This window comes from Callithrix jacchus, chromosome 2, assembly GCF_049354715.1.
Source record: "Callithrix jacchus isolate 240 chromosome 2, calJac240_pri, whole genome shotgun sequence".
Lineage (NCBI taxonomy): Eukaryota > Metazoa > Chordata > Mammalia > Primates > Cebidae > Callithrix > Callithrix jacchus.
The window spans coordinates 69,540,036-69,678,073 of record NC_133503.1 but is presented as its reverse complement, the minus strand read 5'-3'; the positions used below and the strand labels follow the sequence as shown (position 1 = coordinate 69,678,073).

General features: G+C 53.0%; 5 protein-coding genes and 1 long non-coding RNA gene across 16 annotated transcripts; 4 read left to right on the top strand and 2 right to left on the bottom strand.

The window, feature by feature from the left end:
- The first annotated feature begins 11,273 nt into the window (after positions 1–11,273).
- Positions 11,274–52,577, top strand: CDHR2 (cadherin related family member 2). Of its 5 annotated transcripts, XM_054251905.2 has the most exons (33): positions 11,274–11,344; positions 13,048–13,122; positions 22,917–22,983; positions 23,252–23,323; positions 26,518–26,657; positions 26,801–26,851; positions 29,296–29,385; positions 31,548–31,637; positions 32,533–32,658; positions 32,729–32,875; positions 32,956–33,031; positions 33,152–33,267; positions 33,378–33,611; positions 34,933–35,088; positions 35,170–35,331; positions 35,571–35,632; positions 35,872–36,115; positions 38,815–39,054; positions 41,758–41,827; positions 41,978–42,583; positions 43,384–43,455; positions 44,215–44,264; positions 46,228–46,376; positions 46,522–46,630; positions 46,722–46,810; positions 47,294–47,362; positions 47,469–47,546; positions 47,641–47,701; positions 47,778–47,902; positions 48,414–48,527; positions 48,608–48,688; positions 49,545–49,602; positions 52,335–52,577. In XM_054251905.2, exons 1-33 carry the CDS (start codon positions 11,327–11,329, stop codon positions 52,476–52,478), a joined length of 4,041 nt encoding a protein of 1,346 aa, XP_054107880.2. In that variant the 5' UTR covers positions 11,274–11,326; the 3' UTR covers positions 52,479–52,577. The 5 variants fall into 5 exon arrangements, with proteins under 5 accessions (XP_054107880.2, XP_008988594.1, XP_078220802.1 ...); XM_008990346.5 differs by lacking the exon at positions 13,048–13,122; XM_078364676.1 differs by lacking the exons at positions 11,274–11,344; positions 13,048–13,122 and adding an exon at positions 15,511–15,794.
- A 35-nt stretch (positions 52,578–52,612) lies between these two features.
- Positions 52,613–67,363, bottom strand: GPRIN1 (G protein regulated inducer of neurite outgrowth 1). 2 transcript variants are annotated; one of them, XM_035290653.3, is made up of 2 exons: positions 67,063–67,363; positions 52,613–56,701 (listed from the first exon to the last, which is right to left on the bottom strand). In XM_035290653.3, the coding sequence occupies exon 2, from the start codon at positions 56,656–56,658 to the stop codon at positions 53,620–53,622; it is 3,039 nt and encodes a 1,012-aa protein (XP_035146544.1). In that variant the 5' UTR covers positions 56,659–56,701; positions 67,063–67,363; the 3' UTR covers positions 52,613–53,619. The 2 variants fall into 2 exon arrangements, with proteins under 2 accessions (XP_035146544.1, XP_008988601.1); XM_008990353.5 differs by having other exon boundaries at positions 67,208–67,363.
- Positions 67,364–77,072: 9,709 nt separating this feature from the next.
- Positions 77,073–87,146, bottom strand: SNCB (synuclein beta). 2 transcript variants are annotated; one of them, XM_002744507.6, is made up of 6 exons: positions 86,894–87,146; positions 86,147–86,276; positions 83,189–83,230; positions 82,853–82,971; positions 78,060–78,149; positions 77,073–77,701 (listed from the first exon to the last, which is right to left on the bottom strand). In XM_002744507.6, exons 2-6 carry the CDS (start codon positions 86,265–86,267, stop codon positions 77,669–77,671), a joined length of 405 nt encoding a protein of 134 aa, XP_002744553.1. In that variant the 5' UTR covers positions 86,268–86,276; positions 86,894–87,146; the 3' UTR covers positions 77,073–77,668. The 2 variants fall into 2 exon arrangements, with proteins under 2 accessions (XP_002744553.1, XP_035146546.1); XM_035290655.2 differs by having other exon boundaries at positions 83,201–83,230.
- Positions 87,147–87,196: 50 nt separating this feature from the next.
- LOC118151354 (uncharacterized) lies at positions 87,197–97,121 on the top strand. The gene is made up of 3 exons (XR_004739548.3): positions 87,197–87,674; positions 93,804–93,900; positions 94,336–97,121. It is a non-coding gene; the product is annotated as an uncharacterized LOC118151354 (long non-coding RNA).
- Positions 97,122–101,079: 3,958 nt separating this feature from the next.
- EIF4E1B (eukaryotic translation initiation factor 4E family member 1B) lies at positions 101,080–104,232 on the top strand. Its single transcript, XM_017965162.4, has 6 exons — positions 101,080–101,548; positions 101,944–102,039; positions 102,663–102,726; positions 103,380–103,493; positions 103,628–103,767; positions 104,118–104,232. Exons 1-6 carry the CDS (start codon positions 101,208–101,210, stop codon positions 104,230–104,232), a joined length of 870 nt encoding a protein of 289 aa, XP_017820651.2. The 5' UTR covers positions 101,080–101,207.
- A 1,544-nt stretch (positions 104,233–105,776) lies between these two features.
- TSPAN17 (tetraspanin 17) lies at positions 105,777–135,539 on the top strand. 5 transcript variants are annotated; one of them, XM_017969644.4, is made up of 8 exons: positions 105,777–106,040; positions 110,191–110,241; positions 110,329–110,475; positions 111,343–111,513; positions 113,463–113,588; positions 114,636–114,683; positions 115,265–115,381; positions 134,809–135,539. In XM_017969644.4, the coding sequence occupies exons 1-8, from the start codon at positions 105,954–105,956 to the stop codon at positions 134,848–134,850; spliced, it is 789 nt and encodes a 262-aa protein (XP_017825133.1). In that variant the 5' UTR covers positions 105,777–105,953; the 3' UTR covers positions 134,851–135,539. The 5 variants fall into 5 exon arrangements, with proteins under 5 accessions (XP_017825133.1, XP_054107885.1, XP_035146543.1 ...); XM_054251910.2 differs by lacking the exon at positions 134,809–135,539 and adding an exon at positions 115,459–117,600 and having other exon boundaries at positions 111,412–111,513; XM_035290652.3 differs by lacking the exon at positions 134,809–135,539 and adding an exon at positions 116,075–117,600.
- The last annotated feature ends 2,499 nt before the right edge of the window (positions 135,540–138,038 follow it).

Sequence of the window (138,038 nt, the reverse complement as noted above, 5' to 3'; positions counted from 1 at the left end):
CTAAGCCCAGTGAAGCCTCTATACTTGAGTTTTCTACTCCTCTCAGCAGCTATGAGACCTCCGTCTCATAGATTACTATAGCCAGTTCATTTTACAGATGGGGAAAGTGAGGGCCTTCCCTCACTCGAGATCCCACAGCTAGAAGTGTGGCGGAGCAGGAATTTGAACCCAACCCAAAGCTGAGCCTCGTTCTCCTTTGCCTCGATGCCCACCCACCCGGGCAAACTTTATACAAAATGGGATATTACCTCCATCACAATTATATAAGCAAAAAGTCAGTAATTCCTTAAATATCCAAGAACAGGTCGAACAAATTATATTGGGTGCATGCATATAATCAATAACGACTCTTGGGCAGTTACCACAAAGAGGCAGCTAGGGTCACATGGGACTACCTCCAAGACAGCCATAAACAAGGCGCCAATGCAAAGTGTTATCTGTTAACCTGTGTGGTGGGTCATGGGGCAGGGGGATGGAGGGCTCATTTTCTATGCTGTTTTGGTATATTTCAGAATCCCAAATTTTAAATAAAAATTGAAACCAAGATGCTGAACAGGAGTAACAGTATGTATCAGGTTTTTTTAATTGGACATATACCATATCCGCATATAATATTTCTAGAAGGGTATACAGGAAACTGATTAACAATTGTCCTTAGGGAGAACTGGAAGGGAGGAGTGGGTCAGGAGGATAGACTATTGTATATGATATTGTACATTCGCTCTTTTTAAAGAACTGCATTATAACCTACTGAAATTTTTAAAGAAAATTATTATAAAGACTATGTCTTAAGTCTTTAAAGCCAGAAAAACTTTTGTTCCCTTAGAATCAGAAATCCCCTTTAAGTTTGGGGAACAGACATATTTATAGCAGTGTTTGTACCAGCAACAATCAGTATCACTGTGCAACACAATGATTGAAGATGGAACCGAGCCGGCTGTTTACAGATCTCTAAGCAACACAAGACCAAGTTCATGATGCAGTGCTACTGATGTTACCCGGAATGCCAAACTCTATCACAGTTAAAACTTAAGTGTGCGTGAGAATAAGTGTGGATATGCCAGGTTATGTCTTTAACTAGTTCCTCATCATCAACTGTTCTTTCACGTCCAGTGTCTCCTTCAACCTTCTGTTTTCCCCACCACATAAAAGCAATTTGAAAACCCTTCCCAAGGCTGGGTGAGGTGGCTCAAGCCTGTAATCCCAGCACTTTGGGAGGCCAAGGTGGATGGATCACGAGGTCAGGAGTTCCAGACCAGCCTGACCAACATGGTGAAACGCCATCCCTACTAAAAATACAAAAATTAGCCAGGTGCATGCCTGTAATCCCAGCTACTTAGGAGGCTGCGGTGGGAGAATTGCTTGAACTCAGGAGGTGGAGGTTGCAGTGAGCCGAGAACATGCCATTGCACTCCAGCCTGGGCAATAGAGCGAGACTCTATCTCAAAAAAACCTCCCCACATTCAAAGGTACCTGCATATTTGTTAGACTGCCTGCCTGCCCTTAAGGATAGGGCCTATAGTGGCTCCCTACTGCCAACTGCATGGAAACCTGATGTTGGGGCTGCACTTAACAAGCTTTTCCTGCCCAAACTTTTCAGGCTTGCCTCTCCCCAGTCCCTCCTCTCACACCATGCTGGTGCTTCCTCTGGCCTTCTCTCCCTGCCACCTTCCTCCCTTTGCTCAGGCTAGACTGCCTGCCTGGAATGCCCTCTGTTTTCCTTTCTGCCAATGTGTTCTGCTTTTCTGCCATTTGAGGCTCTGTTCCTATCTCACCTCTTAGAGGAAGCTGTGACGTCTCCATCTGTACTGAAACCTCCATTTTTGAACGCAGAGCTAGATGTACCCCAGCCTTCACCTCATGCCATATAATTTGCACACAGTCCTGTCACAATTGCTGTGTATCTCACTTATTCCCCTCCTGGCTGAAGGGGTTTGGCGTTTTTAAATGCACAGGTGTCCAGCCTTCACTGGCACATACAGGCACCCCAGCCTCATTTTACAGATGAGGATTTGAGGCTCAAAGAGGTGAAGTCACTTGCCCCACAGTGAGACCACCTTTACCATCCCCACCTTAGGAAAGTGACCCTCCAGCCACAATCTAATCCCATACTTTTAAGCCACCAAGCCTCTGACTGTGGCATTCTTTCTGTTTAATATGTCCTCAATATCCCCTACTCACCTGGGCAAAATCCTGCTTACACTTTGGGGCTAGCTCAAAGACTACCCCCTTGGAGCCTTCCCTGCCCTGCCAGCTTGCTCTGGCTTCCTCAGTCCAGTAGGATTATCATCACGTTGCATCATGAGAGCAGAAGGCCATCTCCATGTGACTGCTCCCCCTGCTCCCAACAGGGCCCACAACACCAAGTCCAGGGCCTGGCTCAAACTGGGTGGTGGATGCCCAGGGACGGGGCTCTGGGTTTGCCCCTTGTCCTGCAGGACCAGGAAACCCCTGCCCTGTCCTGGCCCCAGGAAACTCTCAGAAAATCCCCAGTCTCTTGAGTTTCCCCCCAGCGCCAGAGGTCAGTAACACATCCCCCATAACCTAAAAAAACCTATGTGGGTGGATGTGAAATCATCCTGCTGAGGGGACGTGGCCTGCACACCTACTTTGCTCACCGTGTTCTCCCTACACCCCAAGCCTTCGAAGGCAGATGTTGTTTACTTTCATTTCATCAAGAGGAAAGCAGTTCAGAGCCATGGAGGGGCCACCCCTCACCACAGAGCCCAGAAGTGTGGCCCTGAGGGCCCCAGAAACCACAGGTGGGGGTAGCCCACCTCTGCTCTGGCATCTGCTGTGAGTTCTATGGGGAAATGGGGGTCTTAGGGTCTTCCACAAGCTCTGCACAAGTCCTATCCTGATGCTCTCCTCACCATGATCTAAGAGCTGGCTACCAGCATTGCCCCCATATTACAGATGAGGTGAGAGGTGACAGGACTCTGTCATGCAGAGAGACTCTGTCTCACCTGGTGTCATGCAGCCATCAAGGGACAAACCTGGGATCTCATTCTAATCTCACATTAAGTGTTGTTTGTTTAGTACGAATGCCCACAGGGGTCCCCATGGCTGCTGAAGAACCAAAAGCACATGTCCCCAGGGAGAAACCACAGAGGCTCAGGGACTAGGGGATGGCTCCAGATCAGAGTGGATAGGAGCCAGACAGGGGTTCCATTTTTGATCCTTCCAGCACAAAGCACTTGATGCTACATTCTGGCTTCCTTCCCCAGGCCTCCTCTGCAGAGGGGAGGGGCTTGGGCAGCCTGAGGCAGGAAGAGGAGAGCGTGGCCCTGTTTCCTGCTGGGGCCCTGCCCAGCCAGGGTTCCCACCCCAACCCCAGAGCGGGATAACCGGCTGCCTCTCCCCCTCAGAGTCAGAAAGTACCTCACTTCTTTCTTCTGAGGCCCTCAAACCTCCCCACGAAGAAGCAGGGCCCAAGAACCTTCCCAGGACGGAGCTGGCAGGACACAGAGACTAGGGTACCAGCCAGGGACACAGCACAGTCTGGCAGAGCCAGCTCAGGGCTCACACCTCCCAGATACCAGAGCATCAGACCAGAGCCCAGAGCCTCACACACCAGGGAGGGAGCAAACAAGGCTCTGCTAAGTTCTCTCCACTCAGGGCCGGCCTCAACCCCTGAGCCCCGAGCTCTGGCTCCCTTAAGTAGCTGTTTGTGCAGATGTCGGCGAGGGCAGGGCATCTGCAGAGGTGCTCCCCTCCAGGGGCTCAGGCCTGCAGCATTGGGGCTCCAGTTTTGAGATCTTGGATAAGTTATATGGCTCCTCTCCTTCTCAGTCCCTCGTCTATAAAATCGGGTGAACGATAATAACTAGTGCAGAGGACGTTTCCTGAGCACCTGGGCTGTGCCCAGAGCAGGTGTTTATCTCCCATAGGCCACTGGGGGCAAAGGGCTACACTGAGGGGTGAGACAGAGTCCCTGAAGCTGGCCCGCCCCATCTCTGGCTAGCCTGTGACCTCGGGGAGGTCAGTAAGGTCTGTGAGGCTGTCTGTCCAGGGTCACAGTATCTTCCTCTGTGGGTCAACAGTGGCTCTCAGTGTGTGTGCCGATGGGCGGTACCTGCCGACTTTTCCAGTCTGGGTCCGAATTTGGAGGTGTGCGCTTTGTGGGTGTGGTGTGGGGGCGTTCCCCTTTCTGACTCCTCCTCCCCACCCTACACCTCTCATACTGGAACCCCTAGATTCTGCAAACGGAGCAGGAACCGTCACGACATTGTTCAGAGATGAAAACCGAGGGCTGCAGGAGAGCGGTCCCTGGAAGAGCCAGGAAGACAAGTCTACCCCCGCTGCCCCTCCATCTTACTCTTTCTCTTCCCCTCACTTCCCAGCCCCCGGCACCAGCCAGACTCCAGCTTAGTGGCTTTCAAGCAACGGAAGCTGTGTGACCTTGGGCAAGACACGGACCCTCTCCAGACCCTGCAGCGTTCCGACATCCAGAATGCAGTAAGGACGGCGCTGGGGTGCAGCGGTCTGTTCCCGGGACCTGCAGCCACTCCAGGGCAGGGCTGAGGCCGCTCTGGCTCCCCAGCAGTTGGCACAGGGGGCGTCGGGTAAATGTTTAGGACGCACATGGCGAGGCCAAAGAACTGCAGCGCGTATCCGGCTCGCGGTCCCGGACCGCCTGGGTCCCAGTCGCAGCCTGGACCCGCTGGGGTGGTGGACAGGACGTGCGCGGGGCGCAGGGCACGCGGGGGCTCTAAGTTCCCCGGGGCTCCCCTAGCTGGGGGCGTTTGGACCTAGAGGACCGGGAGAAGAGCGGCGCGGCCCCTGCTGCCTGGCCCTGGACTGCGAGTTCCCGCGGTGCGGGCGCCGGCAGAGGCCTGGCGGGAAGCCCTAGCGCGCGCTCCTCCGCCGGCCCACGGCCGCCCCCTACCGCCGCGAGCTTGCCGGCCCTGCGCCCGGGGCGCTCGGCGCAGGGTCCGGGCCCGGCGTTACCTGGGGCCGCGGCGGGGCTCCACCCCCACCCGGCGGCCGGCGCGTCGCTCCCGCTGCAGCCCGGGCTCCCGGTGCGGCTGCGGCCCGCGCGCCGCCTGCCGCGGCCCCTCTCCGGCCCAGTGCAGGGGAACCGTCCGCGGACCTCACCACCCCGGCGCGCGGGGCCAACGCCGGCTGCGCAGCTTCCAGGACCCCCGCCCCGGCCCCGCGCGAATGGAGCAGCCTGGACCACACCACGCGTGCGGGGCGGAGCCTCTTTCGGCCGCGCCCGCCTGGCGTCAGGCGGCCAGGGGTGCGTAAGGGCGCGGCGCCTGGGGCTTGGCGGCCTCCCTGACCTTGGAGGAGTGACTCCGTTGCCTTGTCTGTGAAACAGGGGAAACAATACGACCCCGTGGTCATTCAGAGAATCTTCGCCTCCCGGAGAGTGTGTCCCTTCCTCCAGCCCCGGTGGGCGCGGAAGTAGATAATAAAGAGCTGCTCTGGGTCAGCAGATCTTGGTTCCCCACTTTGGGCCGTTCTCTGAGCCTCAGTTTTCAAGTCTGCGGAATGGAAGCCTTCTTCAGGTGGAGGATGGGAGACTCCAGTGACAAAAGACAAGGCGGCCGGCCGAGACTTCGGGAGGGATTACGCTCCTGGCAACCCGCGTGTCCCCATCGCTGGAGCCAACCTGGACCAGGGCGTGGCCGGCACCTGCTCGGGCCGCGGGTCCCAGCCACGGAGGGGTGTCCCACCGCCCCCCCACTCCCTGGGCGCATTAGGGCAGCGAGGACTGCACCCCGCGGCGGGCCACGCTCTGGCAGGCTTGCAGGTGGTTGTAGTCCCTGCAGACCGCGTCTCCCGGAGGCTGCCGAACCAGGTCGTCTTGGCTGCCCAGGTTTAGCTCCTCTGCGGAGGGCTGATTGACAGTGGAACGGCTGCCTCCCGGGCTACTTAGTTTTTAAAGCTGCCGTTTGCTGGCAGAGCAGCCATCTAAAGGAGGGCTTTACAGGGAATGAGTGCCCTGGAAGGGGGCTCTGGGGTGGGGAGAAGTTGGTCTCATGGGTCCCCAAGGTCGTTCGTTGTTTCTCTTTTTTTTCCTTTTCTTTTCTTTTTCTTTTTTTGACAGAGTATCGCTCTGACGCCCAGGCTGGAGTGCATTGGTGCGATCTTGGCTCACTGCAACCTCTGCCTTCCGGTTGCAAGGGATTCTTCTGCCTCAGCCTCCCGAGTAGCTGGGATTACAGGCGCCCGACACCACACTCGGCTAATTTTTTGTATTTTTAGTAGAAACGGGGTTTCGCCGTGTTAGCCAGGATGGTCTAGGTCTCCTGACCTCCTGTTCTGCCCACCTGGACCTCCCAAAGTGCTGGGATTACAGGCGTGAGCCACGGTGCCCGGCCGGCCTGCCTTCCTTCCTTCCTTCCTTCCTTCCTTCCTTCCTTCCTTCCTTTCCTTCCTTCTTTCCTTTTCTTCCTGTCCTTCTTTCCTTTCTTTTCTTTTGAGACAGAGTCTCGCTCTCTTGCCCAGGCTGGAGTGCAGTGGACGATCTCGGCTCGCTGCAACCTCTCCTCTCGGGTTCAAGTGATTCTCCTGTCTCAGCCTCCCTCCTGAGTAGTGGGATTACAGGTGCACGCCGCCATGCCCGGCTAAGTTTTTGTATTTTAGTAGAGACGGGGTTTCACCATGTTGGCCAGGCTGGTCTTGAATTCCTTTCTGATCTGCCCACCTCGGAACTCCCAAAGTGTTGGGATTACAGGCGTGAGCCACTGCACCCAGCCCCAAGTTTTTTCTAGGGTGGGAAACTGTGAGTCTGTGACGTCTTGGGGATATTCTTGGGCTGGTTCCTTTGTAAGAGCAACGAAGAGATTTTGCACCCTGCAAAGTGCAACGTCTAGAGATGATTGGGAAGTTGGGGGATTGAATGCATTCACACCAAAGAGCCACCCTCGGCCCAGACTCTACAGGTCACCTCTGCGGCTGTGTACTAGGTGGGGGTCAGAGGTGTGTTGCAGGTAAAGAAATGGTGGCTCAGAGGCAAGGAGAGACTTGCCCAACTCCGGGACAAGCTAGCACTTGATTTCAATTTGATAAATTTCTGAGTTTGTAGTGGGTGGACGTAGCAAAGACAGTCTACGAGAAGTTTTCCTTTCCTTTTTTTTTGTCTTGGGGAATGGAGTCTCACTCTGTTGCCCAGGCAGGAGTACAATGGCATGATCTAGGCTAACTGCAAACTCCCCGCCCCCCTGCCAGCTCACACTCCCAGGTTCAAGCAATTCTTGTGCCACAGGCTCCCGTGTAGCTTGGACTACAGGTGCATGCTACCACGCTGGTCTAAGTTTTGTATTTTTTTTTTAATTGTACTTTAAGTTCTGGGATATATGTGCAGAACATACAGGTTTGTTACATAGGTATACATGTGGTTGGCTGCATCCATCACCCCGTCATCTACATTAGGTATTTCTGCTAATGCTATCCCTCCCCTATCCCCCCACCCAAGTTTTGTATTTTTGTAGAGATGGGGTTTTATCATATTTCATGTTTCACCATGTTGGCCAGGCTGGTCTCGGACTCCTGGCCTCAAGTGATCCACCTGCTTTGGCCTCCCAAAAGTGCTGGGATTACAGGTGTAATCCCAGCCACCCACAACATGCTGAGAAGTTTTTCTGATCAAAAATGTTTTACGGCACACTCTTCAGACAGTGGCTGTGAAGGAACCCTGATGTGCTTCCAAACTGTTACCTTGTGCACATCACCGCATTACTTACCCTGTGGTAAGTGCTGTCATGCATTACACCATTTATCTTTAGACCAGGCCTATAAGGTGGAGTTTGCATTATGCTCATTTTACACAAGGACACCAAGAGTGTGGGAGATGATGTGCCTTGCCCAAGCCCCCAGCAGGTAAGTGGTTGGGGGGATTAGGACCCAGGTCTCCTGAGTCCATCTCCTGGGCTGTTAGCCCCACTCTGCCTGGCTGCCTGCTGTTACATGAAGCCAACTCTGAACATGGATGTGGATCGTCACAGCCCAGATCCCCGTGTGCTTCCCAGGCTGCCTTGTGGCAGGTGGATGGTGCCCCTTGAGATGGGCAGGGCACCATCTGACCATGCCTGCCTCATCCTGATGGGTCCAAAGGTCTGGGCAGGCCAGGACACACTTCTAGGTTTCAGAGCAGTGACTCAGAGTTGTCCGCCTCAGCTATAAGAGCAGGGACAGAGGGCAGGGGCTTGGGTTGGGGTCTGCCCTATTTGGGGCACAGCAGAGCAACCAGGACTGAGGCAGAGTGGGAGCCTGGAGCCTTGGGTGGGGTCACCTGCCTCTCCTCTTACCAGTTAAGCCACCAACGATGACCAGTGCCTACTTCCTTCAGAGAGGAAGCTGATGGCTATGACAGGAATTCAGGGGCAAGAACTGTTGCACAGATATGTGCTAATATCCCGGTTCTGCCACTTTCTGTCATTTTGGGTGGTGATCTAACCTGGAAAAAATCATCCCTGGAGTTATTGGTAGGATTAAACGAGGTGATATTAGTAGTAACAGTCATCACTATGCCACCACAAAAACCAAGATTCTCGGAGACCTTACTGTGTTGGGCACTGTGCCCAGGGCTTTCAGTGCATGACTTCATTACATCCTCACCATCGCCTTCCCCGGTGGGCGTCATCTGTTACCTGCAATTTACAGATAAGGAAACAGGCTTAGAGAGGTGCTGTAACTTGTCCTGCCAAAATTGAACCCATTTGTGGGTTATAGATAACCCATTTTATCTATACAGTAGATAAAAAATTGAACCCAACAGTGTGACCCCGAGCCTGGTCTCTCAACCCCTGCGTTGTAATAGTTGCCTCACGTGCTGCGCAGCTTCTGCAGCACCCTTTTCTCAGAAATGCTTCTCTGAAAGAAGAAAAGCCTCTTGGGTAACAAAACTCAGAACGGCATCATAGCTCCCAGAGCCTGGCTATATGCACGTTTTCTTTTTTTTTTTTTTGAGTTGGAGTCTTGCTCTGTCGCCCAGGCTTGTGTAGTCGCGTGTGATCTCGGCTCACTGCAACCTCTGCCTCTGGGTTCGAGCAATTCTCCTGCCTCAGCCTCCCAAGTAGCTGGGATTATGGGTGCCTGCCACCACACCCAGCTAATTTTTGTATTTTCAGTAGAGACAGGGTTTCGCCATCTTGGCCAGTCTGGTTTCGAACTCCTGACCTCGTGATCCCCCGCCTCAGCCTCCCAAAGTGCTGGGATTGCAAGCACAAGCCACCGTGCCCGGCCTATGCAAATGTTTTAAAATGGATGGATGCTGGACTTAATGGATCTCAATTCCCTTTTTGCTTTGCCTGCTGGGAAGCTCAGAACCTGATCCATGACCCACTTCTACAATTACCCAGAACTTCAAGGCATATATAAAAATTTGTTTATTTTTTGAGAGACAGGGTCTCATTATGTTGTCTAGGCTGGAGTGCAGTGTCTTTTCATAGGCGAAATCTCACTACTGATCAGCACCTGAGTTTTGACCTGCTCTGTTTCTGACCTGGGCTGGTTCACCACTTCTGAGGCCAACTGGTGATCCTCTGCTCCCAAGGGTTCACCATATTAGTGCTGAATTTAGTGTGGACACGCTCTCAGCATAGTGCACTAAAGCACAGAAATCCCAGCCTCAAGCCATCCTGCTTCAGCCTCCCAAGTAGCTGGGACTACAGGTGCACACCACTGCACTCAGCTCAGGACAAGTGTTTTATGGCCTCAATTCATGCCTACATTACCCTTGTTTTTCTCACCTGTCTTCCCTTCATCTGGGTTTCTTCTCCTTTTTATATTCGTGGCTTACATATTTTGTTAATCTGTTTTACATTCGGAGAGTTGGGAAACAAGCGATTAAAATGCCTGACTATTGCAACTGCCTGATCCACAGTCACACATCCCTTAACAGCAGGGGCACCTTTTGGGAAATGTGTCATCAGGCAATTGCATCGTTGTGTGAACATCACAGAGTGACTTACACAAACCTAGGTGGTACAGCCTACTACACACTTAGGCTCTATGTTACCGCCTGTGCTCCTGGGCAACTAACCTGTGTAACCAGGGACTGTACTGAACACTGCAGGCAACTGTAACACAGAGGTAAGGATCTGTGCATCTAGGCACAGAGAAGGTGCAGTCAAAGTTGGTGTTATACTCTTATGGGACCACTGTTGTATGTACGGTTTGTCGTTGACCAAAACACAGCTACATGGCACATAACTGTATTTATTGTGAATTAGTCATGTCCTCTGCCCACAATAAGAGGGCCACCCAGTGGTTATATGCCTTAAGAAAGTTGTGCCCACGGTCTCCTTTCTGTGTCAACTGGGATGGCTGGGTCAAAGGGAGGATAAGGCGGAGTTGTGCCTGGGTCCCTGCAGGAAAACACCTCATTGGGCAGCACTGAAAGCCAGCCTGGGGACCGGATGCCTTGGCACACACCTGTAATCCCAGCACTTTGGGAGGCCAAGGTGACTGGATCCCCTGAGGTCGGGAGTTGGAGACTAGCCTGGCCAACATGGTGAAACTCTGTTTTTACTAAAAACACACAAAAAATAGCTGGGTGTGGTTGCACACACCTGTAATCCCAGCTACTCGGGAGGCTGAGGCAGGAGAATCGCTTGAACCCAGGAGACGGAGGATGCAGTGAGCTGTGATTGTGCCACTGTACTCCAGCCCAGGTGGCAGAGCAAGACTGTGTCTCAAAAAAATCAATCAATAAAAAAAACAATAATAATAAAAAGCCAGCCTGGAGGTGGATGAAACCCCTGTAGAGAGATGCCTTTTGAGGGTCTCAATGTGGGTCAGATCAGTCACAATAAGCTCAAAAGTGGGTTGTCCAGGCTCAGGTAGCCCCCACTCCTCCATGAGAACCTCATAGGGGCTGGTTTGGCCACTTGGTGACTGACTGATTATTACACTGTTTTGCCACTTCCCTCTCCTGACTTAATTCTCCACTTGTCCACAGGTGCCCTGTCACTGAAGACTTGTAGCAGGGAGGGGACAGGGGCTCTGGCATCACATTCTGGCTGTCACCATCCCTGTCTCCAGGCTGCCCAGGACTGGACCTTGTTCCCAGGTCTTCTGGGCTCAGGGCCAGCCAGGCAGGGTGGGCCAGGCCCCGTCTCCTGTGGTCTAGGCCTCCAGCCCCAGGAGCACCATGAGCTCTGACGCCTTGGTTCCTTCCTCCTGCCCAGGCCCCAGCTGTGCTCAGTGCCTCCTTAGGAGTCGGCCCCCTCCTGGGAGGTGTGGTCTCTGGCAGGGTTAATGATTGCTCAGTGGAGGTGGAGATGGTGCCAAAGTCTGCTGGCCACATAGCTGCAGGCCCCAGAGGGTGCCCACCTATGCGCCGGCGCCTATTCGGCGCCTGTCTGCCACTTCCATGGCGAAGGGGACACAGGTAGGGGATCACCCAGCCCAGCAGGGGTCTCTGGGCCAGAGATATGCAGTGGGGGCTGGGGAGTCCCTAGGGCCAAGGCAAGCTTGGAGGTCCTTAAAATCTCCCCTGCAGCTACAGGGGAGGGAGGCCGGGAGGGGGTGGTGGCAGAGACTGTGGAAGTCGTATGCTGGATGGGGCAGACCTGGGGGCTGATGGCCAAGTCCTTGCAGGATGATTCTTCACAGGATGGAAGGGAGGCAGGCACCCCAGGGAAACGAGGTAACTGGCCTGGCCCCTTCACAGCTCAGCGGGTGAGGATGGGGAAGCTGACCTGGGCTCCTACCCCACAGGCTTTGTTCACATCCCAGCTCCACCCTGACCTTGGTGGGCTACATAACGCTTCTTGGCCTCCATTTCCTCTTTTATCAAATGGGGCTGAGAAGAGTTCCAGAAAGGGCCTGAAGAGCTCTGGGGTGGAGGTGGGCATGTGTCCTATGACAGCCCAGTGCCCCCTCAGCCAGTGCGAGGAAGTATCAGTAGGGACTGACCCAGGCTGGCCCCGGCTCTGCCCAGTCCGGGCCCTGCACATCTCTCTGCCGTGGTAGAGGAGGTGGGGACCCAGTTGAGAGCTGGGGCAGGCCTGCATCACTCAGGCAGGCATGTACTGGGTTGGGCACCAGGCACAAGGCAGGGTCCCAGTAAGCACTGAGGTCCTGCTGTTGGAAATAGGGCATGGCCATGTATAGACTCCATAATTTTTATCCTCATCCCTTTTCTTAGCAGGGGAAACTGAGGGCTGGATAGGGGAGAAGGCTTGCCTGGGGTTGTACAACAAATATGTGAAATGCTGGCATCTGAACCCAGGGCTATGTGAGTCCGTATGTGTCTGCCAGGCCAGGTGGCCTGGGCCAGAGGCACTGGGAGAGAGCATGGCCAGGAGCCGGTTGCTCAAGTGCCACATCCTTACTCCGGGCACCCAGGAGCGACTGGAGCCTGCCCTGTAGGTGCAAGCACCGCCTCCTGGATCAATGGAGCCCAGACCAAGGCTTGCCAAGGGACCACTGGATTTGGAGGCAGTCTGGGTCTAACCTGCTGCCCCTGACTCACCCATCTCTGGGCATCTGTGAACCTCAGTTTTCTTGGAATAATAGGATAGGATAATTCCTGCCTGGGAACAGCTGTAAGAAGTAAATAAAACAGCAGAAGTGAAAATGCATGGTGAGCTGGCCGTGTGGTGGCTGAGTGCACCCCGGGGGCCTCCCCACATGAGAGGAGGACCCACTTCCCCCTCACCACGACCTTCTGGAGGCCCTGGTGTCCTCACTCCCAGTGGCTCCAAATTCTAGAAAATCTTGGCGCTGTGGACTGCTCTGAGCTGTGGCCGAAGCCCCGTCCTAGCCAAGGCTGAAGAGCGGGCACCTCCTGGGCCAGGTGGGACTAGTGAGGATTCCTGGAGACTATACATTTCATGGCATGGGGGTCAGAGCCTCCCTGATTCTCCTCTGTGTCCTTTTTGGTCCTTCCCCAAACACTATTTTTTTTGAGATGGAGTCTTGCTCTGTCGCCCAGGCTGGAGTGCAATGGCGTGATGCAACCTCCGCCTCCCGGGTTCAAGCAATTCTCCTGCCTCAGCCTCCTGAGTAGCTGGGATTACAGGCACACACCACCACTCCCAACATGTGTGTGTGTGTGCACGTGTGAAGGAGTCTTACTCTGTCCTCCAGGCTGGAGTGCAGTGGTGTGACCTCACCTTGCCGCAACCTCCGCTTCCTAGGTTCAAGGGATTCTGCCTCAGCCTCGTGAGTAGTTGGGATTACAGGTGCCTGTCACCACGCCTAGCTAATTTTTGTATTTTTGGTAGAGACGGGGTTTCACCATGTTGGTCAGGCTGGTCCAAGCACTTTTTGAGAGCAGGGAAAGAACGGGAGTGGCTGGAGGGCTTGGGAGCAAGAATGCAGTGATTTCTGGAATGTAGACAGTCCCCATTTTTAATTATTTTATTTTATTTTTATTTTTTGAGACAAGCTCTTGCTCTGTCACCCAGACTGGAGTGCAGTGGCATGATCTCGGCTTACTGAAGCCTTGATCTACTGGGCTCAAGTGATCCGTCCACCCCAGCCTCCCAAAGTGCTGGGCTGTGTTTGCTCCTTTAAAAAATGAGAACTATTGAACTGGAGGGTGCCCCCACACTGGCTAATAGTTCCTTTTTTTTTTTTTGAGACAGAATTTCGCTCTTGTTGCCCAGGCTGGAGTGCAATGGCCCAATCTCTTCTCACTGTAACCTCCTCCTCCCAAGTTCAAGTGATTTTCCTGCCTCAGCCTCCTGAGTAGCTGGGACTACAGGCATGTGCCACCACGCCCAGCTAATTTTGTATTTTTAGTAGAGATGGGGTTTCTCCATGTTGGTCAGGCTGGTCTCAATCTCCCGACCTCAGGTGAACTGCCCGGCCATAGTTCCCCCCACTTTTTTTTTTGAGAACGGTGTCTCACTATATTGCCCAGACAGGTCTCAAACTCCTGGGCTCCAGCTGTCCTCCCGCCTCTGCCTCCCTAAGAGCTGGATTATAAGCGTGAGCCAAACTCACCGCCATAGTTCCCATTTTTAAATGGAGCAAACCATGGAAAGAGCCCCAGGGTATGGCTGTGCTGTGACTGGGGCCGGGGGGAGTTGGGAAACCTATGTGTTGGCCTGAGGCTGCCCCGGCAGGGAGGGTGCCTGTCCTCAAGTCCCAGCCCAGGGACAACTCCATTCACTCCTTTTCCATTTGCACCTTGCTCCTGCCCCTTGCTGGGGTATCAGGAAATTGAGAGCCCAGAGGAGGGGCCATCACCTGCCTGAACACAGCTCCACAGCTGACCTGGGCCTTACAGAAGGAAGAGAATTTGCGCATAGGCAGAAGGCAAAGAAAGGCATTCTGGGCAAAGGGAACGGTTTAGGCAAATGATGGAGGAAGGAAAATGCAGGGTGTGGACTGAGGACAGGAGCATTCAACACCACTGGACCTCAGAAGCGGGAGAGAGCAGCTGGGTGGAAAGCAAGACCCAGGACCTCCAAGGACCTCGCCTGCCAGGCTGAGGGGCAGGCAGTGTGTCCTGTAGCCAGTGGGAGTCATGGAGGAGGTTTGAGCTTGGGAGTAACGGTGCCCAGGAAAGGGAAGGCTCAACACTGTGGCAGGCCATCCTTGTGCCTTCCCTAGCCCACACGGACACTGTGCATTCTTCCCAAGTGACTGAATCCCCAGGTGCATGCTCTGGACTGTAGAATGCCAGGATCATCATGATCACGAGGAGGCAGGAATGCAAGAAACCTAGGGCCAACCCCAGCAAGGCAGGAGACAGACGAGGCAGGGATGTGGGAAGAAAGAGCACTAGCCTAGGAGGCAGATGGGGTGGCACCTCTGTTCTGCCTCTGACAGGCTTGGATGCAAACCCTGGCCTCCTGCACTCATGTCCCTGTGCATGAAGGGGGTCAATGAAGCCAGCAATTCCTTCCAGGAGGATGGCAGGGCCCAGATGCAGGGGAGAGGCTGGGCATGTGCATCACACAGATGCAAAGGGGCATCACTGTTGCTCTGAGTGGGGGTCCACAGGCTTCTTGAGGACCCCAGCCTGCCCCAGGAGATGGGGAGGGGGGAGTTGGGAGACACTTCCATGAGGGAGGAGCGTGGCGAGTATGGGAAAGGGGATGTAGGGGGAGGCCCCTTGGGGACTGGGTCAAGGTCCTGGTTCGGGTCATTCTCTCTCAAAGTCATGCGTCTGTGGGCTCAGCTTGGCCTGTGGGGAAACTGGGGAGCTCAAGAAGGAAAACCCAGGAGCCTAGAAAAGAGAGAAGGCACAGGCCTGGCTTGGGTTCTGGTCTTATTGCTGTGCCTCGCCCTTTCCCCACTTGGACCTCAGTTTGCTGAGGACTAAATGGTAATTAATGGGTGCAAAGTGCCAGCCTTGGCACATGGCCCTTCCTTGCCAGTCCCATTTTCCTCTGGGATTGGAGGAGGAACCCTGAGGGCAGGAATCTCCTGTCTTGCAAACCGGACCCAAGGGAACTTTGTAATGATGATGAATCCACCTGGCATACCTGCTGGCTGCACACCTAGTGACTAATTGTCTTGTGGCAGTTGACTAATTTCTGAAGGACAGAACATGAGAGAGAGAAGTGATGAGGGAATGAGGTCCCAGATTGCAGCCTCAGAGCGATGCCAGGGCTGGACGCTGGCATCATTCCCCTGAGCAGCGGGGGCACATCTGCATTTAACAGTCTGGCTGAGTGCAGCCCTGCTGTCCAGCATGTGGGCTGTCCCCAGCTGCCATCTCTGGGATTCTTGGCAAGCCAGTATTTTCCACAGCAACTTCCCAAGGTTCCTCTGGCTGGAGTCACATGGAAGGTAGCACCAGAGACGGCCCCAGGCCTCCTTCACACACAGCCTGGCCCTTCCTGTTCATCTCTGACCTCTGCACACAGTCTCAGAGCCTGGTGAGCATGGACGGTCACCAGGGAGGGAGGAAGCTGTTTCCATGGTGACTGCAGGGGGAGAAGCAGGCATAAGGTGAGGACAACCCCACAGAAGGAAGAAGGTTTGCACTTGCTGAGCGCCTATTGGGTGCCAGGGACTGAGGTGGCACATTCTTATTCCCATTTATCCCCTGATGCCTACCCTCATCATTTACTAGGGTTATTATTCTCCTTACAATGGAGGGAATGTTTAGAGAAGTAAGTGAACTGCCCAGTGAGGCTCTGATGCTTCTTGGCTCTGTAAACTCAAGCCAGCCTCTTTCTTTTCCTCTCTGAGCTTTATTTTTCCCCATCTGTAAAGTGGGCAGAATGGTACCAATCTAAAAGAGGTTTTTGTTTGTTTGTTTGTTTGTTTGTTTGTTTGAGATAGAGTCTCACTCTTTCTCCCAGGCTGGAGTGCAGTCGTGCGATCTCAGCTCACTGCAACCTCCACCTCCCGGGTTTAAGCAATTCTTCTGCCTCAGCCTCCTGAGTAGCTGGGATTACAGGAGCCCGCCATCACACCCGGCTAATTTTTATATTTTTAGTAGAGACGGGGTTTCGTCATGTTGGCCAGGCTGGTCTTGAACTCTTGACCTCAGGTGATCTGCTTGCCGTGGCCTCCCAAAGTGCGGGGATTACAGGTGTGAGCCACCGCGCCCAGCCTCGAAGGGTTTTTGTGAGCATGGCATAGTGTCCGCCTCAACATCTGGCAGGCAGTAGGCACTCCCTCTGTGGGTCTCTCGCTACTCATCACCATCATGTTTAGCGGCTGCTGACCATCCCACCCGGGGCTTTCTTCATCATTGCCTGTGTTTCATGATACAGTCACTTCGGTTGCCCATGATTATAAATAATCACTCATGCTGAACAACTTTCTACAAAAAGAGCTTCTTATTTATGTTAGTTGGATGAGTAGGTCAAGAGGGCAAACATTTTGGAGCTTTGGGGTCCACATCTGAACTGGAGTTGTCCCCTCTTGCAAGGGCCCCCGGGGCCACGAGACGGCTGCCTCCTCCTCCCTGCCTCAGGGAGAGGCGAGGGCCTTGGGCGTGGAGAGAAGAGTGGCTGTGAGTCCCACTCACTTTCAGCTGTGAGGGCCTCCACGGAGCACTCCCAGCAAAAGCCTCTTTGCTCATCTGCAAAATGAGTTGCTGTGAAGATGAAATTCCATGAACCCCAAATATTCTACCTCCAAACTACAGCCCTCTCTTGCCTCTTCTCTCCAGCCTGCTGCCCCCAGTCCAGCCCGGTGACATGCAGCAGCCAGAAAGGTCTTAAGAGGAAATTAGCTCCGGTCACTACCCTGCTTAAAACTCTCAAATGGGCTGAGTAGGTGGCTCACACCTGTAATCCCAGCACTTTGGGAGGCTGAGGCGGGTGGATCACCTGAGGTCAGGAGTTCAAGTCCAGCCTGGCCAACATAAAATACAAAAATTAGCCAGGTGTGGGGGCTCACACCTGTAATCGCAGCTACTTGGGAGGCTGAGGCAGGAGAATCACTTGAACCTGGGAGGCAGAGGTTGTGGTGAGCCAAGATTGCGCCATTGCACTCCAGCCTGGGAGACCGAGCAAGACTCCATCTCAAAACAAACAAAACCCCCTGAAAGGACCTTCTATTTTCTATTTTTCTTAGAATAGAATGAACCTTCCTTCCTGTGTCTCATGCTCTGGCTCTGGCAAATTTCCCAACCTGCCTTGCTCCCACAATTCCCCACCTGTCTCCCTGCAACCTAGCTACAGGGACCTTCTTTGAACTCCCAGAATACACCTGGTTCTTCCCTGGCCCAGGCGACCTTTCATATTGTTTGTGCTACTCGGGACTTCCCCATAACAGTGCTCCCCTTATCAAAGCAATGTGGGCATTTAAGTTTTAAAAATATCAAATAGGCCAGGCATGGTGGCTCACACCTGTAATCCCAGCACTTTGGGAGGCTGAGATGGGAGGATGGATTGAGCCCAGGAGTTGGAGGCTGCAGTGAGCCATGATAGCGCCACCGCACTCCAGCCTGGGTGACAGAGCAAGACCTTACTTTAAAAAATACCTAAACAGGCTGGTCCGAGTGCAGTGGTGTTTACAGCTAATTTATCACAACCAGCTACAAATTGCTTTATTACTTTTTCACTCACACTGCTTCACTTGAATAGTCTGTTTATTTTTGAGATGGAGTCTCTCCCTGTTGCCCGGGCTGGAGTGCAATGGTGCGATCTCAGCTCACTGCAACCTCCACCTGCTGGGTTCAAGCGATTCTCCTGCCTCAGTCTCCCGAGTAGCTGGGATTAAAGGTGCCCGCCACCATGCCTGGCTAATTTTTGATTTTTTGCACCTTTAGTAGATATGGGGTTTCACCATATTGGCCAGGCTGGTCTCAAACTCCTGAGCTCAAGCAGTCCACCTGCCTTGGCCTCCCAAAGTGCTGGGATTATAGGCGTGAGCCACTGCAGCTGGCCTCATAATGTTTTTTTTTGAGACACAGTCTCGCTCTGTCACCAGGTGCCAGGCTGGAGTGCAGTGGTACAATCTTGGCTCACTGCAACCTCCGCCTCCTGGGTAAAAGCAATTCTCCTGCCTCAGCCTCCTGAGTAGCTGGGACTACAGGCATGTGCCACCACACTCAGCTAATTTTTGTATTTTTAGTAGAGACGGGGATTCACCATGTTAGTCAGAATGGTCTCTATCTCTTGACCTCGTGATCTGCCCGCCTCAACCTCCCAACGTGTTGGGGTTACAGGCATGAGCCACTGCGCCCGGCCTGGCCTCATAATTTTTAAGCTATTGTCAGTTTATTTCTTTTTTATTATCACCTTCTTAGCTTTTTTTTTTTTTTTGAGAAAGGTTCTTGCTCTGTCACCCAGGCTGGGGTGCAGTGATTAAATCTTGACTCACTGCAGCCTTGACCACCTGCGCTAAGTCATTATCTGTTGATTTCTTTTTTTATTTTTGAGATGGAGTTTCGCTCTTGTTACCCAGGCTGGAGTGCAATGACACGATCTCAGCTCACCGCAACCTCTGCCTCCTGGGTTCAGGCAATTCTCCTGCCTCAGCCTCCTGAGTAGCTGGGATTACAGGCACGCACCACAATGCCCAGCTAATTTTTTGTATTTTTAGTAGAGACGGGGTTTCACCATGTTGACCGGGATGGTCTTGATCTCTTGACCTTGTGATCCACCCGCCTCGGCCTCCCAAAGTGCTGGGATTACAGGCTTGAGCCACTGCGCCCGGCTAGCTGTTGATTTCTTAAAGTGATAGATGAAGATTTTATTCTCTTATAGCGAACACACTTCCCAGTGCGCACAATACGGTCGTAGTCTATCTACCATGGGAATGGTCCCAGCCGAGCCACTAGTGTATGAGCCACCTGGGCTCTTTCTAGTACAGCTTGCTTAGTTTTCTGTATGGTGTCACAAATTCATCCCTTCACACTAGCCAGACGTGTAAATATCGTTGAAATGTTCACACCATCGGCTGTATTTCCACGGTGTAGACAGCCCCTGAGAGCTCCCTGAACCCTTCTTCCCATTAGGACCCACTGTGGTCTCCACACCTTTCCCTTTCTTCCTTATTGGGCTCTCTGTTTCTTGGATTCTCTTCCTTCCTCTTGGTTTACTCCCTTCATAGAATGGACTGTGTTCTCCAGTAGCTTCCCCAAAAAAGATATAGCAGAGGTAGCATTTTTCACTTTGTATGTCTAAAAAATATTTTTATTTTGCCCTCATATATGACTGATAGTTTTGGTGGGTGTAGAATTCTAGGTTGAAAATTATTTGTCTTCAGTATTTTGCCTGCATAGTGTTCTGGTTATTTACTGCTGCTTGACAAAATTCCTCAAAACATAGTGGCTTAAATAACAATTTATTATTATATTTCCTGATTCTATGGGACAAGAATTTGGACAGGGCATAGCAGGAATTGCTCAACTCTGTTCCATAGTGTCTGGGGTGTCAGCTGCGATAATGTGAAAGATTAGGGGTTAGACAGTGAGGACTGACTGGACATCTTGCTCTCCCTCAACGCAGAGGCCACTCTACGTGGTTAACTTGGGCTTCCTTATAACATGGCGACCTCAGGATAGCTGAACTTCTAACAACACATCTCCAGTTTCTGAGAGCAAAGTGGCCCAAGAGGCCCAGTTGTAAGCTGTAAAGCTTCTGATTGCTGCATTTCTGCTGCATTCTGTTGATCAAGTAAATCACTAAGGCCAGCTCAGATTTAAGAGTAGGGGATTAGAATTCACTTCTCAATAGGAGGAACGTCAAAGAATTTGTGCCACCATTAATCTTCCACACATAGCTCCATTCATTCCAGGATTGTTACTGAAAAGTCCCATGACCTTCTGATTCTGGGTCCTTTATAATGTCACTTGTTTTTCTCTGCAGAAGATTTCAGGATCTTGTCTTTATCCCTAGTATTCTGAAAATGCTTTGGCATAGGTTTTCTTTTCCTTCCTTTCTAAAATTTGTTCTGGGAATTCTTTGAGTCTGGAAACGTGTTATTCATTTATACAAAATCTATTGTTTGTACTTATTTGATAGCTACCTTTTCCCGTTTTCCTTCTCTGTTTCTCTTTCTGGGACTTCTATTAATCAGATGTTGGACCTCCTGGATTAATCCTCTGATTTCTTATTTTTCTCTCCTAGTTTCCATTCCTCAACTTTATATTCTGATTCTTCCATTATATTTTTTATCAATAACAGTGGGTGTCAATGAGGGGTGATTTTACCACCACTCTCCCTCCCCCATCAGGAGACACCTGGCAATGTCTGGAGACATTTTGGCTCTTACAACTTGGGAGTTGCTGCTGGCATCTAGTGGGTAGAGGCCAGAGGTGTTTAACAGCCAGGAAATATCTGCTTGGTATGTGTGAATTAGATAAAGAGTGGTTGAGGCGTGGCTTTGGATTCCTTGGTTTGCATGGGAGACGCAGGTGGGGAGGTAAGATGTTTGCTGTCTCTGGGAATTCGCCAGCCCTGGGAGGGAAGTCTCTCCCTAGCCAGCAAGGCCCCAAATATGTCAAAGCATCATAAAACACAGAAAATAAAAGCAAATGGCTGGGCGTGGTGGCTCACGTCTGTAATCCCAGCACTTTAGGAGGCCGAGGCGGGCAGATCACCTGAGGTCAGGTGTTCAAGACCAGCCTGGCCAACAGGGTGAAACCCATCTCTACTAAAAACACAAAAATTAGCTGGCCGTGGTGGCGCACACCTGTAATCCCAGCTGCTTGGGAGGCTGAGGCAGGAGAATCACTTGAACCCGGTGGGTAGAGGTTGCAGTGAGCCAAGATTGTACCACTGTACTCTAGGCTGGGTGACAAGAATGAAACTCCATCTCAAAAAAAAAAAAAAAAGACATTAAAACAATGATTAATACACCAGATTCGAGGGGATCAGACATAGTCCTCATCTCTTGGAGGGAGGAGTGTCAAAAGATCTGCGGCCCTCTTTGTCTGTCATAGCACTCAAAGCAGTTCCCTTCTTTCACTCTCATAATGCCCACATTCTCCTCCTCCACAGCAGGGATGCAGTGCACTATTAGGTGATATTTTGCTTACTCGTCTGCCATCTGTCTCATTCAGAGCCTGCACTGTTTTGCTCACCATCACCTTCCCATCGCCAGGAACAGGGTCTGGCACGTAGCAGCTCTTGGACACCCAATAACTATATACTGAAGAAATGAACGAGTGAGTCAGGGTACTCGGCACATCGTAGGTGCTCAGGAAACGCAGCAGCTGTTTAAGATTGTCAGCCTTCCTGATGGTCCCTATTTCCCCCGCAGGTTCAGGGGAAGCGTGGCGAGATGAATCTGAATCAAGAGGGAGTGCTAGGCTGGGGCTTGGGGAGGTGGGGAGCCAACCACGCCCAGGAGGCAGACAGCCAGATCGGAGCCAGGATCATTCACTGTCTAGGAGACACTGAGGGAGGAGGGGCTGTGAGCTAACCAGGGCAGAGTTCCCGAGAAGAGAGGGACCAGAAGGGCAAGAGACAGAAGTTTCTTTCCCTACAATAATAACTGCTAACATTTATTATATACTTACTGTGAGTGAAGCACTCTTTAAGCCTCAACACAAACCCCTGGTGTAGGCACTGTTATTCCCATCTTACAGATGAGTAAGCTGAGGCCCAGAGAGGGTATGTTACTTAGCACATTACACTCTGTTCCATCTCATGGGTGTTCCGGATTAGCGCCCTGGGGTTGCAGTGACTCACTGGCTCTTCCGTTCATTCCTTTCAGAAATACTCACTGAGCCAGCACTGGGCTCAGCCCTGCGCTTGGTCCTGGGGGTCATAGAGGTGCATCAGACTTGGACCTTGCCCTCACATCTCTTTTGGCCTGGTGGGAGATGCTGATTTACAGAGATAACAGATACCAAGAGCTGTAGAGGTTATTCCAGCTATCAATCAACAAGAGGATCCCAGAGCATGCAGCCCTCCCTAGACCCACCTGATGGGGGAACCCTTCTGCTATGGTGTATCTCAGAGGGCCCGGGTTCCATGTGGCACAGTTTGGGAAAGGCTGCAAAGACAGCCATTAGATGTATCAGTAGGTGAACAGAGGTGAACTATGATTTGTCCAGGACCCATAGTCTCTGAATGGTCCTGGACAAATCATAGTCCCTCTCCAGGGCCTTGATTTTGAAGGATGCTATCAGTTTGAACACTTCAAAGGTATAGTGCGGTGTTTGAGAGAATGAACTCTGGACTCCAAAGACCTGTCTGTGTTCCAAGCATGGTCTTGTCATTGACTCTCTGTGGCCTCAGGCAAGCCTCTTTCTCCCTTGGTATCTTAGCAGCCACCTCACAGTTGTGGGACTAACACGATTGAACATCTAGTGCTTTGGAGCAGTTCCTGGTGCATAGTTAGTGGGTTCTGGATGCTGGGGTCAAGTTCAGGTTCAGCCATCATGTCCACCCCCACCCCACTTGGCCTTCCCCTTGGTTCTCCCCACACTGGAGCATCTGGAAAATGGACAGAGGGTGATAGAGGCCCTGGGAGAGAACTACTAAGCAGTGGTGATGGGTGGGCTCAGGTCAGACCCAGGCAAATGGGGGTCTGCCAAAAGGAGGGAGGCCTGAGTCCAGGAGCCCTTCCCTGACCTCTTCTCTTAGGTCCCTGCGAATGTGATGGCCCGGTTGTGGCTGTCCTGTTTCCTGCTTCCTGCCCTCCTGGTGTCTGGTAGGTGTCTCCCCTCCCCTGCCATGCTGCCCTAACCTAGAGTCCCTTGAAGGACCCTCCGGAAAGGCAGGGCGGTGGATCCCTCATCAGCAAACATCAGCTCCTACGGCCGGCTCTGTGCTTGGCTGCGCTGGGGAGGCCTGGGGAAGAATTCAGGCCTGGACAGGTGGCCTGGGTGGCCATAGGACTAGTGTGCACTCCCAGGGAGCAGATGGGGGCTGGGCTTTGCAGGGGTGTCCTGATGTTCCAGTACTCGGTGTCCCTACAGTGGCAGCCAACGTGCCCCCGAAGTTCCTGGCCAACATGACAGTCGTGATCCTGCCGGAGGACCTGCCTGTGGGTGAGTCCTGGCCCCTGTGTCTGCCACATGCCTGGCCCTGACCCACAAGAAAGTCCTGGGGCATCCTCTTGAGCCCCAATCCCTGCAGCTCCACGGCTCACTGTGGGACAAAGAGGGCCTGGAGCTCCAGTGGCACAATCAGTTAGCACTCAGTACAAGCAGACAAAGAGGGCCTGAAGGGAGTTCTTTGATTCCAGAAGTTTGTTTTCTCCTCTTCTGCTTTTGGGTCAACAGTGGTGTCCCTAAGGGTGTGAGATGCACCTCCAGGGGCCCTCACACCAGCGCCAAATCACCAGGCATCCCCCCCTATTTCCCAACGCTTTCAGTCTGACTGGAGGATCCCCTTGGGCCAGGCTTCCTCCTCCCTCCTCACACTTGCAAACTCTCCCACCCCCACTCCCCTGCTTTTTGTTTCTTTTTTTTTTTTTTTGAGAGAGAGCAGGTGTCAGGCTCAGACCTTTCACAGAAGCTAACGACTTGCTTTGCTTTTTTTTTCTTTGAGATGGAGGCTCACTCTGTCATCAGACTGGAGTGCAGTGGCGTGATCTCAGCTCACTGCAACCTCTGCCTTCCGGGTTCAAGCAATTTCCTGCCTCAGCCTCTGAGTAGCTGGCACTACAGGCACACCCCACCACGCCTTGGCTAATGTTTGTATTTTTAGTAGAGACGGGTTTCATCATGTTGGCTAGGCTGGTCTTGAACTCCTGGCTTCGTGATCCACCCGCCTTGGCCTCCCAAAGTGCTGAGATTACAGGCGTGAGCTGCTGTGCCCAGCTTTGCTTTGTTTTTATTTGTAAAGTTACTTTCTATCTATGGCAGGTGAGATGGGCTTTTGATGTAAAGTTTGCTTTTAAAGTAAATGTCTTTAAATGAAATGGAAAGTCAATTTAAAGAATGAGCACCAGGAACAGAACATAGATACAGCAAAGGTCACAGCAAAATTATAGCAAAGGTCATGAAAGTGACAGGAATGAATGAAGTTTGGGAAACATCATTTTGGTAGGAGCCAGGGGGCCTTAGATAACAGATTCCCAGAAGGCAGGATATATAATAGGTTGGGGAAGTAGAAACCATTGGTGGCATTATTGGTTGGGACCCCAAATAACAGAGATGCAAACAAGGCAGAGGTGAATCACCCTCCCCCGTGGCCGTCCAGGAGCCGGGAGCTTAGGGGGTGCGTCCCATTATGCTGTCCTCCCTGTGGGGCTAGGTGGGAGTGGGTCAGGCAGCCTTGCTGCTCAGTGCCCCACCTTCCCTAGGGCATTCCTTTCTGGATTTTATACACATTGTGTCTACTTTCATCTCTTTGGTCAAAACTAAGCCACAGACACACACCTAGCTGCAAGGAACCTGGCAAATATGACCTTTATTCTGGTCGGCCGTGTGGTCAGCTCAAAATCTGGGGCTCCATTGTTCTCATAAAAGGGGGACAAGTGGATATTGTGGGACAAGTCACAGCCTTTGTTGCAGTGTCAGAATAGAATCCAGGAATATCGAAAACTGCCAGATGAAGCAAGAGACACCACAGAGTGTTGACAAATGTGAAACCTGTGCAAGCAATCCCCTGATCGAGAGAAAGTATTTCCACCCCAGAAAGTTCCCTGTATGCAGTTCTAGTCAATCTCTGCTCCCTATAGGCAACTGCTGTTCTCATGTCCATCCCACGGAGCCTGGAGAGCGAGGAGTGTACAGGACTTTTTTTTTTTTTTTGAGACAGGGTCTAGAGCTGGAATGTAGTGGGGCTATCACGCTCACTGCAGCGCTCAAGTGATCCTCCCACCTCCGCCTCCTGGGTAGCTGGGACTACAGGCATGCACTACCATGCCCAGCAAATACTTTTTTTTTTTGGTAGAGACAGGGTTTTGCTACATTGCTCAGGCTGGTCTCAAACTCGTGGACTCAACCAATTCTCCTACCTTGGCTTCCCAAAGTGCTGGGATTATAGGCATGGGCCACTGCGTAGCACCACACCTGGCTAATTTTATTTATTTATTTTTGAGATGGAATATGGCTCTGTTGCCTGGACTGGAGTGCAGTGGCATGACTTCAACTCACTGCAACCTCCGCCTCCCGGGCTCAAGTGATTCTTCTCCCTCAGCTTCCCCAGTACCTGGGATTACAGGCATGTGCCACCATGCCTGGCTGATTTTTTGTATTTTTAGTAGAGATGTGGTTTCACCATGTTGGCCAGGCTGGTCTCGAACTCCTGATCTCAAGTGATCCACCCGCCTCTGCCTCTCAAATTGCTGGGATTACAGGTGTGAGCCACCTTGCCCAGCCTAATTTAAAATTTTTTTTGTATAGATGGGGGTCTCATCATGTTGCCCAGGCTGGTCTCAAATTCCTAGGCTCAAGCAATCCTTCTGTCTCAGCCTCCCAAAGTGCTGGGATTGCAGATATAAGCTATCACACAGACCTTCTTCTGCTTTTAAAATAAATTCAACTTTCTTGTGGCCCATGAAAGTATCGGGGGACGTAGGCTCCTGTGCCAGTGGCTGAAGCCAGAGCCCTGTGGTGGAGCTTCAGGGAAATGCATCTTCATGAAAAGGAGAAAGTCCCTGCTAATGAACAGCGGGACCAGCAGAGGTGTTGGAGCAGAGGCTGGATGGGTAAAAGGAGGTGGGGACACGGGGATAGGGTGGGTTTGATGAATCTGCAAAAAGTTCCTTTCAGGCTGGGAGTGGGATGACCAGCCCGCTGCTGTGCTCAGGCATGCAGTACAAGCGTCGGGGCTTTCAGGAGGCCAGCAGTGTACTGGACGCGGCTTTGGCTCACTTGAGCAGAAAGGGGGTGTCCAGAAAGGCTCTTGAAAGTTCTAGTCTGCACCCAGCTGCTGCAGCTGGGACAGGTTCATGCCAGCCGCTTCTAGTCTTGTGTCACGGAAACTTGGTATTCTGGAGTGGGCAGGGCCATGGGCTCAGCAAGGAGAGGGGCAGATGCCTGGGTACAGCCCCCTGCACTGTGTCCGGTACCCTTCAAGTCACTGGGCACAAGGGAAGTCAGGATGCTGTCATCCAAAGGCCTCGGAATGTGTGCTGAGGAACAGGGGCCCTGAGGCCTGGGGAGGTCCCAGATGGCAAGTCCAGCCTGTGTACCGAGCAGCCAGGCACCTAGTCCAGCCTCACAGTCAGCTTGGCCAGACCAGCACTGAAAGGGTGGCTGTGGACCCTGGGTGGTCCCCGTCTCATCCCCAGGTGCCCAGGCCTTCTGGTTGGTAGCTGAAGACCAGGACAATGACAATCTGACCTATGGGATGAGCGGCCCCAATGCCTACTTCTTCACTGTCACTCCGCCCACTGGGGAAGTGAAGCTGGCCAGCCCTCTGGACTACGAGGTAAAGAGCATCAAGCCGGACAGGGCACCGGATGGGGAGGGGGCTCTGGGAGGGCCCTGGAACCCCACATCCTGGTGGCGGCACCTCCTGTGCTCCCACCCAGCAGGAGCTCACCACTGGCCCCTTCTCTCTGGCTGCTGCAGACACTCTACACATTCCAAGTCACCATCTCTGTGAGCGACGGCTCCAACCATGTGAGTTGGGAGGTGCAGGGGGGTAGCAGGGATCGGGAGAGCCCATTTCTCATTGTATTCCCACCTCCAGCAAGCAGAGAGGGCCCCAGTTTCTCAATATAAATAAACATTAATATAATAAATTAATGTTTATTTATATTGAGATTATACCAGACTATTTTTTGGTCATACAATATTACTAAGATTTTAGTATTTTTTTTTTTTTTTTTTGAGACGGAGTTTCGCTCTTGTTACCCAGGCTGGAGTGCAATGGCGCCATCTCGGCTCACCGCAACCTCCGACTCCTGGGTTCAGGCAATTCTCCTGCCTCAGCCTCCTGAGTAGCTGGGATTACAGGCACGCGCCACCATGCCCAGCTAATTTTTTTTTGTATTGTTAGTAGAGACGGGGTTTCACCATGTCGACCAGGATGGTCTTGATCTCTTGACCTCGTGATCCACCCGCCTCGGCCTCCCAAAGTGCTGGGATTACAGGCTTGAGCCACCGTGCCCGGCCCCAAGATTTTAGTATTTTAAAAAATTAATTAATAAAAAAATTACAAAAATTAGCTGGGCATGGTGGTATGTGCCTGTAGTCCCAGCTACTCGGGAGGCTGAGGCAGGAGAATTGCTTGAACCCTGAAGGTGGAGGTTGGGGTGAGCCAAGATTGTGCCATTGCACTCCAGTCTACTTAACAACAGCGAAACTCCATCTAAAATAATACTAATAATTATTAATTAATTAATTATTTTATTTTATATTAGTTTTGAGACGGAGTCTTGCTTTGTCACCCAGGCTGGAGTGCAATGGCGCAATCTCAGCTCACTGCAACTTCCACCTCCTGGGTTCAAGTATTCTCCTGTCTCAGCCTCCAGAGTAGCTGGGATTACAGGCACGCTCCACCACACCCGGCTAATTATTGTATTTTTAGTGGAGACGGGGTTTCACTGTGTTAGCCAGGATGATCTCAATCTCCTGAACTTGTGATCCACCCACGTTGGCCTCCTAAAGTACTGGGATTACAGGCATGAGCCACCGCACCTGGCCAACTAAAATTTATTTAAATTATATAAATATATGATTTATATCATATGAGGGCTTTTTTGCTTACATATAAATATATTGATTATATTTTAAGTATAAAGTTAAATGTATTATTAATTTATATAAACATTGACTAGAAAGTACCAAATACCCCCCCTCCCCACGCCAGTGCCCCAAAGGCAATCATGCTTTGGCAGTTGAAACTACCCTCTTATTTCCCACTTTGGGACGCCAAGGTGGGCAGATCACCTGAGGTCAGGAGTTCAAGACCAGTCTGGCCAACATGGAGAAACCCCATCTCTACTAAAAATACATAAATCAGCTAGGCATGGTGGTGCATGCCTGTAATTCCAGCTACGCAGGAGGCTGAGGCACGAGAATCGCTTGAACCCGGGAGGCAGAGGCTGCAGTGAGTGAAGATCACACCACCTCACTCCAGTCTGAGTGACAGGGCGAGACTCCATCTCAAAAGAAATAAATAAAACTTGTAGATAAAACTAAAGTCCCCTTGGAAAATCTTCCCAGCTCACTCCCCTGAAATGTTCCCTTGCTGTGTTCTTTGACCCCCTCAGCGCCGAGGTACATGCCTCCATGTATGTTTTGGTGCGTTTTCTGAAACCCAGTGAGATCCAGCTGTCAATATTGTCTTGAAGACTGCTTTGCCCACTCAGTGACTGAGTTTAGAGCCCTCTCTGGGTCTACATACAAACCCCCAGTTTCTGTACCATCTGTATCTAGGTGGAAACTGTTCTTAAGCTGTTTCCCTCTGGTGGTCACACAGTTGTTCACAGCTTCACACTAGCGTAGACAAAGCAAAAATGCTCATTCCTGTAATAGGCCACAGGCTTTTTTTTTTTTCCAACTTTTTATTTTATTTTATTTTTTTGAGTTAGGATCTTACCCTTGCCTAGGCTGGAGTGCAGTGGTGTAATCCCAGCTCACAACTGCCTCCACCTCCTGGACTCAAGCCATCCTCTTAACTCAGCCTCTGGAGTAGCTGAGACTACAGGCACTCGCCAACCATACTCAGCTAATTATAAATTTTTTTTGTAGAGACTGAGTCTCACTATATTACTCAGGCTGGTCTTGAACTCCTGGGCTCAAGTGATCCTCTCATTTTGGCCTCCCAAAGTGCATAGCCGTGAGCCACTGCACCTGGCTGGCATATTTTGCATTAAAAAAATTAACTATTGATACAACTTACCTTCAAATGGTTCAGAAAACAACATATGGAGAGAACCTGGTCTCTATTTTTTCTGTTTTTTTTTAAAAAAGAGCCCAAAAACCATACAGAGAGAGAGAGAGAGCCCAAACAGTAGGCCGATTTACACAAAGGACACAAGCTCTTTGTACTAAACTTGCCACTTTCCTGGTGTTTTTAATCCTGTTTTCTGGGCTCCCCTGGTCTTTCTCACTTGCAGAGGCAGAAAGAGATGCAGGTGATTGTGGAAGACAGAAATGACAACGCACCCGTTTTCCAGAACACTGCATTCTCCACCAGCATTGACGAGGTGACACCTGACTTAATGTGTTTGTGGGACAGGGGCACCCCAAAGAGCTTCTCATAGTAGAAAGAGCCAGAGGCAGTCAGTGGGGCATTCAGGATTGGGAAAAGCCTCTCCTAGCAGAGGCAGCTTCAAGAACCAAAGCCAGGGGAAGGTAACCCCATGAGCAATGGTTACAGCAATATTTTGCAATCAATCAGGTTAGGAATTCTTTCAGTGATGAAAGCAAAGCAAAACAAAAAAAAACAAGAACAAAAACAAACAACAACAACAAAAAAACAAAAAAGGGAGTTGATTGTGTATCTAAAAAATGTAGAGGTATCTCAGACTTCAGGCGTGGCCAGATCAAGGTGCTCAAATCATATCTTGATTTGAGCCAAAGCACAACTTGAAATTTGATTTGAAATCATATATTCAGGCATGGCTGGATCCAGGTACTCAAATCACATCAAGATATGATTTGAGTTTCTCTCCTCTCAGCTCGGCTTCTCTTATTGCCTCCATCCTGGGGGATGAATGGTGATAAAACTGTAGGCTCACATTGAGAAGGAGACCATCTCTTTCTCAATCTTTCCAGCCCAGACCCCAGGGCTGACTTTCATTGGCTCATTTTGGGTCATGAGCTATCCTTGAGCCAGTTTAGGGGTGTGGAAGACTCTCATGAATTAGGTCAACGTCATGGGCCTTCCCCACAGCAAATGAGGGAAGTGGGGATAGTTCCACTTAAGCAACATGGATGGAAAGGAGGTTCCCCGATGGTCACTGGGCAGCAAATGCCACTACTCCTGAACCTCCATTGTCATGTGCCTGCAAAGAGCTTTGAGGTGGGGGGCCCCATGTCAGGCCAGACATGTGTGGCCTGGACAGCCATGTGACAGGCTCTAATGGAATGCCTCGGTGCCCGGCACTGTCTTAGGTGCTGGGGTTACCTGGGAGCAAGACAGACCTGGTTGCTGCTCTCAGTGGTTCACCTAGGGAAGGCCACAGACAGGAACCAATGAAACTAAATAAGCAGGATGGTTTCAGATGGGGGTGAGCTTCACCATGAGTACGGGACAAGGCAAAGTGAAGGAAGTGACTGTAGCAGACGCTGCTTTAAGTTGAAGGGTCAGGAAATGCCTCTCTGAGTTGAGGGCATCTGAACAGAGAGACCTGAATGGCAAGAAGGAGCTGGCAGGGGATGCTCTGGGAAGGGGTGCTCCAGGCAGTGGAACAGCAGGTGCAAAGGCCCTGAGGCAGGAATGAGCTCAGCCAGTGCGGCTGGAGGGGCAGGGTGAGGAGGAGGTGAGGTCAGAGAGGTGGGTGGCAGCCCGGCCTCAGAGGGGTCTGGTCTGAACAGAATTGGGGGACCCTTGGAGGATTTGAAGCACAAGAGTAATGTGGTCTGATTCATAATTTTCAAAGATCTTTTTGGCCGCCATTAGGAAGTAGAGGTCATGGCTAGGTGTGGCGGCTCACTCCTATAATCCTAGCACTCTGGGAGGCTGAGGCAGGTGGATCACTTGAGGTCAGGAGTTCAAGACCAGTCTGGCCAACATGGCAAAACCCTGTCTCTATTAAAATACAAAAAAAAAAAGAAAGAAAGAAATAGCCAGATGTGGTGGCAAGTGCTTATAACCCCATCTACTCGGGAGCTGAGGCAGGAGAATCGCTTGAACCTGGGGGCAGATGTTGCAGTGAACCAATATTGTGCAACTTCACTCCTGGGAGAAAGAGTGAAACTCCATCTCAGGAAAAAAAAAAAAAAAAAAGTAGAGATTGTGTGGACAGGAGACCAGGAGCAGAGGTCTCCCAAAAGAAGCCTCCAGCTCTGTAGGGAGCTGTTTGAAACCCATGGCTATAGGCTGTAGAGAGTGCATGGGGTGTCCAAGTGCACAGTGGCATGGTGAGGCTGGGCTCTAGAATGATCCCTCATCCGGGTTCTGAGGGGCTCTGATAATCAGAAGTGGGCTTAGGTGGTGGAGAGGCTGTGTGGGGAGGGGAGGAGGGAGATCCTCCTGCCGTCCCGCACCCCCAGCTGCCTTTCACCTGAAGCCCTGTGGGAAGGACAGGGGACCACTGTCCCCATGCATGGCACAGCTGAGGACACTGAAGCTCAGGGGTCAGTGACAGATAAGGGAGAGGAGGAGCTAGGTTTGAGCTCGTAGGTAACGGGTCCCTCCCTGCAGACCCTGCCAGTGGGCAGTGTGGTGTTCTCCGTGCTGGCTCAGGATAAAGACACGGGTTCTGCGGGCGTGGTCGTGTACACCATAGAGAAGGTGAGTGTGAAGGGGCCCTGACTGCCTTCATGACTGTCAGGGGGCAGCATCTCCACAGGCAACCCCAGGGCCGAGTGTTGGGGTGGGGACGTTGGCCCTGCCTTGGCCCAGCCCTGGTCCCCAAACCTTCCTCTGGCCACCAGCCCCCCTCCCCGGAGACCTCACCTTGCCCACTTGCCTAAAGAGGGTGCCTGTAGCAGACCAGACCCTCCTTCCCGACTGCCTGCTACCAGGTCTTGTCCAAGTCCCACAGACAATAAGGGGTGTGTGAACCAACTTCTTAGGGAAACAGACTTACTGTTGATAGTGCCGTTTACCGAGCACCAGCTGCATGCCTGGCACATACTGTACAGTCGTCCCTTGGAATCCATGGGGAATTGGCTTCAGGACCCCGAGGACACCAAAATCCATGGCTGTTCAAGTCCCTGACATGCGATGGGGTAGTATTTGCATGTAACCTAGACACGTGTGCTTTAGATCACCTCTAGGTTACCTCTAATACCAATGCAATGCAAATGCTTTGTCAATATAGCATGTTATGCTGTGTTGTTTAGGGAATCATGACAAGGGAGAAAGTTTGTACACCTTCAGTACAGAGGCAACCATTGTGGGCATAGCTACAGTTTTGATCTGTGGCTGGTCAAATCTGTGGATGTGGAACCCGCAGAGATGGGGGCCAACTGCATCTTATTGGATCTTCCTTTCAAACCACTGAGGGTTGTTACCAGTCCCATTTCCCAGAGCTGGAAACCAAAGCTCAGAGAGGTCATGTGACCTGGTGCCAGTAGCATGACTTGTCAGTAACAGAGCTGGGGTCTTCACTGTGTTGCTGAGAGTGGGGTTCTTGGGGCAGTGCTGTCCCTAGGGAGCCTGGCCCGAGTGTGCTCTGCCCCAGGTCATCCCCAGCACTGGGGACAGCGAGCATCTCTTCTGGATCCTGGCCAATGGCTCCATCGTCCTCAATGGCAGCCTCAGCTACAACAACAAGAGCGCGTTCTACCAGCTGGAGCTGAAGGCCTGTGTGAGTGGGGGTGCTGGCGGCGGGGGCCCGGGACCCATGGCTCTCGCTCACAGCAGCTATCTTCCTGCAGGACATGGGCGGCATGTTCAACAACAGCTTCATCATCCAGTGCTCCATGCCTGTCTTACTGTCCATCTCCGTGGTGGACCAGCCTGACCTGGATCCCCAGTTTGTCAGGGAGTTTTACTCGGCCTCTGTGGCTGAGGATGCAGCCAAGGTGCGCGGGGGACCTGGGGGATGTGGGTGGAGGCGGGAGGCGGGGGAAGCTGGAGGAGCACTGACTAGGCCGGCCTCCAGGGAACCTCGGTGCTGAAGGTGGAGGCTGTGGACGGCGACAAAGGCATCAATGACGCTGTGATCTACAGCATCTCCAGTGAGGATGGGATGTCCCCAGGCCAGGGCTGGGCCGGGGAGGCAGTGGGGTTGGGGCTCCATCAGAACCACTCGAGCAGTGCTGCTTCAGCTGTTCTGCCTGTCCCCTTGCCCTTGCCAGACTCCACGCGGCCTGGCTGGTTTGACATCGGGGCAGATGGGGTGATCAGGGTCAATGGTTCCCTGGACCGTGAGGAGCTGCTGGAGGAGGGTGAGGAGGTGCAACTGCAAGTCACGGTGAGCAAAGGCCCCAGCACACCTGTCAGACTCCTGCTCTCTACCCCCTGGGCTTTGATCTCTCTCTGAGCACTGGCTCTCTGACCTCTGCCCTCTGCTCTGTGCCTCAGGCCACCGAGACACACCTCAACATCCACGGGCAGGAGGCCAAGGTGAGCACGTGGGTGACAGTGAGTGTGACGGATGTCAATGACCACATACCTGAGTTTTACAACTGCAGCCTCCCAGCCTGCACCTTCACCCCTGAAGAGGCCCAAGTCAACTTCACCGGCTACGTGGATGAGCATGCCTCCCCCCGCATCCCCGTTGAGGACCTCACCATGGTGATCTACGACCCGGACAAGGCAGGCGTGGTGGCATGGGTGTGGGCAGGGGGTGGCTGGGGGAGGCCAGTGGGAGCCTGGATCAAGTGCTGGTGTGATGTGGTGCTGGGTGGCGGTGCTGGTGGTGCAAGGTGTGGTGATGGAGAAGGGGGGCACTCAGTGCTCTCTGGAAACCTGCGTTGGTAAGCAGTGTCATCCTCTGGGCAATCGGTGTGGGGCTGATAGAAAGGCGTGCTGAGCAGAGGCTGACACTGAACGTCAGATGATACTGAGTGGAACATCATTGTCCATGGTGATGGGTGGCTGGTGAGGCCTGGCATTGGGCGGCCATGATTTGAGTAGTCTCCTGGCATTGGGCGGCCGTGATTTGAGTAGTCTCCTGGCATTGGGCAGCCGTGATTTGAGTAGTCTCCTGGCATTGGGCGGCCGTGATTTGAGTAGTCTCCTGGTATTGGGCGGCCGGGAACTGGGGGAAGCTGAGCAGTGTTGGGATGAGTGGTCTGAAGCTGTGAGGTGGGAGGGAACTCTTTTTTTTTGAGATGGAGTTTCACTGTGTTGCCCAGGCTGGAGAGGAATGGCCCAATCTCAGCTCACTGCAACGTCCGCCTCCCAGGTTCAAGTGATTCTCCTGCCTCAGCCTCCCAAGTAGCTGTGATTACAAGCATGCACCACCATGCCTGGCTAATTTTTGTATTTGTAGTAGAGATGGGGTTTCATCATGTTGGCCAGGCTGATCTTGAACTCCTGACCTCATGATCTGCCCACCTTGGCCTTCCAAAGCGCTGGGATTACAGGTGTGAACCACTGCGCCTGGCCATGGGAGGGCACTCTTAAGTGGAGGCTGCGGTGAGAGGTGGGTAACACGGTGGCTCTGAAGGATGAGTAACAGCAGAGGGTGTGGGTGTTAGGGGATACTGAGGAGGTGGGAATGTCGTGTGGAGGACAGCCTCAGGTAGCATTAGGTTGGCCAGAAGGATGGCACTGGCCAGTGGGGCCACGTAGGGTGTGAGTGGTGTTTGGTGTTGCTGTGGGGGGTGGGGGATGTGAAGGGTGGGTGTGAGAGACAGTTGACAGGAGTGAGGGGTATGTGTCCTGGCTCTCGCCCAGGCCTGGGACCCACAGTGCCTAGGGAGCTGTCTTCTATGGAGCCCACATTTGCAGGGACTGGTGACCAGCCCAGCCTCCTGCACCCTCTCTCGAAGTCTTTTGAGAGCCCCTTTCTGTAGGACCTCATCTGGCAGGGTGTCCAGAGGCAGGAGCCTGGGGCCAGGGACTGGGGGAAGATGCAGGTGGGCAGAGCAAGGGGACGGACGGGCCCCTGCTAGACAGCCCACCTTTACAGGGCAGCAATGGCACCTTCCTGCTGTCGTTGGGGGGCCCCGATGCAGAAGCCTTTAGCGTCTCCCCGGAGCGGGCAGCAGGCTCAGCCGCCGTGCAGGTGCTGGTGAGATCGTCCGTGCTGGTGGACTACGAGAGGCAGACGGTGATGACAGTGCAGGTGAGGGCCGCTTTGGGGTGCTGGGGGCAGAAGCCTCGAGCACTTGGGCCCCACAGCTGCCGCCTCCTCCCCTGCCCCCAGGTCATGGCCACAGACTCAGTCAGCCAGAGCTTCTCCATCGCCATGGTGACCATCCACCTTAGAGACATTAATGACCACAGGCCCACATTCCCCCAGAGCTTGTATGACCTCATGGTGCCAGAGCATAGCACTACTGGCTATGTGGTCACCAGCAGCATCCACGTGAGTGATGTGGACATGGCGGGGCTGTGGGGTCCCAGCAAGCAGGCATGCATGTGTGAGTGTGAGAGTGTGTGTGAGTGTGTGTATGTGTGAGATGGGGGTGGCCATGAGTGAATCCAAGTGTGATAGGGATTCTCCCTTTGTGTAAGGAAGCACGACAGCTCTGTCCCCATGAGTTGCATGGGTGGTGGTGCGTGCATTGCCTCTGCACAGCTCTCTGTCATATCTCTGCCTCACAGGCCATGGACCCAGACACAGGCGCATGGGGCCAAATTACCTATAGCCTGCTCCCAGGAAACGGGTAAGGGCTCAGGTTGGGCCATGGGCAGGTGGGTGAGCAGGGTCCAGGATAGCTGGGGAAGACCAGAGGCACTCAGTTACATTTCAATTTCAGATAAATGAGGACTGATTTTTTAAAATAATGAATATGTTGCATATACCACCTGGGATATGCTGGAATATTTGTTGCTGTGTATCTGAAATTCACACTGAAGTGGGCATCCTGTGTCTGTATTTGCTAAACCTGGCCCCTCTGAGCAGGGCAGACCTCTTCCAAGTGGATCCCGTCTCAGGGACAGTGACAGTGAGGAACGGCAAGCTGCTGGACCGGGAGAGCCAGGCCGTATACTACCTGACGTTGCAGGCCACGGATGGTGGGAACCTATCCTCCTCCACCACGCTGCAGATTCACCTGCTGGACATCAACGACAATGCACCCATGGTCAGCAGCTCCTACAACATCTTCGTCCAGGAGGAGGAGGACAACGTCTCTGTGATCATCCAGGTGTGAGCCCGCCTGGACCTGGTGGGTGGAGACCAAGCCTGATCTGTGGGCACGCTGGCTCTGGGTAGTCAAGGCTCTGCTGTGTGACCCTGAGACAGAAACTCAGAGTCTCTGGGCCTGTGTTTCCTCTCAGGACATGAAAAGAACCTTACTCTCAGGGTCATTGGGGAATAATCTGATGACTTGTGTGAGGAGCTCAGCTCTGGGCCTGCCACAGAGCAAGCCCTCAAAAACATACATTTATTTTTTATTTACCCCCTGGCCCCATTTCAAAAAGGACTTGAGGTGGCTTAAACGGTAAGATAAACATATGAAAGAAATAAGAAAAAAAGAGAAAATAAGGATGGAGTTTGTTAAAGGCACAAAGGTAAAATTAGAACCCAGTGCTATGGAATTGCTCAGTGAACAGAACTGAAGGAGTGAGCTTCAAATTCTGTTCTGAGCTTCGTGGTGGCCAAAGCAAAAAGGGGAATGAGATCAGTGGCCAGGTTCACAGAGTTCATGAGATAAAAAGCCACTCATGGCTCCAGAGAAACGCCGGGAGTAGCTCCTCCCCTCGTCCTTCCTGAGGAGTTGGGCAGCTTCGCCCTTGCGGCATCTGAAAGGGGGTCTTGTGAGAAGTGAGAAACCAGGTCCTCAGAGGGGCAATCTGGTGGCCACAGAGCCCTCCCATCTTTCCGGGACTGTGCAGTTTCCAGAGCATGTTCCCATCCCTGATCTCTTGACAAGCTTTTGAAGCAGATGGTCTAATAGTTCCCATTTCACTGGAGACAACAGACTCAGAAAGGTTAAGTCACTTTCTATGGTTATACAGCTAGTGAATGATGGCACTGGGGGTACAGCCCAGACCTCTCTGGCCCTGAAGCCTGGGCCTTTCCTCCTTCCTGCTTGGCACTTCTCCCATGGTCTAGGAGCTCCTCGAGGCAGGAGCATTTCCGGTCTGTCGCTGTACTGTGTTGCCCAGCGTGACTCCCAGGAAGCACTCGATGAATTAACTGGCCTGAATTCAGGGCACCAACAGATAAGCAGACAGGGTCAGGCTTTTGGAAAAAAACCATCTCCAGTTGCTTTCAAAGGATGCATGTAATAAACAAGATCCCAGCAGAATGAAATGGAGGAGCTGAAGGAGGGGACCCGCAGGGAGGAAGGGAAAGAATTGGTTGAGACAGAGTGGTCCATCTCTGGGTTCAAAGCCACATTTGCTGAGCACCTACCCAGTCTTTGGTTGGGCCCTGGGTCCTCAGAGATGAGTCCACCACCATTCCTGCCCCCAGGCAGCTCCCAGTTAGCCGGTGGGCGTCAGAAAGTCACCCACCTGTGCTATGTTGAGGCCCAGGGAAAGCACCAACCTGGCCTGGAGTTAGGCAGGGAAGGTGTGGGGGTGAGGGAACAGAACCTGCAAAGGCCTGGTGGCACAGAGGAACCTGCTGTGTTATCCATGTTGGTTCACCCGAAAGGCAAGCCAAGTGCGCCTTCAAGGCCCTGGAGGGCAGGAAAACACACACACACACACACACACACACCCACCCACACACACACACACACACTCTCTCTCTCTCTCTCTCTGTCTCTCTCTCACAGACATAAAAATTGGGTGAAGAATCAGCTATTTTAAAAATATAGCATTGACGGCCAGGTGTGGTGGCTCACGCCTGTAATCCCAGCACTTTAGGAGGCTGAAGTGGGCGGATTACTTGAGGTCAGGAGCTCAAGACCAGCCTGGCCAACATGGAAAAGCCGTCTCTACTAAAATTACAAAGATTAGCCGGTGTGGTGGTTCATGCCTGTAATCCCAGCTATTCGGAAGGTTTAGGTAGGAGAGTCACTTGAACCAAGGAATTGGAAGCCGCAGTGAGCTGAGATTGGGCCATTGCCCTCTGGCCTGGGCAACAGTGAGACTCCACCTCAAGAAAGAAAGAGAGAGAGAGAGAAAGAAAGAAAAGAAAAGAAAACACAGACCAGGTGTGGTGGCTCATGCCTGTAATCCCAGGACTTTGGGGAGGCCAAGGCAGGTGGATCATGAGGTTGGGAGTTCAAGACCAGCCTGGCCAACATAGTGAAACCCCGTCTCTACTAAAATAATACAAAAAATTCACTGGGCGTGGTGGTGGTCACCTGTAATCCCAGCTACTCAGGAGGCTGAGGCAGGAGAATCTCTTGAACCCAGGAGGCAGAGTTTGTAGTGAGCAAGATCGTGCCATTGCACACCAGCCTGGGCAATAAGAGCAAAACTCTGAAAAAAAAAAAAAAGAGGTAAAAAGTATACCTATAGCACTGAAGTAGTCATTATGGGAAAATCAGAATCTTGGACTTCACACTTATGAGTTTAATACTTTCCTTGAATGTCTACAACTTCCTGCTCCCATATCCCCCTTCCTGCCAGAATATCAGCAGCAAAAGGGCCTGTCTTGATCAGCTGTATTCTCTGCACCTGGAACAGGGCTGGGCATGCTGTAGGCCCACAGTAGTCGTTTGTGAGATGAGAGAACGGCCTCAGTGCTGAAGATCTCAGAAGCTCTTGCAAACTTGTGACCTGAGCCCCTTAGATGAGAATCTGAGGCTGGGAGATGGGCCCACTGGCTCCAGGTCTGATAACTGCCTACATGGGCCAGCTCTGGAGAGGACAGTCCAGCTGCAGGGGAGGGGCTGCGGGCTGGGAGTGCTGATGGCTGATGGCCAATCCCTGCTTACCTGCACAGGCCCACGACAATGATGAGCCGGGCACCAACAACAGCCGTCTGCTCTTCAGCCTGCTGCCTGGCCCCTACAACCACAACTTCTCCTTGGACCCGGACACAGGGCTCCTCAGAAACCTGGGGCCCCTGGACAGAGAGGCCATCGACCCCGCCCTGGGGGGCCGCATCATGCTGACAGTGCTTGTGTCTGACTGTGGCGAGCCTGTCCTCAGCACCAAAGTCAATGTCACCATCACTGTGGAGGTACAGGCTGGCTCAGCCAGGGCCGGATGGCTGGGTGGGCTCCGGGGACTCCCAAGCTGATGGCCAGCCCCTCCAGCTTGAGTCAGTCACACTTTTGCCCTCTGCAGCCAGCCTGCCTGGGTTACAGTCCCACTCACTCATATGGCCCCAGGCAATACTCAACCTCCCTAGGCACTCAGGCCCCTAGTCTGTAAAACCGGGGTGAAAAAGGCTAAAGGTTAAGCCAGTTAATGAATTGAAAGTGCTTGGTAGAGTGCCCGAGCTACGGAGAGTATCAGTAACTATCAGCTCTAATTGTCACTCCCAAAGCCCTACCTGAAACCCTCCCGCCACCATTGAAAAGCAAAGGGGGGGGGTGAAAAGCAGTATTGCTGCTGTATACTGCACATCAGGGCATCCCCCAAGGTTGGGCTGGTTATTACCATTTTGTTTCTATCTATCTGTCTATCTATTTTGAGATGGAGTCTCACTCTGTCGCCAGGCTGGAATGCAGTGGCACGATCTTGGCTTACTGCAACCTCCGCCTCCCAGGTTCAAGTGATTCTCCTGCCTCAGCCTCCCAAGTAGCTGAGACTACAGGTGAGCACCACCACACCTGGCTATTTTTTTTTTAAGTTTTACCATGTTGGTTTTACCATGTTGGCCAGGATGGTCTCGATCTCTTGACCTCGTGATCCACCTGCCTCGGCCTCCCAAAGTGCTGGGATTACAGGCGTGAGCCACAGCACCCGACCCCCTGGTTAACTTTTTAATTTTTGTTGCCCAGGCTGGTCTTGAACTCATGAGCTCAAGCAATCCACCTGCCTTGGCCTAAGTAGCTAGGACTAAAGATGCATGCCACTATGCCTGGCTAATTTGGCTAATTTTTAAAATTTATTTTTCATGGAAACAGGATCTTATTGCCCAGGCCAGTCTTGAACTACTGGCCTTAAGTGATCCTCGGATTCCCAAAATGCTGGGATTACAGTCATGAGTCACTGCACCTGACCTATTACCATTTTATTGATCAAGCAACTGAGGCAGGGCTGGGTGCAGTGGCTCACACCAAAAATCCCAATACTTTGGGAGGCCAAGATGAGAGGATTGCTTGAGCCCAGGAGTTCAAGACTGGGTTGGGCAACATACCAAGACCCCATCTCTACAAAAATAAAAAATTAGCCAGGCATGGTGCCATGGACCTGTAGTCCCAGCTACTCAGAAGGCTGAGAAGGGTGGATCGTTTCAGCCCAGGAGGTTGAGGCTGCAGTGAACTATGTTCATGCCACTGCAATCCAGCCTGTGAGACAGAGCAAGACCCTGTCTCAAAAAAGAAACTGAGGCACAGAGAGGTTCAGTACCTTGCCTGGGGGAGTCACAAAATGGGGTTGTGACTCCAATCAATCTGGTTCTAAGGCTGCCACCAGCCCACAAGTCACCTTCCTCTGGAACAGTATTGTAACAGGTATGCACATAACCCTACATCCTCTAGGGTTGTGCAGTGCACACCCTGCACCACTGCACATAGTAGCCCTGTGTCCCTTGGATTGGGATGCACCATTTTCACGCAAGGATCAGAGAGTAAGACCTCAGAAATAGAGAAACTGAAGCAGAATGAGACCTTGCTGGTTGTCCTTGGGGTGGGAGGGCTGCAAAGAGAGAACTTCATTTCCTGAGTGAACAGATTTCTTCACCTCTGTGAACAGTCACAATTGCCCTATTAGTGGGGCTACTACCCCATTTTGCAGATGAGGACATTGAGGCCCAGAGTGGTCAAGGATACACATGAGGCAGAGGTGGAGCAAGATGTGACTCAGCACTCTCAGCCACTCCTGTGAGCTAGGGCAAACTTGAGAATGCAGCTGGTCTTGTGCATGGAGCCGTGATGCCATCTCTGGGAAATGAGCAGTAGAAAAGACATATAGCTAAGGTGGAAGAAGGTTGTCTTCCAAATGTTTGTCTAGGGTTATTCAGAAAAACAAACACCTATGATGTGACCCACAAACCCAGGAAAGGCTGGAGTACTCAGGGCATTCCCCCAAGCACATGCCAGTGTTAGGGGACAGAGGGGAGGGCAGAGTCACCTCCAGGTTGTGACAACAGTTGCAGGGCTCCAGCTGTGCCTGATGGGCTAGGGCTGGCCACAGAGGTGAGAGCCAAAAACAGCCAGTGTCCGAGGCAGGAGCAGGTCTAAGCTTCTGCAGGTCCCAGAGCCCAGCTCTGCCTGAGCACAGAGCAGGTGTTGTGGGCTCAGTTGTATGCAGGAGGGACAGGGTAGGATGGGACAAGGGAAAGTGTGGGCCTTGGAGCCTTCATGGACACATAATGGTATTGGTACCAACACAATAAATCCAAGAGATGGGAATCAAGCTGGACCAGGCAGGGTCGCAGGGGGACCCAGAACTGTGCTTCCAGAAATCAGAGTCTAGAACAGTTCTGAGCTGTGGTCAGAGAAACTTGGCCTTTCATATCCAAGGAGGCAGGCAGGGCTTCCTGAGGATGGATATGTAAGGCCCAGCTGCCACTACAGGCCCTCGAACCCCAGAGCCCGTGTGACCCGGGCAAGTTCCCTCCTCCCAGAGCCTGTTTCCTCATCTGGGGAGTGGGCAGTGAGGTCGGAGGCACTGGTAGAGTCTGTGCCTCAGAGCACAGGGATTATTGGTTTCTCAGATTGGCTCTGGGGAGGGTGAAATGGATCCAGGGACGCAGACCTGTCTCTGCCTGCAGGACATCAATGATAACCTGCCTATCTTCAACCAGTCCAGCTACAACTTTACAGTGAAGGAGGAGGATCCAGGTATGTGTTCCCTGGGTCAGGAGAGGCACTAGGGCTGGGGCCCAGTGTGTCTTTGTTAGGGTGGACCTGGAGTGCCAAGAGAGGCGAGGGCAGAGGAGGCTTCTGATGGTGGGGCCACGAGTCTGTCTGAGCTCTGTCCCTTGTCCATAGGAGTGCTAGTGGGCGTGGTGAAGGCCTGGGACGCAGACCAGACGGAAGCCAACAATCGCATTAGCTTCAGCCTGTCGGGGAGTGGTGCCAACAACTTTATGATCCAAGGCTTGGTGCTGGGGGCTGGGTGGGCTGAGGGCTATCTCTGGCTGCCCCCGGATGTGAGCCTGGACTTCGAGACACAGTCCGTCTTCAACTTGACAGTGAGTGCTGAGAACCCAGACCCCCAGGGTGGTGACACCACAGTATATGTCCTTGTGAATGTGGAAGATGTGAACGACAATCCCCCCACCTTGGATGGAGCCTCAGTCCGGGACATCCGTGTGGCTGAGAATGGCTCGCAGCATGGCCAGGTGGCTGTGGTTGTTGCCTCGGATGTGGACACCAAAGCCCAGCTGGAGATACAGCTTGTGAACATTCTCTGCACCAAGGCCGGGGTCGATGTGGGCAGCCTGTGCTGGGGCTGGTTCTCAGTGGCAGCCAATGGCTCTGTGTACATCAACCAGAGCAAAGCCATTGACTACGAGGCCTGTGACCTGGTCAAACTGGTTGTGCGGGCCTGTGACCTCACCACAGATGCCGGCTTCCAGGCCTACAGCAACAATGGTAAGGCGGCCTGGTCTTACAGGGCTTGGCAGGCCACAGCTAGGGGCTGAGTGAAGAAGCCTGGGCTTCTTCACAAGGTCTGGGCTCAGATCCTGGCTCCAGCCCTTTCCAGTTGCAAATACTGGGAAAGTCCCAAATCCTCTCCAAGCTTCTGTCCAGTGGGGTTGGGCAGTAGGTTGGCTAGGAAGAATCAATGAGAAGATCCATGTAAAGCATTTAGTGCAGTGCCTGGCATGCAGTAGCACCGAATTAATGACATTATTTTGCAAGATGCTGTGAAAGAAAGATCACACTTTAGAGCCAGATGTGTACTTGTATCCCACTTCTGACACCATATGGCAATAATAACCACATTAACAGCTAGCATATGTTGAGTCCTTATGACAGCCAAGAACTGCACCAGGCACCTTATAAGCATTTTTGCACTTCTACATAATCCATGGGGTAGGTGGTCCCTATCAATTTTAAAAAGGAGTGTGGGCATTTAAACAACCAGCTTGCATAGTTAGAATGTGTCAGTGTAATGTCATAGGTGGGATCTACCTAGGCTGGGCCCAATCCTGACCCACCTGACTATTGTTGTGTGACTTTGACAAGCTGCTTATCTGCTCTGAGGTCTAGGATGATACTCCCATCCACACAGGCTACAGAAGACTGAGCAGACATTCTGGGTCAGGGGCAGAGGAGGGGTCTGACTCGGGGAACACATGGGAGAGAGGCTGTGGGGCATGGGGTTGAGGCCCAGGCTCTTTGGGTCAAGCTCTTGTCCAGAGCCAAAACCAGCTGACCTTGTCTCCTAGGGAGTCTCTTCATTACCATTGAGGATGTGAATGACAACGTACCCTATTTTCTGCCTGAAGATAAGACTTTTGGTAAGCAGCAACCCTGTTCACACACACATACCCCTGCTCCATGAGGTCACCCTTGGGCAACCCCCACAGACCATCCATGGGCTCCAGGAGGGCCTTTAGAAAGGGGGGAAGGCCTCTAATCCTGCCTCTTCCCAGGGCTGCAATAAGAGAGGACATTGGAGGATTTTTTTTTTCTTTTTCTTTTTCCAGTTTTTTTTTTTTTTTTGAGACAAAGTCTCACTCTGTCTCCCAAGCTGGAGTGCAGTGGTGCAATCTTGGCTCACTGCAATCTCTGCCTCCCAGCTTCAAGTGATTCTCCTGCCTCAGCCTCCTGAGTAACTGGGATTACAGACATGCACCACCATGCCTAATTTTTGTATTTTTAGTAGAGATGGGGTTTCACCATGTTGGCCAGGCTGGTCTTGAATTCCTGGCCTCAAGTGATCTGCCTGCCTTGGCCTCCCAAAGTGTTGGGATTACAAGCATGAGCCACCGTGCCCAGCCAACATTGGAGTTTTCATTCCAGCTCTGCCCCACCTAATGTCTAGCCCTGGCCCCCAGGCCTTTCCTCTCTGGGCCTCCATTACCCCGTGCGGGCCTGTGACCTTGCCTGTGACAATGGGAGGTGGCTGACTTGCTAACAACTGGCCCAGTGGTGGCTGTAATGGTGTCTCTTTTGGTAGAGCAGTTGAGGGCAGGTTTAGGGGAATGAGCCCTGAGCTGCACTCCGGGTGGGCGGTGTCCCGACCCTGCTGACCCCCTTCCCATTCACACCTGCAGTGATCATCCCTGAACTCGTGCTGCCCAACCGGGAGGTGGCTTCTGTCCGGGTAAGTCCTTCTGTCCGAGTAAGTCCGGATAAGTCGCTCCAGCCTTTGTTGGTCACATTAGCCCGATGGGACACAGGGCTGAGGCCTTCAAGCCTTTAACGGTAGAAAGAAAATATATGGGCTCCAGCATATCAAAAAGAAAACCCTAGGAGGGAAACCAACACCGGTCTAATCAATGTAATCAAACTTCACTGTGTTAAATGTAACATTCATAAAAATGTCATGACCATAAATACTACTTGCAGTCTAGGTATTTTTTACTATACCAGAATTCTTGAGTATTACTGAGAACTCGTAGCCAATTGTAAATTAAACGAGTGCTTTGTCATTAAATAATTCCTAGAGCCAACTCATAAAAAGGCTTTCAGCTGTTTATGGTGTTGGCTGTGAGCGACTTTATTAGGGGTGGTGGCTATGCCATGTGTGGGGGAGGCCTCCCACACCACTGAGGGCTGGGCCTGGCTGGGCTTCTTACTGACCTGGAGAGCTGCTTTCCCTCTCTGGGACTCTGTTTCCCTCTTCAACAAGAATCTGGCAGTTCCCAGAAGGTGAAGCTACTCCCTATGCTGTGGAAAGGACATGGGTACAGGAGATGGACAGGGCTGGCCTTCCCTACTTAAAGCTGAATGTAAGGACAGGGTCTCTCGGAGCCTCAGTTTCCTCTTGTAAAATGGGGATGGTAATCCTCCCTCTCTACATAGAGACAGTAACTGTGTGACTTTCAAGCCTTACAACACTTTCCTAATCTGCCAATTTTGTTCTAATGTTATGAGTTTGGCCACTGCAATTTTCTTTATTTCTTGTTTTTTTAAGACAGAGTCTCACTCTGTCACCCAGGCTGGAGTGCAATGGAGCAATTTCGGCTCACTGCAACCTCCACCTCCTGGGCTTAAGCAATTCTCCTGCCTCAGCGTCCCGAGTAGCTGGACTACAGGCATGCACCACCATGCCTAGCTAATTTTTTTGCATTTTTAGTAGAGACGGGATTTCACCATGTTGGCCAGGCTGGTCTCCAAATCCTGACCTCAGGTGACCCACCTGCCTCAGCCTCTCAAAGTGCTGGGATTACAGGCATGAACTACTGTGCCTGGCCAGCAATTTTCTTTAAATAGACTCTTTTTTGAGACTAAAGCATCGGTGTTGGCCTATCCTCAACAGTAATGCCAGTGGACTGGAGGCTCTGTGTGCTAGATAAATTTTTCTCTAAAAGGCACTAGAATGAATAAAAATGTTTATGTCGCCTCCCTAACCAGCTTCATTGTCCACTAGGGGAATTGGTACTTATATTAGTAAGGAAATGAGGGGTCCCAGCAGAGGTGCTTAGGAAATCTGAGCATCACTGTGTGTGTGTGTGTGTGTGTGTGTGCACGTGCACATGCGCTAGTGTGTGTGCGAGTGTGTATGTCCAAGTGTGAATGTGTGTGTGTATAAGGGTGAGTGTATGTGAATGCGTGTGACTGTGCCTATGTGGGTATGTATATGTGACCGTGTGTGTGTATGAATGTGTGTGTGACTGTGCAAGTGTGTGAATGTGTGTGAATTGAGTATGTGTATTTGTGATTGTGTGTGAACTGAGTGTGTGAGTTCATGTGAGGGTGTGTGTGTCAGGATAAGTGTGAGAACTGAGTGTGAGAGTGAGAGGATTAGTGTGTGAGGTTGTGTGTATGTGTGTGTTAATGTGTGTGTGTGTGTGTGAGTGTGGCAGTGGAGGGGTGGGGGAAGCAGAGCAAGATTTCCACACCTGAGGGACTTTGGGCGGTGATCTGTTTAGAGGTCGGGGACAGGGGCAGGGACTTATCCAAAGCAGGCACACAGCTTTTTGAAACCATTTGCTTATTTGGTGCGGCGTGGGGATGGTGGATAGAGATGGTGAGGACCAGCCTCCCAGGCCACCTTTGCCTGTTGGGGTGGAGGGATGCCTGGCCTGGCCGGGCCCCCAGATATTGTCCACTCTTGCTCCCAGGCCAGAGACGATGATTCAGGGAACAATGGTGTCATCCTGTTCTCCATCCTCCAAGTAGACTTCATCTCTAAGGATGGGGCCACCATCCCTTTCCAGGGCTTCTGGATCTCTACCTCCTCTGAGGCCGACGTGTTCACTGGGAGCATTCAGTAACGGCGGCAGCCCCTGGAGGGAGGGTCAGGGAGGGGCTCGAGGGGAGCTTCCAGGCAACAAGTCCCCCATCCTGAAGGTTACAAGGCTCCTGAGGATTCACCTTGGGTTCAAAGACTGACCTGCATCTCCCACCTTCCACAGGCCCGTGACCAGCCTTGACTCCACTCTCCAAGGCACCTACCAAGTGACAGTCCAGGCCAGGGACAGACCTTCTGTGGGACCTTCCCTGGAAACCAACACCACCCTGAATGTGAGTGCCAGTCCCACCTCCAGCCCTCAATGCCCTCTGTCAGCCCCCAGGGTCCCTCATGCCCCATCTCCTGCACACCCTCTTCCCCCAGCTCTTCACCGTAGATCAGAGTTACCGCGTGCGGCTGCAGTTCTCCACACCAAGGGAGGAGGTGGGCGCCAACAGACAGGAGATTACTGCGTAGGTCTGGGGATCCCGGGAGGGAGCCGTGGGAAGAACAGGGTGTAGGAGCCTGGTCTCTGACAAAACCTTGATGGGATGTCTCTCAATCCTGTTCCTGACCCACATTTGACCTTGTCCCTGTCTTTAACCATGTACCTTAACCTGCACCATGTTTTTGCATGTCCCCAGAAGCCCATACCCAGCCAAGGGCAGAGGGAGGCCTTGGAATAGGGCTGCCATGTACAGTTGTGAAGGCTGTGCACTGCACAAGGGCACTCTGCATGCTAATCTATTAACCCAGCTCCAGAGGAAGAGATTTCCTCTTGTAATTTGCATGAAGTGCTACCTACTCAGCCAACAGAGCTGTCCAGAGGAGGTGCCCCTTTCTCACTCACACAATTCCAAATTCCACTGGCATAGGCCCCTACCCTATGCCCTACCCTGTGCCATAGGGGCTAAGGCTCCTACTCCAGGCCTCTGTGACATCTGCTCCCTTTGCAGGGCTCTTACCCAGGCGACCAGGACTACAGTGTACATTGTAGACATTCAGGACATAAATTCTGCAGCTCGGTGAGTGCCCAGAGACCTGGAGGTGGGGGTGAGGGGGAGAATCGGTAGCAGGAGGGGCCCGTTGGGTGGTCCAGGCTGCTGACTCTTCAACTCTGTCCCCTTCCAGGGCCCGAGCCAACTCCTACCTTGATGCCTACTTTGTCTTCCCCAATGGGACAGCCCTGACCCTTGATGAGCTAAGCGTGTGAGTAGGGCTGCCCCTGGGGCAGGCGTTAGAGTGAGCAGGAAGTCTGGGGTGTGCCAAGGTCCCTCAGGCCTAAGTGGAGTTCTGTGGCCAGGATAATCCGGAGTAATCAGGACTCGCTGACGCAGCTGCTGAGGCTGGGGCTGGTGGTGCTGGTGAGTGCGGGCAGAGTGGGGTAGCAGGTGAATCTGAGGGGCCCCCACAGTCTCCCTCACACTCATCCTTCTGCAGGGTGCCCAGAAGAGCCAGGAGTCAGACCCATTGAATCAGCTCATCAGTGTCATCATAGGATTGGGAGTGGCTTTGCTGCTGGTCCTTGTGATCATGACCACGGCCTTCATGTGTGTGCGGAAGAGGTGCAGCTCCCATTGCCTCCATGTCTCCAACCTTCACCTTCTCTCACCACCCAAGACATCAGGGGGTGGGGGTGGAAAGAGCTGGAGTTTAGGCATAGGTATACGTGCATTCACTCCCCAGTGACCCAGTGTGAGATCTTGGGTGAGCCACCTGCCCTCCCTGAGCCTCAGTGTCCTCATCTGTGAACAGGCATGACACTAGATTTCTTAGTGCACTCATGGAAGCGATGTGTATTTTACACCCAATGAGACACACACTATGCATTTAATAGATGCTGCTGCTTTTTCCAACATATATAGAGTCAGCAGCCATATGTGGGTTTGACTTCAAGCTTTGTCACTGGCTATGTGACCTGCAGGAAATCACTTGCCTTCTCTGGCTCTTCTACCCACTGTAAAATAGAGCTAAAACTCGCCTCCCAGGATCTTGCGAAGCCACACTCTCAGGGCCTCCACTGGGCATGCAATAGGTGTGCAGCAACAGTGTGACCCCCCTCCTGGTTCCCCACAGCTACAACCGGAAGCTTCGAGCTATGAAGGCCGCCAAGGAGGCCCGAAAGACAGCAGCGGGGGTGATGCCCTCAGCCCTCCCCATCCCAGGGACTAACATGTACAACACTGAACGGTAAGCAGGGATCAAAGGCTAGGTAGGAGGCCTGGTGGGGTGGCAGAGGGCCAGGCCACCTGACCAGGCTTTCTCTCCAGAGCCAACCCTATGCTGAACCTCCCTAACAAAGACCTGAGCTTGGAGTACCTCTCCTCCTCCAGTGACTTGGACTATGTCAGGTGAGCAGTACCCCTCACAGCCATGCTAGGTGGTGGTGGTGATACAGGTAGTGAGGGTGATGATGATGATGGTGGTGGCAATGATGGTTATGAAGATGGTGTTGTTGGTGGGAGTGATGGTGTTGGTGGTGATGGTGGTGGTCATGGTAGTGGTGGTAGTTATGGTGGTGATGGTGGTAAGGTGATGGTGATGGTCACGAAGGTGATAGTGGTGACGATGGTGATGATGATAATGATGTTGGTGGTGATGATGGTGTTGGTGTTGAGGTGATGGTGGTGATGATGACAATGATGATGGTGGTGGTGACGGTGTTGAGGTGGTGATGGTTGTGGTGGTGGTGATCGTGGTGGTGGTGATGGTGGTGATAACAATGGTGTGGTCTTCATGATGGTGGTAGTTATGGTGGTGGTGATGGTGGTGAGGTGATGATGTGATGGTGGTGGTGGTGGTGGTGGAGGTGATGGTGATGACAATGGTGTGGTGGTCATGATGGTGGTAGTTGTGGTGGTGATGGTGGTGAGGTGATGGTGACGGTAGTGATGGTGATGGTGGTGATGTGATGGTTGTAGTGGTGTTGGTGTTGAGGTGATGGTGATGGTGGTGATGGTGGTTGTGATGATGGTGATGGTAATGGTGGTGATGATGTGATGGTGATGGTGGTGGTGCTGGTGTTGGTGTTGAGGTTATGGTGATGGTGGTGGTGGTGGTGATGGTGGTGACGGTGTTTGTGATGACAGTGGTAATGGTGATTGTGGTAGTTGTGATGGTGATGGTGGCGATATAGGTGGTGATTCTTGGGCACTGTAAGGGAGGGCTGGGCCTGCCAACATCTGCGTTCCATCACCTCTCTTACAGCCTCAACTCCCTGGATGACAACTCTGTGGATGTGGACAAGAACAGTCAGGAAATCAAGGCAAGATGGGAGATGAATTGGTGTCTGGAGATTCCAACTTGGGTTCTTCTGTGGAGGGGTTCAGGACAGAGCTCGAGGGAGCCGCTGTGGACATGGGCAACTCTGCTTCTCAGCACCAGGCCCCAGGAAGCCCTGTGGCTTTGGAATGGGGTCTAATTCCTGCTCCTCCACTGGTTCACTGTGTGACCCTGAGTGCATGCTTTCCTGCCTCCACTTTCTCAGTTTTTTCACCTGTAAATGGGGATGGGAACATCAGCCATGCAGGGCCAATGTGAGGATTAAATAAGGGCAGGTGTAAGAACCACTTGGCACAAACTCAATTTGGCTCAACAATCTGCTTCCAGCCTTCCTTGGCTGTTATAGGAAAGCCAGCTGGGGGTGAGGGGAGATCTAGAGGGGAACAAGCATAGTCTAGAAAAGGCGAGAAGTTGGGCTCAAACAACATCTGTTCAACAGGTAAGTTGGTTAGGTGAGATCAAATGTTCACAGCCTGGCCTGCTGTGTAGGAGCACCTGAAGAGCTCTTGAAAAATACCAATGCCCAGGTCACACCCAGGCCCATGGGTGCAACATTCTAGCATTTTAAAGACCAAGAGTTCTGTTTCTGATGGCCCATGTGGAGCCTGGGCATGGACCTGTTATAAAAGCTGCCCAGAGGGTGCAAAGGTGCAGGCACGGTGGAGGCCGCTGGAGCAGGTCAACGGGCTGAGTGCGGGGTGCTCCTGCACCTGGAGGGGTGGGTCTCTGGAAACAGAAGGAACCGCCCTTTCTCCTTCCCACTTTGAAAGCCACCTCTGGAGGAGATACTAAGGCCCACTGGAGCTGTGACAGTCTGAGGTTGTGTGTGTGTGTTGGGGTGATCCACTCACATTTTCCCCCAGTATGGGTTCTGGGCTTGGCCAGGTCCCTGTTCATCAGGGGCTCCCACCCTGACCTCATGGTTCAGAATTTGTTTCCTCTGAGGACTCCTTATGTGGAAAGATTTGGTCAACTGAAGCCTCTCTTGGTCTTTAAAATGATAGAGTGCTGCACAGGGGCCCAGGTATAACACAGTGAAGGGAATCTGGCACAGAAGCCTCTGGATGGGCCCTAGGTATGGTTGTATGGGTAATAATGCAGGCAGTCAGGCAGTGCTGGAGGCCTCTGGGTAGATGCTAGGAAATGGTTAGCGGCCAAAACTCTAATGAACGTATCTGGGAAACTGAGGCAAAGGAACAGTCTTGTCTGTTGGCGTTCATAGCCTGTGGCAGAGGCTGATGCTGGTCCAAGGCTGAGGGAGTGGAGTTAGGGACCCCCTGAGGTGTGGCTGGATCTGTGGACTGTGGAGGGGCAGCGAAATAGGAGAAAGGTCTGGAAAGGGAGTGGGGACAAGTCACTGAAAGTCTTCAAAGCCAGAATATTGCTCAGACTTTCTCCTGGGAGGGCAAGGGGTTGTTCTATTTCTGAGAAGCTGCCCAAGGCTCTGCCCCCTCTAATGCAGCAGTGAGTGAGTCTTAGGGGTCTCTGGGCAGGCCCACAAGGCCACGGGACCTTCTTGGGAGCTGTCTGCCCCCTGCTCTCCCGTGGCTGGGGTAGGGGAGTGCAGGTGGATCCTTTTCCCAGGAATCTCTTGGTGCCCTGACTTGTCTAAGCTCCATACATGTCTGTGTGGCAGGTGTGAGTAACTGGAGAGATTATCATTCTAACTTCCCCAAATAACGAGCAAGGAAACTGACATCCAGAGAGGGGTACTGACTTGCTCACGGTGGGACAGCTTGCAGGGCAGGAGCAGACCAGAACCCACGTCTTTGGTCTCTGGTAGCAGGTCATATGATCCTGGGTGTCAATGAGCCTGCAGCTTTCCACTCAGGGTCTGCCTTGAGGGCTCTGAGGAACACAGGCAGAATGCTTAGCCCCTCAGATGTTCCACTGCTTACTAGGCACCAGAACAGCCTCAGTCTAGAAAAAGCCCTTGGAAAGCCCTGGGGAGGGCGGGGGTGGCCAGGGTCTGGCCCTGTGGGTGTCTCTGCAGCAGAGCAACTGAGCCTGGGGGCCTGGCTATTCCACAGCAGGGGGTTGTGTGTGCGCGTGCGCACGCACACACACATGCACAGCATGTCGCAGGGCGGGGTGGTGAAGAGGAAGGGTAGGAAGAGATGAGTGAGTGAGTTCCATGATGAACTGCATGGGCGGCATCCCTCTGAGGGCAGCAAAAAGAGACATCAAATTCAACCAGGGCATTGTCACACCGTGGACATGCTTTTGAACCAGTAAGACCAGTGGTCTGCTCCCCTTCACCAGTAGAGCTCTCTGAGCCACAGTTTCCACATCTGTGAAGAGGGCACATGTTCCCTCCTTTAGACTATTTCAGTAGGTGGCTGAGGTAATGGATGGACCTCGACCCACATGGTGCCTGCCGAGAGCACGGGGACAGGGACTATGTTGGGCTGGCTCCTTTGCACAGGACACAGGGCCCAGCATTATTCAGGACTGGGCAGAACAGCAGGGTGCCACAGTGTTGGTGGGCAGGGAAAAGGCCAGAGTTGACCCCCCAGGCACCCCCACCATCTGCATCACCACTAGCCAGGGCCACGTCTGGGACACAGCCTGGACCAGAGGCCCCAGGAGGGGCAGGGTAGGAACCCTACCAATGAGCCATTGGTCCTGGGCTTGAAGCCCACCCACTTCCCTAGGGCCTCGGGCGCTTGCCCCACCTTGCCTTGCCCTTCACACCTCCTCTCCCTCTCCCTGCAGGAGCTGCGCCATAGGCCACCATCACCAGGGCCAGATCCAGAGCCCCTGAACCTGGTGCTGTCAGGACGCCAGGCAGGTGTGAGTGGACAGCAGCTGGAGGAGCTGTCCTACACCAACGCTGGCCTGGACACCACGGACCTGTGACAGGGGCCCCCACTCTTCTGATTCCCCTTGAAGAGGCCCCACCACACCCTCACAGCACCTGTCTCCCTGGAGATGATAATATATCCACGCTGCCCTGCCTACTCCTGCTTTTGGCCAACCACGGCAGACAGGGGTTGGGGAAAGATTTTATTACCAATGTATACTGTGACAGTTGGTAGCCAAAAACTGTGGCTGGAGGGGTGGGGACAGGGCACTGAGTGGTCATAAGGGACTTGTGGGGCTCACAGCACAGTGGGGACAAGGGGCTGGAGAGGGTGACCTTTAAAAGACAACTGTGGTTATAGAATGAACTCTCTGTCCTGTCCCCAATACCCAAGAACATCTGTCACCCAGGATGCCAGGGCCCAAGAGCTTCTGTGAGCCCAGCTGTGACCTCCAGACCTGAGACCCTCTGGCCTTTCTGTGACTCTCTCAGCTGAGACCCAGGGCACTTCCTGTAGCTGCCTTTGTCCTCTCTGGGAATCTTGAACCTGTGATTCAGTGGGAGAGGGGTTGGGGCTGGAACCAGGTGTGGGGAACAGGGAACTAGGGAAGGACCACCAACAGCATGCAAGAGACGCCCCAGCCACGGGGCCAGCCACTGCGTGGAGACACTCACACTCCTTCTACCTCACATGCAGCCCAGGGACTCACATTCAGAGCTGTGCCCAACTGGAGGTCTCACACACCGATCCTCACCCACTTGAAGCTTCTGCCACTCAGACTTGCATGCAGTCTCTCCCTGTTCTGGGGATCTAGCCCCACTGGAGACCACAACACACCGGTCTGGATATCTCAGGAGCTTACTTCAGCTCTCATGGGGTGGGAGGTGGGGGTGCTGAGCAGTTCCCCGTGGTCACCCAGTGAGACTGGGAGGGAGTAGATCTGGGGGCTGTGAGGAGACAGTGGGGTGTCAGGGCTGGCCGGGTTCGTGGGCCCAGGGCCACAAGGGAGCTTGATAGATGGGGTTCATCTGTGTTTGTGATGGGAGGGGGCTGGAAAGACTGGGATGCAACAGCCCTAGAGGCTGCACACCCTCTCGAAGGCCTGTGGCACGCAGAGGGGATCCCTTCTAGGGGCCTGTGGTCAAGAAGGGAGCATGAAAAGGTCGGACACTCGGGCGTACAAAAGTGGGGGCAGATCACTCAGCCGTGGGTCCCGCCCGTGAGCAGCACCGCGGCCGACGCACACTCTGCAGCAGTGCGCGGAAGAGGCCGGGTGGACGCTTGGCAGCGCCTTCGGGGGGCGCCGTGCGTACCGAGCCGGAACGGCCCGGACCCGGGCCGGCGCGGACGGCGGGCGGCGGCGCGGGGGCCCCTTGGCGGCCGTGTTCCTCGATCTGTCGCTCCAGATGCTTCTGGATGGCCATGCCCAGCACCTCCACCTCCATGGCGGCGCCATACACCTCCCAAGTCATGCCCTTCTCGTCCCAGCTCACGTCTCGCACGGGCTCCGCCGGCTCCGGGGGCGCCACGGCGGCCGCCAGCGCCGAGCCGGGCCGCACCCGCACTTCGGGGAAGGCGGGCGGTGCGGCGGCTTGAGGTGTCATGGGCCCGGTGGCCACGGAGCGCGTCTCGGCGGCACCCAGCGACACCTGCAGGCCCGCATCTCGGCGCGACGGCGGCCTGGACGCCGGGCTGGGTGCGCGCGGCGCTGCCTGGAAGCTGAAGGCCGGGCCCCCCGCGCCGTCCTGCGGAGACATGGGGCTCACAGCTACCGAGACGCAGGCCTGCGCGCCCGCCTGAGTGCCTGCGTCCTCGCGCGGCGGTGGCGGGGCGCTCGCTTCCCATGACGGAGCCTTGGTGAAGTTGTCGCGAGTCCGCGGCCCCGTTGGGGGCGCTGTGACCTCTGGGCGGGGGCTTCTCTTGGCCCCAGCAGCTGCCAGGTCTTTCTGGACGAGGCTGGAGGCCTCGGCGCTGGACACGGGCTCGGGCTTCGGCTCCACGAGGCCTTCACTGCCCCTGGCACCCTCAGGAGGCCGGGCTGAGCTCAGGGCTTTGTGGTCTGACTGCCTGCAGGAGGATGGCGTGGCCTTCTCCAGAATCAGGGGGCCCACCTTCCCCAAGGATGGGGACTCTGTTTTTCTGGAAGGTGCAGAGTTGGCTTTCCCTAGTGAGACAGGCTCTCCCTTCCCTGAGGCAAGGGGCTCTGCTTTTCTGGAGGATCCAGGATCCACCTTCTCTGAGGCCTGTGGTGTCTCCTGTTTCAAAGACACAGCCCCTACTCCTGGTGCTGCAGCGCCCTCTTGCCCAGGGAGCTTTGTTTCTGCTTTACGGCCAGACTGCGGCTCTGCTTTCCCTGAGGCCCTGGGATCTGCCTTTGTGGTGTTAACAGGATTCCCGTTCTCTAGAGGCAGAGAATCCACCTTTCCCTCTAGGACAGCTTCTGCTTTTCCCAAGGACACAGGATCCACCTTCCCCGAGAGCACCGGGATGGCTTTTCCTGGAGTTGAGACCACTTTACCTATAGACACAGAATCCCCTTGTCCAGAGGGGACAGCATCTGCCTTTCCCCTGCTCACAGGGTCCTCTTTGCCCACAGCCAGGGGCTCGGCCTTCCCTGAGGCTGTGGGAGTGGCCTTTCCAGAGGCCACCAGACCTGCCTTCTCTAAGGACAGGGGATCTCCTTTTCCCCCAGTCACTGGCTCAGCCTTTTCTGCAAATGGGGGACCTGCTGTCTCCAAGGACCTGGGATTGCCTGGACCTGAAGACACAGGGTTTGTCTTTCCCGAAGACTCAGGATTCACTTTTTCAGATGATGTTTTTCTACTTCCCACAGATATGGGGTCCTCCTTTCTGGAGGACACTGGGTCCTCTTCTCCTGAGGATACAGTTTCTGCCTTTCCCATGGACACACGCTCTGCCTGCCCGGAAGACAAAAGCTCTGGTGTTCCTGAGCACACAGGGTCCACCTTTCCCAGAGAAACTGGATCTACCTTGCCTGAAGACATGGGATCCACATTTTTCAAAGACGTGAGATCTGTCTTTGCTGAAGCTGTGGTGTCCGTGTGGACGGACAACACAGGATGCCCCTCTCCTGAGGAGGCAGGATCCATCTTTTCCAGGAACCGGGAGTCCTCTTTTGTGGCGGGTACAATTTCTACATTTCCCACAGATGCATGATCTGCCATCCCCAAGCATGTAGGATCTAGCCTTCCTGAGGACCCAGGAGCCCCTATCCCAGAGCATACAGGCCCATTCTTGTCTGATGAGCCTGGAGTCAGCTTGTCCAGGAGTCCAGGCTCTGTCTTTCCTGTGGATGCAGAATCTGTGCTTTCCAAGGACAAAGGATCTGTCTTTCCCAAGGGCCCAGGAACTCTCTTTCCCAACAACACAAGATCTCCCTTTTCTGCAGATGTAGGACTCACCTTTTCTGAGGACACAGGATGCTCTTTTCCTGAATACCTGGGTTCCTCCTTTCTTGGGAATACAGGGTCCACTTTGTCTGAGGACTCAGGATCCACCTTTCTCAAAGATCCAGGATCCTCCTTCCTTGGTGACACTGTATCCATCTTGCTAGAGCACAAAGGATCTACTTTTCCCAGGGATCCAAGATCTTCCTTTCTTAGAGTCATGGGATCCATCCTTCCAGGAGCCACAGGATCCCCTTTTCCCAAGATTTCAGGCTCTGCCTTTGCTGTAAACACGAGATCTGCCTTCCGTGAGGACCCAGGATCTTCCTTTCCTATGGAAGTGGAATCTGCCTGCTTTGAGGACTTGGAATCCATCTTCTCCAAGAACATAGGATTTCTGTCATCTGAGGATTTGGGCTCAGTTTTCACAGAGGACACAGGCTCTAGCTTCCCAAACATGGTGGTTTCTGGTGTTCCTGAGATGGTGGCTTCATGTGCCTCCAATGTCTCCTTGGAGGCTGCCTCCTGGGGAGAGAAGCAAGTTGGGGAGGGGCAGACCAGGCTCCCTCCAGGGCCATCAGAGCAGGAGGCTCCTTCCCCAGCCCCACTGGGGCTTCTGTGTCTAGACTCCATGCCTGGGCTTTGGTCAGAAGTGTGCCTGGGGTATGCAGGGCTTGCCTTTTGCTGGGAGGGGCAGTAATCCCTCATGGCCCAGCTGTCAGCCCCCAGGCTCCCATCCTGTGGGCAGAAGGCTGTGGGCCCGAGTCCTGGGGGGCTGGAGTCCTTCTGAAGCAACTGGAGCCAGGCCGGGTCTTCAGCACTGCCCATCTGCCCTCATGACCACGCCTGCACAAAAGGCTGCTGTCTGGTTCTGAAATAGAGAGAGAGCTGACTCAGACTTCCCGATGCTCAGTGGGGGAGGAGCCTCTTCCTTCTCCCCCTCCTCACTGAGTGCTGTGCTGTGCCCCATCTGGCTAAAAACACAAACCCAAGCATGTCACTCCCCTGCTTCACTGCTCTTAGTGGCCCTCTTCATAAAGACATCTTAAAATGACATTTAAGGCCCTTCGAAACTTGGCCACAGCCTAACTTTTCAACTTTGCCTACCATCGACCCTCCATGTTCAGCCCCACCCCATGTAACACACTATCCAGAAGTTATACTTTTGTCCTCTAGGCCAGGGGCTGCAAACTCTGATGTCACAGGGGTATAAGACAAAAGGGAGTGGTGCGGACTACCACAAACAAGAGAGCACAAGCTCTCTTTAAAGGGATGGCTGGATGCAGTGGCTCACGCCTGTAATCCCAGCACTTTGGGAGGCTGAGGCAGATGGAGCACTAGAGGTCAGGAGTTCAAGACCAGCCTGGCCAACATGGTGAAACCCTGTCTCTACTAAAAATACAAAAAAATTAGGCAGGTGTGATGGTGCACACCTATAATCCCAGCTACTTGGGAGGCTAAGGCAGGAGAATCACTTGAACCTGGGAGGTGGAGGTTGTAGTGAGCCAAGATCATGCCATTGCACTCCAGCCTAGGCAACAGAGTGAGACTCTGTCTCAAAAATAAATACAAATAAAAATAATAAATTTTTTTAAAAAAGGGAGAACCACTACTCTATCACCCAAGTGCTATCCTGGAGAAATGCAACCTGGTAATACCAACTCTTCCAGTTGCTTAAGTGGGAAATCCAGACTTTAATGTAAAATATGCTAATTAATTCAAGTTTTTTTTAAAAAAAAAAAACCCCAAACACTATGTGGGCCAAACAAGACTTGCCTGTAGGTCACCAGTTTATGTCTGTGTAGGCCCTGGACAGCTGTGAATGGTTTATAATAAAGGAAGGGACATAGTCAGATGTGTGGTTTTCAAAGATCCCTCTGGGATGGTATGGAGGCTGGGCTGAAGGAGGAGAGGGGTTGGTCAAGACCTATGAGGAAGCTGGTTAATCATTCATTTAATCTTTCATTCATTTAATCCTTCATTCATTCACCTAGTCCCTTCTCTGCAATAGGCCCTGAGCAGTTGCAGGAATCTCAATGAGAGACAGCACAGCAGAGGGCCTGGAGATGGTAGTTAAAGGCAGAACTGAGAAATCCAAAGGAAAACTGACAGGCTGTATTGGTAACAGCAGGAGTGGTCTACATGGTACTGGCTAGGGTGAGGGCTGCTGGGTGATGGTGCTGGGCAGGAGATACAGGGAAGGGGGAGATCTGTTTTAGACAAGCTGAGTTTGTGGTACCTGGGGGACATTCAAGAAGAGGGTCCAGCAGGCAGCTGGACCTACAAACAACACCATTCCATTACACACTCAGTAGCCAAAGTGAGCAGAGCTCCTGATCTCCCCAGACCTGCTCCAAAACCATCGCCTTAATGCTCAGGCCCAAATCCCTAGTCACCCTTGACTTTCACACCCCACGTCTCATCTATGAGCAAAACACAATGGAGCTACCTTCAGAATATATCCAGCATCTAGCCACTGCCCTGGGTGAAACCCCCACCATCTCTCACCTGGATTATCCCTGATTTTTCCTTTGCCCCCATAGCTTATTCTCAACACAGCAGCCAGAGGGATCTTAGTAAAACCAGAGGCAGATCATAACCCCCAGTCTCCTCAGAACCAGGCAGTGTCTCTCTATCCCATGCAAAGTAAACTCCTTTAGAATGGCTCAGAAGCCCCTGTATCTTCAGACCCTGTCAGCTCCTCAACCCTTTCTGCTGCTGCTCTCCCTCTCCCTCACGCTGCTTCAGCCATGCTGGCTGCCTTGCTGAGCCTTGAACATGCCTGCCTCCGTGCCTTGGTGCTGCCTGCTTCTTCTGCATGGAGAGCTTCCTCTCCCAAATATCTGCATGGTTGGCTCTCCCTGACCCATGCAGTGTAAAACAGCCTCCTCCCAGCTCTGGCTGGCATCCTCCACCCTCTTATCCTGCTCAGTTTTTCTCCATAGTACCTGTCACCATCTGACATATCACATATATTCATTTATTGCTTTTGATCATTGCTCTCATTAGATTGCCAGCTCCAGGAGGTGGGGACTTTGCTGTGCTATCTGGTATATCCCAGAGTCAAGACCTGGCACACGTGCCGTAAGCAAGGAAGATCCCCACACAAATTTGTTCCATGAATGACTGAATGACCTAAGATGCACATTCAACTGTACCCTCCCTGGCTCAAAACCCTCCTCATTCTTGCCGGAAATGTAAATTGGTTGTAATCTTTTTGGAAGGACATTGATCAATTTCTATCAAAGTTTACAACGCACATAGCATTTGAGTCACCAAGCCCACCTCTAGGCATGGTCCTGAAGATAGACCTGGGGTCCTGAAAATGGTCCTGGGGAGCACAAGGGCATGGCTGGTGATGAGAACAAAACCAGGAGGCAGGTTCTGTGAACTGTGGGACAACCACATGGAGCACCGGGCAGCTACTAGAAGGTGTGGGGTGATGATGGAAAGCATGCAAGATAAATTAATGGAAAAAAGCTAGGGGACAGCATGGCTACTAGGATCCCACACATGTAAACAAGGAAAAGGACACACATGGATGGGTTTATTTATAAAGAGAGAATTTCTGGATGGAATCCTATAACACTTTTAGCAGTGACTGCCTCTCAGAAGGAAGGATGGGGATCTGAGGGTGGGAGAAACTTTTCTTTGTGCGCCCCCTTGTGATGTTTACATTGTGGTTATGTGTGTGCATAGCCTTTTTTTTTTCTAATGGACAACAGAGAGAAACCTTTAATGACTCCCTCTTACCTTTGGGGTCAAGTCCAGCTCTTTAATATGCTCCTAAGCCCCTGCGTATCTACTGAAGTGCTGGAATTTATCTTTCATTCATTACCCACTCCCACACCCAAAACAGGTACACGCACACACACACACACACATACACGCGCACATGCATGCTCTCTCTCTCTCTCCCTGCATCTCAGCCTCTATGCACCCTCTTCTGGAGGAAACTCTCCCTCCCTGCTTGCCTGGCTGTCTCTTTATTACACCTTCAGGTCTCCGTTTAAAGGCCTCCTCCTCTAGTGGGCCTTCTTTGGCTACCAGTTTCCTGGGGATTCCTGCAGCCTCTTGTTCTTCCTCTAACAATGCTCATGTCACTCTGAATCTAGCCATTTACACCTCTGGGTCCCTGGCCAGACCTCAAGTCTCTGGATAGGAACACAGTTGATACTGTTCACTACTGGGTCCTCTAGGCTCTGGCTTATGAGGTGGGGGAGGGGAACCATCACTAAGAGGGGGACACAGGAGGACAAACAGTTTTGTAGAGGATCATGGGCACAGGGTTTCGGAAATAGAACTGGAGTGCCCATGGGACTTATAGGGGGTGACATCCAGGAGGCAGTAGGAAGCAGGCAGAAGCATGGGAGAGGTCCGGCTGGAATTCTTTGGATCATTGGATGGTTACCAGCCTGCAGGGGTCAGGCAGGCATCAAAATTGAGTGGTATGAATTGAGTCCATCTTCGTTTTTGGCCTTTTGATAGTGATATGGACACAGATAAATGTTTTTTTCTCCCATAAGGAAAGCAATTGAGCAAAGGAGATGATGAAAGACTCCTGACATCCTCAGACTGAAGGAGACAAGAGGGAGTGTGGTGGGGACTGTGGAAAACTAGAGGACATTGGCCCCTTCTAAAGGGACAACTGCACTCAATTCCTGCCAATGGTGGCCAATTAGGAATTATTCCATTAACTCAACATTTACTGAGCATACAGGCAATGTTCTAGGTATTATTCTTGGGACTGGGGATACAGCAGTGAATAAGAAATGTGGAGTCCCTGATTTATAGATGCAGAAAGATTGGAGGGAGGGTAGCAAACAAGTAGCAAATAAATCATATAATTTCAAATAATGGATGCTGTGAAGACAAAGGAGTGGGAAGCTGGTTTAGACATGAGGTCAAGAAAGGCCCCTCTGAGGCTGTTACCAACTGAGCCAGCCATGATAAGCTGGAAGGGAGTTGGAAATGAGGGGTGGCAGCTGAGGAGGTGGCTGATCACATGAGACATGGTGTAGGAGTAGGGTTTAGCCTAAGGGCACTGGGAAATCCTGGAAGTATTTTATTTTTCTTTGAGACAAGGTCTCACCCTGTTGCCCAGGTAGTAGTGCAGTGGCTCACTGCAGCCTTGACCTCCTGGGCTCAAATAATCCTCCCACCTCCACCTCCCAAATAGCTGGGACTACAGGTGTGTGCCACCATGCTGGGTTAATTTTTGTAGAGATGAGGTTTTGCCATGTTGCCCAGCCTTGTCTAAGAGCCAAACTCCTAGGCTCAAGTGATCCTCCCACCTCCACCTCCCAAAGTGTTAAGATTATACCTAGTATCTAGTGAGCCACTGTTTCTGGCCCCTTGGAAGTATTTAAGCAGGGAAGTGAATGTGGCCTCTGCGCCGCCAGGTTTCCTAATTTTTTTTTTTAGTTAGTCATAAATCTGGATATCTGTATTTTTAAATATTGGCTCATTTAAAAAATATACAGGCTAGGGCTGGGCGCGGTGGCTCAAGCCTGTAATCCCAGCACTTTGGGAGGCCGAGGCGGGTGGATCACGAGGTTAAGAGATTGAGACCATGGAGGTCAACATGGTGAAACCCCGTCTCTACTAAAGATACAAAAAAATTAGCTGGGCATGGTGGCGCGTGCCTGTAATCCCAGCTACTCGGGAGGCTGAGGCAGGAGAATTGCCTGAACCCAGGAGGCGAAGGTTGCGGTGAGCCGAGATCGTGCCATTGCACTCCAGCCTGGGTAACAAGAGTGAAACTCCGTCTCAAAAAAAAAAAAAAAAAATACAGGCTAAACAAAACTTCTTTTTTTGAGACAGAGTCTCATTCTGTCGCTCAGACTGGCATGCAGTGGTGCAATCTTGGCTCACTGCAAACTCTGTCTCCCGGGTTCAAGCAATTCTTGTGCCTCAGCCTCCTGAGTAGCTAGTAGGGCTACAGGTGTGTACCACCATGCCCGGCTAATTTTTTTTTTTTTTGAGACAGCGTCTCACTCTGTCATGAGGTGCCAGGCTGGAGTGCAGTGGTGCTGCGATTTCGGCTCACTGCAACCTCTGCCTCCCAGGTTCAAGCAATTCTCCTGCATCAGCCTCCCGAGTAGCTGAAACTACAGGTGTGTGCCACCACGCCCAGCTAACTTTTTGTATTTTTTAGTAGAAACGGGGTTTCACCATGTTGGCCTGGATGGTCTCAATCTCTTGACCTCGAGATCCTCCCGCCTCGGCTTTCCAAAGTGTTAAGATTACAGGCATGAACCACTGTGCCTGGCCCCAGATAATTTTTTAAATTTTTATTAGAGACAGAGTTTCACCATGTTGGCCAGGCTGGTCTCGAACTCCTGGCCTCAAGTGACTTGGCTGCCTTGGTCTCCCAAAGTGCTGTGATTATAGGCAGGGGCCACCACGCTTGGCCAAAACACTTTCATGAGCCAACTTTGACCTCTAGGTCACCAGCTTGCAACCTCTGATCCATCTGGCCCTTGGGCTATGGAAAAGGATGTTATAAGCCAGGGTGATGGGGAAGATGGTCAAGAGAAAGGGGCCAGGGGCTGAGCACCACGGCTGTAATCCCAGTGCTTTGGGAGGCCAAGATGGGATGATCACTTGAGGCCAGGCATTCCAGACCAGCATGGGCAACATAGCAAGATCCTATCTCTACAAAAAGTTTAAATAAAAAAAACAAAAAGAAATTAGCCAGGTGTGGCGGCACATACTCATAGTCCTGCCTGCTCCAGAGGCTGAGGCAAGAGGATCTCTTGAGCCCAGGAGTTTGAGGCTGCAATGAGCTATGATCAGCTTGGGTAACAGAGCGAGAAACTGTCTCTAAATCAAAGAGAGACAGAGAGGGAAGAGAAGGGGCCCAGGTTCCAGTGAGGACCAGGATCTGCCTATCATGCCTGCCTGTTTCCTCCTCTAGAAAATAGGAATTCAACAGCTGCTTGGCTGGAGTACAGGGAGTATAGGCTGGAACTGGAAGGAGTCAGCAAAGGATATAGGAGGGGTGCTCTGGGCCCTAACTACCCCTCATTTCAGCCCTGGAAGACCAGCCCTGGGGTCCTCACACAGCAGCACAGCCAACAAGCTCCTCTTCCTGGTTGAAGCCTGGGCAGAAAGTCAGGACAGCCCACCGCTTACCAGCTCTGTGACTTCAAGCAAGGCCTTTCTCCTCCTTGGGGACCCTGAAAAACCCACCTCCTGCTCCCCCAGGGCTACAGTGAGAATTAGAGAAAATGAGGGGTGTGCCTGACTCTGCTCATGTTAGGGCTGGGCTGTGTCTATGGAAGGCCTGTTTTCATCTGCTCAGCCTGTCAGAGCCCAGCTGTGCTCTCAGGAGGGGACAGGGGAGGAAAGGGCCTACAGCAGAGACACAAACCAGCAAAACCTGACCCTCAGACGTGCTTGTTTGACCCACAGAGCTAAACAAATTTTAAAATCAATTTTAAAAAGAAATTAACTGATCAACTTCTAAACATTAGAAGATTTCATGTGACAGTAAGATTTCCAGCTTCTCTTGGCAATCGGAGCGCTCTTCCTACATGGCAACACTCAGCTGGAATCCTGAAGGGACAGCCTCCTTAGATGGGGGGTGTACTCTCCGATCAGCCACAATCCCCACCCTGCCCCATGGTATCCTAGACACTTAGGCTGTCTACCAGCATCAATCATGGAATTTGCACTGTTGTTTTTCTCACAGCCAGCCCTTCAGGTATGTTACCCTCCTGGCCTGTAGCCACCTGAGTTTGGACCCTTGACCTCAATGCCAAGAAAGACAGGAAGTGACCTTGCACAAGTCAAGCACTTACTATGTGCAGATCCCACACACCCACCAGGCAGGTGCTGGAGTCCTGTTTTCCAGAGGAAGAAACAGGTTCTGAGAGGCAAGCTTGGCTCAGCTGATAACATGCCTCTTTTGAAAGTCCCCAGGCTTCCCCGTCCCCAGTCTCTGAGATGTGATAAAGTCCAGGGTAGGGACGGAGAGCCTGGTCAGGGAAGTAGAAAGTTGTGGGGTCAAGCCCTAGCTTAGTCATTGACATCCTCTATGACTCTGAGTGAGTTTTTCTACTCTCTGGGTCTCAGGTTTCCAATCTGTGAAATGGGGGAGGGCATGTAGTTATATCTGGAAGAGGTAGGCCAGCCCTGGGTTTAAGAGCTGCCCCAAGACCATTCCCTGAGGCTCTACTGCTCACAGATCCAGGAAGTTGGGCCCTTCCTGGATCTTGGGGAGGCCTCAGGATCCTCTAGCTGCTTCTCCAAGAGGCAGCCCAGGCCTGGAGCCCCACATTATCTCCCCCAACTAACCCACTAGAACCCACCTCCATTACCTGGGCCCAGCATGCTCACTCTCTTTCTTTTTTTGAGACAGTCTTGTTCTGTCGCCCAGGCTGGAGTGCAGTGGCATGATCTCGGTTCACTGCAACCTCCACCTCTCAGGTTCAAGTGATTCTCCTGCCTCAGCCTCCCGAGTAACTGGGACTACAGGCATGCGCCACCACACCTGGCTAATTTTTGTATTTTTTGTAGAGACGGGGTTTCACCATGTTGGCCAGGCTGGTCTTGAATTCCTGGCCTCAAGTAATCTGCCCGCCTCGGCCTCCCAAAGTGTTGGGATTATAGGCATGAGCAACTGCACACAGCCTCAGTCTCTTTTTATCATCTGGATCCCACAGCAATCTCATGAGGAGGGTATTATCATCCCATTTCACAGATAAGGCCACTAAAGTCAGAGGGCGAAGACTTGACTAAGGGCACACAGCTGGGGTGGGAGGGAAGGCTGTGGTTCAAAGCCAATTGTGTCCAAGCACAAAGCCTGGGTTAGTTCTAAGATTGTGGACACTGACATCTGGCTCTTTTTTTTTTTTTTTTTTTTTTTTTTTAAGAGATGGGGTTTCACCATGTTGACAAGGCTGGTCTTGAACTCCTGAACTCAGGTGATCCACTCATCTCAGCCTCCCAAAGTGCTGGGATTACAGGCGTAAGCCATCACCCCTGGCCCCCTCCCCCCCACCTTTTTTTTTTTTTTTTTTTTGAGATGGAGTCTTGCTCTGTCCCGTAGGTTGGAGTGCAATGGCGCAAGCTCGGCTCACTGCAACCTCTGCCTCCCAGGTTCAAACAATTTTCTGCCTCAACCTCCCAGGTAGCTGGCATTACAGGCACCTGCCACCACAGCTGGCTAATTTTTGTATTTTTAGTAGAGATGGGGTTTCACCGTCTTGGTCAGGCTGGTCTTAAACTCCTGACCTCAGGTGATCCACCTGCCTCGGCCTCCCAAAATGCTGGAATTACAGGTGTGAGTTACCACACCTGGCCTTTTTTTTTAAGAGACAGGGTCTCACTCTGTTGCCCGGGCTGAAGTGCAGTAACACAATCATAGCTGACTGTAGCCTCCACTCCAACTCTTCAGCTCAAGCAATCCTTCCTCATCAGCCTCCTAAGTAGCTACAGGCATGTGCCATCACACCCAGCTAATCTTATAATTTTTTGTAGTGATGGGGGTCTTGCTATGTTGCCCAAGCTTGTCTCAAATTCCTGGCCTCAAACAATCCTCCTTCCTAGGCTTCTCAAAGTATTGGGATTACAGGTATGAGCCACTGCACCTGGCCTGACACTTGGTTCTTAAAACCCCCTTTCTGCCTTTTGAGGTCAGGCCAAGACTTCTCCCAAGCCTGTGGACGTCACAGGCAACAGTGCCAAGGAGCATGCAGCAAAAGAAGCAAGAGCTCCCCGTGCCCCTGCGTACATCCCCTCACCTGTGGGAATGCATGCACCCTATGAGCAGATGAGCCATCACACTCGGGCACAAACAGGTTGAGCGTGGCCTGACTGAGGCAGAAGGTAGGAATGACTGCTAGGTATGTGGGCCAGCTCACCTGGCATACAAAGCGGTGAGCAGACTGCTTGTGGATGTATGTACCTGCTTGGGCCACTGTGAGGCCAGGACTTGGCTCCTATATTCTGCTCAAGAAGAGCTTGTGTGTATGTACACCCCACATGTACTGAATGGCCTGTGTGTTGGCCTGTGTGTTTGTGCCTCATGGGGACTACTTGGACCCTGTGGGTGTCTCACTCATGGGAGAGCTTGTCTTGGTGCTGCAAAGGTGCCTGTGTTCTGCTCCCAGGCAGAGTAGCCTCTGTGACTGCCCATTCAGGCCACAGAGACCTGGCCAGCCATTCCTTTCCCTCTAGGATTTCTTTCCAGCATGAAGCCATTCTTATACCCATAAACAGGGCCAGAGCTGCCAAGCACCTGCAAATACATCTTCCTGTGCTGACAAGACCAACAAAGGCTTAAGGGGCCTCTGTGCGCGTGTGAGTGTGTCTGAGAATCCCAGTCTGCTGCCCCTGTCCCCTTCTCTCCTAGTGCCCTCAGAGCAGCAAAGTCTCCTCGGGGCTGTAGTGGGAGAAGGAATCTAACGGGGTTGACCAGACCTTCTTCCAGAAACCGCCCTCAGACCATCCATCCATCCATAGGAGGTCAAGAATGGACATTCAGGGATGTGCAAACGTGGGCCAGTGTGGGTGGGAGTGGGCAGCACGCTAAGATACAGAGTGTGTGTAAGAGGGAGTGTGTGCACAAGGGTGGCAGTCTACTCCAAGGTCTCCGGGTACTCAAGGGACACCATGAGCTGGGGTGAGCAGGCCAGAGCAGGGTGGGCCCGAGTGTATTGTGATCAGGGAGTACTGTTGAGTTGACCATGCTGTGATCTGTGATGGCTTGTGTGAGTGTGTAGCTGTGCCGGGGTGTGTACGCAAGGCTCCCACCCAGTACACTGGGTGACAGGTGGCCGCGTGTATGGGTGTAATGGAATGACCAACAGCCATTGTGTGTGTGCGTGTAGACCTGTGGCCTCACTCGAGGAAATGCGGCGCCGGTGCGTGAACGCGGTGGTGTGTGATCGCGCCCCGGAGTGTGTGCCACACTGGGTGTGTGACAGCGAGTGTGCTCAGTAGTGCGAGTGGAGCCAGTGGAGCGTTGAGCTCGCTCCGGGGAAGATGAATCAACGCGGGAGGATGCCCTCCCCCCAGTGGCGGGAAGCGTCCCCTTCCGCACGGCCGTGCGAACAAAGCCGGCGGGCGGTGGTAAGGCCCGGCGTGGGGCGGACCCCACAGCCAGGGCAGTCTGGCCTGCGGGCCCCTTGGATGTTCGGCCCGGGGCTGCGGGACCCGCCCCCGCCCCGCCCCGGCTAAGAGCCTGGAAAACGACACCAGCCGTCCCAAGCCGCGCGCACACACCTGAGCTCCTGCGCGGGCAGTGTTCTAGCCCCGCCGCCGGAGGGCTTTCGAGGACCCTGGACAGCGGCTCCGGGGCGGCAGTGAGCGGACAAAGGGGTTGCCGCCGCCCGCCCAGAAGGACAGCGGGTGTGGGCGCGGCGCTTACCGGGCAGTGCCGCTGCTCCGGCTCCTGGGCGCGCTGCTCTCCGGCTCCCGCCGCCGCCGTCGCCGCCGCCCGACCGGCCTCGGCTGCCTCCGGCCGGGCTGGCGGGAGGACCCGCAGACTCCGCGCCGCCGTCCCCAGCGCCGGCTCCGCGCTCCCGCCCCGCGCCCCGCCCCGGGCATGCGCGCTGGCCCTCCGGCCGCCTCGGAACCGCGAGGGGGCGATGACCGCGGGGAAACCGCGATCTGAGGGAGCGAGGAAGGGGCGCCCCTCGCCGGCCAACCCTAACCACCGCCCCTGGACTCCCGGGTTCCGCGCCGTCTCGGGCGGTTCCCACTTCGCAGACGGGGAGATTGAGGGCCGGAGAGGCTGCTCCTTTGCTGCGCGCTTGCCGAGGGCGGGGCGCGCTGTCTCGCAGCTCTTAGCCTAGCCCCTCGAATGCCCTCGTCTGGCTTGACCAAAGAGGGAACTGGGGTTCAGAGGGGCAGTCCCGAGGACTCGCTGCTCCTGGATGGGGACTCAGGTCGGCGCGATCTCCCGGCTCCGCCAGCGAGGAAATTTCCCGCCTCCTCCCCCGCCGCACTTCCGGCCTCCTCTTCCCCGCCCCCGGCCCTTTGTCTCGCCGCTGCCTACGCTCCCGCGAGTGGTGGGGTCGCCTGCGGTGGTGGTGCGGGAGAGATGCCTTCCAGTCCCTGGTTGCGGCCTCCCCAGTCGGGGGAACCGCCCGCTCTCTCCCCCGGGTACCCTCGAGCAAATCATTTCATCTCTCTGCGCCTCAGTTTCCCGATTTGTAAAACGGGACCAACATTAAACACCTCACGGTGGTCTTGGAAGGGTAAAGTAGATGTTCAGGGGCTTCCAGTGGTATCTGAATCACCAAGGACACGAGGATTTGCTTCCCATCCCTCCGTATTTCCCTGCAGTGGAGTTCCCTTCCCCTTAACTTCCCAGAGGAGAAAATTAATTCCGTAATTATCCTCGATGTGACAAAAGTCTCTTGCGCCGGTACTATGAAGCCACCACCACCACCTATTAATTAATGGTCATAACTATTAGCAATGAAACGCTTATTTAGGGCCAGACACAGCGCTAAGATTCTGTTAACAGGTTTTATCTGATTTCAATCTCCAATTGAAAGAAAGTTAATATTAATGTATTATATCTCCATTTTTCAGATGAAACAGACGCAGATAAGTAACTTGTTTGTGGTCACACATCTGGTTAGTAGTGGAGCTGGGGTTACAAACCCATGCGGTCTAACCCCTGAAACTTCACGTCATATTCTTACATTTTACTCCCCTCTCTTACTTGGTGAACCGTAAGCCACTGTGATCCTTAAGATATATAGTTTTAACATTTCAGGTGGTAAATGAAGAAAATCCGTGGGACTGGCGTCTCCAGGCAGCATGCCAGAGAAGGAGAAAACCTCAGCGTGACGGACCGGTTTCAGAACCACGGGCAGCACCACACCAGGGCTGCTTCCTCACATTTCCGGTCCTGAAAATTGCTCGTTCACTGCCCGCAAGGCCATTTCGCTTCAGAGTTTACAAACCCTTTATCCACATTCATCATTTCATTTTTTCTCCCTACAGTCCTTTAAAGTAAACATTACTGGCTCCATGATACAGATGAAGAAATTAAGGCTTGGAGAATTTCACAGATGTGAAAAGTGGCAAGAACCAACCTGTGATCGAAAAAGGCGCCCCTGGAACAGGACGAGGGTGGACAGGAGCAGGGACTAGGCAGGAGGGAGGAGGCTGTGGAGGGTGTTCAGGTGAGCAATGATGATGCCTGAACCAGGCAGCATTTGTAGGGATGGAGAGGTGGGGTCGGATTGGATACATATCTAGGGGTAAAATCAATAGGCCTTGGCCATGAGATGGATGTGGGCACGAGGGGAGAGAGGATTCTGCTGTCTCTCTAAGGTTATGCCTTGGGGAGCCAGGTGGATGAAGGACAGATAACTTATGAGCCATGGGGGGAAAGAGGGGTTTAATAGGATGGCTGTGCTGATACATTTGAGTCCGGAGTAAGTTCTGTAGTGGCCAAAGCTGAAGGCAGACTAGGGAACCCATCCACCTGGAGCTGGGGGATGTGGGAAGGATGTCAGCACACGGGAGGACAGTACACACCAGGTACACACCAGGTAGGGAGACACAAGGGCCATGGGCCAACCCTGAGGCAGGTCAACATGAAGGGACTGGCTGGGAAAAGGAGGCTGCAGCAAAGAATGAGAAGCAGTGATCTGAGAAGCCAGAAGCAGCCCAGGAGAGTGTGATATCTCAGAAGCCAAGGGAGAGAATGTTCTAGAAGCAGGCAGGGTCAATCACATTAAGATGACAAGATATGGCCTGAAAGGTGTCCTCTGGACTTTGAAAGTTGATGATGTGCAGTCAGTGGAGTGGGTAGGGGTGGAAGGCAACCATGATGGGCAGCAGGTTGATGAAGAAATGGGAATAAGGAAATGGGGGGCAAGTAGACAATTTCCTCAGAAAGTCTGGGCTTTGAGAGAGAAAAGAGGAATGACAGTCTCTTCAGAGGGATGGGAGGTTGAGATGGAGAAGACTTGAAGGCATTTAAATTCTGATGGAAGGGGTCCAGTACAGAGGGAAAGGGCAAGTTGTCAGCAAGGGAGAGGACCAGGGCTGGGCCTGGATGCTCAGGTGGAAAGCAGGGATGGAATCCAGAACCCCAGGGCAGCTCCCAGACCCAGAGATGAAGATCAAAGGCATGTGGTTTATTTGTGAGGTGCAAGGACAGCAGCAGGGGAGTGGAAAGGTGACCCAGGAAGGGAAGGCAGCCAGTATGAGGTTATTATTAAGTTGGCTACCACAGTGAGGAGTGAGTGAAGTTTAATCCAGCAAGGAACTCATGGAAAATGGGGTAAATACACATTTTGGAATTCTCCTGGCTGAGGGCAAGGGATCTGGGGTATTTATATCCCAACACCAGCAGATTTTGGTTAAGGGCCATCCCTGGAATGTGTTGCATTGGCTGTGTGTTAATTCCCAGGCACTCCTGGCCCACAATGCATGTGGATAAAGTGGGTCCCAGAAGCATCAGAGCATTTTTCTGACAAAGATGCAGGTACTGCTGCCGGGAGTCCTGCTGGCAGGCACAACAATGATAAGGGCATCCAAGGAGATGTGGTTGGAGCTCTGGCAGTGCCTGCTATGTAGACATCAGGGCCTCTTTACAATCTACGTCCTCTGCCATGCTCTGCGACCACTCTTGTTCCATAGGGACTTGCTGAGAAAAACATTTCTAAAATGAAAATTTCCGGACAACAGAACAAAGCACTTGCTAATGCAGAGGAGGAGCTCAAAACTGGTACGGAGGCAGTCGATGTCGTTTCAGTCCTGGCTGTGCCAGTTACTAGCTGTAAGGCCTTGGTTGAGGTCTCTCTTAGCCTCAATTTCATCAAATACAATGCTTAGCTCTCAGCACTCTAAGGAGGATATAGGAAGAAAAAATACACCGAGTGCTCTTGCTGTGGACACCAGTGTTATGGCAAGCCCAGCACTGTGCACCCTTTTCTGACCACAGCACCTCCATTTTCCTTGGGAGACTATGTCCCTGCCCCAGCTCATGTGGCAAGGTGGGATGGATCCCAGTGCCAGCTCTAGGGTGGGCAATGACCCAGGCCACTGATTTATTCTGAGGAAGAGTCGGGGATGGAGCACAGAACTGAAGCCACCTGCTTCTCACACTCTCCTGGAATTTTGGGCCTTGCTGAATTGGTGTTGCATCCACCTGGAATTGCTGGAGGTCATCTTTATCCCCATGTGGAGAGAATCCATCTGGTCTCAGGTTGTGACTCATCCTAGGGTTCAGGCTCACCCTGTGACAACCAACGTGGTCACCCACGCCGTGTGAGTGTGTGTATGTGTCTCGGGGTGCTCTGCCACTGGGGAGCCATACACACTCGTACACACCAGAGGATAAACAAGTGCCTGCAGCTCCTTGGCTGGCGCCCAGGCCGGGGGTGGAATAAACAATCCCAGTGACTTTCTGAAAAGCAAGCGTGTGTGGCAACAGGCGCCATGGAGACAAGCAGACTGTACCAGAGCAGAGGCAGCAGCCACCCCCCAAAGCCACCCCTGCACATAAACACACACACACACACACACAGTATCTTGCCCTCATTCCCCCTCTCTTTCATGTCCATATCGTGTTCATATCTCCTCCGCAAAACACAGTTCCCTTCACACACCCAGGCAGCTGCCCCCATTCTAGCTTTGCTTGAGGCTAAAACTTTTGAGAAGGTCTGAGATTCCCAACACAACAGCATCCACAGTTCCTGACCCCTTTGCCTGGACATTGGCCCTGGTCTAGGCCATATTTCAGCAAATTGAAGCCATTAGAGAAGGTGTGTATGTGTGTGTGTGTGTTTAGGTGGGGGAGGGCAGGCAGTGCCATAAACCCAACTTTCTGTAAAGTTCTTGTGTTTGCTTCAGGAATGCACACGATACGTACATGCACATACTTCTTCAAGAAATACTTACCTGTAGTTGGCTATGAAGGTTGAATAAAATTTTAAAAAATATTTTTGTATTTAAAAACAAAAACAAAAAATACTTACCCAGACCCCACACACCTTACATCCTCTGAATACAGACACTCAGATCTGCACCCATACTCCTGCATGCCATGTATAACCCAGCACCCCCAAGATGATGATAATGACAGTAGTATACCACTTACTGACTACATAAGTGTTTTACAGTCATTACCTCATTCTATTTAATCCTAAAGAAAACCATCTGAGACAATATAGTTATTCCCATTTCATAGGTGAGGAAACTAAAAAGTTCAGAGATGTTCAGTAACTTGCCAGGATTGCACAACTAGAAAGTAACAAAGTTGGGAGTCAAACTCTAGCCCTACTCAGACATACATACAACATCCTCACACATGTGCACTTGCTACACACACATACATACATGCACACACACACACGGAAACCCTCTATCCTCCGTCAGCTCAGATAACTGATGCACATCAGGTCACCTTCCCCACCCTGATCTCAAGTGCACCACCCCAGGCCCTCACAGTGCTGCCCTGATTGGCATGAGAGTCCGGCCTGGGTACATATGCACACAGCCTGCTGCTCAAACAGGCACCCTCCCTTCCTCGCTTCATTCCCTCACCCCCAGCAGCTGCGGCCTGGCCTGGTGGGGGGAGGCCCCAGGATTCAGATGGGTGACTCAGGCTGAATCATGGCCCAGCTGCTCCTTGGCAGCCCTCTCCCCCATTCTGCCAAGAGAGCCTTTTTTATTTTTCCTTTTTTTTTTTGAGACAGGGTCTTGCTTTGTGACCTAGGATGGAATGCAGTGTCATGATCACAGCTCACTGCAGCCTCCAATACCTGAGCTCAAGCAATCCTCCCACCTCAGTTTTCCAAGTAGCTGGGACTACAGGTGTTAGCAACTGCACACAGCTAAGTTTTCCTACTTTTTGCAGACAGGGTCTTGCTACGTTGCCCTGGCTGATTTCAAACTCCTGGGCTCAAGCAATCCCATAGGGCCTATTTGGTAAGCAAAGTTGGACCTTAGGGCAGGGGACAGTGAGTAGGGGGTGGACAATAAGGGATAGAGCACTCAAGAAGGAGAAATCGTGCACAAGAGGACTCTGTGCCCTCCTCCATTCCCTAATATCCTACAGGTATGTCCAGGCAGCCCCCACCCATGTCCCTCATTCTGCCAGGGAAAGAAGTCCTTCTGCCTGGACACTGGCTAGGGGCTCCCTCTCTAATCTCAGGGCCAATTTTGGCTCCCCTGCCCCAACTCTTGGCCCTAACAATGATAATAACAATAAACAATATTAACTATTCTAATTGATCACTCCCAATTTACAGCACTCTATAATTTAGGAAGCATTTTCTCATCAGTATTGCATTTAATTCTCCTCCTAGTCCTATGGGGTGGAAATTAGCATCCTCATTTTGGTGCTCAGGAAACCAAGGCTCAGAGACGTTATGTGAACTTCCAGTGCCACAGTTGGTGAAGTGACAGAGTCAGGAAGCAAGCCTGATCCGATCTGTGAAAGTAATCCGCAGGGTCAGAAATCACGCTGCAGTTGGGTGTGGTGGGCGCACAGTGGGAGGCAGGTAGGGAGACTGCTAGGGCATGGTAGGGTGCACAACAGAGGGCATGGCAATGCATGGCCAGTGGCTTGCTGTGTGTCAGGTTTGTTGTAAACTTTTTCGCTCCATCCTTCTGTAATTAAAGGATTATAGAATAATTTATGCTTTCAAGCTTTTCAGTGTGTCAGGCTGATATCCCAAGGCTCTCAACCCCACAGCATGGAGCTTTCACTGAGAGGGAGCCTGTGCTACAAGACTTTTGCTTCCTGAAACCTCCGTTTCCTCATCTGAAGAAATGGGTCCAGGCCTCGGGCAGGGTACGCTATTGAGAGGTGGGAGTGAAACCATGATCATGGTGCCCTTGAGAAGCTGGGAAGGACTTCCCAAAGGCTGCTGCTTGTCACATTTTGTTTTCTCTTTTTAAAAAACACCATGGGTGCTGGGCAGAGGGAAGGGTGGGCTTCTGCAAGCCTGGGAGTGGTGCTGAGAGGGGAGTGGGTGACAGCTCTTCCTTCCCCTGCCTGAGCTGGGCCTGGCCTTCCCCCACCCTCAGCCCAGAGCTGGTTTCTAGGCAACCGGATGGATGCAGGGATGGTTTGAAGGGGAGAGAGCTATAAATAGGGAAGGGAGAAAACAAAAATAAAGTTCCAGAGAAAGCTGTGGAGCTGCCTTACTGGAGGTGGGGGTGGGGAGACCGAGGAACAGTGGGTACGGGGGACAGTCCCCAGCCCTCCCATCAGTGGGAGAGAGCAGTTTTCAGGTTAGCTACCCAGCAAGGGTCCTCACAGTGCTGACATGTGTGGGAAAGCAGTCTGTGTGCACAGCAAAGCAGGATGGGGGTGAGGAGGAGAAATCACTTCCAGTCAAAGGACTTGGGAAAGCTCAGAAGAGAGAGGGTTGTGGCAGGCAGAGGTGAGGCCTCTGTCTGGATGGAGGAGGAGGCAGGCAGACGAAGGAGAAGCATGGGCCAGGTGAGGTGGGATTGGATCCACGGATCTCAGGAGTCCTGGCTGGGCTCAGCCTGATGACCACACCCCTGGGGACATACAGATACACAGTGGGTGGGCTCTTCCTCCACCCAAGACACTTGCCGCCCCCAAGTCTTTCCATACCACCCTCTTCTCCATCAGGTTTCAACTCCAACAGACACCTGACCTGGCCACCTTGTTTTAAGATTGCTCACCACCTTCTCTTCGTCACACTCTATCACACTGCTCTGCTTTTTTCTGCATAAAACTCAAGATTACCTTGTTCCATGTATTTGTTGACCATTTCGTGATCACTAGGTGAACTCTAGTCAGAGCAGTGACCTCAGGGCTGTTCCCTGCAGCCCCTCCTCCATCTAAGGACAGAGCAGCTGTGCCACGCACACTGTTGGACTAAACAAACCCACAACACATGTGGGGAACATCGTGTACACGCGTGAACACTGATACAGACAGCTCTGCCCATGCCACTTTTGTAAGTGTGCACACTCAGCTCAAACCCACCCATGTGCACAACCTGTCTCTCTGGCTCCATGAAATTGTACAAGTGTCCGAAATCTCCAGGCTGCTACCTCCACATTTTCCTGTTGCTGGCGTCTTTCGTTTGTCTCCCCTCAGAGGCAGAGCAGGCCCCTTTTGGAAATTCCAAAGGAGTTGAGCTTTGGAGACAGGCTTGAGGCCAAATGTGACCTTTCTACTTTCCAGCAACATGACAGTGGGCAGGTAACTGCCTCTCCAGGCTTCATTCCTTCATCCATAAATTGGGGGTAAAAAACAAGAAAGACTTGAGGGTAGTTTCCAGCAAAATCACTGGAGATAAGCGTTTCATGCTGGGATATACTGGGCACTTGGGAAATGGCTTGGTCCCTGTCACGAGGGAGAGCCCATGAGATGTGTGGGATCTCACATGCACACGGTCAAGGCTTCTGATATGAGGCTGGTATCTCAGGTGACACTTCTAGACCTGTGCCTGGAATGCATTTACAGTGACCCTGGCAGATGAGAACATTGGTCTCTGAGCAGAACCAGTCTCAGTGGGACCAGGTGTGAGGCTTGGCGCCCAGGAAGCAGGAATGAATCTCCCCTCAGGCCAGATGGTGAACCTGGTTTTGGCGTTTAAAAATGGGGATCAGGTGCTGGTAGCTGGATTGGAGGCGGCAAACTCAGTCTTCAGAGGCCAGGCAGTGCATGAAAATGAGAGAAGTGGATGGGTAGGATACAAAAGGAGGGGAAGGGACCGTGGCCAAGGGGAAAAGCTGTGTCCAACCTAAAGGTATTAAACTTAAAATTTTAAAACCTTGTGCTCACAAATCAAACCTATTTACAGGCCAAATTCAGCCTGAGGGCCACAAGTTTGCGATCTCCAAGGATTGTGGGTTGTGAGTAGCATATAATTCAACCACAAGGGAAGCTTGTGGAAGCTCCATGAAGCTGGAGCTCTTGGCATCAAGTAAGTGACTCAGGGAATCCAAGCCCACCGGTTTGTTTTCCCCCTCCACCCACCGCGTCTGCCAGCGGCCTCCTACTTCCGGAAATAAAGGTCCCTACCCTGCGGGCCAAGGTGACCTTAGCAGAACGGTCTCCCGCAGCGTTGAAGGCCTTCCCAGCTTGCCACGACTTCTTGCCCACAACAACTCAGGGAAGGAGGAGGTGCTAACACTCGGCGGCTAATTGAATAGTGCAACCTTCTTCCAGCTCGGGGCTGGAGGGCGAGGTAGGCTTGCGGCACGGAATCGAGATCGCACCGAGGTTTAGGAAAGGGCAGGGTCTTGCGCAGACGAAGTTGGGGGCCTCTGCGGCACAGCCACGCCAAGATCCCGCCTGGTGGGAGCGGGGCTTCTGTAGGACGGGGCGGGGCCTCCGCGCAAGCGCGAAGAGAGGACCTCTGCGGCCAGAGGGCAAGGGCGAGGCCTCGCGCAAGGAGCTCCTGTGCCTATAAAGGCTGCGCTTGGGGGGCGGTGCCTCTGCGCGAAGCGCGTTGTATATCCGCCCCCTTTCTCGCTCCGAAGCTGTGTTGGGGGCCCCCTAGTGCTGATCCTGATCCGCTCGAGGCTCCTAGGCGGCATCCCAACTGCGGGCCTCACCCAACTCAAACTTGCTGCCTCAAACTTTCCAGCGCCTTCTTGGGGATGGAAGGGTGGGGCACTGCAGGCCAGGGCTCTGCTGGCTCCTGGGGCAGTTGCCCATTTCCCCTCCGCTTAGGTTTTTCTGCGTTGGGCAGGTGTGCGCGGAGCCTTGTGCGTGTCCACGTTCTATTGTGAGAGAGGTCTTTTAGGGCTGGAATGGGAGCGCGCTGGTCTGCACGTGTTGGCCAGCGTGCGTGCATGCGTGTCTACACCCTCGCGCAGCCAGAGCGTGCACATTCGGGTTCGCGCACATGGACCCACGGACAGGCACGCGGGTCCGCACGTGCATGAGCATCGGCGCGCCTGCGCTGCGTGTGCGGCCCGATGTGATCCCTTCCGCCCCAATGATGCCGCGGTGTGGGGCTTCCCTCGATCCTGCACTCCCAGTTGGCACTTTAGGGACCAGCAGGCGGCGCCCGAGGCTACCTTCCCACTTCCCAGCCAACTGCGTGTCCCAGCACCTGGGGACATCCTCCCCGTCCCTGCCGTGGAGGGGGGCGGGGTGTAGAGTAGGTGATGGAGATGCGAAGCCAGAGGTGGCCTGTCTTGTACCTGGACTGTATGTGCCAGACCCCAAAGGGCGCAGAGGGGCAGTCTAGGACCTGGAAGACCCGCCGTCACGTGCAGTCCCCACCCGGCGCCCAGCCCAGCCGTGCCTGTGCGGCGCCAGCTACAGAGATTTAACTTTATTCATGGACTTGCGGGGGGCAGCTGGGCCCGCCTGCCCGGGACACGCTCACACGGGGGAATGGGGACTCTCCATGCCACAATCACAACACAAGACGCCCGCGTTGGGACCGGGCCGGCTGAGGTGGGGGGACATGGCACAGCCTGGCTCCTGGTTTTGGTTTAAAAAAAAAAAGGTTCTCGGGGTTAATGGGAGTGGGGCGGTTGCTCTGGGACTGCCCAGGGGCCCCTCGGGGAGCCACTGTCGGGGGTCGGGGAGGAGCCGTCGCTTCGGATCTTCGTTTAAAAACACATATAACATGCTACATCCGCGCAGACGCTGGACGGGAGGAGGCAACACTGGAGGGGCGAGGCTCCCTGCCGCAGCCGCAGCCCCGGCCCTGTCCACGCCCCAGGGTTAGACGCGGGCGGGTAGGACAGACAGATGGACAGACACTAACACAGGCTCCGAGGGAGTTACCTCAGAGCAGAAGGAAGATCTCGTGATTGGGGAGAAAGGGTCAAAGGACAGCCCTGGCTCTGGGGGGCGGGGCAGGGACAGGGACAGAATTGTGCTGCTGATGGGGGCTGTCGTGGGCCCCTACGCCTCTGGCTCATATTCCTGATATTCCTCCTGCATCACAGGGATGGGGGTGGAGTAGAGAAGAGCAAAAGGAGGAGGAGTTGGATACCAAGTGGCCAAGCCCTGGCCTGAGAACCCTCTCCCTCAAGCAGTAACAGTGTATTCCCCTTTTCCTGGACAGGGGAGGAGCCTGGAAGTTGGGGACAACAGAGAATTCCTGGGCAGGGGTGCCTGGGGCCCAGCGCTAGATTCCATCTGCCCTCTCCTCCCTCTTGGGGCCTGGGTTCTAGAAGAGGGGAGTCAGGCTCCCTGGCCCAACCATCTCAAGCCAGGGATGTCCCAGCCAGCTAGATACGGCAGCAATCTTCCTGGATGCCCAAAGTCCTGCCCAGACTTGCTGCCCCCTCACCTGGGGTGGGTCCTCATAACTCTCCCCTTCTGGCTCCATCAGGGGCTCGATCAGTGGCTCTTCAGCAGCTTCCTGGGCCACTTCCTCTGGCTGCAGGCAGAGAAGGGCTGGGCTGGTGAGGGCAGCCAGGATGCCCCCCAGATGCCCACACCAGTAAGCTTCGGGCTGGTTGGAGGAGTGGGAAAGGCTAGGGTGGGTTGGCATAGCAAGGACAATTTCTAATTTAGTTTTTTATTTGGAGTGCCTTGGAAGTGGGATGGAGGTGAACAGTGAAATCCCCTGGAATCACACTTGAAGTGGCAGCATGGAGGGGGAGCTGACTCTCCACACTGCTACCCACCCACACACCTGACAGCCTCTGCACTTCCACCATTTGGATACTCAGTCACCAGCTTACGCCTCATCCTTTGTGTCAGGCTTTGTGCTGGGCATTGCGACCCCAGAGATAACCCTGGGGGCTACCCTGGGCTGAAGGGATCTGGAGGCTCAGGGACAGGGCTGGGCAGGGGCTGAGCCATTCCCCTGCCACCTTCCACCCATCCCTCCCCCGGGCCCTGTGTGGCCTGGTTTCTTCAGCTGTTGCTATTTTAAGATAAGCTGGAAGCCACAGCTCATGGTGTTGCTTGGATGTGTGAGCTAAGACTCCCCCCTCCCCGCTGCGTCTGCTGCCCAGAGAGGCGCAGACCAGCGGGCATGCATGTGGGCGGGCTGCCAGACACATGGCCAGCCACCTGCAGGCAAGCACATGTATGTGCACAAACACGAGACTGAGCTGGCTGCACACACAGGCAGACAAAGTAGCATGGGATTCATGCACAGCCTGGGCAGCGCCTCATGTGGGCTGGCACACACCTGGGATCCCGGAGCACTGGGGCTGGGAAGACCTGTTCTGACAATGTCTGCACCCTGGGTACCCCTGGGTACAGACAAAGGCAGCGTCAGCTTCTTCACATTACGTGTCTAGGTGGCCTTTGTGGGCACATGAGTTTGCAGCTCCTGACCTGGCTCATTTGCCCCTTTGTATGGATGGGTATGCCAAGGCCCAGGAGGCGGGGAAATGTTAGTTTGCCCCCAAGTCACCCAGCTATGACCAGAACCCAGGGATGGAATGTAGCATAAACAATGCCAGCTTGTGAAGGAAGAATACTAGTGTTTAGCTTCTTAAAATAAAATTTAAAAATTTAAAAAAAGAAAAAAAAAAGCCAACTTGATAGCCAGGCATGGCAGAGGTTGCAGTGAGCCGAGATTGAGCCACTGCACTCTAGCCTAGGTAACAGAGCAAGACTCCATCTAAAGAAACAACCCAGATGTCCAACATCTGTAGAATGGATATGTGCCTCGTGAGCTAATGACACAATGGAATACTACAAACAAGAATAAAGAACGACAGTGCATACAAGAGCAAGGCTGACTCTCACAAGCTTCCTGATGAATGGAAGAAGCCAGATACAGAAGAACATGGCCTTCATGACAACATTTCTTTTTTTTTTTTTTGAGACAAAAGTCTCACTCTGTGGCCCAGGCTGGAGTGCACTGGGGAGATCTCTACTCACCACAACCTCCGCCTCCCAGGTTCAAGCGATTCTCCTGCCTCAGCCTACTGAGTAGCTGGAACTACAGGCACATGTCACTGCATCTAGCTAATTTTTGTATTTTTAGTGGAGATGGGGTTTTGCCATGTTGGCCAGGCTGGTCTCAAACTCCTGACCTCAGGTGATCTGCCCTCCTCAGCCTTCCAAAGTGCTGGGATTACAGGCATGAGCCACTGCACCTGACCTCATGATAACACTTAAAAAACACCCAACTAATTTTGTGCTGATAGAAGCCAAGAAGCAAGGCCAGGCATAGTGGCTCACACCTATAACCCCTCCCAGCATTTTGGGAGGCTGAGGCGGGCAGATCACTTGAGGTCAGGAGGTTGAGACCAACCTGGCCAACATGGTAAAACCCCATCTATACTAAAAATACACAAATTAGCCAGATGTGGTAGTGTACACCTGTAGTCTCAGCTTCTTGGGAGGCTGAGGCAGGAGAATCACTTGGAGGTGGAGGTTGCAGTGAGCTGAAATTGTGCCACTGCACTCCAGCCTGGGCAGCAGAGCGAGACTCTGTGTCAAAAAAAAAAAAAAGTCAGGAACAGTTCCTCTTGGAGGGTGACAGGCAGGGCCAGGACTGAGGCGAGATGGGTAAGGCTCCTGGGGTGCAGATGTGAGGGAGGCACTGGCTCTCCTGGCCATGCAAATGAGACTCCATGAGTGAGTGTCCCAGATACCTCTTTTGTCTCCCCCTAGTCCTGGCCCTGACAATGGGAACTGGAAGGGGACACAAGGTGGGGTCCTGAGGGGGATATTGTTCTGTTTTGAGCTGGCTGCTGGTTACATGGGGAGTTCCCCTTGTGAACATTTCATGGAGCTGTCATTTTTCTGCGTGTACATTGTAATTCAATAAAAAGTTCACTTAAAAGAATCCCATAGCCTGTAATCCCAGATACCTGGAGGGCTGAGGCAGGAAGACTGCTTGAGCCCAGGAGTTCAAGACCAGCCTGGGTAACATAGCAGGACCCCAGCTCAGAAAACAAATAAACAACCCCCCCAGCCTGGCTACCTGCTAGCATCAGGCAAGTTATTTTGGTTCTAATCTCAGCAGCCTTGCATGGGAAATGAGGCTGGTAAGGATTCCATGATGATGGGTGGAAAGCAAGCTCACAGCAGAGAGTCTCAGAAATGTGGACCCTGGGCCTGCATGAGTTCTCCCATGCCACCAGTGGCCCAAGGGGCTATTGTTTGGATTATAACTCTATGATCTTGGACTCCCTGGAGAGGGTAGCCTTGAGGTGTCAACAAACACCCGCAGGAGAAAGGTGGCCAGAGAGAAATGATTCTGTGCAAATGCCCATCACAGACAGCCTCGGGGCTGACAGAGAGGCTGAACTTGCCTCTCTTCTGCACCCCAGCTCCTAGCACTAGGACTGGCCCTGAGCCAGCACCAAGCAACTCCAGTGACCTGGCCTGAGCTTATCCTCCTGAGCTTATAAAGGAGGCAGGTAGGAACTGGGGTCTGGGGCAAGTGACTTCACCTCTCTGAACCTCGGTCTCTTCATCTGTAAAATGAGCTGGTTATGGTACACAGCTCATGTGACATTGTGAAGTCAATGAGTTAGTTCATGTGAAACATCTAGGACAGTGCCTGCTCATGAAAGAGATCAGTGAATAGGAGTGATTACTGGTAACATGATTATAAGAAATGGGAAGTCATACAGATGGTAAAATGCAGGGACAGGGCTTGAACTAGAAATTCTGAGTCAAGATTCAGACTTCCAACAGTGGAAGGAACCAGCTGTGCAAAATGCCAGGAGTAGAGGGCAGCGTGGGGTCTCCTGCAGCCTGGTGATTGTACACATGCTGAACACACACTGATCACCCAAACCAAATGCTGCAGAAAGAGCCCCCATCCCCATGGAGGCAGGGTCTGCACATGCCCTTGGACAGACACAGAGCATCCACAGTGAATGCCTGCACACACGTGTCACGAAGGTCCACTTCCAGGCACAACTGTGGTCACAGGATTCCCTGCAGGCAGGCACAGACTGCCTGCGTGATCATGTGACCACAATCTCTTGCGGGGCACTCACTGTATGCAAACCCGGCTCTTTATAGCCATGATTCTCAAAGTATGTTCCCCGGAACTGCAGCATCAACAACACCTGGGGACTTGTTAGAAATGCAAATCCTCCAGCCCCACCTCAGACCTACTGAATTGAAAATTCTAAGGATGGGCTCAACAAACTATATTTTAACCTGGCCTCTTGGTGACTGATACATGCTCAAGCTTTGAGAATATTTAGCCCATATTATCTCCAATCTGCATAGATTCCTATTGTGTTCACTTGCATTTTACAAGCAAACCATCAGGTTCAGAGACATGGTGGGACCTGCCCAGGGTCATGCAGCCAGGAAGTAGTGGAGTTAGGATTCAAACCCAGCTGAGGCTGGGGGTGGGTAAGTTCAGAGCTCACAACTCTCAACCCCCTCTTATCAGGGGTCTTAATAGGGGGCTCTGTCTCCATGCCCACACGAGTGGCTCCAGTGTTCCTCTAGGGAAACGTAAGCGCACAGATCACGCCCACCTCAGCATAGCTCCCACCTGCTCCAACCTGCCTCAGGCCTTTGTACTTGCTGTTCCTAAGGCCTGAAATTCGCTTCCCACACACCTCAAGGCTGCCTCTCTCATCCCTTGGGTGTCAGCTCAAATGGTCCTTCCTCAGAAGCTTTCCCAGCTAAAATAGCCCTCTCACCCCTTGCCTGTCTGTCCCATCACCCTCTCTGTCTTTTCCGTAGCACTATCCCCTCGGAAAGTGTTCTGCCTGCTGGCTTGTGTTTTACTGTCTGTCTTCTCTCACTACAATGTCTGCTGCAGGAACGTAGGAACCTATTCACCGCAGCAGCCTCTCCAACTATATTCTCTTTGGCATAGGTATTTGTTGAATGAAAAGAAATGAATGAACAATCATTGACACATGCAGACATGGCCAGAAGTCATCTGGGTCACACTGGCAAGCAGAATATGCTCAGACAGCCAGGTCTGGGTCCCATCACCAGGAGCATTACACCCATGCACGCCTTCCTTCGGATGCATTCTGAGTTGAGTCTAGCATAGCCCTGCAGGATGGGCAAGGTGGCTTGTGCCCTAGGCTGGGAGCGGGATTGGGGGGCAGGGATGGTGACAGGGTTATATGTGTGCCTGGTTTGTGTGTGCATATGCATGTGCATGTATGGGTAGGGAGGATCACTTACCTTCAAATCAGTAGGGAATTCCTCCCTCTTCACCAGGCCTGTGGCTGCTGCGATATTCCCTGCCCCAGAGAACACAGCTCCTCCCAGATGTGAGGCCTGTTCCTTGGTTTTTTCAGCCACTGGAGCAGGGAAGGGGTTAAGGAAGACGTTTGGGAGCCAGGGGGAAGGAGCCATAGATGTCCCACCTTGTAGCCTTGTAGTATCCCGGGGCCTGACCTCCCCATGGAGCATCCCCTGCAGAAGCCTTGTGAATCTCCCCCGCCCCTCCCCTCTGGTTCCTGGTCAGATCACTGGCCTAAGTGAGAGAAGGGACCAGTGCCAGGGCTGGGCTGGTACCTGAAGCCACACCTTGTACCACACCTTCTCGGGTCTTGCTTCCTGCAGGGAGAAAAAAGCAGCACATTTAAGGGCTCTGTGCTGAGGGAACAGAAACTCCAGCACAGTGTGGTGATTACAGCGTGGGCATCCCGGCCTCGTCACTGCCTCCTTGAGTCCCTACAGCCTATGACCTGCACCCCTGTGCTAACCCCCCTCTTATCACTGCACACCTCTGTCTGCAGGAGTTGCAGTTCTCTCCCACCTGATGTGATACCCACACCCCTCTAGGGGATGTTGGCTGAGGGCCAGTGTCTTATAAAGCCCTCTGCCTGCCCCGCTGCACTTCACTTCTCCCCAGTCCTGGGAGGCAGCTGCTGTTATTGTCCCTGTTTCACAGATGGAAACTCCATGTGGATTCCGCCACTAGAAAGTGGCTGAACTGACATTCAAGTTCAGGTCTTTCTGACCCTAAAACTTCAGCTACCAACCACTCTAAGAACACGTAGCCCAGGATGGAAGGCAGGTGAGGGGTTCGAGTAGGGGCGGAGCTGGGAGACAACAAGGCTATGTATTTTGAAAGGTTCCTCTTGTGCCCCACACACCACTGCTCACAGCCCACTGCCCCACTCCATTTCCTCTAAAGATTCTCTTCTCCTAAGAGGGTGCAAAGTCCTTCTTCTGGCCAAAGTGGGGATGTCAGGCTCAGGCAGGGTGTAAAGGTGATGTTCGGACTGTGACTGGCACCCATGGCATTGGCTGGGCCTTCCCAGGAGGGTAGCAACTTGGTCACATCAAAATGGGGGTTCTGGGAAGGCCAGAGGGCCTGATCTGCGCTAGAGAAGGAGAACCGGAAAGGGGGCGGGGAGTATCCCCTCTGACAATGAGCAATATAGACAACAGTGACAGAGCCAGAACTGGGTGTCTGGGCCGGCTGAGCCTGGCAGGGGGCTCGGGGGAGAGGCTGGCGTGGGAAGACAGGATTCTCACGGCGAAGGCCAACCAGCACCCAGAGACAGGAGGGGCAGGCTGCATGCTCCCTTTCACTCCTCCCACAAAACATTAGTTTTCAGTTATTCCATCTCAAGCCCTGGGCCAATCGCTCACTGTCCGAAGTGGGTAGAGAACAGATTCATTTCCTGGACCTCAAGTAAAGGGGAGAGGACTTCCAGCCTCCAGGGACTATTCGAAGAGGGAAGGGACACTACCGGGGCCTTGAGAAATGAGGAGCAGATGGATATCAGAAAGGAGACTGCAGAGGGCATCCCAGGCCCAGGGACCCACACAGACAAGGCAGAGCAATGTGCTTTCAGGGCAGTCCGTGTGCCAGGAGCCATGGATGTGGTGAGAAACGTAGACTGAGGCAGGACTGTGAAGGGCACTGAAAGCCAGGGTACAGGGAACCAAGGCTTTAACTTGTAGGAACTGGGGGGCCATCAGGGGCTCCCAAGCAGAGGGCAGAGCAGGAAATGCCAATCTAAGGGGAAGAGCAGCATGGCTTGGAGGGGCAGAGTCTATTAGCAGAGAGACAGTGTCAGGGAGCCAGGGGACAGCAGCAATGAAAGACATTGGGGAGGAGGCAGGAGGGAGGCCAGGGCTGGGGTCACACAGACATGCACTTAAGCCTTCTCCAGGTCTCTATTGCCACTGCCCTTGCCCCAACCACCCTTATCTGGTGGCTTTACCACCTCCCATCAGGCCTTGCTGCGGTTGTTCTGTCACCAGAGGGCCAAGCAACCTTTCTAATCTAATCACGTCATGGCAGTCCCTTGCTTACTCTCTCATGGCCATCAGAACAACGTTTTGCCCTGGCCTGCGAAGGGCTCTCATGAACTGGCTCCTTCCCATCTCTTCTCTCTGACCTTACCTCCTACTGCTGCCTCCTGCCCTGCCTCCAGCTTACCCCAGGGCCTTTGCACCTGCCTTTTCTGCAGGCCTGCCCCCGTCTTATTACTCAGGGATGAGGCATTCTTCTCGGGGAGCCACTGGATGTCAACTCGAACTACTGAAACGCTCCGTATCACCGTCAGGAGAGCAGGAACCATGGTCTCCTGTTCACCCTGAAACCTGAGCATCCACACAATGCCTGGCACATAATAAGTAGGGACTAAATATTTTTCAAACGGCCACAATCCAACCAAATATGCCACGACCCTGGGCAAGTTATACAACCCTCTCAAGTCTGCACAGGGAGTCATTATACCTGCTCTGCACAAGCAAACCCTGAGTCACCACAGGGGTTCAGTAAATGTTAGTTTCACACCTTTCCTCCTTTTATGCAAATAACCCTGCAGACTCAGTTTCCTTTCCACTAGGGGTGAGAAATTTTATCCACCTGGACTTTCTCCTGATACCAGCTGGCGACTGCAAAGAGACTGGATGGGGAGGGTAGGTGGCAATGGTAAAACCACAGGGTCCTGATGCAGGCGGGCCTGGAACTCAACTTGACTGGGCCTTGGAGGTGCTGGAGGGAGGAGCCACAAGGGAGGGGTGGGGCTTCGGATTCTATAAAGCTCGGTTCAAACCCCAGCTTCAGCTCACCAGCTGCGTGACCTTGGGCATGATATTTAGACCTCTGGGAAGCCCAGTTTCCCTTATCTGTAGAATGGTCTGGAGCATTAAATGAGGAAATGAATGTTATGACATTTTACCCAGTACTTGGCATAGAACAACTGTTCAACACCAGGTAAATATTAATAATAGTAATAAGGATAAGAAAAAGGAGCTCTCTGCTTTCATCACTGCACCGGTCCCTGGCTTTTCAGCTGGAGCGCCCCCTCATCAGCCGGCCCCGTGTCCCCATTTCCGGACGCAGACCCAGGCTTCTATCTGCTACGTCCCCCGTGACCCCTGCTGACCCCGCCCCACTGCTGACTCAAATTCTTCTGCCCAGAACCCCCTCCCCTGGACCCAGCCCCAGCTCCACACTCTCGGAGGACCCCCAGCCCTGCAGCCCCAGAAGCCCCGCCCCTCGCCCACCGACGTAGAGAACGCCCTCCTTGGTCTTCTCCGCCGCCTCGGTGACCCCCTGCTTGGTTTTCTCCGCGGCTGCCACAACGCCCTCCTTGGCCATGGACAGGCCCTTCATGAACACGTCCATCCTGGCGGCCTGGGGAGGGCGATACACGGGCACCGGTGCGCTGGCCACGCACCCTCACCCCAGCCCCTCCCGAGGGACGCGGGTGTCCCCCCCTCTCCCGAGACCAAGGAGCCCTTCTGGACCCTGAGCCCCCTCCTGCTTCCCCCCACACACCCGCCTCACTCCCCAGTGCGAGGCCTCAGGGCCGCGGAGAGTCCTAGCGTCCTTGAAACCCGGGGACGCGGGAGGGGCCACTGCCTCGGTTATCCGGGCCCTGCAACCTGCAGTCCGGTGGAACCGGAGAGCTGGGTTCGGCACGAAGACCCAGGACCCGCCTGTTCACGCACGGCAGAGTCACACGGTCATGCACACAAACATATACCACGGACACGCTCACGTGCACACACAGGACACGCAGACGATCCAACGCGCTCGAACACTCCGACCCACACGGGCGCTGACACACGTCCCCACGGCCTCCCGGGCAGGGCAGACACCAGAGCACACTCACATACTCCAGGGTGCACACTGAAGCGCACCCCCGAGCCTCCCTCCACTTTCTATCCCCTTCCCCAGCGTCCTCCTGCCACCCCAGTCCCCTCTCCATCCTCATCCCGTTCCCCAGCCCAGGCGCGAGGCCGCCTCACCTGGATGCGGGGCCGGGGCTGGGGATGGAGCGGCGGCTTCGGCGAGCGGACGCTGGGGGCTCCGCTGGGCCGGGCCGGGGTGGACTCGGGGTCGGGTGGGGGATAGAGCAGGGGTCAGGCGCTCGGGTCGCGGGCCCTGAGAAGGGGAGCAGCAGTGCCCGGGTCTCGGGTGCGTCGCCAGCCACTGCTAGTTCCTTGCGCCCAGCGAGCTCGCGCGCTCCGGTTCCTCCGGCTCCGGCGCTGCGGCAGCTCTGAGCTCAGCGCCCCCCCTGGCGGCCGCGCCGCCCCCTCGGCCTGACTGACAGGGGGCGGGGAGGGTGACAGAGCGCGTAGCCGAAGAGCCTCCCGGGACCGGCCCGGGACGCGCCCCTGGGGGCCCGGGCCGTGAGACTCGCGTAGTCTGTTGGGAGGTGGGGGAGGGGGACAATGCGGTGTGCGAAGAGTGCGGAAGAAATCACGCGATTGGCTTTGGAGTTCCACTGGGCTCGAATCTCAGCAGTGCTTTTTATTAACCGTGGGACCTTGGGGTACTCGGCTCTCCTTTCTGAATGAGTTTCCTCTTCTGTAAAAGAGGGATGGTTAATTCAACGAATGTTTACTGAGCGCTTAGACAAGTGGTGCGGGTTCAAGGCTAGAGGCAGTAGAAAAGGAAAACAAGGCTCCTGGTCTCGGGGAGCTTACCACGGGGGTGTTTGTACGTGTGTGTGTTCATGTGCTCAGTGGTGAAAGACAAGACAGAAAAACGGGATCAACATCGAAAGCAACAAGATCATTTCAACTTGTAAGTTATGAAGGTAACGGTGATGTAACGCGGGGACTACGGGAGGGGTGCTTGAGACTGAGTGGTCAGGGAAGGCCTCTACCAGCAGGTGAATTGGAGCAGAGATTTCCAGAGGCACCGTGGCGCCACCAGGGGTGAGGACAAGATCCATACAGAGTGCAAGTGCAAAGGCCCCCGAGGCAGGACTATGCCGGCAAAAGACAGCGCGGCTGGAGAGCCAGGATGGAGCGGGGTGGAGGACAAAACCACATTTTTGTGTGCTTATGGTAGGGACTGTCCCAGGCACACAGTAGGCCCTCAGTGCTTTGATAGAATTACGCCCAAGAAGCTGCAGTATCCCAGAGGAAAGGGACTCTGACAGCTTAGAGGAGTCAGGAAAGGCCATAAAAAGAAGGTGACATCTGAACTGTGGCCTGGCAGGAATGGGAAAATTTCATCAAGCAGGCTAGGGAGAAAGAGAATTTTAGGCTGTGGAAACAGCACGGGCAAAGGCACTGTGGCCAGAAATGCAGGGTGTGTAAGTGATGGGTAATTAGGTGAGGGGGCCACCAGCAGCCAGACTCCAAAAACAAACAAACAAAAAAACCCAACCAACCAACCAAACAGAAAACGTTCACAGGCCGCTGGTAGAACTGCAAATTGGCGCAGACATTTTGGACGGCAATTTGGCAGTGTTTACCAAAAGCATAAAAGCATGCGCCTTTGGAGCCAACAGCTCCCCTTCCAGGAATTGATCCGGTGTGACTCTAGTCACACATTCACACAAAAACATTTGTGCAAGGATGTTTACTGCAGCATTTTTTGTAGTGAAAACAAAATTATCTAAATGATCATCTATACAGGACTGGCTAGCTAACTGTGGCACGTCCATCCAAGTGGAACGCCATGCTGTGGTTGGGAAAGACGAGCTAGACCCATGTGTGCTGACATGGGTGTGTGTCAACATGTGGTGTTAAGTGGGAGAAGCAAGGTGCCGAACTGCACTGTGTGGAATGAGCCAATTTTGATACAAAGGAAATTATATTTGATGTATAAGGATATATAATTTTCTATGTGTCAAATACATATACATACTTATCACATACTATATAATTATACACAGACACCTTATATATAAACATATACATATTCTGGCTAGATATACAATTCTTTTTTTTTTTTTTGAGATGGTGTCTCCCTCTATTGCCCAGGCTGAAGTGCAGTGGTGCAGTCTTGGCTCACTGCAACCTCCAGCTCCAGGGTTCAAGCAGTTCTCCTGCCTCAGCCTCCTGAGTAGCTGGGATTCAGGCGCCTATCACCACACCGGCTACTACTTGTATTTTTGGTAGAGACAGAGTTTCATCATGTTGGCCAGGCCCGTCTTGAACTCCTGACCTCAAGTGATCCACCCACCTAAGCCTCTCAAAGTGCTGAGATTACAGGCATGAGTCACCTCACCTGGGCACACATCTGTAAGAATTTCTGAAAAAAATTGTTAACAGGGGTTGCACCTAGGAAATGAGACTGAGAGGGTTCAGGGAAAGAAGTTTTACATTTCATTGCCTTCCTTCCTGGTGCTGATTATTTTCCTTTGCATAATATTTACTTGTATTATCATTATTTTTTTATTTTATTTTATTTTTTTGAGTCGAAGTCTCGTTGTGTTACCCAGGTTGGAGTGCAATGGTGCGACCTCAGCTCACTGCAACCTCTGCCTCCCAGATTCAAGCAATTCTCTTGCCTCAGCCTCCTGAGTAGCTGGGATTACAGGTGCCTGCCACCATGCCCAGATAATTTTTGTGTTTTTAGTAGAGACAGGGTTTCACCAATGTTGGTCAGGCTGGTCTCTTTGGCCAGGCTGGTCTCGAACTCCTGACCTAGTGATCCACCTGCCTCAGCCTCCCAAAGTGCTGGGATTACAGGTGTGAGCCACTGCGCCCAGCCTTAATTGTATTATTTTAAGAACTAGCACAGAGAATACCTGTAATTATTTTTGGTCTCTCAGCATTAGAATTGCACCCTTCCCATGTGCAGGGGGGTCCCCCACCTTCTGAAGCAGAGCCCACCTTCCCTTCTGAGAGATAACTATGCCAAATAATTGTTTTGTCAGTCTTCCTTGCAGCCAGGACATGTGACTGACAGGTGCAGGCCCAGACTTGGGACCTGAAGCTAGTGCCAGGAAACAGCAGGGAAGGAGTGGGGTGTGTTCTGGTGTGGAGAAGTGGTGATGGCAGCTCCTGCCAAGGACCATTGGCAGCAGTGACACTCACTGTGAGAGTGTCCAGCACCAACAGGACAAGCTGCACTGTCCATGCCCAGCCATGGTGCTGGGATTCTTCATGGGTCTGCCTGGTGGTGGGATTTCGGGTATCATTTCAGGCTGCGTGGTCGCCAATGTGGATTTTCTAACTCTTCTGGAGATTATTTGAGCTGTCCAGTACATATATATATATATATATATATATATATATATATATATATATTTTTTTTTTTTTTTTTTTTTTTTGAGACAAGGTTTCTTTGTGTCATCCAGGCTGGAGTGCAGTGGCACTGTCAATCATAGCTTACTGCAGCCTCGAACTCCTGTTCTCAAGAGATTCTCCCATCTCAGCCCCCTCAGTAGGTGAGACTACAGGTGCATGCCATTTAAAAAATATTTGTTATTTGTTTATAATTTACTTATTTATTTTTTGTAGAGATGGGATCTTGCTATGTGGCCCAGGCTGGTCTCGAACTCCTGGCCTCAAGTGATCCTCCCACCTCAACCTCCCAAAGTGCTGGGATTATGGGTATGAGCCACTGCACCTGGCCCATGAACTGCCCAGTATTTAATAAGCTCCTTATCTGCTTAAATCAGCTGGAAGTGATTTCTGTGGTTTGGGATTAAGAACTCCTGAATGCCAGAGAGTTCGAGATAAAGAAAGATGAAGGAGGATGGAGGATCCCGGAGACGGAGGAAGAGAGAAAGAAGATGAAGCATGCCTGAACTTTATATCACAGGAAATGGGAAGTCACTGAAGAATTTTAAGCCCAAGAGGTCTAATGAGATTTGCATTTTATGGGGCCAAACAGAGGTGGGTTGGATAAGGCTGGCTGTAGAAAGGAGGCTGGGGCACACTCCAAAGGAGGGACAAGGAAGCTTGAACTACAGAAACCCTGGTGAGGCTGGGGCAGGGCTGGAAGGAGAGATGTGAATATCACTTGGGAGTAACTTATTAGGTGTTATGGGAGAAGGAAAAGGGCAAGTTGAGGAAGATTCCCAGGTTTCTGGCTTGGACAATAGGGTGAGTGACGCTGCTGCAAAATGAAATAGGCATTGAGCGGGTGGAGCAGCTTGCTGGGGGGATGATGATGAGCTTGTTTGGGGGAATGACAGACAAGCTGGAGGAGGTGTCCAGCTGACAGTAGGTATGTGAGCCCAGAGCTCAGGAAAGCACTCCAGGCTGGCTTCAGGTGCAGATTTGAGTCATGGTGTACTCAGAATTCTTTTTTTTTTTTTTGAAATGAGTCTTACTCCGTCGTCCAGGCTGGAGTGCAATGGTATGATCTCGGCTCACTGCAACCTCTGCCTCCCAGGTTCAAGTGATTCTCCTGCCTCAGCCTCCCAAATAGCTGGGATTACAGTAACCCACCACCGCACCTGGCAAATTTTTGTATTTTTAGTAGAGATGGGATTTCGCCATGTTGTCCAGGCTGGAGACTCAGGTCGCCAAAGTGCTGGACTCAGATCCCAAAGTGGGACTCAGATCCCAAAGTGCTGGGATTATAGGCATGAGCCATCGCATCCAGCCAGAATTCTTTAACAAATTGCTCTCCAAGGTTGGGGTGGGAGAGGGGTAGGCGGGAAGGAACACCTAGAGTTGTAGTTTGCCAATGTCAGTGGGGTAAAATACTCCCATCACATTGATTCCAAGCTGTCAGTGTGATGTCATTGAACAGATATCTCAAATTCAGTTATGTCGATTTTTCATGATACAGATAGCATAGATAAAAATAACCTTAAGAGCACAGATAATAGTAAAATAACTAGGAAGTTATGCATTTTGAGTATTATCTATGTTTTTAACATAATTTAACTGTAACTTTATATAATTTAATTTTTAATAATGTAATGGCTTTAACAACTGGCTCACACAATTCCTGAAGTTTTTTTTTGTTTTGTTTTGCTTTTGGTTTTTGTTTATTGCTTGTTTTCGAGATGGAGTCTTGCTCTGCTAACTGGGCTGGAGTGCAGTGGCATGAACTCAGCTCACTGCAACCTCCACCTCCCGAGTTCAAACAATTCTCCTGCCTCAGCCTCCCAAATAGCTGGGACCACAGGCACATGCCACCATGCCCAGCGATTTTTGTATTTTTAGTAGAGACAGGGTTTCACCATGTTGGCCAGGCTGGTCTCAAACTCCTGACCTCAGGTGACCCGCCCACCTCAGCCCCCCAAAGTGCTGGGATTACAGGCTTGAGCCACCCACTACACCCAGCCCAATTCCTGGAGTTTTAACAATTGTTCTCGTAAGCCAAGCGAGATCAGTGCCCCACTGGCTTTGGAGTCATTAGCAGAGAGGTGGTGGCTGGAGCCATAGCATTGAGTGTGATTGCCCAGGGGTGCATGGAGAGTGAAAAGACAGTGCCCAGAGCAGACTCCTGAAGTGCTGCAACCTTCAGGGGTGGCCAGAGGCAGAGGAACCTGGAGAAAGACTGAGAAGGCCCTCAAGTGAGAAAGGAGGAGAAGCTGAAGAGAGTGCACAGAGACCTTGGGGATAGAGGTTGACTAAATGCTAGAGGGAGGCCGGCAGTGGATAGTCCGTGATGGATGGGCAGCAAGTGGGCGGTTGGGAAGCTGAATAGCAGTGAGCCCAAAGAGGGAAGGGGCAGCAGGGGATGGCCTCCAGGAGAACGTGACATTCAAGCTGAGTTTTGAAAGATGAGAAGGACCTTACAAGTGGTGGTGAGCATTCCTAGCAAGGGATCTGGCAGGCAAAGTCCAGAGTATTGAGGTAACAGAAAATAGGTTAAATTCTGAGTCAGGCAGGAAGTTCATTTGGCTGCTAGCACAGAAGCTCAGGCAAAACAGGCATTGATTCTTTCACTTAAACAAGTCCAGTGGTGGGCAGTCAACAGCTGCTGTGATGACTTCACAGTCATCAAGAACCTATTCTCCTATGTTTCTGGTGCACCATTCTGAGTACATGAATTTCATCATCATGGCCCAAGTTGGCTGCTGTAGCTCCAGCCATCATGTCAATGCAGACAGCAGGAGGAGGGGAGGTAGGGTAAAAAGAATATCTGCCAGTTGTCTTTTTCTTTCTTTTTTGGTGGGCTAGGGGTTGGAGTCTAGCTCTGTTGCCAGGCTGGAGTGCAGTGGCATGATCTCAGCTCACTGCAACTTCTGCTTCCTGAGTTCAAGTGATTCTCCTGCCTCAGCCTGTCAAGTAGTTGGGATTACAGGCACATGCCACCACGTCCAGTGAATTTTTGTATTTTCAGTAGAGACAGGGTTTCACCATGTTGGCTAGGCTGGTCTTGAACTCCTGACCTCATGTGATCTGCCCACCTCTGCCTCCTAAAGTGATGGGATGTGAGCCACTGAGCCTGGCCTTTTTTTTTTTTTTTTTTTTTTTTGAGACAGAATCTAGCTTTGTTGCTCAGGCTGGAGTGTAGTGGTACAATCTCAGCTCACTGAAGCCTCCACCTCCTGGGTTCAAGCTATTCTCCTGCCTCAGCCATCTGAGTAGCTGGGACCATGGTCACATACCACCATGCCTGGATAATTTTTGTATTTTTAGTAGAGACAGGGTTTCACCATATTGGCCAGGCTGGTCTTGAACTCCTGACCTCAGGTGATCTGCCCACCTCAGCTTCCCAAAGTGCTGGGATTATAGGCTTGAACCACCATGCCCAGCTAGATTCACCAATTATTAATATTTGCTACACTTTTCTCTCTTGCTCCCTATGTGCTGTCCTCAGAAGAAGGGGGCATGGATACTGGGTCTACACTTTTCTAGCAGGATGGATCCTTTTCCCTGTCACATACCCCCTACCACCCTTTATAGCATGGAGTGGCAAAGCTCAAGCTCATGGGTCTCCAGTGGCCAGTCCCTAAACCTGTGAGTCCTCAGGACCTCTCATGGTTTCTGTTGTCTCTTTCCTCAGGAAATGGGCCTTTCCATTCTTTTCTTCTGCTCCTCTTCCTAGGAATGTACTAAGGACAATGACTCTGGAAGCTTCTGGGAAGGGAATATGGCAGAAGGTGAGAAAGGATTTTAGAGAAAATCCCAGTTGCAGCAGTTGGAGCAGAGAGTTCTCTTAAGCATATCCTGGGAATCCCAGCCCTGCCTGGGTTCTGCAAAAATCCAGATGTGCCTTTGTAACTCTGTGTATGGCACCTGGCAGATTAAACATTTAGCAATGTTCTTGCTGTCCAGAGGCCTCAGATTCCTGCAGGGCAGGCAGGACGGGAAGCTGAGAACAGGGAGGGAAATGGGGGACATTTGCTGAACATGTATAACGTGCCCAGTACTCCATCTATTAAGTCACGAAGTCCTCACGGCAATCCTTCAAAGCAGGCATTTTCATTCCCATTTTACAGATGAGGGAATTGTTACCCAGAGAGGGAAAGTCACCAGCCTTTGTTCTTTTCAATCAGTTTTCCCTGAGTGCCTACTGTGTGTCAATTTCATTTCAGGTACAGGAGATGCAGCAGGAAATAAGACCAATGGAGTCCTTGCCCTTCTGGAACTCAGTGTTCGAGTAGGATGGGGCAGACAATTCACAACTAGTAACCACAAAAGATGCTTCCAGTGTGCTGCTCTTGTTAAAATCATCAGCGACACTCACTTTGCTAAATCTGATGACCAATCCTCCCTGCTACCTCTGACTTCTGAGTACTTCCCATGAGCCAGATGCTGTTGTAGGCCCTGGGGACACAGCTATGAACAAGAGAGGCCTTGGGGGCCGGGTACAGTGGTTCCCGCCTGTAAGCCTAGCACTTGGGAGGCTGAGGCGGGCAGATCACCTGAGGTCAGGAGTTCGAAACCAGACTGACCAACATGGCGAAACCCCATCTCTACTAAAAACACAAAAATTAGCCAGGTATGGTGTGCATGGGTATGGTTGTGTGCACCTGTAATTCCAGCTACTTGGGAGGCTGAAGTAGGAGAATCACTTGAACCCAGGAGGTGGAGGTTACAGTGAGCCCAGATCATGTCACTGTACTCCAGCCTGGGTGAAAGAGCGAGACTTTGTCTCAGAAACAAACAAAAAAGGCCTTGGGGACCCCCTGTTCTAGTAGAGGAAGGCAAGTGATGAGTAAAATAAATCAGTAAAATATATGGTGTGTCAGGAGGTGACAAATGCTGGGGGCAGTGAAGGAGGGGAAGCATAGGAATTGCCGCACTGGGGCTGAGGGGTTGAACACTCCCCTGAGAGAGGTTAAGAAGTGAGGGGACAGTCTCTGAAGTCCTAAGGCATGAGGCGCCTGGCACTTCTGATCTGTCTGATCCGCATGACTGAAGGCCGCTGTGGCTGCAGCAGAGTGAGGGAGAGGAGGGCTGGAGGGATGCCGGCCTTGTGGGCTCCTGCGCTGTGAACGGAGGAGGGAGTGATCCAGCTTTCACTTTAATGGCTACAATGGAGGGAGTAGGGAGTGGACCGTTCTTGGACAAGGGTGAAAGCTGGGGACTAGTCCTGAGACAGTCACCATCACACAGGCAGGATGACTGTCATGTGGGCTGGGGTGGTAGCAATGGAGACTAAGAGAAGTGGTTGGGTCCTGGGCGTTTTAAAGGGAGAACTGAAGATGGCATGTGCTAACAGGTGAGAAAGGCAGGACTCCAGGACCATTCCAACGGTTTTGGCTGAGCAATTGGAAGGGTACAGAAGATGATGGGAAGGGCAAGTCTGGAGGAGGGCAGAGGAGGTGTCAGGAATTCAGTTTTGGACATGGTAACTCTGAGATGCACATTAGATACCCAGATGGAGCTGTCAGGCAGGCAGTTGGATGTGCTCTTCTGGATTTCTGGTGGCGGCTAAGCATATCACCGTCTAAATGACATTTAGTGCCCATTACTGGATGGGGGCATGAAACAGCAGGTACTGACAGGACAGAAAAGTCCCAGGGCTTAGTCCTAGGGCTTTTGATGCAAAGAGGAGAAACCATCAAATTTGTTCACAGCTGTGCTCCCCAGAGCCTAAAACAGTTCGTGGCACAAAGTAATTGGTAGGTCATTATTTTTTTAATGAATAAATGAATAAGTAGTGTTAAGCGCTAAGAAAGAAATAGAACAGGGTGATGAGTTAGAGTGTATGGGGGAGAGTGTTCTTCCCTATATAGGGTAGCGGTCAGAGAAGGCCTCTTTGGGAAGGTGACATGTGAGCCAAGCCCTGGAGGACAAGGAGAAATTCTGTAAATAGTTGCAGAGGAGACTGCAAGTGCAAAGGCCCTGAGGCAGGAGCAAATCTGGCCTTTTGGAGACTCCATGTGCTCAGGGCACGGGAGGCTGAGTCACCCATGAACTTGCAAACCCAGGATCTGAACTTTGGATCACATCCTGGGTGTCCTGGAAGGTTTTAAAACAGAGAAGTTATGTGATCAGATTAATATTTTGTTATTGTTATTTATTTATTTCGAGATAGAGTCACCCAGGCTGGAGTGCAGTAGTGCGACCTCGGTTCAGTTCAATCTCTGCCTCCCAGGTTCAATCAATTCTCCTGCCTCAGCCTCTTGAGTAGATGGGCATTATAGGCACCTGCTACCACACTTAGCTAATTTTTGTATTTTTAGTAGAGACGGGGTTTCACCATGTTGGCCAGGCTGGTCTTGAACTCCTGACCTCAGGTAATCCATCACCTTGGCCTAACAAAGTGCTGGGATTACAGCTGTGAGCCACTACACTCAGACCAGATTAATATTTTAAATGATCCCCCTGAGGAACCTGGAGAACTTTCTGTAGGAAAGCAGGAGTGGAAGCAAATGGAGCGTCAGGAAAGACTCACGCAGTAGCCAAGGTCAGAGCCAGCTTCTCAGGGGTCAGGGGAGTCAGGAGGGAGAGGAGTGGGCAGATTCAAGATATTTTAGGAACAGAATGATAGGACTGGGATTCAAGGGCCCTGCTGGTTCAATCCCGCCGTGAAGATGTCCCTCATTGACAGACATGGATGGCCTTGGGGAGGGGCCAGGACCCCTGTAGGGCCAGAGGGTTGCTCTTAAGGTCTCTCCTTAGTCACCCCAATCCAAGACTCCAGGGGCTTCCCAGGCTGGAAGCTGTGGAAGGTGGTGGGAAGGGATGTGATTGGGATGGTCATTTCATGCTGGGCTCTGGGCCACCATTGTAAGGTAGCTAAGACCATGCATGGTACTAGGGGAGAGCCCTTTCTTCCTTTTTCTTCATCAGACGTAGATTCCTGGCTGGCACAGTGGCTCACACCTATAATCCCAGCACTTTGGGAAGCAAAGGCAGAGAATCACTTGAACCCTTCCAGGCTGATCTGAGACCAGTCTGGGCCACATATTGAGGCCCCGTCTCTATTTTTTTTTTTTTAGATGGAGTTTCGCTCTTGTTACCCAGTCTGGAGAGCAATGGCATGATCTCAGCTCACTGCAACCTCTGCCTCCGGAGTTCAAGCAATTCTCCTACCTCAGCCTCCTGAGTAGCTAGGACTACAGGCACACGCCACCATGCCCAACTAAATTTTGTATTTTTAGTAGAGACAGAGTTTCACCTTGTTGACCAGGATGGTCTTGATCTCTTGACCTCGTGATCCACCCGCCTCGGCCTCTATTTTTTTTTTTAATTAAAAATCTTCCGGGCATGGTAGTGTGCATCTGTAGTCCCAGTTCCTCAGGAGGCTGAGGAGGGAGAATGAGGCCAAGAGTTTGAGGCTGTAGTGAGCTATGATCGTACCACTACACTCCGTCTTGGGCAACAGAGCAAACCCTGTCTCAAAACAACAACAAATCTATATTTGTGATCTCTTCCCAGCCTGGTTCTCCTCCAGTGCTCCCTCTGTCCAAATTTCTTCAATGCTCCTCCCACTGAGAGGTGGTAGTATGTCCCTCCCTTGAATCTGGGCCTGTGACTCTAGTAGAATACGGTGGGTCTGATGTGGTGCCAGGTTTCAGGCCCAGGCCTTAAGAAACTGGCAGCTTCTGCTTCCTGTCTCTTGGGATGCCTGCTCTGGGAACCCAGCCACTGTTCCATGAGGAAGCCAAGCAGCCACATGGAGACAACACACAGAGCCGTCCTGGCCAGCACCCCCAGCTGAGGCTCCAGCTGACAGCTGGCATCAGCTGCCCCACGTATGAGTGACCAGATGACTCCAGCCTCAACCTGTGAGCCACCCTAGCTAACCTCCCTTTGGAGGAGAACTGGGCTGTCTTACTGAGCACTGCCCATGCTGCAGACTTGTGAGCATAAAAAATGATTATTGTTTTTTGTTTGTTTGTTTGTTTTGAGATGGTGTTTCGCGCTTGTTGCCCAGGCTGGAGTGCAGTGGTGTGATCTCGGCTCACCACAACTCCACCTCCCAAGCAATTCTCCTGCCTCAGCCTCCCAAGTAGCTGGGATTACAAGCATACTCCACCATGCCCATCTAATTTTGTATTTTTAGTAGAAAAGGGGTTTCTCCATGTTGGTCAGGCTGGTGTCAAACTCCAGACCTCAAGTGATCTGCCTGCCTCAGCCTCCCAAAGTGCTGGGATTACAGGCACGAGCCACCTCACCTGGCTGATGATTGTTTTAAGCCGCTACATTTGGGGTGGTTTGTTGTGCAGCAATAGATACGTGGGACACAGTGCTTCACCCCTCCAGGGCCTATCACCAAATGTCACTGAGTTTTCCTTTTACATTCCTCTTGAATGTATCATCATCTCTCTGTCTTCTCTGCTGCCTGTCACCTGGATGACCGCATTAGCATCAGTGTTTCCCCACACCTTCTTGCAGCCACAGGGTTCTGTTTCCTGCACAGCAAACCAGAGAACCTGCTGAAAGTATATCTGATTGCCTCCCTAGCCAGTCTGTAGGCACTTGAAATGCTCGGTGGCTCTTCACTGCTGCTAGGATCAAGGCTTACCGATTCCTTTCCCCTTTTAGCTTCAGCCACATTGACCTGTCTTCTTGTCCTCTGATATTTCACATTCCCTTTGCCCCAGGGCCTTTGGACATACTGTTCTCACTCCTGGAGAGGCCCTCCCCAACCCAGCTAATTATTTCCTAGTTATTTCTTGTTCATGCTTTAGGTCTCAGCTCAGATACCACCTCTTTAGTGAGCTTCTTCTAACTTAGTTCTTAAAATGGGGTTCCTGATCCGTGGCATCTGGGAACTTGTTAGACATACATCTGGTGGGCTCATGCCTGTAATCCCAGCACTTTGGGAGGCTGAGGCAGGTGGATCATGAGATCAGGAGATCGAGATCATCTTGGCCAAGATGGTGAAACCCCGTCTGTGCTAAAAATACAAAAATTAGCTGGGCATGGTGATGTGTGCCTGTAATCCCAGCTACTCGGGAGGCTGAGGCAGGAGAATCACTTGAATTGGAGGTGGAGATTGCAGTGAGCTAAGATCGTGCCACCACACTCCAGCCTGGGTGACAGAGCAAGACTTTGTCTCAAAAAAAACAAAAAAGAAAAAGAAATACAAACATCCTGGGCCAGGCGCGATGGCTCACATCTGTAAAATTCCAGCTACACACACACACACACACACACACACACACACACACACACACACACACACACACAAAACTAGCTGGGTGTAGTGGTGCATCCCAGCTACTTGGGAGGCTGAGGTGGGTGAATCACCTGAGCCAAGAAGTCAAGACTGCAGTGAGCCAAGATTATGCCACTGCACTCCCACCTGGGCAACTAGAATGAGACCATGTCTCAAAACAATATAAATAAGTAAAATGGAAACATCCTCAGGCCCAAGCCCAGAACTAAGGAGTCAGAAGTTCTGAGGCAGGGCCCAGCAACCTATGATGGACGAGCCCTGCAGGTGATTCTTATACACGCACCTGAGACCCGAAGCTCTGAAGCCGAAGCTTGCATCCTGGACTTCCTTATGTTCTCCTATCCCTGAATCCGTTTCCTTGGGTGGGTTGTGTTTGTGATGGCACGGATTGTCTGATGGATGCATAATCTCATAAACCTGAGCACAGGTCTCGCTCGTTTTTCGCTCATCATTGTAGCAGCACCTCACCTTGTGCCTAGCACATACCAGGGCTTGCTTGGGGAGGTGGGTTGAGTAAATACTCAGCCTCCAGATGGTCACGAGCTCCCCAGGTGTCGGGGAGGAGCAGGGCCTTTTACACATCTGGGACCCTAAAAGTGGCCAAGGGGAGAATGCAAAACTTTAAAGGACTTGAAGAGGCTTCAGCCAAGTCCCTTAGAAGGCTGAGGAAGGGTGTCCAGAGCTTCCCTGCTTTCCTTCAGTCCCAGCCTCCCCAGCCTGGGGGAGCCCTCAGCTGACTTCTGCTGAGCATGAGCCAGGCCTTGTTCTATGGGTGCTGTGTGTTATATATCATTCAATACCATCCACAGGCTTCTGAGTTATGTATGAATAACATTCTCATTTTACAGATGGGGAAAGTAACTCAGTGACGCTTGGGGTTGGCTGCAGTCAGGGTAGAATCAGGACTGAAATCCAGGCTGTGGGGCTATGGCCCTGCCCCTCATCATTCATGCCAGGCAGAGATCACTCAGGTGGGGCAGGAGGTAAGATGGGGGCTGTGGGGAGCCTCATGTGTCCCTCCAAAGGGACTGTGCACTGTGAGGCAGTGGGTCCAGGAGGACCTTTCCAAATTCTCAATAGAAGCCAAAAGTGTGACTCTTAGTGTAAAATCTCCCTATGTCTATATGTTGGCAGACGATTACATTTTTTAAAAGCTCAGATGCCACTGGGTATGGTGGGTCATGTCTGTAATCCCAGCACTTTGGGAGGCTGAAATGGGAGATCACTTGAGTCCAGGAGTTCGAGAGCAGCCTTGGCAACACAGTGAGATCCCTTCATCCCTAGTCAAAAATATTATTTTATTTAAAACAAACAAACAAACTCAGATGCTTCCAGAGACCAGATGAATGCCTGCTCTAGCGAGAATGGGATGGTGCCGACGGCCCACGGCTGTCAGTGTCACTGCTTCTGCCATCTGCAGGTCAGTCCACGCCAGCTTCCGCAGGCCCTGTGAGTCCCCCTGCCTGCCCCTCCTGGAGCAGGGGATGGGCAGGGTGGGCAAGGGGACAGCCAGCTTCAGAGCTCACAGCCCACAGCCCACATTCAGGGGTCACTCTCCATGGGATGCAGACCTTGCTTTCTCTTCGGGCAGACTCCAAATATTGACCCTTACGTTCATGTCTTGGCCCCCATTGTGTGGGGCTGGGTTGGCTTGGTCACAGCTGCTTCACTAGCCCCAGGCCTGCACGAAGACAACACTCACTAAATGCTTGCTGATGAAGTAAACAGGCTGGCCTCTCTACCCCCTGCACCATGGCCCCGCCCCCTCCCCTGCCCCAGGTGGGCCAGCAGGCGCTGGTGAGTTAAAAGCTGGTAGCTGGGGCCTCTCAGATGCTGGGTCCTCCGTGGAGCTTGAGCTCCATGGCTACTGCAGGCTCTGTGAGTCCCCCTTCCAGTCCTTCCTGGAGCACGGGATGGGCAGGGTGGGCAAGGGGACAGCCAGGGCCAGGGCTCACAGCCCATAGCCCACAGCCTACCCTGACTCCTTTTTCTACGCAGGTGAGTGAAGCTGAGGGTGGAATCCCAGAGCGGGAGGAGAAGGAGGTAGCAGAGGGGATGCCCATGGGAAAAGAGGCTCCAAACTCTCCGAGGACTTCACTGTCTCTGAGAGGGAAGGCCCAGGTGGGGAGCCCCATGAAAGTCAAGCGGGAGCTGCACCCCCTGCAAAACAGGTAGGCAGAGGTCTGTAGGTGGGACACAGCCCCCTGCTTTCAGGCCAGCCTCTGTGCTGGCAGCCTGGCCTTGGGCAACGCCTTCTTCTCTCAGCCCCAGCTCTTCATCTGTGGGAGGCCAGAGCTGACCTAAGCCTTGAGTGCTGTTGGTCCTTCCAGCTTTAACCCCACGGAAATTGTGGGTCATATCCTCCCCCTCGACCACTCTTCCCTTGTCCTTCAGGACAACTGACTTCAATCATCTGAGTGGAGGGGGATTCTGTGCCCCAAATCTCATCTTCCAGTTTGCCCTTGAAGGGAGGGCCCTCCCTGTCAGTCCAGGTGTCCCGGGGGTGTACTCACAGGCTCTCTGCTTCCTCCTGGCTACGCCCCCCCCCGCCCCCTTCCCCTACCAGGTGGGCTCTGTGGTTCTTCAAGAACGACCGCAGCCGGGCCTGGCAGGATAACCTGCACCTGGTCACCAAGGTGGACACTGTGGAGGACTTCTGGGCGTAAGTGTCTGACCCCAGCAGGGCTGGGGTCAGGGGTGGGGGGCACTCTGAGCTCTAGGCTCCCTCCCTCCAGGCTGAGCCAGCCCAGGCCTCCCTAGGGCCTTTCAGCCTTGGTGAGGCCTGGGGCATGGTGGGTTCTGCCCAGGGGGTGTAGGGCTACCCCCCACCCCCATCCCATCACCTTCTTAGGGCTAAGGGAGGGAGCCCAGGGAGCTGACTCAGACACTCAATGGCTTTGTGACCTGGCAAGCTCCTTCCCCTCTCTGAACCTGTCTCAGTTGCAAAGGGAGGACTCGGTTGTCTTGGTGTCCCAGGTGCTCAAGGGAGTGGATCTGAAAAGGGCTGCACAAGCCCTAGGGAGGGCGAGAAGGCCCCAGTTCTAGCTGGAGGGGACGCGCTGGGGGTCCAAAACCCTCCCCAGGGGTTGGCTCACAGGGAATGCTCCGTGGAGAAGGTGGGTCTTGAGAGTTTGGATAAGTGGGGGTGGAATCCTAGGTGGCAGGCCAGTGTAAGCAAAGGCTTGGAGGCCATGGGGTCAGGTGAGGAGTTGGGAAGACTGAGCCCAACTGGAACCAGGCCCTAAAAAGCCTTGACTTTTGGCATGGGGTGGGGGCTCTGTCCAGGCTGTACAGTCACATCCAGCTGGCCAGCAAACTCTCCTCCGGCTGTGACTATGCCCTGTTCAAGGTAAGCTCTGCTCTCCTCTTTCCCTCCTGCAAAGGGACCAGGAGCTGATCCCTCCCAGCTTCTGCTGCGTTAATCCCTCACAGGAATAGGGGTGAGGTGCAACGAGCCACCTCTCAGCAGAGTTGCAGTTTCTGACCTGGACAGTCAGGCTCCAGCTGTACCTCGGAGGACCTTAAGAGGCTGGAAGGGGAAGAGGGAGGGAAAGAGATTTCTGGCCTGGCTCCTTCACTAGGGAAGGGCATCAGAATTGCCTGAGGACACTCATTGATGCCACACCTGTCCCTGGAGGGCGGATACTGTGTTTAGAGATCTCCCCAGGTGACTCCTGCCCAGCCTGGGAACCCTGCAACCAAGCCCGGGATGTCCCCCTTACCTGCATTGGGGTTTCCCCCCCCACCTCCCCACCACCTTCCCAGGCTTCCTTAATATATGCATTTAACAAATGCACATATACAAGGCTATAAAAGGTGACCAGTGCTATCTGTCCGGGGCTGAGTGGCTGGGGGTGGAATTCTGCTTGCGTTGAGGGGAGGAGCAGAAGAGAATCTGGCCTACTTAGGGCCTCAGCAGAGGGCGGATAGGCTGGGAGGGTAGGTGGGTCCCCACTTCCCTTTGAACACAGGGAGGCAGTTGACTTGCCATCTGCCTTGCAGGATGGCATCGAGCCCATGTGGGAGGACAGCAAGAATAAGTGGGGTGGCCGTTGGCTGGTCAGCCTGGCCAAGCAGCAGCGCCACATTGAGTTGGACCGGCTGTGGCTGGAGACAGTGAGTTGGAGAGGGGAGGGTCCTCAGGAATAGAGATGGGCTGTGTGGGCCTCACGGTGGCAGTGGTCTCAAGGATGGTGGGGCAGTCCCTATGTCCCAGCTAGTGATTTCACAACCCCCTACTTCCGGCCTAGCTGCTGTGTCTGATCGGGGAGAGCTTTGAGGAGCATAGCAGGGATGTTTGTGGGGCCGTCGTCAATATCCGCACCAAGGGGGACAAGATCGCCGTGTGGACAAGGGAGGCGGAAAACCAGGCAGGCGTGCTGCACATTGGGTGAGGAGAGTCTCTGGCACAGGGTGGGGGCTGGGTCTCTTCGAGAGGGAAGGTGGGTGGAGGTGGCTTGGCCTGCAAGGGAGACTTCTGGAAGTCTCCATAGCCTCTCTCCCTTCTGCCTTGCCCACCTGTATGGAAGGGTCTAGCGTTCAGATTTCCAACCCTTTCTATTACTGCAGTGCAGCTCTCCTATTGCATTAAGGGGTCCTATTTTGGGTTTCCACATGCATAAGACACACAACAGGAGTGGCTGTGGCCAGAATGAGGGTAGGTGTCTGGTGCCCTGAATTATCTCTAGGACCCTCTGGTGACTACCTGTGTCTCTTTTCCTGTGTCCTCCGCACCTGCAGGCGTGTATACAAAGAGCGCCTGGGCCTCTCCCCAAAGACCGTCATTGGGTACCAGGCCCATGCAGACACAGCCACCAAGAGCAACTCCCTAGCCAAGAACAAGTTTGTGGTGTGAGGGGGGCCTTGGCACCCCTCCTGTGTAATGGGACAGCCACCACCTGAGCGTTATAACTTTGGGGGATGGGGGTGGGGCAGGACTGGGGAATCACACAGCCTGGTTCTTATCTCTCTTCCAGTGAGCTGGAATGCACACTCTTTAACATGAGTCGGGCCTAGGGGCCAGGTGGGGGTAGTGGTGGCAGTCTGAGGATCTAGCTTGTCCTGAAGCCACAGGACAGCAGCAGGGTGGAGGAAACTCCTTCGTAGGTTTGAGTCATGGGGGAAGAAGAGCACTATGGCAGGCAGAGAAGCCTATGGTCCAGCGCTCTTCCATGGGTGGGGGCTCCAGGGTACAGACACTCTGAGAGCTGGACTTCAGGGATAGGAGTTGGGGTCACTCTGCTTAAAAACCTCACCAGCTCTGTAGCTTCAGAGCTCACCCTGGATGCTATCCCCTCCCTCCACCAGCTGTGGGTGGGTCCCTGAAGTGGGGCTGCCCACCCCAAGGGCTGAGGGCTGGAGGGTGAACAACATCATTTGTACAGAGGGATGTGTGGGTTGCTGAGGACTGAGAGAGCCTTGCAGGGCCGCTCCCCTTCTCACCAGCTGTGGCCAGGGCTGTCTGGGCCTTACCTGCCTCAGGGCCAGACTGAAGTGGAGGTGGGGGAATGCTGGGCTAAGCCTCACCATGGTTCTGGTAGAAGTAGATAAACTTTATAATAAAGCTTAAGCATCTTTCTGTTCCTATTTTAAATAAATACTTCTGAACAACGTTGGAATTATTTTTAGAGGGCTCTAAACTTGAGTAAGATTCAGGTACCCCCGAACTTTGCTGTGCCCCTGTCCTGCCTTGTAGGGGCTCATGTGCGATCACTAGGTACCAAGGAGCCTGAACAGGACCCAGGCAGGTATGGGGGACAGGGGGTACGGCTGGACCTCAGCCACCAAGGGGACTTGAGCCAGGTGCTGGGGCATATGCCCCTGGCAGGGCGCAGCAGGCGTGGCACAAGCCCCAGGCCCTCCTTTGGTCTGAGTTTTGAGTCAGGATTAGCACAGCTGAATTTCTGCGGGGTGAAGGTGAGTCTGCTGCGACTCCACTATGACAAAACGTCCTGCACGTGTTAAAAACTCAATCTGGACCAGTGTCCCCATCCGTCCACCGGAGCAGCAGTTACTCTTCCCCCTGGGATGGGCTACAACAGCGGGCTGGGGACTGGAATGGCGCTGGTACCGAGCAGGGGGAGCTACAGCTTCTTCACGCCAGCAGTAACTGGCACAATCAGCCGGCGTCTCAGACGCAACTGAAGGACGCTGGGAAACGCGGCTGCGACCGGCGCGGGGGCGGGGCCTGGCCGAAGGCTGGGCTGCGAGGAGGTCCGAGTCCGGCTGCGGGGGCGGAGCCATGTCCAGAGGCGGGGTTCAAACGGGACTGAGTTGGGCTGTGGGGGCGGAGGCAGGTCGGGAGGCGGGGCTCCGAGGGAACTGAGGGCTGAGAGGGCGGAGCTCGGCCCAGAGGCGGGGCTTGGAGGGAACAGCGCAGGGCTCAGGGCGAGGCGGTCCGGATGCCGAGGGCGGTCCCTGAGGGGCGGGCGGGGCCCGACTGGCGCTCTGTGTGGCCGCGGCCATGAAGCCGCAGCCGCCCGGCTAGGCCCGGGGCGGCTCTAGCCCAGGGCGGCCAGCGGGGCGCTGGGCCTGGCTCCCGGCTCCGGTTTCCCGGCCGGCGGGTGGCCGCTCACCATGCCCGGCAAGCACCAGCACTTCCAGGAACCCGAGGTCGGCTGTTGCGGGAAATACTTCCTGTTTGGCTTCAACATTGTTTTCTGGGTGAGCGTGGGGTCTGCGCCTTGCCCTGTGCTGGGGAGTGGTGGGAGAGGGACGTTCAGTCTTCTGAGGGGGCAGACCACTCCCTGCCCCAAGAGTTCGGAGCTCGGGACCATCCCCCACTTCTGCCACCCCCACGCCCACTTCCAGGACCACCCGAGATAGATACAGAGAGGCCCGGATTTCTGGGGGCTGGTCCCAGCTACAGCGCGGGGTGGGGGTTGGAGTGGGGGGGGTCTCCCTGAGTGATCCCGAGGCCCGGTAGAGAAAGGGAAGGTGTTTCCTTGAAGACCCCACGGGCGCGCTAGGTGCAGGTCGCCCCCTCTCTCGCCCAGCCTCCTTCCTACCCTGGGATATGGGATGTGTGCCAAGCCCCACCCCTGGTTTAGCCGGTGGGGAGGAGATTCTGGCGCGAAGGGAGCCGCCAGGCTCCCTCCCTGGCCTCCTTTCCCTTCCTGTAGTACCTGGGTCAGGTGCCTCACCTTAGGCTCCTTGCAAAGTGAGGTGGGTCACAGCCCTCTCCCCACCCCAGTTCCGCACAAGGAGGCTTGACCTACCAGGAGAGGCAGGGAGGGTCAGTAGCGAGTCCTTGGCGGCTGGGAGGGGATCTCCTCTGTTGAGAGCCTGGGAGCTGGCCCTGGGAAACAGAATTCAACATTCCACAGCTGACAAGGCTCCTGGGTGGGGCTGCCTCTACCGGGGAAAGGGAGCTGCTAGTGCCGCTCCCAGGGTGGCATCTGTGCCCCAGGGCCATGCCAAGTCATTTTTCCCGTCTCACCAAAGCTGTGGCCTCTGCAGTCTCTGCTCCTGAGGCCTTGGATCAAGCTGCCAGGCCCTTTCAGTTGTGTTCAGCAGGACTCAGTGGCACTGCCCTCCACCCATGTGCCACTGAGCTCACTGGTGTGGTGGGTGCCCTTGCACTGCAGCGCTAGGCTCTTGAGGGTGTGGGCAGTGGGGTGTGGGTGGGAGCATCGGCAAGGAAGTCAGATGCCTGGCTGTAGCAGGCCTAGCTGTGATACCTTGGGCAAGTCACCTCTCCTCTGGACCTCAGCTTTCCTGTCTGGAAGGTGAGGATAAAGAATCTGCCTGTGAAGCTGTTACAATGAAATCCATTTGTTGTATTCTCACAACTACCTTATTATTATCTACATTTTACAGATGGGGAAACTGAAGGAATAGAGAGAAGTCACTTACCTAGGGTCACACAGTCAGAAAGTACAGAGCCAAGGTGACGGCCCAGTAGGCAGAGGGTAGAGGTGAGGCAGAACTGTGAGCAGAGGTAACCTCAAATACTGAGGGGGAGCAGGAATGAGAGACCCGGGTTTGTGGGTGGGGCCTGGGCCGGGGCAGAGTGTAGGGTATTACGTTAAGGTGGCATGGAGCAGCGAGGGCTTCAGTGATGGGTCTGATCTGGCTTCTGTTCTGGAGGCTGCTTGCCTGGCTGCTGTGTGGCGGGTGGGTGAGGGGCAGGGCCTGGAGGTTTGGAAGTGGGGGTCAGGGCTGGGACAAAGCTGGGCTGGAAGAAAGGTGAGGAAGGCTGGCTGGAAAGCCAAGAGGCTGAATCGACTGGCCTGGGTCACTGGGGGCTGGAGAGAGGATTTCAGGTTTGGGTCAAGGTGGCCTAAGGGAGGCTACCTATGAAACAGGCCCAGAGGTTTTCATGTGTAATGTCAGGTGGACCGTGGTATTGCTCTGCTTGGAACCTGCTTGTGGTTTCTTTTTCTTTTCTTTTTTTTTTGAGACAGTTTCATTCTTGTTGTCCAAGCTGGAGTGCAATGGTGTCATCTTGGCTTACAGCAACCTCCACCTCCTGGGTTCAAGCCATTCTCCTGCCTCAGCTTCCTGAGTAGCTGGGATTACAAGTGTGTCCCAGCACACCTGGCTAATTTTTGTATTTTTAGTAGAAATGGGGTTTCACTGTGTTGGCCAGGCTGGTCTTGAACTTCCTACCTCACGTGATCTGCCCACCTCAGCCTCCCAAAGTGCTGGGATCATAGGCGTGAGCCTTTGTGCCTAGCCACCCTGCTGGCGGTTTCTTACTGCTCCTAGAGTACTGTCTAGTCTCCTCCCCACAGCCTCTAGGGCCCTGTGGATCTGTGCTGGCTGCCCTTCAGTTTGTTCCTTGCACTAGACATGGTCCTGTGTCAGGGCCTTTGTCTGTGCCCATCCCTCCTCCTAAAATAGCGTTTTCCCTCTTGCTCTTTTTCATTTTTATTTTTATTTTTTGAGACAGAGTCTCACTCTGTCACCAGGTGCCAGGGTGGAGTGCAGTGGCACAATCTCAGCTCACTGCAACCTCTGCCTTCTGGGTTCAAGCAATTCTCCTGCCTCAGCCTCCCGAGTAGCTGGAACTACAGGTGTGTGCCACCACGCCCAGCTAATTTTTTGTATTATTTAGTAGAGACGGGGTTTCATCCTGTTGGCCTGGATGGTCTTGATCTCTTGACCTCATGATCCACCCGCCTTGGCTTCCCAAAGTGCTGGGATTACAGGCGTGAACCACCGTGCCCAGCCCCCCCTTGCTCTTTTTATCATTAAAACCTCAGCCAAATGCCTCTACCCTCCCTCCTGCCCTCTCTAAAGCTCTCCTCCAACCCCCAGCATCCCCTATCTCATCACCCCGATTGATATTTGCGAACGGGGTCTGTTTGGATCTGAAGTTTTCTTGTCGGCTTGCTCACTGTCTATCTCCCCTGCTGGAGTATAAGGTCCATGAGTCCATCCTATTCACCAACAAATTCCTGGCATGACAAGGGTCAGTGCTGGTGGGTTGTGGAGGTGTTTGCTGCAGGTGGATGGATGTAGGGGTGTGGAAGCAGCATGAGGTCTGGGTGGAGATCGGGAGATGCCAGTGTCTAAATGGAATGGAAGAAGAGTATGAGGAGGACGAAGGGCAGAAGGCTGAGGCTGAAGGCCGGGAGACCAGCGCAGGTGTGGGGCAGGTGAAGGCAGAGCGTCCTCGGAAGGAGCTCGGGGAGGAATGGGGTTAACTGAGGTGGGGTTCAGGAAGGAAAAATTGGCACTCAGTCCCATCTGAAGGCCAAGGACAGGTCAAGTGGGATGAGGCAGGAGAAGAGATGTTTGGTTTCACTGCAGACCCAGTAGGCAGGAGGGAAGGGAAGATGTTTTCAGAGAAAGAATAGAGCAGTGTGGGGAGCCCAAGGTCAGGGAAGAGAAGGTGATAAAGGCCTTGGCCGTGGCTATGTGTTGAGGGGAGGGAGCCTGCAGAGAAAGCAGGTGCATGGGGAGGTCTTAGGAGGTGGGGTCATGGCTCTGGGTTTGGGTATGACTGGCTTCCCCTCTCCGAGACTGCATACCTACGGACCTGCCCAGGGTCAGGGATGAGGGTAACTGGCCTTGACGCCAGGGCTCTTCCCAGTAGGGAATTGAGGCAGGATGGTGGGAAAGCTGAGTGCGGAGGAGGGGCACTTGGACTGTCCCAGTAGGGAGTCTAGCTAGCGTTCCGAAGGCCCAGGCAGAGCTGTGGCCATGGGTTTTCTAGGGCAAAGCCACTGGCACAGGCCAGGATCCTCTAGCTGGATCCTGCTAGGGATTGTTGAGATTCCTCCTCTTTCAGGGGTGTTTGGTTGTGAGCCACGTAAACTGACTCTGGTAGGTAGAAGTTAAGGTGGTAGGATGGGGCTGGGGAGGAGTGTCGAGGGTGGGGCAGCAGTCATGGGGCTTTAGGGCATCAGGGGAGCTGGACTTGGCAAGGTGCAGAAAGGAGGCTAGGAGCCCAGAACCCCAGCACCAGCTGGGGTAAAGGCTCAGCGTGCTGCCACCACCACTACTGCCACCACCACTGCTGCCACCACCACTACTGCCACCACCACTACTGCCACCACCACTGCTGCTATTGCTTCTTGGCAGGAGTGTCTTGGCCACTGTGTGCTCCAGTCTGGAGTTTCAGGAAGGGGCCCCTGATGTCCATTCTAAGGCTAGGGGATGGTTCAGTCCTCCAGGCTGTGTCCTGTGGGAAAGAAGCACTGGGATGTGTTATTGGGAAGATGGAAAGAACCCCAGATCCGGTTCACAGCCCCTGTGCCTCTTCCTCTCTCCATTGGCTTCCCAAAGGCCCTGGACAGTGGGAAAGGATGAGGGGGAGGGTCCTGGGGCTGCTCCTGCCCTGAGCTCTTTGCTGCTGCCCTTGCAGGTGCTGGGAGCCCTGTTCCTGGCTATCGGCCTCTGGGCCTGGGGTGAGAAGGTAAGGCAGTGGGCAGGCATGGGGCTGGCATGGGGCAAGGTGGTGGGAAGGTCAGCTCCCTACACCTGCCTCTGCTCCCCGGCACAGGGCGTTCTCTCCAACATCTCAGCGCTGACAGATCTGGGAGGCCTTGACCCAGTGTGGCTGTTTGTGGTAGTTGGAGGCGTCATGTCGGTGCTGGGCTTTGCTGGCTGCATCGGGGCCCTCCGGGAGAACACCTTCCTGCTCAAGTTTGTGAGTGCTGCCCCCGAGATCCCCTGGGAACTCCAATCTCCTCTCATCCATTCTTGCAATACAGTTGGAGCTTAATGATGGGTAGCTTTATTATTATGCTATAGTTGTCATCATTAGATTCATGTTATCTATATTTACTAGGGTCCTTTCTGTGGTATCCTAAGTGACGGAGCATATCCTGGTGGCCCAAGCATAAAATATGTGTTGACTCAAATAAGAAAAGCCCAGGGGTGTGCTGGCTGCTGGTGCGTTTTGGTCCAGGGGCTGCCATGGTGTCACTTGGCTTGGTTTCTCTCTGGTTCCTAGGTCTCCCCACCCCCATTTTGGCTCCATTCCCAGGTGGCGGGAGGCTCAGGAACAGAGCTGGCTTCCCCATGCCCTCCCAGGAACTCCTGCTAGAGGCTGAGAGCTCTCTTCCCAACTGTTTTTCCGAAGTGCTTTAATTACATTTCCTTGGCTCTGATTGGCTGCCTCTGGACCAATCCCTGGAGGCTGAGGGAGGCAGTACTCTGATAGGTGGGCTTGGGCACTTCCCAGTCCTGTATCTTCCACTGGGGGGTATGGGGGAGAGGCGGGTGAGGAGGTGGCTCCATCCAAACCTTGGAAACTAAAGGTTTGCATGGAGGATGGTTTTTCAGAGAGAGCAGGGTGTGAATACCAGACAAAGGGGAATGGATGCACAGGTAAGAACAGATGCCTTTTACCATGATATAACAATACTAAAATAATGGAAGGTGGTGACTCTCGGTGCCTCTGGGTCTTGGTGAAAGTAGGGATAGAGCTCCTCCCTGTGGCACACACAAGCCCTGGGAGGTCACCAGAGCCCTGCATCTCCAACCCCCACTGTCTGTATGCTCCCAACCCCAGTTCTCCATGTTCCTCGGCCTCATTTTCTTCCTGGAGCTGGCAACAGGGATCCTGGCCTTTGTCTTCAAGGACTGGATTCGAGACCAGCTCAACCTCTTCATCAACAACAACGTCAAGGCCTACCGGGACGACATTGACCTCCAGAACCTCATTGACTTTGCTCAGGAATACGTGAGTCCAGTGTCCACCCTGGGCCACCTGTAGGAGGCACCTTCCTGGCAGATGAATGAGGGAGCAAGTTCCCTGTGATGGGACCATCTCCTTACCCACCTGGGCTAGCGCGCCCCAGGAAAGAGACCCAGGAGTGTTCTCGTCCAAGGAGAGCCAGCACCTGGTGATCCTTATGGGTCCCCATTTGCCTAGTACCGTAGGGACACAGCCTTGGGAAACAGAGGCCATGGGCTCCACACTGGCAGCTCCCAGGTCAGGGCCTATGACACATGGAAGAATGGAGGAAATGTGACATAAAAATATAGATTTCTACTTCTGCTAAACCCTGGACCCACAGTATTGGCTGGGACTATGTCACTGCCACCCTTTTACTGGTACAGAGGCTCTCTGTTTACCACTGTTCCCAACACTCTGCGTTTTATTATATCTGTCAGCCCTTATCTCTCATTTATACTGTTTGACCTCTGTACATATTAGAGTTTACACCGCTGACGGAAACTCTGCCCTCAAGCTTGCAAACTTAACCCCAGTGAAGAGCAGCCAGAGAAGAGTTCACAAAACCCTAGCTGCCTCCCACCTGCACCATCTCGCCTACTCACCCCCAACCATAAATACACAGTCACACACTGTCACCCACAGTCACACCCACACCCAGTCACACACAGGCACACTTGATCACACTTACACCTACACCTGGTTCCACAGTCACACATGAGTCACACACAATCACACCCACACATGGCCACAGGCCCTTGGCACCATTCACCACCAAGAGTCAGCTCTGGGATCCAGAGATGAAGCAGAGCTGGTGCCTGCTTCAAGCAGCTCTCAACCTAGGGCAGAGGCAGACATAGCTAGGCAGTTGTGATGCGGTCCATTCATTCATTCAGCATAGGATTGTTAAGGGCCTACCATTGCCAGACCCTGAGCCAGGCCCTGGGGGTCTGGTGGGGAAAAAAGCTGGGACCCTGCCATCGCAGGGATGGCAGTCGGGAAGAGACAGATGGTGAACAAGCAGAACAAACAAATGTGTGCATGTACACGTGTGTGTACAAAATTATACATTGTGATTAAAAGTCAAAATGAAGGGTGGAGAAAGGGATGGTCTCTGGGTGGAGAGCTTGAAGCCTCCCAAAGGAGGAGAAGGGAGAAAGGGAGCAGCTGGTGCTGAGCAGGTGCCAGGAGGCAGGTGGAGGCTGAGCCCTGCCCTGGGACCAGCGCATGCAGGTCACGTGACAGGCCTGGCTCCCCAGCTCTCTGGCTTGGCCATGGGACCTGCCTGTGTCTGCCGCTGAGCCTGAGCTCCCCTAGACCCTGTGCTGCTCTGGTCAGTGAAGGCTGTCCACACCCATGTGCCCCAAAAGACCATGGTTCATGGCAGATCCCAACCTTGCCAGTGCCCCTGCTTAGGGGACATCATAGGGTGTTCTGGGTGGGGGTGATGGGGTGTGGGATGATGCGAGCCAGCATGGAGGAAATGGAGTGGGATGGCTCTGGAGGGGTGGCAGGGATGGGAGTGGGAAGGATTCCCCTCCTTTTCCTGCACTGAGAGAGGAGGGTTTTGTAGAACCTCTGGGGCAAGTGTGAGAGGCCTGGTGCAGACGTGGCTCAGCAGTCTCTGCCGCCACAGGGCTTGGCCTAGTGCCTGCCTCTCAGGTAGTTCGGAGGAAGCCACAGTCGTTGAACCATTATCCTTGTCCTACTCCCTCCCTTTTCTAGACTCTCTTGGGTTGGGGGGCAAGCTCAGGGTCCCCTCCCTTGTACCCCTCTGCCTCCACCAACCTGGAGGTGGGGCCCAGGCCTGTGGGGGTGGGGAAATTGCCACCTACCTGGCTGTCCCAGTCCCTTCCCAGACAGCCCTGTCTCCCTGCAGCCTGGGCTTATCCCCAGACAGGGTGAGGCTCTTGGGGTGGGCCTGGCTCACCTGGGGCTCTCTCCTGCCCCCACAGTGGTCTTGCTGTGGAGCCCGAGGCCCCAACGACTGGAACCTCAATATCTACTTCAACTGCACTGACTTGAACCCTAGCCGGGAACGCTGTGGGGTGCCCTTCTCCTGCTGCCTTAGGGACCCTGCGGTGAGTGGGGCTTGGGGAGGAGACGTGAGGGGTGTTGCAGTGCAGAGAATCTGGGGAAACCAATCACAGGGCCCCACTCTGCTCTGCCCTGTTCTGGGGGCATGGATTCTAGGGGAGCTCGTTTTATGTGGGTGGCACTGGGGCCTGTTGGGGTACAACTGCTTTCCCTGTTCAGCAAGACCTGTCGTTCTGATCGTAGTGAGATGGAAATGGCAGGATCTTAGGGCACAGGGATGGGGACTTCCCTGGAGGTCTCCCTGCACCCTGTACATCCAGATAAACACAGCTGCAGCCATTGTCTGCTCCTGGCCAGCTTGAAGGTTGGCCGGGTGTCACTCTCAGTTACAGTTGTATGTGGTAAGAGTTGTGTGGGCCATTGCCAGCCACCACCCCACTGGACCACCATTGCAGAGTAGCAGGAGTGGGGAGCTCTGTCCCTTTACGGCTTTCCTCAGGGCAGAAACCTCACCCAGTGATGTTTCTTTAGTCATAGTTCATCTGGGATGGCAGAGGCCAGGTTTCTCCCCATTCTTATAACACACCAGCAGGCAGGGTTCCCCAACAGGTCCAGGTTGGCGATTGCAGCCACGCATTCTGGCGTCTGGGAAAGAGGCACATAGGGCCGGGTGCAGTGGTTCGTGGGAGGATCATTTGAGTCCAAGAGTTCGAGACCAGCTGGGGCGGCACAGTGAGACCTCATGTCTAGGAAACAAAAAGTTAGACAGACATGGTGACACATTCCTGTGGTCCCAGCTACTAGGAGGCTGAGGTGGGATGATCACTTGTGCCCAGGAGGTCGAAGCTGCAGTTAGCTATGATCATGCCACTGCACTTCAGCCTGGGCAACAAAGTGAGACCCTGTCTCAAAAAGAAAAAAAAAAAAAGGGCACATGGGCCTCAGAGAGCCTCCCTTAAGACTGGTGGACACAGCAGAATCCATGGGCCCGTCTGCTTATTCTGAAAAAGAAAAGCCACCACAGTGCCAGGTACCAGGGACCCCATGGGATGTGTCCTCACCAAGTCACTAACTGACCTGTCTCCCCTCAGGAAGATGTCCTCAACACCCAGTGTGGCTACGACGTCCGGCTCAAACTGGTGAGAGGGTTAGGAACTGGGCTGGGGCAGGTGGGGGTACTGGGATGGGAATGGGACTGTCCATAGTTCTTCTGGAAGGCCTCAGGGATTCTTCGGGGAGATGGTGCTGAGTCCCAGGAACTAGCCAGGCACCCAGGCAGTGCAGGGGAAGTAGACCCCTAGGCCCGGGCAGATGTGGGTTTGCTCAGTTCTGCTCTGTGGAGCACCCTTGAGGTGCCCAGCTTTGCCCTAGAGGCTGGAGATTTGGTGCTCATGAGACAGTCTGCTCTGGAGGAGAGGAGGGAGAAAGATGGTAAGCTCTTAGAGAAAGCAGTATGAACAGCCATGTGACAGTTTCAGTTGAGAGCTTGGAAGAAAATAAGGGAGGTGATAGGAGAGGAGCTGGGCAGGCAGGAGGCGGGTGTGCGTCCATGCTGAGACCCCATGAGAAGGAGCTGGCTTTGCAGAGGCCCGTGGCAGAGCACCAGGGAGCAGGTACCATAGGTTTAGTTCCTGGGATGGGTGTGAGCTTAGCAGGCTGCGGAGGAAGGGAACTGGCCTGAAGGGCAGTCAGGCTGAGCCTGGTGCTTGCGTGTCCCCAGGAGCTGGAGCAGCAGGGCTTCATCCACACCAAAGGCTGCGTGGGCCAGTTTGAGAAGTGGCTGCAGGACAACCTGATTGTCGTGGCGGGGGTCTTCGTGGGCATCGCCCTCCTCCAGGTACCCCTGTGGCCCCATGTGCCCTCCCCTTGGCGGGGCTGCCCTAGCTTTTCCCTCACCCATCCTCTGTCTTACAGATCTTTGGCATCTGCCTGGCCCAGAACCTCGTGAGTGACATCAAGGCAGTGAAAGCCAACTGGTGAGGCCGCCACAGGCCATAGTCACATGCCTGGCTTACCCAGCCTTGGGGGCCCCCCAGGACCCTCCTACCACACTCATGATGGGCAAGGCTGCAGGAGGCATTCCTGCTGAGACTGAGCCCTGAGGGGTTCGCCTGAGCCGCTGTGCTGTCCACCCACGGAGAAAGCTGCTGTGCTTCTGCCTGGGCCACTTGTCCTGTGTGTGCGTGCTCACACACATGCAGGCACACGTGTGCACAGGGAGCCACTGTTTCGGCTACATTTGGGGTAGTAGGATCTCCAGAGAACTAGGAAGGGCACAGCTCAGAGGGTGCGGGCCAGGCGGGGTGGGAGGTGATGTGTGAGGGGCCGCCCCTGTTTCCCACCCCCCAGTGCTGGGACGCACTTTTCTGTGTGTGGCTGTATGGGATGTGTTCCCGGAGCCACTGCCTCAAGCAGCTTGAGTGTTCTTCTCTATGAGCTGTGACTTTGAGCCTGCCAGGAGCCCACCTCAGCCTCAGTGTTCCAGACTCTGAAATGGGGCCAAGAATTTTCTCTCTTGCTTGCCTCTCAGGAGCAAATGGAATGATGACTTTGAAAACCACTGGCTTACGCCCACCATTTCTGAGGTCCTGTCCATGATGGGGCCTCAGCAGAACTCTCTGGTTGGGGCCCCTGGCCTGGCGCCACCCTGCCGACACATTTTCTTTGGCCTGGGTGGTTTATATCCTTGAGCCAACTTTAGAAATTGGTAGATTTCACATGAGTCCAGATCCGCAGCTTCTTTTGAAGAATGACCACCTGGCTACGCCGGCTCTTCAGTGGCAATACTACCTGGGACACTGCCTCCCCTGTCACCAGGGGCCCCAGCTGGTCCGTTCTACTCACCTAAGTGCCGCCTGACCCTGGTACACTCGGAGTTGGCCTCTCTCGCCTCTGCAGGGTTATTCCCTGCACCTCGAGGCCGCTGCGGGCCGACCTGGAATGCAACACAGGGACCTGAAGGATCGGGAGGCTGGACCCTGCTCCAAAGAGGGTGCAACCTGGGAGGGGCGGCCTTGCTGGGGACTCCGGTGGGAGTAGAGTGCCCAGGAGAGGGTCTGAGGGTTGTGATGGGGTTAGGACAACTTTGCAAAAGAAGTAGCTGGAAGCTAAGGGACTGGGGGGAGCCTGTTTGGGGGGGTCTGGATGGTTGACTCCTAGGAATCAAGTTCAGCATCTTCGCCACGGCTACAGAGCTCCTTGATATGCACTAGAGGGCGTGCCGGCCCCACACTGCCTGGGTCTGGCTTCCCACAACCTCTCGCCAGTAGAGCCCATGCCTGCCTACTAGCCCTTCCAAGGTTCTGGGAGTTTGGGAACTTCTCATGAGCCAACTGGCTCAGGCTTGGGAAGGGTGGCTGCCGCCCTCAGCTCCACCTCATCAACTATGCAAGGGGTATGTGTGGAGTTACCTTGCCGCCCCCTCCCTGGGCTTGTCCAGAGATCTCAAACTCGGATGCCCCTGCAGCCACGTAGATCATATAAGTGGTTGAAGCAGGCACTAGAGTTGGGAGCCTGTTTCACTTTGATTTTCCCACTGTTGCTGGAGACAAAGACATCATGATGAGAGAAATTTCGCACAATCTAGTGGATAACTGCCACTTGCCTTGAGAGCAATAGAGTGTGGTAGGACCCCATCTGATGGTGGCTGCTGCCATGTTCAGGTGTAGCTAATTGCTCTGATTGCTCTGATGTGGGAATGCAGGCCTAATGCCAGAGATCTGGATAAGCCAGAAATACAGATTTGTATGTGAGGTGTCCTGATTTTTAAGTTGTTGGCAGAAACTAAATTCAGAAATTAAATCTGCAGGCCAAACAAGGTACAGGGCCCAAGTTTGGCCCCATGCCCCAGAGGTCCCTCTAGGACAGTTACCACTGGGGCCCTGGCTGCTCTGTCATTCAGGGATGTTGGGCACTGCTGCCTGGTGGCCAGGGTGTGGGCTATGCACCCAGCACTGTGGTTCCTTGGCCCCGCCAGGCAGTGTCCTGGGCCCCTGCCAGGCGCTGCTGTGAGTGGTTTATACATGCTACAATAAATGCAACTCACAGTGTCGTGCATGTGTCTTGCATTTTCACTTTCATTTTATCCCTCAAACCACACAACAGCCTGTGCAGTGGAATTTCTTTTCCTGTTGAGGAAGTGGACTCAGGGCGGGGAGAGATTGCCTGGAGCACACAGCTGGGAGGGGCACACCAATCTGACTCCTCTTGCTGGAGTTTTGCACCATACCTGTCCTGTGTATCTGATATATGTGGGGAAATCTCTGTACTCAAAATATCAACCAATAGGAGTGGTTCATCCATCCCCCAATTGTGAGTTGAACGTCAACTTGGGTAGAGACACAGAGGTGAAGGGCAAGTCCCTGTCTGTGTGCTGCATTCTTGCGGAGGAGCCACGGAAAGCAAGCTGGCCAGCATTTTTGTTAGTGATAGGTGCTATAAAGAAAGCAGGAGTGACTGCAGGGGGCCTGGGAGAAGGGAAGGGGAGGGGCACCTTCTCTGGGCTGCTCTGGGGGAATGATGTTCCAGGTTTTGGTACCAGTTTCTGTCGAGGCCCTGAAGCCAGGGTGGGCTCTGTGGGAGCCTGGGGTAGCTGGAGAGGTGGGAGTCGGGAGGGACAGAGGGCATGAGCACAGAGAGGTGGTGTAACCAAGATATGTTTGGAAACAGGATTGAAGAGATGGGATGGGAGTGATTAGTAGGAGTGGTTGTGGCCCTGGCGGGGGAACTGGATATCCATTCTTCCATTCATCCACCCACATTAACCATCTATTCATCCATCCACTCACCCACACACATTCACTCATCCATCTGTCCACCCACCCACCTGTCCATCCACATATTCACTCATCCATCCATCATCCACCCACCCACCCACCCATCATCCACCTACCCATTCATCCACATGTTCATCCATCCACCCACTTACCCACCCACCCACCTACCCATTCATTCACACATTCACCCATCCATCCACTCACCACCCATCTGCCTATTTATCCACATGTTAACTCATCTATCCATCCACTCACTCATCCATCCACTTGCCCACCCACTCACCTACCCATTCATCCACACATCCATCCATCCATCCAGTTACTGACTCACCTACCTACCCATTCATCCACACATTAATTCTCCATCCATCTATCCATCCATCCATCCATTCACTTGCCCACCTACTCACCCATTCATTCCCATGTTCACTCATCCATCTATCTCTCCATTCGTCTGTCCACTCACCCACCTCCCACCTGCCCATGCATCCACACATTTATCTACCCATCCACCCATCCATCCATTCATCCACTTACCCATCCATCCACCCACCCACCCATCCATCCATCCATCCATTCATCCACTGACCTACCCACCTACCCATTCATTTACCCATTCACTCATCTGTCCACCCACCCTTTATCCATCCATTCACCCATCCACCCACCCATCCCTCCATCCATCCATCTTCATCCTACATCCACTCACTCACCTATCCCCTGCCATTCACTCAGGTAGGTGCTAGCTAGAGGCTAGGGCTATTGAGGCAGCTCAGACCTGCCTCTGCCTTCCCGGAGCCCAGTCTTTTGTTGGAGGCAGACAAGGAACACTTACTAACGTGCAATGTATACCTGGTGAAAAGGACGTGATGATCACTGCTAAGTGGAGTGTTAGGCTGGCTACGGACACATTTCCTGTCCTCATAGTAGAACTTGGAGCAGTTCTCTGCACCAAGGGGCTCTCTTACCCACAGATGATGCAGCTTCTCCACTTATGAAAAAAACACAAGGGAGCTTGTAAGGCTGCTCATCCCTCTAGGAGGGTCCCTGGGCCATGGGACCAAGGTCACCTCCCACTCTCTGTTAGGATGGGATGCACACTGGTAGAGACAGGTGCGCACTGTCTGGCAGCCTGGGAGTCCCCAGGAGCCCTGGGCCTGCCTGTCTAACCACAGGAGAGGCTGCCAGCGGCTCCCCAGTCAGCTTGATGGGAGGACATCCTGTGACACCAAGATACTCTACAGAGAGAGCTGGGGGACGGAGAGCGCCCAGGCTAGCAAGCTTCTTTATCTCTGGGTGAGGTGGTCAGATGGACTGGAGAGGCCAGGTGGGGGTTCCCTCTGGGGAGGCTAAGGCCACAGGTGCCTTGGTGGTAGCCACTCCCAGTAACCACCAGAGGGCACCAAAGTGCCACCCACGCAGCACAGCGGGCTCAGCCCGCACAGGCAGGAAGAGGCTCTGTGTAGGGTCATTGAGGGTGACCCCTAGAGCCAAGCAAGCCTTTGCAATCGTTCCAGAGACCCGGGGACCCACCCCTCTGGTGCCAAATCCAGGCCTCACTACCCTCTGCCCTGTCTTCTCCAGGGAGTGGAGCAAATGACCCTGCCTGCTCAAGGTGCCTCTCTCAGTGCTGGGGGTGGGGGGCGAGCCCACCTGCTGGGGTGGGCGGGTGGTGGTGTCCGCCAGACAGACCTGGAGAAGGGGGTGAGCATCACTCTCTCTAGGAGGATGACACCACGTGCTCCCCAACCTACACCTCCATTCGCTCTTTCAGCCAGAGTAACGGAGCATCCCATAGCTGCCAGGCGCTGCTGCAGACACATGAGAGACAAAACTAAGGCCCCACCTCGTGCAACTCAGCCCAGGCCAGGGACCAGCCGGCTTTGTATACCAAAGGCCAAATATAATGGCAAAAACTGCAGCTACTTTTGCACCAACCTAATTAAATCCACTAGGCTGTGAGGCTGTGCACCCCTTGACTCTGCCATGGTAGAAGGCAGCTCCAGGCAGCATGTAAGCAGGTGTGGGGTGTCCCAACATTCTTCTTGTGGACGCTGACGGTGAGCCTCGTGTGATTTTCATGGGTCATGAATATCATTCTACTTTTGATTTTCAACTATTAAACAACAGAAAACCATTTTTAGTTCTTGAGCTTTACAAACATATTTAGGGGGTGGGATCCACCTTGTGGCTGGAGTTTGCAGACCAGGGTCCCGGAAGGAAGGAAGGGGAGCGTGCACAGCAAACATCATTGCACAAGCTGGCCCTTCTGTGAGGGAGGACACAGCAGAGCAAGCAGAGCTGAGACAGGGCAGGCCTGGCACTAAATGGGGCAGTTGGAGTGGGCCTCGCTGTGAAAGCCAGATGGAGCAAAGACCTTTCATTTTAATTGTAACAGATTTTTGACAGCACAAGGAAAATAGGAACCCATTGTACTTAGAAAATTGTCTGGGCACCGTGGCTCACACCTGTAATCCCAGCAATTTGGGAGGCTGCAGTGGGTGGATCACTTGAGGTCAGGAATTCAAGACCAGCCTGGCCAACATGTTGAAACCCTGTCTCTACTAAACACACACACACATACACACACACTATCTGAGCATGGTAGTACATGCCTGTAATCTATCTACTCAGGAGGCTGAGGCAGGGAAATCACTTGAGCCTGGGAGGTGAAGGTTGCAGTGAGCTGAGATCACACCACTGTACTCCTGCCTAGGCAACAGAGCAAGACTTTGTCTCAAAAAAGAAAAGAAAAAGGTGCGGTGGCTCATGCCTATAATCCCAGAACTTTGGGAGGCTGAGGCAGGTAGATCACGAGGTCAGGAGTTCAAGACCAGCCTGGCCAAGATGGTGAAACCCCATCTCTACCAAAAATACAAAAATTAGTTGGGCCCGGTGGCGGGCACCTATAATCCTAGCTATTTGGGAGGCTGAGGCAGGAGAATCGCTTGAACTCGGGAGGTGGAGGTTGCAGTGAGCTGAGAGGGTGCCACTGCACTCCAGCCTGAGCGACAGAGTGAGACTCCATCTCAAAAAAAAAAATAATAATAAAGGAAGAAAAAAAAGAGATGAAGCTAAGGTCCTGTTTCCACCCCATTCTGTCCCCTAAAACCACCCCCTCCCAGCTCCTCACTGTGCCATCACAGCTATGGGTCACATTGTCTATCCTTCCGGACCTGTCATGTTTTCTAAATTTTGTGCTCATATTCTGCATCCATAGAGTGTTTAGTACTTTTCCTGTGTGTTTCGAATGGCAGGACACTGTTCCCATATTGCTGCAGCTTGCATTTGCACTCCCCACAATGTGTTTTGAAGACCTAGCTGTGGGCCAGGCACAGTGGCTCATGCCTTAGTCCTAGACAGCACTGGCCACAGTCACTGCTCCTGGAAGGGGAAGGGGACCACTGGCGGGCAGGGGTGAGAGGAGCAACATAGTGAGATCCCACCTCTACAGAAAACTGAAAGTTAAAAAAATCCATTAGGTGTGGTGGTGCATGCCTGTAGTCCCAGCTTCTTGGGAGGCTGAGGCAGGAGAATTACTTGAGCCCAGGAGTTTGAGGCTGCAGTGAGCTGTGATCACATGACTGCACTCCAGCCTGGGCAACAGAGCAAGACCCTGTCTCAAAAAAAAAAAATGTTCGTGCATTCAGCCAATTTGTGTCATGACTGCAGGGGTATCTGCCGGCAGCGGGGAGCCATGCTTTTCCTCTCCATCTGATGCATGAGGACAGTCAGGCTGTTCCCGCTTTGGGGCCCTTTCCATGCCAAGGCATTGGTACAAGGCATGGCTAAGACCTCTTGCTTCACTGGGCAGGAGGACAAGGGACGGGGAGGGTGGCCCCAAATCAGGGCTGATGATGGAGGTGGCCCTGGCAGATCCCTGCTCAGGCCTGGGAGCCTCATTTCTGCTCCTCAGCTGGGGCATTGGCTTGATGGGCAGCATTACCTCAGGTCTGGCATCTGGACCTCAGCCCATCAGAGGTGGGAAAGACACAAAGGAACCCCCAGCCCTGCCAAGGCCCTGCCAATCTGTTGCCCTGGTAATGCCTCTCTGGACCCCTTGGCAGCTATGCAGAGCGATAGGGACGTCAGCACCCTGCAAAGAGGGGCCTCTGCTGTGGTCCAGGTATCCAGCCCTTGCTAGAGGCTGCCATGGGTGCCAGAGTCCTGGCCGTATCTGCACACCTGGGTCCTGCTTCCCGGGATCATCCTCCATGGGAATTAGCTCTCTAGGTCTGCCTCCCTGTGAGAGAGCTGCCTTCCTCAACCAGCCCCTTCCCAGACTGCTCCAGCCGGTCCCACTCCCAATCTGTGGGAACCACTCTGGAATCATGCTCAGGGCAGGTGCGGTCTCCTGCAGCAGGGACACGTGGAATCCAGCTGGCTCACCATCAGCCAACGTTTACCAAATCATGTTGTGCTCTGGGTAGTGCTGGGCACCTGGTATTCATTAGTGACTCTGACACAGTCCCTGCGTTCCAGGGGCTCACCGTCTCAGGGAGACACAGACAGGTACATCAGCAGGCTTTAAAAGTGATTGATTTGTTCAAATAGGTGGTATAGGCAGGTGGCTAAAAACCACACACTGCATGGAAAGATAAGAGCAAATCCCCTCTCACCCCTGTCCCCCAGTCCCTTTCCCCTCCCAGGGGCAGTGACTGTGGTCAGTGCTGTCTGTGCCACCCTGGACATGGCCCGTGCCTTTAGAAAGCCAGGCTCCTCAAGACAAAAAGCCCACCAGAGCCACCTCCGCAGACCCACACAGCCCACCAGAAGCCTCCATACACCCTGTCCGTGTTTCTCACTAACCGGCATTTCTGGAAGAAATGACATATCAGTATGTATAGTTTCAACTCAGTTTCTACTCAGTATAGTATCTACTATGTATAGTATCTACTCAGTTTCAACGACAGCAAAGTGATAATAATAGCAAGAATTTATACTTGCAATGTGCTGGACGCTTCTCAAAGCACTTTGTTTATATGAGTGGATCTACTCCTAAGAACTCAAGGGACAGGCACCTGCTGGTCTGGCTGCACAGGCGAGGAAGCCAGGAATGCCCAATCAGATGCACACTGCCTGACTGACTCAGCCCATTTTCTTGGACATGCAGGAGGTTTCTAGGCAGCGAACACCCTTGGACTCTATCTCTTGGCACTTGCATCTCTGTAGGATAAGTGTTTGGAAGTGAATTGCTGGGTTAAAGGGCAAGTGCATTTTAACTTTACATAGCTGTTGCCAAATTGCCCTTGGAAGAGATTTACAGTGCCACAGACACCATTGGGCGGCCCCTTGTCCTCCCACTGGTGGCAGCCGGAGCCCACCCTGCATTTCACCCACCCGGTTCATCTTTGTGAATCTGATGGAACAAAATGGTCTCTCTTTGTGGTTCTTTGCACGCCTCTTATTATGAGAGAGGCTGAGCATCTTTTCATGCAGATCAGTACAATTTGGCATAGTCAGAATTACCAGAGCGAGCTCCAAGGGACAGGGGAGCCCTGGGCTGGAGTGGTTCTGTGTGGGGCAAGGGAGCTGGTGTGCTGGTCTGGGGGCCTTGCAGGAGGATGGTGTGTTGGGTAGACGCAAGGAGGGCGCTGCTGGTGGAGCTACTCACCTGAGCAAAGGCTCAGAGGGCTAGGAGGCAGGGGGGCCTGGCCTGGCCCCTCTAATCAACAGAGAGTCGCATGGCCCCTGCTCCTTGGGTCCCTAAGTCCCCAGCCAGGTTGCTTCCTCTGCTCTCTTTCTCTGCTTGAGCTAAACTGCGGTTCCTGGGGGAGGGCTGGGAGAAGGTCTCTGCCTCACAGAGGGCACCCTCCAGTGTCCCCAGAGGGAGCCTGACCCCTAGCCTTCAGTGAGGAATCCCCTACGGCCTGCTCCGCCTCCTGGGATCCTCCTGCACCTCCCACCCACCCCAGCAGCAGGGGCCTTTACATCCTCATTAGCACGGCTCAGTGGCCAGCACTGGGAATTGATCTCCCTCGGGCCTAGTGTGGACAGCAGCTAATAGGGATGAATGGGGCAGGAGGCGCCACCAAGGCAAGGTCTCGTGGAGGCCCGCACAGCGTGGAGCGGTGGGAAGATGGAGATGTGCAGAGCCAGGCCTGACACGAAGCTGGGACGCCTGCAGCTGCTTTCACTGCTGGCCAACCTGGGTCCTGGGGCAGGAGGAACAGACAGGGGGATGAGGTGGGGGAGCGCTCCAGAATTCAGCTGCCCATGGGAGTAGGAGGAGGCCTTGGAGATAGAGCCCAGTCTAGGAAGTGGAACTGGAGTTCTGGGGTGGCATCCAGGAAGGCTCTAAGCATTGGGACCCCAAGGTTAGGCAGGCAGTGCTGGAGGGGAGTCAGTGTGGGGGAGGGAGGGAGACACTCCAAAGCTGGATCTAGCCTCATGAGGCAGGCAGGATGCCATTGTTTAGTCAGTCAACAAACACCTAGTATTTACATGTGCCAGGCACTGTGCCAAGGACTGGTACCTATATAAAGTGACCAAGACAGTCAAGATCTTCTTTCATGGCGGGGGGGGGGGGCACAGATGATGATACATGATCAGAAGAAAGTAAACAGGACAATGTGCTGGGATGAGGAAACAGAGGTGCTACCGGAAGATTTCCAGGGAGGTCTCTCTGAGGAGGCCGCATGTGGGCTGAGACCTGCATGGTGAGAAAAAAAAAAATTATTCCAGGCAAGGGGACCAGGCAGTGCAAAGATCCTGAGGTAGGAATGGACTTGGGCATTTCAGGAAAAAGAAGGGGCATTGTGGCTGCAGTGTAGCCCACGAGGAATAGATGAGCTGAGAAATGGGTGACAGTAAAGCAAGGAAAGTCATGGTCAAGGCCAGAGCCCAGGTGCCAGGTCTAAGGGGACAGTGGGCAGGACCCCCTCCCTGAGTGGTGTGGGCCATACACAAAAGTTGGGAATGAGGTCCTGCCTGGGTCAGCCAGGCCTGAGGACCCAAGGGAAGCCAGGCTTTGGAAGACTTCATCACTGCCTGGTAACTATGCCTGCAAATGGGAGAGGGGGTGCCCCGTGTGTCTGGACCAGCCTCGGCCAGATGCAGAGGACACAAAGAGGCCTTCCTGGCCACTCTAAGAGAGGGCATCCGGCCCCTGCTGCGTGCATGGCTCAGCGACCTCCTGTCTCATCTCACTTCTGGCTGACTTGAGAACCCAACTCCCAGCAACTAAGAAATCTGTTCATGAGCATTAAAGTTTTTGGATTTTTTTTTGCAGTAGGATCTTGCTCTGTTGCTCAGACTGGAATGCAGTGGTGAGATCATGGGTCACTGCAACCTCAAACTCCTGGGCTCAAGAGATCCTCCCACCTCAGCCTCTCGAGTGCTGGGACCACAGGCAGGTGCCATTAAGCCTCTTTTTTTTTTTTTTTTTTTTTTTTTTTTGTAGAGACAGAGTCTAACTATGTTGCCCAGGCTTATCTCAAATTTCTGGGCTCCAGGGATCCTCCCACCTTGGCCTCCCAAAGTGCTGTGATTACAGGCATGAGCCACGGTGCCTGACCTAAGCATTAAAGTTATACAATAAAGCTCAGTACTGAAGCGGGATGGAGCCAGCCCAGCAGGCAGGGACACTCTAGAATTCTTTCAGGGTTTGAGACCTGAAAACCAAAGTATTTTTTTTTTTATGGGCAATTTAAGCAATTTCCAAGGGTGATCTTGACTATTCTTTTGATTTTTGTCATATGTGCTGACCTCACCGTCGAATACCCAGGTTGGATGTTGCTGTCACAGTTCCTGTGGGCTGAGGCATGTCTTGGACCCCCAGTGGGCAGGCGCTGGCAAACCAGGGGAGGGTCTCACATGAAAGAACCACAGCAGACTCATCCCTTTGACAGAGGAAAAAAACAGAATAGTGTTTGGATTACAGATACTAGTAAAATATGATCTTGAAAAAACATCTGATAAACTTCAGCATCAATTTATAATTAAAAATAAAATCACCAGGTGCAGTGGCTCACGCCTTTAATCCCAGCACTTTGAAAGGCTGAGGCAAGTGAATCGCTTGAGATCAGGAGTTTGAGACCAGCCTGGCCAACATGGTGAAACCCCTTTCTAGTAAAAAACAAATACAAAAAATTAGCTGGGCGTGGTGGCACATGCCTGTAATCCCAGCTACTTAGGAGGCTGAGGCAGGAGAATAGCTAGAACCCAGGAGGCAGAGGTTGCAGTGAGCCGAGATCACACCACTGCACTCCAGCCTGGACGACAAGAGTGAAACTCCATCTCAAAAAAAAAAAAAAAAAAAAAAAAAATCAAAGTTTCTTAGCAACTAGAAATACAAGGGAATGTCTTTCACCCGATAAAGGGCATGTACCAGACATAAGGAACAAACTTTATTATTTATTTATTTATTTTTTTAGAGACGAGGTCTTGCCAAGTTGCCCAGGCTGGAGTGCAGTGGCTATTCACAGGCGAGATCCCCCTACTGATCAGCAGAGGAGTTTTGACCTGCTCCATTTCTGACCTGGGCCAGTTCACCTCTCCTTAGGCAAGCTGGTGGTCCCCTGCTCCTGGGAGGTCACCATATTGATGCTGAACTTAGTGCGGACACCTGATTGGCATAGCGCACCACAGCCCAGAACTCCTGGGCTCAGCCTCCAAAGTAGCTGAGACTGCAGGCACGCGCCACCACACCTGGCTGGAACAAACTTTATACTTCATGTTGAAACATTAGCAGCAAGAACAAGACAAGGATGCTGAGTCAGTGCCACGATTCAGAACTGTCATGGAGACCCAGCCAATACAATAACACAAGGAAATAAATAAGAAGGATAAAGATTAGCAGGGAAGAGACAAGGGCAGGACCCATCTCCATCCTCTTGTTTCCAATTAAGCAGATACCTAATACATTTTATTAAATTGGAGAAAAACTCATTATGTCCTTAAAGAAGGTTCTTGAAGGTGATGGAGCAGAATGGATCCTCTAGTAGCTAGAGTCTGAAAAATTCAGTGGTGGTCAAGAAGTTCCACTGGTCAGGGACCTGCCAAAAAGATAGAAGCATGATATTTCCCTAAGACCAGAGCAGAATGAGAGCTCTTGAGATGGCAGGAAAATCATTTTCAGAATCATTGGTGTTGATCCAAAAATAGGGGCAAGATGTCTGGGTTGGTAGACTCTCTGTGGCAGAGGAATCAGTGGTGCCTGGATTCTGAAATGGGAGCAGAGAGCTGGGGGAGCAAGCCAGGCAGTGTCTTCCAGCCAGTGGGGAGCTGCAGGGAGAAGAGGAAGCCTTTTCGTTCTTTGCCCTGGGATACTGAGCATCAGAATATGCTTGCTGCTGTTTTCCATGGAGTTCTAGAATATTGAGTTTAATTCCCACTTCTCGTTTATTTCCTGCCAGATTTGGGTTCCTGATGTGTCTATGACACACGCAGGAAAGGTAGCTCTGGTTCAGGGTGAACTGTGTGTCAGGCACATACTGCTTCTGCCCGACCCCCATCTCTGCCCCACCTTCTGGTGATGTGACCTAGATTTTCCTTTGGGAAAATCCTCACTCCTTGATTTGTGTTCTTCAAGGGGAGTGGCATAGGACCCAGGCCTGGCATCAGCACATTCCATGGCCTTGGCCATGGAGAGGGCTAAGGATGCCTGCTCCTGGGTCTTCCCTGGGACAGAGAGGCTCCGCTCCCTTCCCATGGAGTTCTGTAGCTGCTGGTGACCACCTTCCTGCCTGTGGTCCAGAGTGAGGCTGACAGAGAAACATAGAGTCCAGAGAAGGTGGGCGACCTTGGCTTGGTGATGGCACTTGAGCTGTGGGTGTAGCCATATCTCATGGCAGAGCCATCATTTTGTCTAAGGGGGTCCAAGTTGGGTTTCTATTATCTGCAACTGAAAGTCCTTATGGATATAGTGGGAAAGAAGGGAGAAGTTGAAGGCCTGGGTCACACATGACCTCTCTGGGGGATGGGAGTGAGATTTAAACCACTTCCAGATGGAGCCCAAGCCAGCGATTCCTGCTCCTTCCTCTGTCTCATAGCACCCCTCCCAAGGGAGCTGCTCCCAAGATCCCTAGAGGAATGGAGGAATGACCAGGCATCATGCTAAGGAATTTTCGTAAGGTCAATGTATTTTGTCTAATTCACACACATCAAAGTCTCCACATTTTAAGTGCATATTTCAGTGACTTTTACAAACGTATTCCCCTGTGTAACCACCAAGATAGAGAAGATTTCCATCACCCAGAAGGTGCCCTGTGGTCCTTCATGTCAATCTCTGCTTCTACCCTGCTGCCAAACAACCACTGAGCTGCTTTCTGTCACTGCAGGTTAGATTTTTTTTCTCTAAAGTTTTGCATACAGTCCATCCTCAGTATTCACAGATTCCATATTTGTGGAGTTTTCCACTTGCAAAAATGTGTTTGTAATCTCCAGATCAATCCTTGTGGCACTTTGTGATCATTCCTGAGCACTGGCAGAGCACTGGGAAGTTTCATCTGTGAATGCGCGTGTCGGCGGAGGTCAAACTCAACAGGGCCTTTCCCCATCTTCTCAGGGCTGCCTTTCTTGCATTTTCGTACTTTCTGTTGGGGATTCCACTGTTAAAAATGGACCTCAAGCTGGCTGGTGCTCCTCAATGCTAGAAGGCTCTGATGTGTCTTACAGAGAAAATGCATGTGTTGGATAAGCTTTGCTCAGCCATGAGTTACAGTGCTGTGGCCATGAGTTCATGCTAATAAACCAATAGCCTCCCTATTAAATAAGGTGTCTTTATACAGAAGCACACATGCCGCGAAGGTATACATTGATCAGATGACCACAATCTTGTGAGCAGAGGTTTGCAGGAACCTAACTCTGCATTTCCCTGGGAGCAATGCTTCCATACCGGCGAATTCAGCGTTCCTGGGAATGTCATGGAAAATTACTGCCAGGCAGGAAAGCCAGCCATACATGCAGTCATACAGATGCCGCCTTTTGAGTCTGGTTTCTGTCACTTTAGCATAACGCTGTTGAGATTCAGCCCTGTTGTTCCTTTTGTTGCTGAGGAGTATTCCGTTGTGGGGCTACGCCAGCTTCCCCATTTACTCAGCAGTTGATGGAGCATTTGGGTTCTTTCCAGTTTTTGGCGTTTTATGAATAAAGCTGCTGTGAACTTTCGTGTACAAATCCGTGTGTGGACATACGTTTTCATTTCTATTCCATATTAGCACAGGAGCACATGCATTTATTACTTGCTTAATGCTTGCAGTAATCCTGCATATTATGCATAAGGAGCTGGGCTCGGAGCAGAGCTGTGGTGGCCTGCTGAGTATTACATGGTGGCTCACAGCAACTGCCACGGGTGCAGTCTTCCCTGGGGGAGACCTGGGGGTCCCTATTCAGAGTGGCCCCGTGGTGGGTGGGAAGGCCTTGGCTCTGTCACTGCCTCTCCAGGGCCTAGAAGTCCTTGGCTGCAAAGTGCAGATTCTGTCCCTTCTGAGATCCCTGAGCTCCAAGCCTGTGATTCAAATCCTGCTCAGCCCATTGCAGCCCTTCACAGGCTGAGCAGTGCAACAGCTGAGACTGACAGGCTGGTGGGTTGGCTGGCTGGTTTCTAGGGCTTCGGCTGCCCTGAATCCATTCCCCTTCTGGAGATGGCCCCTGTTTTTGCTTTTGGGGCTCATTCTCCTCTAGCATTTGCAGGGGATGAGTGGTGGAGACTGCCACCAAGGTCTGACAGTCTCTGGAGGAGGCCCACACACCGAGGGCTTGGCTGGCTGGCTCTTCTCTATGGTAAGGTCTGGAGCCCTGAGCAGAGAACTGACACAGGGACTGAGAAGCAGCCAGAGCAGGCTTCAGGTGGCCTTCGCTCTACACCCTTCCCAGGTCCAGGCTTCTGTCTCCCAGCTGCCCAGAGAGCTGCCTGACAATCTCCCAAAGCCTCCTGGAAGCTTCCCATTGCTTGCGCTCAGCAAACCCTGCATGCCACAGTGGATGCTCCCCTCCCTCGAGCCCCTGAGCCTCAGCCTGGCTTGTCTCTTAGCAGGCTCTTACCCTGGACTCAGCCTCCTGCCCTTCTGTTGGCTTAAGGAAGCCCCAGGAGAGGGGATGGCCTGGTACTTGACAGCAACTGATGCAGAGGGAAGAGTCCGAGGCTTGGGGAACAAAGACGAAGATCTGGGTGCTGAGTTGTTGCTTGTCCTCTGGGGCTCGTATTCCTCATCTCTAAAATGGGTACCATTTCCAGTTTCATTCATTGTCATTGACCTCCATCTCCTGTGGGTCCAGGCACTGTCCCTGGGGCTGGGGATCAGTGGAGGAGAGGGATCCAGATAGGCGCCTGGCCTGATGGAGGAGAGGCAGACGCTGTATTGTAGATCTTCAAGGTGACAGAGGAAGTCCCGATGCTCTGGGGACCAACTTAGGGTGTTGTCCATGCCTTGGCCAGTCCTGGTGCCAGACGCTGACTTTGACTACCTTTTTCTTTTCTCGAGACAGAGTCTAGAGTCTCTCTCTGTTGCCCCAGCTGGAGTACACTGATGCAATCTTGGCTCACTGCAGCCGCCTCCCAGGTTCAGGTGATTCTCCTGCTTCAGCCTGCTGAGCAGCTAGGATTGCACACGCACACCACCACACCTGGCTAATTTTTTATATTTTTAGTAAAGACGGAGTTTCACCATGTTGACCAGGCTGGTCTCGAACTCCTGACCTCCAGTGATCTGCCTGCCTTGGCCTCCCAAAATGTTGGGGTTACAGGTGTGAGCCGCTGTGCCTGGCCTGACTTTGACTACCTTAATGCAAAGGGGAATTCATTGGAAATAAAGGGCAGAAGTCAGGGCAGCCCTGGGGAGCTGAGTGGTGAGAACTGAAGGAAAGTCTCTTTAGGGTGTGGCTACCCAGGTGAGAAATTCTGCTGAGATTCAAAATTGCACAGAGGGGTGAGTACCCACCAGGGTGGAGGGTGGGTCTCCTGACTGACAGGCTGCCAAGCTGGCCTGCAGTGGGCTCCCCGAAAAATGGGGTAAAAGCAGGGAAGGAAAAGTCGCAAGTGTCTTCTGGTGACTGGTGAGGGAGGGTGGTGTCAGGTAAGGACTTGCAGGACGCACTCAAATGCATGGGAAACAGAACAGTGAGCTCCAAGGGGCAGAAGCAGCAGAAGCTTTTGGCACTGTGAGCCTCAGAAGGGGCTGCCCCTACCCAGTGGCCAGCCCAGGGAAGGCCTCCCTACCTGTTCTCTGACTCAGCGCCTCCATATTGGAGGGTCTTGACACATGCTTGTGAAGTGTACTTGGGACGGATGAAGACCAGCACCTGGGCCTTGCCAGTCCCACCTGGCCCCACCTGCCAGGAATTCAGAGGTGAGCTGCAGAGACCTGGCACGCACAAGGCTACTGTCCAGTCACTGAGGTGTGTGGCAAGGGCTCAGGGAATACCCAGGGAGGTGGCCCACCCAGACAGCAGGCAGGGCCTTTCAAAGGAGGCCAGGATGGCTGAGCAGTGTAAGGCAAGGCCGTGGCAGAAAGGAGGGCATTCCTGGGGGGAGGGACCCTGCGTTTTGATTCTCAGGCCCTGGTTCTACCCTGTGGACCTTGGAGGGAGCAGGGGGCTGGGCAGACAGAGGTGACCTGTGAGGGGGCAGGAAGGGGAGGATGGGGATGGGGAAGAGCTCTTGTGGGGGTAGACATGGGAAGATGAGGAGATGGGGTGGGGGGATGCAGGCCTCTGCAGGTCCTGCAGAGGACAACCCAAGGTTACCTTGGCCTGTGGCTCCGCGGCTCAAGCTGCTGGCAGAGACGACAACAGCGAACCAGCAGCCTCTCCGAGTTTTATTATCATTCAAATGAGGACGTGGAGAGGTATTTCATTTGATTGGTAGAATAATAGGAGCCATTTATCTACCTTCTCTCAACCTTTCATATCTGTTTCACTATTTTATGGGATCGCATACATCATAGTAAAGGCAAAAATGTATTTTTTTCCCTTGACTTGGGGCTGGGGGGTGCAGCAGAGATGGGAAGGAGGCTCTCAGAGTGGCTGGCAGGAGCTGAAGGAAATGAAATCGAAAAAGACTATTATTGGTGACAGACAGTTACATCTGAAAGGGAATAAGAAACTCCCCAGTGCGGGCTAGGAGAGGAGTTTTAAATGGAAGATCTAACAGCCGCCAGCTCTAGGTCCATTGAGAGGCAGAGGACTGAGGGAGGTGTGGGGGGTAGGGGAGCGAGACAGGGAATATGGTGGGGAATGGGTAGGGTGTGGTGCTTTGGGGAACCAGGAAGGTCCTTGAGGGAAACAGCAACGAGGCTGGCACAGGGGCAGGTGGCTCAGCTGTTGGAGTTCTTTGTCTTTCTTGGGTTATGATAAATTACACATGTCATACAAGGATCCATTCTCCTTTTGAAAACTCTAGAACATCACAAGTAAAGACCCCATGAGCACCAGCCCTAATCCCAACCCATTCTACCTTCCCAGAGGTAACCACTATTAAGATTTTTTTCCTCTTGATTTTGCAAATATGTAAAGATGTCTTAAAAGAAGTAATACTCTTTTGTGAATTCCTGCCCTGCCATTCTTTTTTTTTTTTTTAAGTCAAGATCTCACTCTGTCACCCAGGCTGGAGTGTAGTGGTGCACTCTCAGCTCACTGCAGCCTTGAACTCCTGGGCTGAAGTGATCCTCCTGCTTCAGCCTCTAGAGCAGCTGGGACTACAGGTGCACATCACTACACCAGCTAATTTTATTTTTAGTAGAGACGAGGTCTCCCTGTGCTCACGACCCAGGCCAGTCTTGATTTTCTGCATTCAAGCCGTCCTCCCAAAGTGCTGGGATTACAAGCACGCACCATCGCACTTGGCCCTTTACCCTTTCTTGAAAGGTATCACTCAGCTCCTCATTTTTTCTCACTGGACATGTTTTCGAGCCTTGGGTGGGTCTCAGTCATTCCTGGAGCTGCCCAGGGTGCTCCTGTCTGTGACTGTCCTGTGCTGTAGCCCCCTGACGCCCCCCTGATGACCCCTTGGGTGGCCTCCAGATTTTCACAATGACAAAGACTGCTTCGAGGGGTCTGGGCAAGGCTTTCTTGAGGGCAGGTGAGCAGTGAACTCTCTGGTGGGGAGGGGTACATTTTTAGCTAGAGAAGACGCTGTCCCATTTCTGTCCAAAGCATCTGTGGCAGGGCAGCAGCCAGCCCAGGGAAGGCCTTCCCACCTGTTCTTTGACCCAGCCTCTCCACATGGGAGAGTCTACGTGCACATTTGTGAAGTGCACGTGGGACCAATGAAGCCCAGCACACGGCTCTTGCCAGTCCCGCCTGGCCCCACCTGCCAGGAATTTAGAGGTCAGCTGCAGAGACCAGGCACGCAAAAGGCGTCCAGTCACTGGCCACTGTGAGGGGAAGCGCACAGCTGTTCCTGCACAGAGGTTCCCTGTGGAGTTGTCTTGGTCAGGAAGTAGGTGGCAGAGAGGGGAACCGCAAAGCCCTGGGCAGGGTGTCAGAGCAGAAGTGGGAAGGCGGGACCCATGCGACCCCACTGGGTGGGGAGGGTGGGATTCCTGGGAGGCAGGCAAAGAGCAAACAGGCAAGACCCTGGATGTGAAGGCAGGCCACAGCCTTGGGCTGGGTGAGAATCAGCAGCACTTGGTGTGGCTGGCAGGGTAGTCTGCCAGCACGGCCAAGGAGGCAGGTTAAAGGCAAAGCACAGGTCTCTGGATGGTGCCAGCATAGGGCAGGGGTGTGCAGAGCATGGGCATAAAGAGTCCTCCATGGGGCCTGGCTCCCTGACAGCAGCACAGAGACAGGGAGGGTCCCTCCGTGCGTGGGAGACAACTCAAAGCCTACCAGGTATGGGCTGAGGCTCCCTGCTCAGGCCCACTGTCCCCCACCATGGATGGCACTTGGTCCCAACCCTCAGAGATGTGGTGGGAGCAGGTGGGGGATAGGAGTGAGTGGCCGTTTGAGAACTGGGCTCTCTATTCCGGGAGACTCTCAGGTTCCAGAACCCTCTCAGGAGTCCCATTGCAAGACTTACAAGGAGTTTCTTTTTTAAAAACAAAACAAAAAACAGTGTTATTGAGATGTAATCCACATACCATGCAATTCGCCCCCTAAAAGTATACAATTCAATGGTTTTTAGTATATTCACAGATGTGTACCACCATGATCATTTAGAACGTTTTCTTTTTCTTTTTTTTTTTTGAGACAGAGTTTCGCTGTTGTTACCCAGGCTGGAGTGCAATGGCACGATCTCAGTTCACCGCAACCTCCGCCTTTTGGGTTCAAGCAATTCTCCTGCCTCAGCCTCCCGAGTAGCTGGGACTACAGGCGTGCACCACCATGCCCAGCTAATTTTTGTATTTTTAGTAGAGATGGTGTTTCACCATGTTGACCAGGATAGTCCCCATCTCTTGACCTCGTGATCCACTCGCCTCAGCCTCCCAAAGTGCTGGGATTATAGGTGTGAGCCACCACGTCCGGCCAGAACATTTTCATCACCTCCAAAAGAAACCCTTTAGCCATCACCCTACCTCTGCGATCACAAATCTCCATTCTGTTGCTACAGGTTTTCCTGGTCCGGTCACTTCACAGGAGAGCAAGCACTTGATGTGTGGCCTTCTGCACAAGACTGCCTTCCTTCAGCACCATGTGTGCAGGGATCAGGCACCCTGGAGCCAATAATCAGCACTTCATTCCTTTGGAGGCCGAATGATACACCACATATTGTTTCTCCACTCATCAGTCGCTAAGCATTGAGGTTATTCTCACCTTTTTTTGACTTCAAATGGCCTCTGACTTACAATGGTTCAACTTAATGGTTTTTGACTTTACAGGGGTGTGAAAGCCACATGCATACAGGAGAAACTGTACTCCAAGCACCCACGTGAGCATTCTGCCACGAGATGTTCAACACTGTATCATAAAAAAGGCTTTGTGGGGTCGGGCATGGTGTCTCATGCCCGTAATCCCAGCACTTTGGGAGCAAAGGCAGGCAGATCACCTGAGGTCAGGAATTCAAGACCAGCCTGGCCAACATGCAGAAACCCCGTCTCTACTAAAAATACAAAAAATAGCCGGTTGTGGTGGCATGCACCTATAATCCAGCTACTCAGGAGTCTGAGGCAGGAGAATGGCTTGAACCCAGGGAGTGGAGGTTGCAGCGAGGCGAGATCATACCATTGCACTCCAGCCTGGGTGACAGAGTGAGACTCTCTCTCAAAAACAAAACAAAACAAAAAAAACATAATAAAAATGAAAAATAAAAATATAATTAAAAATAATAAAAATAAAAACGGCTTTGTGTTAGATGATTTTGCCCAACTCCAGGCTCATGTTAATGCTCTGAGCACGTTTAAGACAGGCTGGGCTGAGCTTGATGTTCAGAACGTTAGGCATCTTACAGGCGTCTTCAACTTAGGGTTATTTCCAATGTAGAATGAGTTTATCATAAGTGGAGGAGCATTTGTACTATGAATAATGTTGCTATAAACATCCGTGTACACGTTTCAACGTGAACATATGTTTTCATTTCTCTTGTGTGTGTGTGTACCTACGGGTGGAATTCCTGGGCCATTTGGTGTCTCTGTTTCAGAAGCTGCCAGACTGTTTTCCACAGGGGCTGCACCCACTTCACATTCCCACCAGCAGGGTGTGAGGGTTCTGACTTCACACTTCTCACCAGCACGCATTATCTGACTTAAATTCCAGTCATCCTAGTGGGAGGAGTTGCTTTTTGAGGAAACTTTAAAAGCAGGTGGGGCTAGGTGAGGTGCCTCATGCTTGTAATCCCAGTACTTTGGGAGGCCAAGGTCAGAGGATCGCTTGAGCCCAGGAGTTCGAACCAGCCTGGGCAACATAGCGAGACCCCTGTCTCTACCAAAAATTTAAAAATTAGTTGGGCATGGTGCCATGTGCCTATAGTCCTAACTACTTGGGAGGCTGAGGCAGTAGGATCACTTGAGCCCAGGACTTTGAGGTTGTGGTAAGCCATGATCACAACATTGCACTTCAGCCTGGGCAATAGAGCCAGATCCTGTCCCAAGAAAAAAAAGAAAAAGAGAAAGAAAAAAAAAAAAAAGAAGCAAGTGGCAGAGCTTGGAGCACCTCTGGGCTCCAGGACTATTGGGAGTCTGCCTTGGTATCATCTCAGTCAGACCCCGGCCACATGAGCAGCTTTAGCCACTTTCTGTTCTGATCTTGGAACTCGGAGCTTCCCTCCCCACGGATGCTCTTGTGAAGCCCCACGGAGACTCTGAGTGGCCTCCTCTTGACAGTCAAATAATAATAATAATAAAAATAATAATATAATAATAATTTAAACTGTGAGTCAGCAATTTCCTCTTATGATTAAGATGGTCCCGGGGGGGCTTTGGTCACTTGGAACCTAAAGATATTGACTTTTTTGCTATCTTTCTTTTCTTGAGACAGAGTCTGGCTCTATTGCCCAGGCTGGCGTTCAGTGTCATGATCATGGCTTACTGCAACCTCGAAGTCCTGGGCTCATGTGATCCTCCTGCCTCAGCCTGAGTGGCTCAGAGTCTGGGAGCCTGCCAAGGCCCCAGGTCACACTTCCTGGCCTGACCAGACCAATGAACCCATAGTCTGGTATCTGTAAGCCCCTCTGTTGAGCTGGGAGCCCTTTGAGGGACTCCTGCTTGCATTAATTCAACCTACACCGCTGCTTCTGAGTTTCACTCTCTGCCTGGGGTGTCTCCACCTCGTTCCTGCCACCCATCTCTGAGGGGCTGTGACAAATGCTGTCCCTTAATACATCCTGGCTCTGATGTGAACAGCCTTTTTCTTGGATCCTGAACACAGCTTTGTTACTGCTGGGGCTTAACCATGCCTTCCTGAATGCCCAGGAGAGCAGCGGGGACATTACAGGGGACTCCAGAGGCTCAGGCCCTGCCCCACCTGGCTCCTCCATCCCAAATTCAGCCCCAGGGTCTTGTTCACCAACTGCTGGGCTGGAGGTCGTGATTTCCATGTCCACTTGCTGCTGGGCAACAGGGCAGATTTCCTGGCCCCTGCCAAGGGGTCCCCAACCAGGCATCTCGCTGATTTCATGGACCTGCCCCAGAGAGGGGCACACAGTTCTGCAGCACCCATCTTCCCAGGACTGCCCCCTTCCAGTCTTCCAGGGGTGACACTGTGATGTCACCCCTAGTGTGGGCCATGTGTTCCTGTGGCACTCCCCACTACCACAACAATTAGACCCCATCCTGAGGACACAGGCTGCACGGAGAAGCAAAGAGAAACACCTTAGCTGTGGAGCTTCCAAAGCCTAGGTCCTACCCCGCGCAGCACATTGGGGATGCTCTCTGCACAGCACGAGTCTCCCCTCAGCATGGACAGATGAGGTTAAACGTTGTCTGGGGAGGAGAGAAGAATAAGGAACTAAGGGAGGGGGCTCTCCTGGGCTGGGTAGGGGTAGGCTGGAGAAGGATAAGCCCCTAGGGGAAGCTGTAGCTCTGATCCCGGGATTGGTGGGGCAGGGTCCTCAGGTACGCTATGCCCTGAGGAGGTTAGGGGACATTAGACGGGGGGGTGAGCAGTGGCTCAACAGAGGGCCTGTGAGAGCCCAGCGAGCTCCCCAGCCCCAGAGCCCTTCAGGGAGCAGCCAAGTTCTTAAGGAGGGCCTGGAAGGGCATCCCAGTTGTGACAAGAGGAGGCCACAGCCAAAACTTGCTTGGCCCTGACAAGCAGAGACCAGATGGGGATGCAGACAGCTCATCGGCTGCCAACTTGGAAGGGAGATGACGGCCAAGAACCAGATGTCCCAGTGCATGTCTTGGG

Excerpts from the sequence above, each read along its gene's own strand:
- CDHR2 (XM_078364676.1), top strand. The coding sequence starts at position 15,699 with ATGGAAGGTAGCACCAGAGACGGCCCCAGGCCTCCTTCACACACAGCC. Across the intron at positions 44,265-46,227 it reads GGGAGGTGGCTTCTGTCCGG|GCCAGAGACGATGATTCAGG; the intron begins GTAAGTCCTTCT and ends TCTTGCTCCCAG. Across the intron at positions 46,631-46,721 it reads AAACCAACACCACCCTGAAT|CTCTTCACCGTAGATCAGAG; the intron begins GTGAGTGCCAGT and ends CTCTTCCCCCAG.
- GPRIN1 (XM_035290653.3), bottom strand. The coding sequence starts at position 56,658 with ATGGGCAGTGCTGAAGACCCGGCCTGGCTCCAGTTGCTTCAGAAGGAC.
- SNCB (XM_002744507.6), bottom strand. The coding sequence starts at position 86,267 with ATGGACGTGTTCATGAAGGGCCTGTCCATGGCCAAGGAGGGCGTTGTG. Across the intron at positions 83,231-86,146 it reads GGAGGGCGTTCTCTACGTCG|GAAGCAAGACCCGAGAAGGT; the intron begins GTGGGCGAGGGG and ends TTCTCCCTGCAG. Across the intron at positions 77,702-78,059 it reads GTTATGAGGACCCACCCCAG|GAGGAATATCAGGAATATGA; the intron begins GTGAGGGGGCAG and ends CCTGTGATGCAG.
- EIF4E1B (XM_017965162.4), top strand. The coding sequence starts at position 101,208 with ATGCTGGGTCCTCCGTGGAGCTTGAGCTCCATGGCTACTGCAGGCTCT. Across the intron at positions 102,040-102,662 it reads ACTGTGGAGGACTTCTGGGC|GCTGTACAGTCACATCCAGC; the intron begins GTAAGTGTCTGA and ends GGCTCTGTCCAG. Across the intron at positions 103,494-103,627 it reads ACCGGCTGTGGCTGGAGACA|CTGCTGTGTCTGATCGGGGA; the intron begins GTGAGTTGGAGA and ends CTTCCGGCCTAG.
- TSPAN17 (XM_054251909.2), top strand. The coding sequence starts at position 105,954 with ATGCCCGGCAAGCACCAGCACTTCCAGGAACCCGAGGTCGGCTGTTGC. Across the intron at positions 113,589-114,635 it reads GCTGCCTTAGGGACCCTGCG|GAAGATGTCCTCAACACCCA; the intron begins GTGAGTGGGGCT and ends GTCTCCCCTCAG. Across the intron at positions 115,382-115,458 it reads TGGGCATCGCCCTCCTCCAG|ATCTTTGGCATCTGCCTGGC; the intron begins GTACCCCTGTGG and ends TCTGTCTTACAG.